The sequence below is a fragment of the Palaemon carinicauda genome, chromosome 32 (genome assembly GCF_036898095.1).
Source record: "Palaemon carinicauda isolate YSFRI2023 chromosome 32, ASM3689809v2, whole genome shotgun sequence".
Lineage (NCBI taxonomy): Eukaryota > Metazoa > Arthropoda > Malacostraca > Decapoda > Palaemonidae > Palaemon > Palaemon carinicauda.
Window position 1 is genome coordinate 15287154 of NC_090756.1, and position 144179 is coordinate 15431332.

At 44.8% G+C, this 144179-nt stretch overlaps 1 long non-coding RNA gene across 1 annotated transcript; it reads right to left on the reverse strand.

Annotated features, from left to right (window-relative positions):
* Positions 1 to 33037: 33037 nt before the first annotated feature.
* Positions 33038 to 110603, reverse strand: LOC137625710 (uncharacterized). The gene is made up of 3 exons (XR_011040879.1): positions 110496 to 110603; positions 64464 to 65974; positions 33038 to 35101 (listed from the first exon to the last, which is right to left on the reverse strand). It is a non-coding gene; the product is annotated as an uncharacterized lncRNA (long non-coding RNA).
* Between the last annotated feature and the right edge of the window lie 33576 nt (positions 110604 to 144179).

A 144179-nucleotide genomic window follows, 5' to 3' on the forward strand; every position in this document is an offset into this window, starting at 1 on the left:
TCCTACCTTACATCAAGAAATTGGTTTGTGATAAATGGCAACAGCACTAGGATAGTCAAGATGGCAATAAAATGAGGGAAGTAACAAATATCATAAAATGAGGGAAGTAACAAATATCATATCACCTTAGAGGTATAACATGATACCCCAAAAATGGAAGACGACTCTTTGTCGTCTCCGTATTGGTCACACATGGTTGACACACGAGTTTCTGCTGAAGGGCCAAAACCAACCGTATTGCGAGGACTGTTTAGTACCTTTAACAGTGGGGCATTTGTTGACCGAGTGCCCTAATTTTACTAAATTGAGAAATAGATATCTGTTTGAGGCTCGAGGTGAGGATGGCAGGTTCATCCTTGCCAAGATTCTTGGACATGATGTGTCCTACTATGCGAGGTCTTCTGAAAAGCAGGTCTTCTGAAAACTATATAACTATTGTAATGACCCCTTAATTTTTATGGTTTTAATTGAATTCTCTTTTATTTTTCATATATAGTAAATGCTGTCGGCGTCAATGACCTTAGATGTCAGGATGCCAGAAAACTTTCAATCAATCAATCAGCCGTCGGCCTTGGTTCGGGTCTCTGATCAAAGCGGTCGTTCAGGCTGTTAAGCCGGCCCTCGTTGATCTAGGCCTCAAACCAACGGCAGCCTCGTCCCCGCTGAAGAGGAGGAGAGGAGTGGACTTCGTGGTAACTTCTACTAGGGTCAAACTGGCTCCCAAGAAGTTCGTCAGGAAGGCCCCTTCCCCCCCTCAGACGGTCTCTCCTTCCCCTGTGGACGAAGCCTTTCCGTCCTCAGGAGAGTCCAGCGAGGTTGGACATTCTCCTACGGAACCAATGGGAGGAACTCCACCTCGAGTAGGAGAATCGTCTCATGTGGGAGCACCGAGGAGCCCTCAGACTTCTTTATTGGAGTCCTGTATCTCTCCTAGGAGGGAGCCCAAGGACTCGAAGACTGTCCCTAAGTCTTCATCTCGGATTTGACCAGAGCCAGCTAGACCCCAGGAGAACGTCCGCGTGTCCCCCTAAGTAGAGCAGCTGGGGACAGGAGACTTTGCTGCCAGTCCACAGGGAGGAGAGCTGCACGAGTCAGAGCATGCCTTCTGGCAGGTCCTGAGTCTGATGAGGCAACTCAACTGGTTCGAGGACCCGGAGACCGCCCCTCGCGAAGGCAAGGATACGGTTCTGGACCAAGTCTACGGCACTCAGAAACCTCCGAAGGCCAGTGCGGCTCTGCCCTGGTCCCAGGGGGTTAAGAGCGCCAGAGACAAGGTTGAGAGCCAGCTCTCCGAACTTGCCTCCTCCAGCCGTTCCCCTGCCGGCAACAAACTCCTCCCACCTCCTCGCGTGCAGTAAAGGAGGTACTTTGAGATCATGGGGGAGTCTTGTTTAGCTCTTCCTCTCCACCATTCTGTGGAAGAGCTCTCCAGGGGAATTTCTCTCGAGAAACTCTCCGCCCGGCTGGTAACATTCTCGGCTACAGAGATTTTGAGCCAGGAGAAGGTCGCAAAGTGTGCCATGCAGGCCACTTCGTGGCTGGATGTCTGGCTGCGGTCTCTGGGCATCCTGTTGCGATCCGAGGACTTGTCCAAGGAGAGCACCAGGAAGGCCATGGAGACTTCTCTTCTCGGGCACGCGCACCATCGAGTTTCTGGCTCACCAAGTTTCGAACTTGTGGGCAAACTTGATCTTGAAGCGTCGTGATGCGGTGACCGAGAGGTTCCATGCGAAGGTCCCAGCCGTGGATGTTTGCAGGCTCAGACACTCTTCCATCCTTGGAAAGAGCCTGTTTGAGCCCAAGGATGTGGAACGGACAGCTGAGAGGTGGAGGAAGTCGAATCACGACTCTCTCCTCCAAAGGGCTCTTACATCCAGACCCTACAAGCCTCCAGCACCTCAACAACAACAGCCTCGTTAGTTTAGGACATCGAAACCGGCTCTGGCAGCAAAGGCAAAGGTGTCCAAACAGCAGCCCTTTCCCGTCAAGGACAGGAAGGGCGGGAAGTCCTCCAGGGGAGGCAAGAATCCTAGAGGGAGCGGCCGAGGCCGGAAACGCTAGGATTGGCAATCCCCCTGCGTGTCCACCAGTGGGGGAATGCCTGCAGAGTTGCACGTTCAGGTGGCAGCAACTTGGGGCCGATTCCTGGACGATCTCTGTGGTCAGCCAAGGATATCGCGTCCCGTTCACGACATATCTTCCTCCCCTGACCGGCTCTGGCAGCAAAGGCAAAGGTGTCCAAACAGCAGCCCTCTCCCGTCAAGGACAGGAAGGGCGGGAAGTCCTCCAGGGGAGGCAAGAATCCTAGAGGGAGCGGCCGAGGCCGGAAACGCTAGGATTGGCAATCCCCCTGCGTGTCCACCAGTGGGGGAATGCCTGCAGAGTTGCACGTTCAGGTGGCAGCAACTTGGGGCCGATTCCTGGACGATCTCTGTGGTCAGCCAAGGATATCGCGTCCCGTTCACGACATATCTTCCTCCCCTGACCGGCTCTGGCAGCAAAGGCAAAGGTGTCCAAACAGCAGCCCTCTCCCGTCAAGGACAGGAAGGGCGGGAAGTCCTCCAGGGGAGGCAAGAATCCTAGAGGGAGCGGCCGAGGCCGGAAACGCTAGGATTGGCAATCCCCCTGCGTGTCCACCAGTGGGGGAATGCCTGCAGAGTTGCACGTTCAGGTGGCAGCAACTTGGGGCCGATTCCTGGACGATCTCTGTGGTCAGCCAAGGATATCGCGTCCCGTTCACGACATATCTTCCTCCCCTGACAGCGAATCCAGTGTCGTTGAGCTCCTTTGCCATGGGATCGGCAAAGGGGCTAGCCCTTCGGGCAGAAGTCGAAACTATGCTCAAGAAGGATGCTCTCCAAGAGGTCGTCGACTGCTCCCCAGGCTTCTTCAGTCGACTCTTTCTTGTAAAGAAGGCGTCTGGAGGCTGGAGACCCGTCATCGACCTCTCTTCCCTGAACAAGTTTGTCAAACAAACTCCGTTCAGCATGGAGACAGCAGAGACGATCAGACTTGCAGTGAGACCGCAATACTTCATGTGCACACTGGATCTAAAGGACGCGTACTTCCAGATCCCAATCCATCCGTCTTCCAAGAAGTACTTGAGATTCAGCCTAGACAACAAGATCTACCAGTTCAAGGTGCTGTGTTTCGGTCTCTCCACAGCACCACAGGTATTCACCAGTGTGTTCACCCTGATATCTTCGTTGGCACACAGGATTGGCATCCGTCTCCTTCATTATCTGGACGACTGGCTGATCCTGGCAGACTCGGAGTCGACCCTTCTTCGACACCGAGACAAGCTTCTGGGACTTTGCCAAGATCTAGGGATCATGGTAAATCTCGAGAAGTCTACTCTACTTTCATCTCAACGACTGGTATATCTAGGCATGATATTGGACACCGATCTCCACAAAGCCTTTCCATCAGACGACAGGATAGCAAGGCTGAGGAGGGTCGCAGAACCTTTCCTCAGACTAGAAGAGCTTCCGGCCCAATCTTGGTTACGTCTTCTAGGTCACCTGTCCTCTCTGGCCCGTCTAGTTCCAAACGGCCGCCTCAGGATGAGATCCCTACAATGGTGGCTCAAGTCCCGGTGGAGTCAAGGCCACGATTCCCCGGAATTTCTGGTCCCCATAGGGCCTGCGGAACGGACGGACCTGCAGTGGTGGTTGACCGACGGAAACCTTCGAAAGGGAGTGGATCTTCTCGTCCTCCCCCCGATTTAATGCTGTTCTCGGACGCGTCAAAAGAAGGGTGGCGGGCCCACGTTCTGAACCACAGGATCTCAGGCCGGTGGTCAGAATCAGAAAAGTACCTCCACATCAATCTGCTAGAGATGAAGGCCGTATATCTGGCCCTTCAACAGTTCCAACAGACCCTGGTGGGCCACTCTGTGGTGGTGATAAGCGACAACACCACAGTAGTGGCTTATATCAACAAGCAGGGAGGTACCTTTTCACAACAGCTATCCCATCTTGCAGTAGAGATTCTGAGATGGGCCGAAGTCCACTCGATACCACTATCGGTTCGCTTCATTCCGGGCAAAAGGAATATGTTCGCCGACAGTCTGAGCAGAGCTTCGCAGATAGTAAGTACCGAGTGGTCTTTGGATCCTCTAGTAGCCAACAAAGTCCTGACTTTGTGGAGTTCCCCAACAGTGGACTTGAATTTCAAGCTGCCGCTGTACTGCTCCCCAGTCCCGGACCCCAAGGCACTCTGGCAAGATGCCTTCCAACAACGGTGGGACAACATCGACGTCTACGCCTTCCCACCGTTCTGTCTGATGAGAAGGGTGCTCAACAAGACCAGACTATCGGTCAACCTGACGATGACCTTGATAGCTCCGCTATGGCATCATGCAAAGTGGTTCCCGGACCTTCTGCAGCTCCTGACGGAACTCCCGAGAGAACTTCCCCCACGACACGAGCTACTCAAGCAACCACACTGCAACATCTTCTACAAAGCCGTAGCTTCGCTTCGGCTTCACGCCTGGAGACTATCCAGCATCTCCTCACAGAAAGAGGCTTTTCGCAACTAGTTGCAGAGAGGATGTCTCGACACCTGCGAAAGTCATCTGCAGGGGTCTACTAGGCAAAGTGGAGAGTCTTCTGTGGTTGGTGTCGTGGGAGGGGTACCTCTCCCCTCGATGCCACTATTCCAGCAATAGCGGAGTTTCTTGTTTATCTGCGGGAGGAAATGCGCCTTTCAGTCTCGGCGGTGAAAGGCTATCGCTCAGCTCAAGTCTTTCCTTCAGGCCGAAAGGATTGGACATTTCTTCTTCGCTGGAACTTTCCTAGCTCATACGAAGCTACGAACTTACTGCCCTCAGTCGGAAGTGAGACCACCTCCATGGAACGTGGTTCAGGTTCTCAGGGCTCTTAAGAGACCTCCGTTCGAACCATTACGCCAGGCTTCTGATCGTCCCATGACTTGGAAGACTGTGTTCCTGCTCGCTCTAGCTTCTGCCAAGCGTGTCAGTGAACTTCATGGTCTCTTGTATGACGTCGCCGATTCAAGGGGATGGGGGGAGGTGTCGTTCAGGTTCGTCCCTGAGTTTGTTGCCAAGACTCAAAATCCTGGGGTTCCGGACCCACAGTTCGACTCCTTCAGGGTTTCGAGTCTTCGTTCTGTAACAGATGACCCAGACCATCTCCTACTATGCCCAGTAAGGAGTCTGAGGCATTATCTTACAGCTGCAGTCCGTCCTCGCGTGCAAGCCCTGTTTGTGAGCACGGGAAATACGAAGAGGAAGGTCACCAAGAATACCATTTCAGCTTGGATTCGAAGGGTCATCCATCATTCCCTGAATGCAGACCCTCCTCCGTCACGTTGCCCTAGAGCACACGATGTCAGAGGCATCGCAACGTCCCTGGCATTCAAGAGAAACTTCTCTGTGACGCAGGTGCTACAAGCTGGGGTCTGGAAGCGTCAAACGACCTTCACAGCCCACTACCTGCAGGACGTGACCCACAGGAGCCTCGATGCGTTCTGTATCGGCCCTGTGGTGGCTGCACAACAGCTGGTCTAACCTCAGGCTCCTTAATGGACAGGTAGCAGAAGGTCGAGGGCATTGTTACTCGGTTTTAGACAGCATGAATGAAAAAGTATGTCCGGCCCTTACTCATTTCTTCATCCTCCTCTCTCTTGGGGAAAGCAGCATCCTGGGTTCTCTGCATAGCTGACCTCAAACCACTGCAGGTAAACCATGCTTCCTTGTGCTCCTAGTATTAAGTATAATACTATCGCGTCCCCCATACCCTGACGAGGTGGTATTGGGAACGTCCTAACCTAGATTTCCATCTAAAGGACTTCAGGTCAACTTCCTAGGACGAGTCACACTTCTTTCCTTCACACACAATCTTATGTAGGCCGCACGTTCCTTGCGGAGCAAGGAATTTGTGAGGTGCAGGGACTTTTTCTCGAATGCTGCTCACTCGGATTCTGAGTCCCCGGGCAAAGCCAAAGCCAGTAAGGCTGGGACTTTCCACCCTACCTAAGGGTTAAGTCACCCCATGTAAATAGCGTGGTTTGTATTTTGGTTACGGAACAAATGACAAATTCGGAGATAATTTGTATTTTTCCTAACCATGCAAACCTTAGCTATTTACACATATTTGCCCGCCAGCCCTGTCCCCCGTGAAGTCCTACCTCTGAGCGAAGTGAATCAGTTCACCGGTGTGTGAGGTGGGAGGGGTAGCTAGCTACCCCTCCCCTACCCCCTCGCTAACTAGTGAGAGGGTAGTTAACCCTCGTTAAAAATCTAATGGCTCGTCATTTCAGCTACGCCGAAAGTAATACCCCGTGTAAATAGCTAAGGTTTGTATGGTTAGGAAAAATACAAATTATCTCCGAATTTGTCATTTTATAAACACCGTTTTGGATTATGATGATTATAGATTGTCAATGGATTGCATTAGCACAGTTGTGTTATGGAATGGGTAAGATTTAATTTAAATTCTAATTACTGTATATTCATAATTAGTTATGGCAGAACTTTCTTGTTAGTAAATTACAGTAAGATTGTCTTCATTCTGTACTGCATTGACAATTGTTAGTTGGACTAATTGTAGATTTAACCAAATGAAGTGAGTGGAAGTTTTAAGTGTTGTTATTAGAATACTGAAGGGTGCTGTTTTGGTATGCGATCTCATTTGTGGCGTGATCTCAGAAATTATTCTTTTGCTTTAGTATGCAATCTCAGTATTTTTGATAGGTGAAAAAAACCATAATAGAAAATCTAATGGTTCTTGCTTCACCGTACGCTTGCTTATCTCACAAAAAAATAAAAACATCAAGTTCTGTATATACTGGCAAGCGGTAATGTTGACCTGCACACACTAATATCAATGATTGATTGTTATTTCTGAGATAATTATTCCTGGTATATATATTTTTTTTTAAATCTAATTGTTCTTTTTTCACCATGAAGTGAAGTGAGATCGGTACAATTAGGTGAGATCGCATACCAAAACAGCACTGACTAAAGTAGTATTGGATTACTAATGAATTAAGCTGGGATATGATTGCCAATAGATCAGGATAATGTTAGATTTCCAATGTATGTTCCTACACAAATAATCCATCATCCTCTAATAGGAGTATGATCTCAGCTAGGCTGGAACTAGGCTATTAAGATTTATAATGTGTCGGTAGTTACTGGTGGGTGATGGGGAGGCCCTGCCCCCTCGTCAGCGCAGCAAGAAGCCACTTTGACTAAAGCTGCCGGGTCATACACACGTAAGCTCTGTTTCTCCCTATCTTGACTGTTTAACTTTTTCTTCTTTCACTTTTCAGGGGGAAAGAGTATGTTTGTGATGGTGTATATATAATCATTTACTTGAGTTGCTAGACATGTGTGTGGAACCTTCATGAGTAGGAGCCACGTGGATGCCTCTGACATAGGGCATGATTGTTCTGCAGTCTTCCCCGTGCAGTCAGTCTAAGGATTGTCCATCAGCACATTGAGTGATGTTCAGCAAGAAGAAAAAGAAGCCAAAACTAAACCATTCATCTTTGGGGTCATCCTCGAAGTCGAGGAAATCCTCGGGCATTCTCTCTTCTTCTGGTGCCTGAACTTTTAACCCTCCTAGGGATGGTGACAGAAAGATGGCATTTCTGATTTCCCTTATGGGTAAGCCATGCGAGAGACGGTGGTAATTGGTTACCCATAAGAGGCAGCTATTCCCCGCTCTGCCTGATAATGAGCCTTAAACCCAAGTTAACAACAATGCTAAGGAAATGTCCATAAGGAGACACCAGCCTTTCATGTGCTTGTAGTGCATCCCCTCAAAGCAGAAATTGCTTCAAGTCCTGGGTATTTACAGGCCGGTAGGTATCTTACTCACCTTGTTGTTGTTGTTGAAGATTGCCTGGCCCTCTTGGCCAGACAAGGGCTTTTGCAATCTTGCAGCCCGTGGTTACTCACCTGCCAGAGGGGCAAGGAAATTCCTAATTTGGAACTGTTCTTCCTCGTTTGTATTCCCAGTGACTACCATGGAAACACTGACCACCACTTCAAGAAAGGAAAGGCAATAACCTTGAATCCCTTCTCTGACTAGTTTAATTTAATCAGCCTTACCCTCCACTTTTCTTTTTTTGCTGATCCCTGCTATCTTTTCAGAGGTGAAAAGACAGACGCTTTTGATTGCAAGTAAAACGAGGGCCATCACATTATCAGATTCTATGGAGCACTATGTGGATCCTCACCTGCCATTTTCTGCAGTGCCAATTGCCCACACTCCTGATCCCATGTGGCCATCGCCTGTGCATGCTCCTACGCACTCGCTCTCGTCCCTTGCTACACGCTCCCCATTGCGCATCAGATGTTCATTTGATTAGCCTGTTTGTTTGCAACCTGATGGAGACATCCTCTCCTGGTCACGCACAGCCTTATGTAGAAGTACTTTCTCCTGTGCCCTGTCCTCTTCTATTATAATGCACTCTAAGGAGACTGAGCACTGGGTGCACTCCTCATTTTGGACATGCACAACTCGTCACGCCTATCTAGTTTTTTTTTCATTAACCTGCACATGATCACTTGCCATATAACCTGTTGGTGAATAATAAGTGTTAGTTCATTAACCAACATACTCATGGATAAATAACAGTAATATGTATAACATTGTGATTTTTCTTCTCATATTTTTTTGTCAAGTTTTGTCTCAATGTTTGTAATTCGGGTGTGCATCAGTTACACTTGTAACCTTGTACTGCCATATGGCAAGTGTCCTGTTAGTCAATAATCAATGTTAATTTGTAAAAGTACCTCATATGAATATAATATAGTGTCAGCTCCCTAAGTTCTAATGGATTTGCTTATGAAGATAACAGCCATTTTTTATTATATTTATAAGGTACCCACTTGTAGCAAGTCAACTGCATTGCAATTTTGGTACGAAGTGACATGGATTCTAGATTATGAGAGATTGTAAAGTGGTTGAGTACCTTATAACTACTATAGACTCATGTTAGTCACTATTAAAGCATCATATAATTACCTGTAGTTCACATTACATACTTCTAATGGTTTATGCTATGCTGTGGCTCATGTTGCTCACGAAATACAAATATCACTGATCCTCGGGTTTAGCAAGCGGTACATGGATGTGCTGTGCATGCCAGCTGCATGGGTCACTTTATAAGGTACCATATGTTTTAGCATTGTTAAGCTAACTTAGGATACCGTATTGTCTTAGCTTGTTAGTCGTAGTTTGATGTTTCCTGGTGAAGGTTAGCAATAGCATCAGAACGACTGGTGCTGGGGAATCCCGTAATTAAGCTACAAGTGTTTTAGGCTTATGAACTTTGACTTGATAGAATAATGATATCAAGGTCACTTAGTATGTCCTGGAAGAACGCTGTGGTTACGTAAAATTGGACGGTGTGTGGAACAGGGTCAGATTACAACCCTCGCAGCTGTTCATGACTAAAATGAGGAATTGAGGAATTTTTATAATTTGTGATGAAACGCTGAAACTGTTTATAGATATTTAGAATATTAGACAATTTCAGATGAGGCTTAGTCAAATCAATGCATGCGTAAACAGATCTTGGACTTGAAACTCGTCCCTTGAAAACTGCCAAAAATCACTAGATAATAGTAAGGGATTTTCTACAGCTACCACATTCTCATTGGAGCATAGACAATCCATAATTACCAATGAATGTTGTAGTTAACATTGCTTTTTGAAAGGTCTGTTTAGATCATTTTAATAAAGCGTTATGTTTAATTCTTTTGAATGACTATACAAAATGGGAGATTTTTTAAAAAATGTTTTCATGTTTTTTTTTTTTCTATTGCAGGTGCATCTTGAGCAATGAGCAATGGGAGACTGAAAATTGAAAGTTTCTAAGTTTGCTGCTCTTCTGTGGAAGCATAGAATGGACAAAAACCAGTGAACTACATTATCAAGAATGTTAAAGGTAAGATTAATAAAGTGTTTGTTTGTTTTGAATGGAATTGTAAAATAAAGTTTGCTTATCAGTAGATGGAGATCAAATTAATTTTCAAGTAAATTAAAATTGTATTACCTCTGTTGTGGATCATGATGATTATAGATTGTCAATGGATTGCATTAGGATAGTTGTTTTATGGATTGGGTAAGATTTAATTGAAATTCTAATTATATTCATAATTAGTTATGGCAGAACTTTCTTGTTAGTAAATTACAGTAGGATTGTCTTCATTCTGTACTGCATTGACAATTGTTAGTTGGACTAATTGTAGATTTAACCAAATGAAGTGAGTGGAAGTTTTAAGTGCTATTATTAGAATACTGAAGGGTGCTGTTTTGGTATGCGATCTCATTTGTGGCGTGATCTCAGAAATTATTCTTTTGCTTTAGTATGCAATCTCAGTATTTTTGATAGGTGAAAAAAACCATAATAGAAAATCTAATGGTTCTTGCTTCACCGTACGCTTGCTTATCTCACAAAAAAATAAAAACATCAAGTTCTGTATATACTGGCAAGCGGTAATGTTGACCTGCACACACTAATATCAATGATTGATTGTTATTTCTGAGATAATTATTCCTGGTATATATTTTTTTTTTAAAATCTAATTGTTCTTTTTTCACCATGAAGTGAAGTGAGATCGGTACAATTAGGTGAGATCGGTACAATTAGGTGAGATCACATACCAAAACAGCACTGACTAAAGTAGTATTGGATTACTAATGAATTAAGCTGGGATATGATTGCCAATAGATCAGGATAGTGTTAGATTTCCAATGTATGTTCCTACACAAATCCATCATCCTCTAATAGGAGTATGATCTCAGCTAGGCTGGAACTAGGCTATTAAGATTTATAATGTGTCGGTAGTTACTGGTGGGTGATGGGAAGGCCCTGCCCCCTCGTCAGCGCAGCAAGAAGCCACTTTGACTAAAGCTGCCGGGTCATACACACGTAAGCTGTTTCTCCCTATCTTGACTGTTTAACTTTTTCTTCTTTCACTTTTCAGGGGGAAAGAGTATGTTTGTGATGGTGTATATATAATCATTCCCTTGAGTTGCTAGACATGTGTGTGGAACCTTCATGAGTAGGAGCCACGTGGATCCCTATTCTTTGTATGCCTCTGACATAGGGCATGATTGTTCTGCAGTCTTCCCCGTGCAGTCAGTGTAAGGATTGTCCATCAGCACATTGAGTGATGTTCAGCAAGAAGAAAAAGAAGCCAAAATTAAACCATTCATCTTTGGGGTCATCCTCGAAGTCGAGGAAATCCTCGGGCATTCTCTCTTCTTCTGGTGCCTGAACTTTTGACCCTCCTAGGGATGGTGACAGAAAGATGGCATTTCTGATTTCCCTTATGGGTAAGCCATGCGAGAGACGGTGGTAATTGGTTACCCATAAGAGGCAGCTATTCCCCGCTCTGCCTGATAATGAGCCTTAAACCCAAGTTAACAACAATGCTAAGGAAATGTCCATAAGGAGACACCAGCCTTTCATGTGCTTGTAGTGCATCCCCTCAAAGCAGAAATTGCTTCAAGTCCTGGGTATTTACAGGACGGTAGGTATCTTATCTGCCAGAGGGGTAAAGGAAATTCCTAATTTGGACCCACTCTTCCTCGTTTGTATTCCCAGTGACTCGACCATGGAAACACTGACCACCACTTCAAGAAAGGAAAGGCAATAACCTTGAATGCCTTCTCTAACTATTCTATTTTAATCAGCCGTACCCTCCACTTTTTTTTTTTTTTTGCTGATCCCTGCTATCTTTTCAGAGGTGAAAAGACAGACGCTTTGGATTGCAAGTAAAATTAGGGCCATCACATTATCAGATTCTTTGAAGCACAATGTGAAACCTCACATGCTATTCCATCTCTTTGCTTACCCTCATGTATTAGTTTGCACACCCTGGACAGGGAGCACCCACCTAGATGCATTCACCTGTATGCGCTTGCCAGTTATGTTTACCTATTCGTGCGCTGCCATTTTCTGCAGTGCCAATTGCCCACACCTGATCCCATGCACCCATCGCTTGTGCATGTTCCTACGCACTCGCTCTCATCCCTTGCTACACGCTCCCCATTGCGCATCAGATGTTCATTTGATGAGCCTGTTTGTTTGCAACCTGACGGAGACATCCTCTCCTGGTCACGCACAGCCTTATGTTGAAGAATCTTCTCCTGTGCCCTGTCTTCCTCTATTATAATGCACTCAAAGGAGACTGACCACTGGGTGCATTCCCCATTTTGGACATGCACAACTCGTCACGCTTATCTAGTTTTCTTCATTAACCTGCACATGATCACTTGCCATATAATTTTTTGGTACAAGAAAGTACATCGTCATGTACATGCTCGCACACTCACACTAGGGGTTAGGCTTTGGCTACGGAATGCCCCTATAATCTAGATTGCTCGCTCACCTGTTCGTGACCTACCGACATGCAGGCATTCGCCATCACGTACCCAAAGGTACATGCATGCTTTGATCAAGGGAGAACCCTCAGAGGAGAATAGCTCAAGGAGAAGATCTTCACAAGATTGTCAGTTGCTGTAAGGATGTGATCGTTCTCCACGCTATGATTCCTTAATGGTCACCTTCTCCTGTATTCATTCTCCAGACCATGGTATTGAGTCAGTCCAAGGGTCCTTCTGACCAGGTAGCACGAGCCCGTCAGCTGTACAGGGAATAGTTCACCCAAGTCTTGAACTGGAGCCATGGAGTCAAGAAGTGAAAAACGGCAAAAATATAACATACTGTCTCCTTAATGAAAAAAATTGGTCAATAGAGACCACAGGGCCTATATCCTCCAACCAAGGTTCCACTCCAGCGAAAGAATTGAACCTAGAGATGGAGTCAACCTTTGTCTAGGGTAGCTCTGATAAAAACTTGGGTGAGGCATAAAGGAACCCTGTGAAGGGAGGGAAGACCTGTTGACTGTCACTTTGGTTCCCTGCAAGGGTCAGTACCATCTTCAGAGCTTCCCTAGTCAAATTTTGAGTCTTCTAAGAGCAAGTGTATCGTGGAGGATCTTGACCCATGAACCCCTCCTATCAGTGGAAGTTTTACTTTTTTGAAGGATCTAGCACGTCTCCCCTTCCAATCGACATGGAGATCATGATATTGACCCTTAGTGTCAAGATAGAGACGGGCACGTGCCAATGGCATTCATATTCTGAGATAGCTTACCTCGGCGAATGACTGATATTGTCCTTTACAAGGACAACTTCTTCAGCAGAGAGTGACTTCTTGCCTATTGTCATAGTCTGGGGATTGTTATAAATTGGAGAAGTCCAGTCTCAAGCCCAAGCAGAGGATGGAGAGATGATCTGGGAATGCTGATAGATACAGCATAAGCGAAGATCTTTCCTTGAGAGCCCCCGCAGTCTTAGGAAAGTAGTGCAAACTTTCAATTGGTTGAAGACTTATCTCAGTCTTGCTTTTTGGAAGTAGTTGTGTGCAATCACTCGCTCTCTTGCTTGATAGCAATCGCTAGAGGATTCACTGCAATACCATTTTCCTCTAGAGAGTACTGGCTAATCTGGTGTTACCAATCTCGAGGCATAGTTACACGACCAATTCCCACTGGATTAAAGGTAGTTGGAGGACAGAATTCACCACCCCCTACTGAACAGTTGCTTACAACTCATTGCATGATACGACAGCAATCGACTTGAAATGTTTACTCTCGTCCCCTCGGGCCCAACCGATGAGAGTTGATCTTTACTCCAGAGTCAAGGTTCTTTGTTCCTCTCAATGGAACTTGCCAACCCTTCAGGGTGGAGCAACAGACCCAATCCCTGGGCTTTGCTAACTACCTTACTGGTGTCAGCAAGCCCAGAGCCCATCCCAGTTCCCAGTAATTCTGAAGGGAAGACACACTCTCTCTCTCTCTCTCTCTCTCTCTCTCTCTCTCTCTCTCTCTCTCTCTCTCTCTCTCTCTCTCTCACGAGTGAATTCCTCCTCCCGTAGGAGCGCATAATGCTACTCACCAATCTTCTGCAGTAGGTGGGTCATATAACAGTGCTTTGGGCCATACCGCTTTGGCATGTGTGAGCACAAACCCGAGTCTCGCGGGGGAGTCTTGTGCAGCATTGCCTACCCATTTACAGAGCATTAGTTAGGTGGGTGGGTGGGTGAGCTCATCTGCCTGACGGAGTTCTGTACGCGATCTAGGTCACTCACCAACCTCATAGCGAGTTTGTAGGAGCCTACTCGCCCAGAAGTCATGAGTTGACATTGCATTCACCACGGGTGCAGATTACCTCAGTAGCACGCACTCACTCGCCACCACATTACGTTCTATCAGCAAGACAGCAAAGATGCCCACTACCTTAAACTCGCACCCCTATACAGGTGCTCGCCGACACTCTCATCACAGCATTCGCCTTGCCATTAGGTGGTTCAGCAGTCGCACTCGCTGGTGATCGCTGCTTTGGGATACACCCCCACTCTAACTGTTCACCCTACTTTGGTAGTGGACGGGAGCGTGCTGGCTTGCATGGAGTGTACGTGTCTCACCGTGGAGAACTGGTATATCTAGGAAGGAAGATCGATACGAGACTAGGAAAAGTCATTCCGTTCAAAGAAAGAATCCAGAGGATGAAACGAGCAGCGGGCCTGTTTTTTGTCACAGGCGGCTCTGCCAGTATAGTAGTGGCAAAGGCTGCTGGAGCACTGCGCCTCCTCGAAAAAATTGGTACCTGCGCTTTCGCTCTCTACATTGGCAGCTGAAGACCTCTTGGTCTCGGCAGTTAGACCCTTCCAACATCATGGTTTCGATAGGGTCAAATTAAAGAGATACTTGAGCCGTTAGTTGTCTGACACCAATCTGCTCCGGAGAGTATACCTTCTCTCTCCTCCCTTGGAATTGATGCTATTTACAAATGCCTCTGAAGAAAGGGAGTGGGGCTTACCTGTTGCACCAAACGTCCTCTGGCCAAGTCCGAGCAACAATGCCACATAAAACCTGGAAATGAGGGAAGCATTCCTAGTCCGCAAGCAATTCCATCAGCTCCGTTCAGGCTATTCCGTGGTGCGGGGCAAGTGACAACACCACAGTAGTTGTGTGCATAAACAATCAAGGAGGCAGCCTACTTTTCACAGCCCCTCTGCCATCCAGCTGTACGACTCTTGAGATGGACGAAAGACAACTCGGTAGCCCTATCAGCCTGTTTCATCCCGGGCAAGATAAATGTGCTGGCAAATAATCTCGGCAGGAAAACTCAGATTGTAGGCTCCGAATGGTCTCTGAACAACAGATTGCCAACAAAGTCTTGACTTTAAGGGGTTCACCAACAATTGACCTATCTGGTTGCTGAATACCTTCCAACATCAGTGGGACAACCTTGATGTGTATTATTGATATTATTATCACTTGCTAAGCTACAACCCTAGTTGGAAAAGCGGGATGCTATAAGCCCCCAACAGGGAAAATAGCCAAGTGAGGAAAGTAAATAAGGAAACTACAAGAAAAGTAATTAATTAAAATAAAATATTTTATGAACAGTAACATCATTAAAATGAATCTTTCATATGTAAGCTATAAAAACTTTGAAAAAAAGAAAAAGGAAGAGAAGTAAGATACAGTAGAATAGTGTGCCCGAGTGTACCCTCGAGCAAGAGAACTCTACCCCAAGACAGTAAAAGACCATGGTACAGAGGCTATGCCATTATCCAAGACTAGAGAACAATGGTTTGATTTTGGAGTATCCTTTTCCTGGAAGAGCTGCTTACCATAGCTAAAGAGTCTTCTACCCTTACCAAGAGGAAAGTAGCCACTGAACAATTACATTACCGTAGTTAACCCCTTGAGCGAGGAAGAATTGTTTGGTTGGTGATGTGTTGTCAGGTGTATAAGGAAAGAGGAGAATATGTAAAGAATATGCCAGACTATTCGGTGTATGTGTGGGCAAAAGTAAAATGAGCCATAACTAGAGAGAAGAATCTAATACAGTTCTGTCTGGCCAGTCAAAGGACCCAATAATTCTCTAGCAGTAGTATCTCATTGCGCAACTGGTGCCCTGGCCTAGTAAGGAGGTTTCTAAATAAGGCAATGGCATAGCAAAACCTCTCAATGACCCGAATAGCTCCGTTGTGGCAACATGCAGAGTGATGCCATACCTTCTGCATCTGCTCACAGAGGCACCGAGGGAGCTCCCTCTACTTTCCGATCTGCTCAGACAACCGCATGTGAAGATCTTTCACCGAGCCATAGCCTCACCATGATTTTACACCAGGAGGTTCTCCAGCAACCTACAACAGTGCGGTGCTTTTCACAACTGGTTGTAAGGAGGAAGCCAGGAGACCTTCATGAGTCATCTAACACCGTTTACCAAGCGAAGTGGTTCGTCTTTTGTCATTATTATCGCTCCCCTCAGTGCCACTATCGTTGGGGATCGCGAAATTTACATTGTACCTCAGAGAGGGAAAAATTGTACAAAGTCTCGGTAGTGAAAGGCTACTGCTCAGCCATAAGCCTTGACTTTGAATCGAACTGAGTTTACATTTCCTCCTCGAAGGAATGGTCTCTCCTCATACGAAGTTTTGAGTCCATTTGCCCTTAGACGAAAGTCGGACTTACATCTTGGAATGTAGTTCACGTACTATTCTCTGAAAGGAGTGCCTTTCAAACCATTCAGTCAGTCATCAGACCCTGACCTGACCTTGAAGATGGTTCTCCTGGTACCCCTGGCCTCCGCAAAGAGAGTCGGCGAGCTGCAGGGTCTGTCCAACAGTGTCGCTCATTCAGGAGGATGGAGGCAAGTGACGCTGATTCGTCCCTGAGTTTGGGGCAAAGGCTCAAAATCTGGCTGTAACAGATCGTAGATTCAGTCCCTTCCGGATGAGTCTCAGTTCTGTAACAGATGACCCAGATCAGCTATTACTCTGCCCTATAAAGGCAATGAGGAAATACCTTTTAAAGAACCTCCAGAGCTCGGCCTCAGATCAGCAGGCTCTTTGTGAGCACAGGAAGTGCCAAAAGAAAGATAAGGAAGAACTCTGTCTCTTCTGGTATTAGGCATGTGATTGTGCTAGCCATACAACCAGGCTTCTCTCTTTCCAACCATCGACCTCGAGCTCACGACGTCAGGGATGTCACCAGGTACTGCAAGTGGGTGTGTGGAAATGGCAAACCACATTCACTGCCCACTACATGCAAGGCATAACCCACAGGATTCTAGATACTTTTACCTTAGGACCTGTGGTAGCTGCACAAAATGTGGTCTTAGGACCTGTGGTAGCTGCACAAAATGTGGTCGATAACACCTCGGCTCCCTTGTAAGACAAGTAGCAGTTGGTTGAGGGCAGACATTACCCGCAAGCAAGACTAGAATGAAAGTGTGAGTGGTTGGCCACTTCTTATATCATTCTCTCCTCTCTTGGGGTTTCGGCATCCGAGGTACTCTGCAAGCTGACCTCTACCTGTAGGTGGGTACCATTGTCCCTTTTGTAACCTCATATATGTACATATATTTATGTCCCCGATCTCCAAGCAAGGTGGAGTCAAGCAATGTCTTGGTTAAGTGTGGAGTTTACCTCCAATTTAACGCTTATCTGGTTAAGTCATATTGCTAAATTCTTACACCTAGCCTGAATAAACCCCCCTCGCCAACTAGCGTAGGGTAGTTACACCTTGCAAAAGATTTTTCAGCTAGTTTCAGCTATGATATCTCTCCACTGTAAAGAACTCCAGGTTTGTATAGTTAGGAAAAATACTAATTATTGCCAAATTTGTCATTTTGCACAGCACTGTACTCTTGTATATTGAGTAATATTCTCCAGAAACTGACAAGAGTATTGTGTTTGTTTGACAAGGTATCCTTTGTGATGTAAGGTGAAATATTTTATTCAGGGAGTTGTTCTATTGAATATCTCTTGAAGAAAATGTATCAATGAGGGGAGGGAGCTCCTGTGAGTCAGTGGATTATCTGAGAGTAGTCATTTGATCATTGTAGTGAAGATGTCCTTGTTAGGATTTAGGAGGTAATACTTTTCTACTTTGAAGACATAGTTTTAGTTATGATTATTTGCACTTTTATATTTATTACCTCAGAATATTTTAGATTTTTTATAGTTTTTCATGCGGAATATTTTATTGAAAGTATAGTCTTGATGTTGAAGTGCACAGTAAACTATTTGAATAAGACTGATATTTCTGTACATTTAACATCTTTTTTGTATTTTTCAGATTAGAATCATCAAAAGAAGTAAATTATTTGTAGCCGCCACCTCGAACCAGGAAAATAAACTTCACGTCGGCTGTTCATCAAGTATCATGAGACATGAGACATTCTTCATGACATCAAGATGAAGATCAGCTCATAATAATCTGGGATTTACTACAGAAAAAATCCGAAGATTCCGACACAGATTATCGATTATTCTGATTTCCGATTTTAAAAGAGGCATAGGATAGTCTCAGCTGAAGTGGCCAATCTTTTATCAAATTTTTCTGAGGTGTTAGAATATCATTACAATACTACAAATATCTTGAAAATGGTCAGTTGACCAAAGTTATAGAGATTTTAGGGGGTTGTGTGTTGCAGTGGTCACACCACTTATACACCATAGGTTCATTAGAAATCATTTACTGAAGATAAAAAAAAAGTTAGTGATAAAAAATAAATTTTTTATTTTTACAACAATGATATTAAGATAAAAAAAACAAGTTGAGTTTCAGTATTAAAAAAGATATATATTTTTTTATTTTTACGAGGATATTACCAGATTATTTAAAGTTTATCACTGTCTATTCCTGGAAGACATGAATTTAATTATTAAAGCTATTAACTGTTACTTGGTCTTTTAGCAAGTATTTAATTTGTTTTTAATTTTTACAAAGTCCGTCCATTTAAGGCTAATTTTAGTTTAATCATTAAATATATTCATCTTCCCATTAAAATAATGTGATGCTATTTTTTCTAGTAAATTTTAAGTTCCTTAAATTTAACTTAAAAATTGGGTCCAGATAGAGATTTAGTGAGTTTTTTTCCTTGCTAATTAAAATTCATACTTCAATTTCCTAATTATTATTTGATGTTAAATGTATAATAATTTGTTTAGTTGCCTAAAATCTAGTTGGTGAATAAGAATAGACCAAATGTTAATGGATTCCTATTACTAAAGATAATTTGCCAGAATTATATGTAATGTTGAGTGGGTTGGTTTTATATTTGTATTGTAATTTTTTTGGAAAATGAGGAAATTGAATATTACAAACCAATTAAGAACACCAAATGTAAATGAGAAAGGACCTTTTCCCTAGAAGGTTTCTGCTCATTTCTTCAATGTTCATTATCTGGATGTTAAATCAAGTGTCAGTTTCCTCTCGACCTCTTAGTATACATCTAGATTGTATATTTTTAGTATTGTCTTAAGTACTGTAAACAAGTTATCTAAATTTGTGACTGAAGGAAAATTACCATGACTATTTTTAGCAATTGATTCACAGTCATTCTAGTCTCTAGTCTATATGAAAGTATATTGATTGTATGTGAATATAACCTACAACTATGAATATAATTTCATCTTTGTGTATACCATTTCATCTCTCTTTTGAAACTGCTCCATGATCCCTATAATTATTAGCAACTACCATTGAACGTTGAATCTAGGCCTATGTTACCTTGAAATGTATAAACAGATTTGCTTCAGATAGCTATTGAACAAAAAAAAAACTTGGTTCTCTGATCAGAAACATCTTTAAAAGTTGTTCATTGTTGTTCAATCACATCTTTTTAACTTGGGGTTTGTAGGGTGGGAGAATATCTTATCATATAAAATCATTTGTTTAACCATTGGTATTATAAATATAATAAAGTAAAAACACTAATTGATTTGGGCTTGATGTTTCAAAATAACTCCTATTTCCTTCCCACTTGCAATAATGAAAGGTGTTCAGCTTTACTAGAATTACTGTATCTTATAAATTTCAGTTGAACAAGAAGAGAACCAAGTATGCTTTGTAAAGTTTTGCCTTATTAAATAGGTTTACATATTTTTTTGTCTTGTGTAATAGGAAGTAAAGGAAGACATGAATAGAATAATTTGGAATATTTATGAAGGGGATCACTCTATTTAAAGGCTTAAATATTACTGAGCATTAGAAAATTCTCTCTCTCTCTCTCTCTCTCTCTCTCTCTCTCTCTCTCTCTCTCTCTCTCTCTCTCTCTCTCTCTCTCTCTCTCTCTTTTACATATTAAGGTTATATTCACAATAAAATATACCTATTTCATAATAAGGTTACTTTGTTTGGAAACTTTTTTTCCCCAAGGTGTTTGTTAGTTTAATATCATAACTTCACATTGTTTGGAAACTTTTTTTTCCCCAAGGTGTTTGTAAGTTTAATATCATAACTTCACATTGAATGTTTTAGTAATTTTCCTTATAATAATTTTTCCAAAATATCAATATTTTTATTCTTGTCACAAATAACATAGCAGCTTGTTTGCAGTATGAAAACTTATTTTTGTGTTTCAAAACATTAAATGACAAAGTTAATATTGAAAGGATCAAATCTCATGTCCACTGGTTTTAAGCTTTGCATATTCTTTATACAAAAGATACAATAATTACCTCACATTCTAGTTTAGAATGTAACTTCTATAGTTATACAGTTGTAGTTTGAAACATTTTAAAAATTGTTTATATTTAAGATTTTATGAAAGGAATAGTGACTAAATTTGAGTTCTATCGAAGCGTTAGTTTTTTCATGATAGACTTGAGAAGGAAAGAATCAGTAAAGTTTTTAATCAATGTTCTTGTGATATTACTTGAAAGTGGATGTTCTATCAGTGTTTTTAATGTCAAACAAATAGATTGTTCCCGAAAGGTTAAAAGGGGTAGTTATACCTAAGGAAAGGTTAAGATTGATATTTTTGTAAAGAGATTTCTCAGACACATCTGGTTCTTGAAGAGTAAGCTCAACTTAGGGATATAGGAAGGAAGGAATTCTACCCAGGGTGCTGCCACAGAGGGAAGAAAATAATCATATGATTAGTTATTTAGTAAAATGGGAGGAATAATTACCTATAGGGAAGCTCAAAGAAAGAAAATACTGAGATACCTTTCAATGTAGCCACTGTCTTGGGTTGGAGTTCTCATGTTTGAGGGTACACTCGTGCAAGTATTGTAGCTTATTTCTCTTCCACTTTTGTTAGTTTTGTTATTTTATAAAGGAAATATTTCTTTTAATGTTCCATCCATATACCAAGGCACTTCCCCCAATTTTGGGGGGTAGCCGACATCAACAAAGAAACAAAACAAAAAGGGGACTACTCTCTACGTTCCTCCAGCCTAACCAGGGAATCAGCCGAGTTCAGCTGGTACTGCTAGGGTGCCACAGCCCAACCTCCCACAATTCCACCACAGATGAAGCTTCATAATGCTGAATCCCCTACTGCTGCTACCTCCGCGGTCATCTAAGGCACCGGAGGAAGCAGCAGGGCCTACCGGAACTGCGTCACAATCGCTCGCCATTCATTCCTATTTCTAGCACGCTCTCTTGCCTCTCTCACATCTATCCTCCTATCACCCAGAGCTTTCTTCACACCATCCATCCACCCAAACCTTCTCCCATCAACTCTTGCATTCATCACCTTCTTTAGCAGACAGCCATTTTCCATTCTCTCAACATGGCCAAACCACCTCAACGCATTCATATCCACTCTAGCCGCTAACTCATTTCTTACACCCGTTCTCACCCTCACCACTTCGTTCCTAACCCTATCTACTCGAGATACACCAGCCATACTCCTTAGATACTTCATCTCAAACACATTCAATTTCTGTCTCTCCATCACTTTCATTCCCCACAACTCCGATCCATACATCACAGTTGATACAATCACTTTCTCATATAGAACTCTCTTTACATTCATGCCCAACCCTCTTATTTTTTACTACTCCTTTAACTGCCCCCAACACTTTACAACCTTCATTCACTCTCTGACGTACATCTGCTTCCACTCCACCATTTGCTGCAACAACAGACCCCAAGTACTTAAACTGATCCACCTCCTCAAGTAACTCTCCATTCAACATGACATTCAACCTTGCACCACCTTCCCTTCTCGTACATCTCATAACCTTACTCTTACCCACATTAACTCTCAACTTCCTTCTCTCACACACCCTTCCAAATTCTGTTACTAGTCGGTCAAGCTTCTCTTCTGTGTCTGCTACCAGTACAGTATCATCCGCAAACAACAACTGATTTACCTTCCATTCATGATAATTTTCGTCTACCAGTTTTAATCCTCGTCCAAGCACTCACCTCTCTCACCACTCCATCAACATACAAGTTAAACAACCACGGCGACATCACACATCCCTGTCTCAGCCCCACTCTCACCGGAAACCAATCGCTCACTTCATTTCCTATTCTAACACATGCTTTACTACCTTTTTAGAAACTTTTCACTGCTTGCAACAACCTTCCACCAACTCCATATAACCTCATCACATTCCACATTGCTTCCCTATCAACTCTATCATATGCTTTCTCCAGATCCATAAACGCAACATACACCTCCTTACATTTTGCTAAATATTTCTCGCATATCTGCCTAACTGTAAAAATCTGATTCATACAACCCCTACCCCTTCTAAAACCACCCTGTACTTCCAAGATTGCATTCTCTGTTTTATCCTTAATCCTATTAATCAATACTCTACCATACACTTTTCCAACTACACTCAACAAACTAATACCTCTTGAATTACAACACTCATGCACATCTCCCTTACCCTTATATAGTGGTACAATACATGCACAAACCCAATCTACTGGTACCATTGACAACACAAAACACATATCAAACAATCTCACCAACCATTCAAGTACAGTCACACCCCCTTCCTTCAACATCTCAGCTTTCACACCATCCATACCAGATGCTTTTCCTACTCTCGTTTCATCTAGTGCTCTCCTCACTTCCTCTATTGTAATCTCTCTCTCATTCTCATCTCCCATCACTGGCACCTCAACACCTGGAACAGCAATTATATCTGCCTCCCTATTATCCTCAACATTCAGCAAACTTTCAAAATATTCCGCCCACCTTTTCCTTGCCTCCTCTCCTTTTAACAACCTTCCATTTCCATCTTTCACTGTCTCTTCAATTCTTGCGCCAGCCTTCCTTACTCTCTTCACTTCTTTCCAAAACTTCTTATTCTCTTCATATGACTGACCCAGTCCCTGACCCCACCTCAGGTCAGCTGCCCTCTTTGCCTCACGTACCTTGCGCTTCCACCTTTTTCTCTATATTTTTCATACTTCTCTATACTATTACTCTGCAGCCATTCTTCAAAAGCCCTCTTTTTCTCTTCCACTTTTACCTTCACTCCATCATTCACTGCCCTTCCTCATGCTGCCTCCAACAACCTTCTTGCCACATACATCACATGTTACTTTTCTTAAAATATTTTATTTTCCCTCTTGGGGCCCTTGGCCTTAAAGCATCCTGCTTTTCCAAATAGGGTTGTAGCTTAGCTAATAATAATAATTTTCAATTAGGGCTATGGTATTTTAAAGGTTATTTCTTGAAAAATGACACTTACAGAGATTACAGGGTAGCATTGTGATTGGAATTTTCAGTTGTAATAGAATGTACATTGTATTTTGAACCTACCAAAAGTGGTTGTATAGATAAAATTTATTTGCAAATCTGATGGAAATAATTTCATATAAATAGGGTGCAATTTGAAAATGGTAATTTTAGATTTGTTCCCATATACTGTAGGTAGCAATCCAGATATCAAATGCTTAAAACCAGTCGATTTATATATACAATATAGTTTCGTCATTTAATATTTTATTAGATACAAATATCAATCCTTGAAACTTGACACGTGAGATGCTTGTGTAACTCGTGACTGTATATTAATTAGAATGATTATTTCAAGTATTTTGTTGTAAATAATTATCGCTACTTAATAAGGTCTACTGCATAAGAATAATTGTTATAGATAATACTTGAAAATAGAAGAGCTAGGGTTCGGAATGATATTTATGGAACAAAAAAGACAAAATTGCAAATGGTGTATCTACAAATTAAATAAAGGTAGATTTCCCAGCATTTGGACATCATTGATTATTAATATGGATATTACAGACTACCTTAGTCGTATCTTAGCAATTTGTCAGATAATTGCTAAGAGTTTATTCATGATATTGAGTAAAAGATATTTGAATCAACTTGAGACTTCTCAGCTCCAGTTTGGATGGAGTGGATTCTAATTAAAATGTCTTTTACTCATGCCATGAATAAACCCTAAGCAGTTCCCGAATATAATGAACCTTAGATAAGGTAGTCATTAATGTCAATGTTATTAATCACTGGCGTCCAAATGCTGGGATGTCTACCTTTACTTATGTAACTATACCATTAGCATTGTTACGTCACTTCTTTTTTCATAAATTATCATTCAGGACCCTAGCTCTTGTAACAAAGTATTCTCGTCTATACCAATTATTCCAAGTTATGCAATAGACCTTATGAAGTAGTGTCTATTATTTACAATGAAATATTTTTGAAGTAATTATTAGAACTTATTTTGAAATATTGTTTTGTTGGTATTTGTGTAGTTTATATATATGGCACTCTGCTTTTTCATGAAAAGGAAAAAGTCTCTAGTGCTTCCTATATAAATTTGCTTTATGTAACATCTTGTGAATTCCGAAATAAAATGCATTTAAGGTATTACAGTATTTAATTCAGTTAACCTCATATATAAAAAGAAAACCTGAAAAAAAAATACAAAGAAAATGCAGTAAGACAGAGTATTCTCCTTCTATAAACCTCATATGACAGAGTGTTCTCCTTAAATGGCCCCCCTGCCTCTTCTAGTACCAGCAAATGCCTTATTCCCCATGAAAAAATTAGCTAAAAGGCTAATGAAATAGTCCTTTCTCCTAACTAGCCACTTGTCTGTTAGGACTGTTGTTAATCCCCACATACAGAGTTCGTTCACTTCCCTACTGGGGGATGAGAGCAGCACCATAAATGTTTGATGAATATAAAGTACTAAGTAAAGATGGCCGAACTGTATTGGTATTTCATGTTGGACCAAAGTCCACTTCTTGAACCAGATATCTGTCCAGTAGGTTTTATCCTAACTAAAGTCATGATGATAATGGCCTTATTTCCATTAGTTAATATTCCTCAAAAGCCTCTTATTTAGTCTTGAAGATACTGAATTAAAATATTAGGTACAAAAGTATACCTAAATTTGTTCTTAAAGCTTCCAATTAATACAACATGGCTGAAGAAAAACTTAGAAATTCATTAAAGACTTTTATTGTAGAAGATCAAATGTCAAACAGGTTTCAGTGTAATCAACTAAATTATATACAATAATTGAATAAACTATTTAGTCAATGACATATATCAATTCATGAAACCCCTTTTTCTGAAAGCTTTAAATGCCTTAGATTCAAAGAAAAGTTGATGTGTGTCATGCATAAAGCTCTTGATTCGCCCAAGAAAGGCTCTTGAGCGAGTCGCCCTTCATATATGACAAAAATCCCGTTTTCTTTGTTTATCCATTTTCTATTTTTTTAACAACTGTACTTGCATTTAAAGCTCAGTATTTGGGGTTACATATTTCATGATTGTGTAAGTAAGTAGTGCTTTCTCTAATGGAAAGTAAAATTATTAATAAAAAAAGGAGGAAAAGGAAAGCCCACCAAGGCCATCCCCTGTCCCACCTAGTAACCAGAAACTTAATGCAAAGATTTTTTCTGAGGAAGCAATGTTACTAGGCCCTTGAATGCTTTCCTTTTCCTTCTTTTTTTTTTATTTTATTGATAATTTTACAAACAATAATATCAGGATTGTGATTTAATGACTTCAGGAATAGTTTGTAGCTCTCCTGAAGTTAAATGGTAAAGCATTTATCTCATTATTTACATTACTATAAGGCAAATTCTAGTTATAGTTACAGTACATTAATTCTTTAATGAAACAAAATTATCTACTTAGACAAGAAAAACATCATTAATATTTCTAGATTGGAAAATAAATAAAAAAATCTAAATGTAGTAAAAGTAATTTTCAAGTCTTTGTGCAATTTCAGAACGATCCATTACTACAGACACCTGAAGCTCACTGAAAAGCAGACAAGATTCACAAATGCCAAATCTGCCTCCCTGTCTCGCCCCATTTAATGCACATGATTGAGTCGGGTAAAAGAGAAGAGATGTGCAAGACTACTGCCCTGACCATCCTTGCTACTTCCCCCAGCAGACAGTCAGATCGGACCGAAGTACGCATTCATCTTACACACGGACACCTGAATCCCTTTAGCTGTGTAATAAAGTTCTCAAATGCAAACCCTAGAAAAGGCAATGCTGGAAAGCAAGTTTAACCTGAAACAATTCATATGAATCCTATTAACAAACTTAAGCCTACAACCAATACCCCAAAACTATATAATACACCTAGAAATAAAAGCATGGCTTATACAGATATAGAAATAAATAAAAGTCAACCCCACAAAAAACTATCCTCAATGTTTGCTATCTTCAACTTATAATTCCTTAATGCAGTATACTATCCTCAGTACATAGGCCCTTAATATACTATCATCTTACAAGTATTTATAATCTACTCCTAATCTTATAACCTCTTACAATACTATTCTTAGCTCATAATCCCTTACTATATTACCACGAGCATATACTCCCTTACTAAGTCATCCTCAGCCATTAATCAAAGATGATTCTTTATTATTTATTTCGTATTTTACACAGGTCCTGTGTCACTTAATATATCACTGCGCGTTACGGTCGAAATGGTAAATATCAAGCTATTTTAAGCAATCAAAATAATTTGGTACTCTGGATTTTTATCCTTAACAGACTTTAGATTTACCCAACATGAAATGGAGTTTAAAATGAAATTTTATCATCACCAAATGAACTCGGAAACAAGAGACAAACACAAGAGACGAAGATTATGTTCACCAAGTATGGTATTCTCTACTGAAACTCAGCACAAGATGAACAGATATTAAATCAAAGATACAGTATGATTTTAGTATTGTTCGGAACACGAACGTCTCTGAACGCCTTGTACCTTTCAATGTAAGGAAGTTCAAAAAATGTACTAATGAAGGCATATATATCTTTAGATGATTAAATAACCAATTATCTATAATACCCAGCAGTTTGCTAACAATGATATTTAATAATGATGAATTCACTACGGATTTTAATTCAAAATGATAAAAAACTATATCTTTATTAGATTAAATACCCAATTATCTATAATAACCAGCTGTTCACCAACATAATGACATTTAATAATGATGAGTTCATTATGCGTTTTAATTCAAAATAATAAAAAAGCTAGAATAGTTTTTGTAATAGAGAAACACAGGACCAGGAATAATAAATTCTATTCACATTAATTATTGTTAGGAAAATATATATTTGTAAAAGAGCAAAGCATCAAACTCAAATCTCTCTGAACAAAAAGACAAATTATAATATTCTATCATATATTTTTTGGTGACTTTATGAAGTGAAATTTTTTCCTTTGATAATTCAGAAAATCACATAATTAATACCTCAAAACTCTAAAATGTAGAAAAGAATTTGCTCTTTAAAGAATTTCTATAATATAAATTCACAAAAAATTAAACTTTCAAGTTAAATAAAGTTATCTCCAAAAATCTATATTTAGTAATATACTAAAATTTCAAGTGATTATTTTACTCTATATTTTTAAAATTAAAACAAGAGGCTATTTCAAAAACTTGAAGTACCAAATTTTCTATTACTGTGTATGCTCTGTTTACTGAAACTGAGGATTCTGCTCTTTTAAAATGCTTTTATTGAAGAAACTCGAGTTTGAAGCTTGTCAATGGGGTGACTGGGTGTTGTACTTTCTAAATGGATAAAAGATATTTTTCACCTTTTCAGTTAAATAAAATGTCTTCATAATCTATGCTACATAAATTACAAGGATAAACCCAACCTAACTCTAAATAAAAAAAAATGGAAACCTAACTCTATATAAAAAAAAGCTGTACCTACAATCCTATCCGTTTGACTTCCTTAAGAAAACATTGGTAAAAATACAGACTCCCCTTGTCCCCATTGGTATGGGAATGATTGAAGAGAAATACTCAAAACAACAACCTAACCTCTCTCTAAGGATCTCACACCAATCACTAAATATCAGCTCAACACTCATTCTTTGTAATGGATTTCATAACACTTATACTACTTAGTCCCAACATTAAATAATTGCAAAATCTCATCATAATTAAATCAGACCGATATCGAGGATCAAAATTTATTGGGTTTTAATTATTTTGCTATACTGATGTGCAATGAATAACAATCTTAGATAGTAAAAGTGACTTGAAAAATTCACTTTGTTCCCAATAATGAAAACAGGAGAGAGAGAGAGAGAGAGAGAGAGAGAGAGAGAGAGAGAGAGAGAGAGAGAGAGAGAGAGAGAGAGAGAGAGAGAGAGAGAGAGAGAGAGAGAGAGAGAGAATTTACCCTATCACACTGCACTGAGGAACAAAAAAAAGCACTAAAGTAGGTAGGTTATGCAATATTCCGAATGAGCTCCAATGACCTGTTATGAGCAAACAGCTAAATCAATAGTATCCTCAAAGAGTGTGGGCACAGATTTAATTACTTACAAGGTCAGTAACAGGTACTTTAGAGACATGACAAAACATAACCTTTAGTATTATACTGTAACATTTTAAATTGTACCCTCTTTAAATATGACAATTTGTGAATATCTCATTACAAAAAATATGTAAGGTTTGTTATTACTTTGACAACTATCAATGTTCGGAATGTGAACTATTTAAATCATTACAACTCTCATCAAAGTTCATGTTAGTTTCAAGTACGATAAATTGATGCCAGTTATCTAATGAGTTATAAGAAAAACTGGCCATAAGACCAGAAAATTTAACAAACAAAAAAAAGCTAAAAGGGCTACACAAAAAAATGTCATGTATGAATCAACCATTAATCCAATGTATAATCTAATAATCTTAAAAATTCTGTGCATTGTAAAGATATTTAACCATAACACGCTTAATGGATTAAAAAAAGGAGTAAAGAGGGTTATGAATTATCTATATTAGAGGGAATTAATAAACTATTGAGTACGACACTCCAATCATTGTAAACTGCACAGGTGTAAAATACCTGATACGTCTGTAACAATGTTAAGAATTTTCCTCAAGGAAGGATGCTATCTGAAGACAGGTCTATTTCTGCACATCAGTATTGCATTAACCAAAAAACCTACCCAGAAATCAATGCATCTTTAAAACTCAGGTTAGGAGGAAATGTAAACCAAGAAATTTTAAGGTAAAGGAACTTTCATATCCTGACTAATGTAAGGAAATTGATATTTCTTTGTCATAAAACCTGGAAACTTGGCATTTAAAACACAAAAAGTTGATGAGATTCTTTGTCAATGTTTTATAAACCTATTCTTCATACCAAATTAGTTTTCCCACCCTTTAAATAGCACATATATACATACACACACACACACACCTAGACAGCTTTTGTGTAAATGACTAGATATTCAAGAACTTATTACACAATTCATCTAAAAATGATTAAAGTGTTATTTATCCCTTCTTTATTTCATGGGCACAAATGACACGAGCCAAGAAACAAGATGGAATTTCTGAACCGAGCTGTGCACCTTTTCAGAGAGCCCAGGTATCTCGCCATAATAGAAAGCTCTGAAAAGCAAGACTTGAAGATGACCCTCTTACCATATTCCTTGGAACACTTACGTTAAGTACACTTATCATTAATCTTTAACATTATAATTATACCTGAACTTTAAGGTTTTATGAAAATTTTGGAAATAATAATTACCATGAATTACACATTAATTTCAAAAAGAGCATAAACATGTCTGGAGCACATTAAATCACAATCCTTTTACATTAGAGACTTTTCACTACTTACATTACACAGTTCAAAACAAATTTGATGTTTTTGTCATTGACACAAGTGCATAAAACTTTACTAGAAATGAAAATGATAGTACCAAAACCTGTACATTTGACATCATAACCTCCTACAATGTAAGCTTCTGAAACATTAGAAATATTTGATTTAAATAAGATCATTTATACTAAATTCTAAAATCTGATAAACCATTACAAACTTAAATAATTTGAGGCTTTTGGGCAAATTAATAATGGCATAACACAAATTTTTCATGACTTTAGCTGTCAGGATGAAACCTACACTGACAAGACACCTGGATCGAGAAGCAGACTAAAGTCAAACATATTTACCAATACTGGCTGTCAGCCTTTGACAAGTACAATATATTCAAGCTAACACATTGGGCAACAACTCTCAAGACACCAGTAAAAGAATGAACAAGTTCTGTACATGAGGAATAAAATAACAGTCTAAAAGAACAAGTGGTTACTCTAGTTAAGATCAAGATCTACCTCATGAACCCTTCAGCCCTTTTTATGGCGAGGAATAAAATGGCAAATGCTGATGCTCAAAGAGGAGGGGGGCAGTGGGAGACACATCAGCCATATGAGGCGAAGGTCTTAGTTTTTTTTTATAACATTTCCAATTTTGGGATAAGGAAGGATCAAGGATGGGGAGTGGGAGATCTGAAATTGGAGGTGAGCATCAGGTTGATATCAAAGAGAACTTCTCATCATCTCAAACTTATTAGAAAATGTGTACAAATTCTCCCATTAACTTTATCATTTTATTCAAGGTATATTCATGTAGCCTCAAAAACACACACACACAGAGAGAGAGAGAGAGAGAGAGAGAGAGAGAGAGAGAGAGAGAGAGAGAGAGAGAGAGAGAGGTAAGTCAAAGGAAGGATGGGTAATACGAAAAAATTTCAAAAAATACATGATATCATACTATTCTTTATCTTTAGCATATAACTCAAATTAACTATTCGTTTGTTTTCATCCTTAAAAAAACAGAATTGTAAAAGGGGAATACATTAATTTCAAAAGCAAAAGTTAATTATTGTGCACTGTTTTCCTTAGCAATATACAATGAATTTACAGAATATTATGCTTTAAATATTTTATCTAAGAAACAAAAGGGGACAAAGCAAATCTCTAGCTAGGTTTATGTTTTGGCAGACAGCTTAGGAAGAAAAACTTCAGGCGCTACATGTGAGCAACATACCTTGAATTCCATTGATAAAGAAGTTCTCTTTCTAAATATCAACCAAAAAATTAAAGCAAAATTATTAGAAATATATATAAATTTTAAACTCGCCAATTACAAATATTTTGTCAGAGGAATCCCAAATAACTCTGGAACCTAAAGATTGGTAAGGAAACTGGAACTCTTGAAAACAAGAGTGATTGTAAAAATGAAACAAGGAATTACTTGAATAGAAACAAGAAAACAGTCATAAAATAATAATCCAATAAGCGCAAAAAACAGCTCCTAGATTAAGGTGCTTAGTGGGTAATTCCGTACCCAAAGGATTGCTCAAAAAATTACGTAGGCAATATGGTGTTCTGAATAACTAATAGATCACTTCATTATACAATGAGTGCCCAAGGCAACCCCATAAAAGTGTTTGAAATAATACAAAAGCCAAGTATCCAGAATAATTTCCAAGACCAAGAAGGGTCATTATTAACTGAAGAGACAAAGGAATAAGATCGAAACAACTGCACATACAAAGTGGTATCCTGAATAAACCAGTGGATGCTACAGAATATTCTGCAATAAAGGAATACTCAAAACTGGTAAATCAAATAAGAGCCCCCAATAGCTTAATGAATTAAGAAACTTCTCAAATACTGTAGCTCCTTACATAAAGGATTCCAAGATTACGATAGAGTAATGAATATCCAAAATAGCCTAAAAAAATTATGTAGAGCCTGAATTTCTCCACAATCCATGACTAGAGAGTTCCTCTAGTAACTCCATAGATCATGGAGTGTTACGAAAACAATTTTAATCAAATCGGAACTACGGAGTATAATCCTGAAAGCTTGGTAAATCTAGGCATTACCCAATAGCCCATCTTTGCCCAAAGAAAATTCATAAAACAAGGGAACTCTGTAAGACATTTTCAAACAAAGTGCCCAAAAAATCCTGATTACTAAAGAAAGCCCTTTTAACCCAAGTGTTCAAAATCTATTTTTAAAACAGAATTATCTGAAAAAATCTGTAAACAAGAATTGCTCAAAAACCCCTCTATAAAGCAAGGAATGCCAAATATAACTCAACAGACTCGAGAACAAACACACAGAATATCAGAATTCACTCTACAGAGATACTTTAAACATAGCTGTATCACACCCCCCACAAAAAACAAGTCAAGGATATATCTAAATTCTCTTGAACCAAACTGGCCCTTTCAAAACTGTTAGGTAAAGTGGCTTAAAAATTCCTTAGGCAATCATAATCCTGAAACCTAGAAAAGCTTTGTAAAACTTTTCCCACTCAAATATGAAGGAAATATTTTAAATTGATATGGGAAGATCATAACTATTTACATAACTTTCTTATAAATGTTTACAACTAAAAATAAGAGTCCCAAAGAAGAAAATCATAGATATACTGGTGTCCTTAGGATAAATATCCTTGGAAACGAACATGAGAAATTATTACTATTATTAAGAACAAGTTATTGGTTGCTACTGATTTCATTAAAACATTTAATTCTCTGGATATCTAGAAATATTCTAATTTCAAATTCCAATGCTTTTCCCCAGTAATCACAGGAGCAAAATTATTTTAGCTATTTCTTAAAAAGGATACAAACAAGAATCCTTCAGAAAACCTGAGATGTAAAGGAAACTAAGATGTGAAATCATCATCACATCTATGAATGAGATCCATATTTTCTATATAAAAACACAATAAACCTATCATGAAAAGAGAAATAAATATTGAGAAAATCAAAATTATTAGGTTTCAAATATAGATTAGGAATAAATTTTCAATCTAGTTAGTCTTTAAACTGTGTAGAAAGCCGTAACTCCTTAAAAACCCTAATATTTCCAAACTCATCGAACTATCAATAATTAGCCAATAATAAAACATCAGCTTTCCCAAAGATTCCTGAAAAGAGACTATAGAAGACTTTTATTAAAAGTCTATATATGTTCTCTGAAATAATAACTTTCTGGACAGAATTTTCGTTTATAATCAGTTACTAACAACATAAACTTGATAGCTTAAGCAAAGTATACAATTGTCTGTTCAACCCAGTCAATTAACATACGGTAAGAATTACGATCTAACCAAATATATCATGTGCAATTCTCCAGATTATTCAACATCATGAGCAGGTTTCAAATGAAAAAAGCCACAAGAATGGAAGTAAATCACTGAAGCTGAAACTTAGTTATTAACAGAAAATGCATCATCCAAGAAGTGAACTCTGAAAATGCATGACAATCGTCTCATAGGTGCAAATGATGTGTTCTAATTAAAGGCAAAGCTGAATGGCCAACAAATTTTCAAAGAATAGGAATGCCTATGGAAAGTAAAGACAAAACATTGCAATGACAAGCAAAAACACAGGGTCAAAATCCCAGAATTGTCAAACAAATACTCACAGAACAGGAAGCCCTAATGGAAAGTAAGGATAGAAACAAATACAGAGTCAAAACCCCAGAATTAAGTAGCTTTCCAATCTATCAGCCTTAGTCCAATATCCAAAGGTACCACCAAGAGAAATGGTACTGTAGAAATACTGTACAATCAATAGTAGAAATCGCTGTATGAAAGATCTTCAACCAGAAGGACCTCACCTAATTGAGAAACGGGTTATCAGTTGAACTTTAGGTCACAAAAATATATAAAGTTCAGATCAAATATCTGGACTTGTGATAATATATCATTTCAAAAACATACATTATACCATATAATCAGATTTACAATATTATTTTATTAAAAACAAGAAAAAAATTACCCAGAGATACCACAATGCTTGTTTGTAAAAAAAAAATGGCTATTTAATATTAATATTAAAAGTTTTAGCTAAATATGTTTTCTTATTTATAAAAGTACTATCATCAAGTGGCTGTGTTACTTCAAATGCTACATAGAAATTTCAGCTATCAATTATACATTAGTACAAATTTAGGTAGCATAAAAAAGATATCCCACATGTGCTCAGAAGAATGACAAACATACAAGAATTATGGTCAAATCAAATTAGAATTATGACACAAAACTGAAAATCATTCAACATTTTTTCATAGTCCTGATAAAACAAGATATTACCATCATTTTATACCGTGTATAAATACGAAAAAAAAAAATATTTTGAGTAAAATTTTCAATCGATGACCATGCAGTACATTCGAGAGTGAGAGATTTAATATTGAGGCTTCTAGTAAATTCAGTAAGACACAAAATAGCAGAAAACTGAGATGGTGATCAAAGATAATGAAGAGGTGATTCAGCGATACTTCAAGCTGCAAATAAAGTATAACTTAATTCTACATTTTGTCGTTTCTTGAAATTTTCATATAAAAAACTGACTAGTGTTTATGACAGTTAAGAATAAATTAGTATAATCTAAAAAGAAAACTATATTGCACAGACAGAAACAGATTTTAACCCTTTTACCACCAATGGACGTACTGCTACGTTTCACAAAACTCATCCCTTTACCCCCATGGATGTACCGGTACGTCCTTGCAAAAAACTCTTTTTTACATTTTTTTGATAACTTTATGAGAAACTTCAGACATTTTCCAAAAGAATGAGACCAACCTGACCTCTCTATGATGAAAATTAAGGCTGTTAGAGCAATTTAAAAAAAAATATATATTGCAAAATGTGCTTGAAAAAAAAAACGCCTGGGGGTTAAGGGTTGGAAAGTTCCAAATAGCGTTGGGGGTAAAGGGTTAAAAATTATAGGAAAATAGTTTTGCAGTTGAATTCTGACAGCTAACTTCAACAGATTACTTAGGCAATATCAAGGTACTTGAAGCCTCACTGTAAACAGACCTACAGAGAAATTTTGAAAATGACTAGTTCTCCCCCACACTTGAAACTATGGCTGGCATATTTGTTCACACTTGCACAGAAGAACAGAAGTTTTCTTGTAATTAATGGACATCAAAATGATATCTGCGTCAGTCATTGGTTAATCTCAAGCGACAAAATGTTATCCTGAAAATAAAAACAATTATAAATAACTGATCTTACCATTTACGACAATAAAGATGCTTAAATCGGCAAACTCAAAGATATAATAAAACATCATACAAAAACTATTAGATGAGATTATAGCAAAAAAAATTTTGTTTTTCATACTTATTCTTTCATGAAAACCAATAGAAAAAAAGCACACATACTTTCAATATACAGTATCAAGTTTATGAAAATGTTTTAACATGTAATTTAAATGAATAATATGACAAATTTGTAGATAATTTGTATTTTTCCTAACTATACAAACCTTAGCTATTTATTAGGGGTTATACTTTCAGTGGAGCTGAAATGACGAACCATTAAAATTTAGCGGGGGTTAACTATCCACACCGTTAGTTAGCGGGGGGTAGGGGGGAGTAGCTCGCTACCACTTCCATTCACACACATGTGATTTACCTCACTTTGCTTGGAGGTAGGACTTCAAGGGGGATAGGGCTGGCGGGCAAGTTTGTATAAATAGCTAAGGTTTGTGTAGTTAAGAAAAATATAAATTATCTATGAATCTGTCACTTGTTCCGTAACTGGAATACAAACCACGCTATTTATTAGGGGTGACTCACCCATTAGGAAGGATGGATGTCCCTGCCAATCTGACTTTTGGCTTTACCCGGGGGCTCCTTATCTGAGTATGTTAGTACTCAAAAATAAGGAGTACCTGCCCTCGCTAAAACCTTGCTACGCAAGGTCCACGGCCTAAGCAAGCTGTGTGTTGAGACATGCAGAAGTGTGACTGTCTAGGTAAAGTTATTCCGAGTATATTGTAGGAAAAACCTGATGTAACCAAGACTTTCCCAATACCACCACGCCAGGGTATGGGGACGCAACAGTATTAGCTTAATACTAGGTACACAAGGGAGAATGGTTTACCTGCAGTGGTTTGAGGTCAGCTTATGCAGAGAACCCAGGATGCTGCTTTCCCCACGAGGTAGTAGGTTGAAGAAAAGAATAAGAGCCAGTCAAATCTTTTCATTCACGCAGAATAATAAGGAGCTTGAGGTATACAACCAGCTGTTGTGCAGCCACTACCGGACCAATAGAGATCGTATCGATTTCCTGTGGGTCACTTCTTGCAGGAGAAAGGTTGTGAAAGTCACCTTGAGCATTCACATCCTTTCTTGTAAAACCTGCATCACAGAGTAATCTGCTAAGAAGGACCAGGAGCATAGCTATGCCCCTGACATCGTGAGTCGTCATGTTGAGATGATGTTTTGGTGATCCTCCTCTAGTCTCTCCCAGTGCTGATGACAAGAGAAGGGACCAGGGTCGGCTGTTGCCATTTTCTTGATGTAGAGTCTCATACCTTACCCTGGGTATAGTAACGGATGATCTGGATCGTCCGTTACCTAGTGGAGACTTGTGTAGGATCCGTCACCTCTGGAGACTGTGTCTGGCGACATACTCAGGGACGAAACTGAACATTGCCTTTTGCTCTTCTCATTAATGGGCCATGTGGAAAGAGAGACCAGGAAGTTCCTTGACTCGTATGGTTGCTGTCAGTGTGTGTAGGAATGAATGAATGATTTAAAGTTTTCAGGCATCCTGACATCTAAGGTCATTGACGCCGGTAACATTTAATTTATGTATACAAAAATAAAAAATGAGATAAAATAAAAAATTAAAGAGTATTCAATTAAAATCATAAAAATTGAATGTCATAAAAGTTAAATATTTTTCAAAAGACCTGCTTCTGAAAGAAATCTAAAAATGCCACTTGCATGGTAGGACACATCATTTCCAAGAATCTTGGCAAGGATGAACCTGCCACCCTCACCTCGAGCCTCAAACAAATATCTATTCCGCAAGTTGTTATAATTGGGGCATTCGGTCAACAAATGCCTTACTGTTAGAGGTACTAAACAGTTGTCACAATACGGTTGATGTTGGCCCTTCAGCAGAAACTCATGTGTCAGCCGAGTGTGACCAATACGGAGACGACAAAGAGACGTCTCCCATTTTCGGGGCATCATATTATACCTCCAAGGAGATATAACATTTGTTACCTCTCGCATTTTATTCCCATCTAGGCTATCCCATTGCTGTTGCCATTTATTGCAAACCAATTTCTTGATGTCAGGTAAGAAATCATTACAGGCAATGGGATACCTTCTTGGCAGCAACTCGGATGCAGCATTCTTAGCCAGCAAATCTGCCTTCTCATTCCCACACACACCTACATGTGCTGGAACCCAACAAAAGTGAACTGTTATACCTCTCCGTCCAATAATAAAAAGCCATTCTAAAATCTTTAAAACTAGAGGGTTATTAGAATTAAAAACTTCTATAGCTTGAAGGACACTCCTTGCATCACTAAAAATTGTAAAATTACCCTCCTTCTCCAATGCTATTTTCTCAATAGCGGTTAATATGCCATACAGTTCCGCAGTAAATATGGAAGCGGTCAGAGGAAGTGCACCTCTACAATTAAAACTATTACTATGTACTCCAAATCCAACGCCAGCATCAGATTTGGAGCCATCAGTATAGATAAAAGTTGATCCTCTATGTTCTTTAACATGTTCATTAAAAAGAGACCTGGCTTCTAGGTCTGACATATTCTTCTTATTTCCTATAAAATATTTACAAAAAGATATCTCTGGTAACTTCCATGGAGGCGTTGATGATACCTTGAATGGAAGTACCTTACATCTAATTATATCCAGACTGTTTAATAATTGTTTCACCCGAAAGCCATAGGGTTGAGGAGATTTTGGGTGCATTTCAAAGTATGTTGGGTGCCTTACAAGGCTTGCAGTCTGGAAGGCTAAAGAATTAGGGAGTCTTTGCAATCTAAACCAATACCGAAGAATAGAAGACATCCGGTAAAGGTCTAGTGGTAACTCTCCAGCATCAACAAGGAGACTTGGGATAGGTGATGTTCTGAATGCTCCCGTGGACAATCTAATACCTGCATGATGTATTGAATCTAATATTTTCAACCGGCTTGGGGTGGCTGAAGAGTATACCTCACAACCATAACTAATTTTGGAAAAAATCAAGGCCTTGTATAATTTTAAGATAGTATTGCGGTCTGCACCCCATGATGTATGGGATAATACTTTTAAAATATTCAGAGCTTCAACACATTTAGCTTTTAGCGCTTTTAGGTGAGAAACCCATGTAAGTCTACAGTCAAATATCAAACCTAAAAATTTGGTTTCCGATACACATGGGATCCGTTGACCTTTAATGTATATATCCGGGTCTGGATGTGCTCCCCGGATACGACAGAAATGTACGATAGTAGTTTTACTTGTCGAGAACTTAAATCCATTCATATCGGCCCACTGGATAATTTTGTCAATCGAGAGCTGTAGTTTTCTCTCAACCGTTGCCATTCTGGTTCCAGCAAATGATATGGAGAGATCATCCACAAATAATGTTGAGAGAACATCCTGGGGAATGGCTGAGGATCCCATTAATTGCTAGTGCAAAAAGGGTTACACTCAGCACACTACCCTGAGGAACTCCTTCTTCCTGGCACTTACTCTCTGATAGAGCTTCCCCCACTCTCACTTGAAAAACTCTATGTGAAAGAAATGCCTGAATAAATAGTGGCAGCTCTCCTCTCAATCCCAATTCATGAATGGTTTTAAGTATACCATATCTCCATGTGGTATCATATGCCTTTTCAAGGTCAAAAAATACTGTAACATGGTGCTGTTTGGAAGCAAAGGCTTCACAAATAGAAGACTCAAGTCGTATCAACACATCAGTTGTTGAGTGCATTTTTCTGAATCCACATTGAATCGGTGATAAAATACCTTTCTTTTCAAGGTACCATATCAGCCGTGCATTGACCATCTTCTCCATGATTTTACATAAACAAGATGTCAATGCAATAGGACGATAGTTTGCTGCTAAAAACTTGTCTTTACCGGGTTTTAAAGAGGCTAAAATAATGGCTAGTTCCCAAACACTTGGGTAACTATGATCATGCCATATTCTATTAATAATGCTTAAAATAAATAGCTGTGATTAAAATGTACATGTTTAATCATTGCATATGGAATTCCATCGGGTCCAGGGGCTGTATCGTTGCAATGAGCTAGTGCGGAATCAAATTCTCTTTCAGTGAAAGGAGAATTATAAGACTCTTCCCTTCTTGTTCCAAAATCTAAAATTTTCTTTTCTTCAACGCTCCTATACTGGTGACCAGGGGCTCCTACACACTTGCTGGATACATTTGAAAAATGACTAGCCAGGGCATTGCTAACATCATTTGCTTCAGTTACATACTGACCATTCATCTTCAACACTGGTGGTGGGTTGAGGGTGAATTTGCCAGCTATCTTTTTTACTTTCCTCCACACAGCAGATGGTGGTGTTCTACTGTTAATGGAGGAAACAAAAGACATCCATGACTGGTGCCTTGCTTCTTTCATGGCACGACGGAACTGTGCTCTACATTTCTTGTACATAATTAAATTCTCATCAGTTCGGAGTCTACGCAATCGTGTTGGAGATCTTCTTGTGGCTCTGTGGAGGGCAGTTAGTTCTGAAGACCACCACGGGACTGGTTGTCGTTTGAATAACCCTGTTGTTTTGGGAATTGAATTGACTCCTGCTGTATGGAGAGTTCCATTCAGTAAGTCTATGGCATCATCGATATTTTCAACCTGTTCAGCATCCCCCTCAATTTCGCTTAGCTCACGAAACTTTTCCCAGTCCGCCTTGTCAAGATTCCATCGTGGCGATCTCTGTAAAGGTGGACCATTGTTGGTGTTTATAATGATTGGTGCATGATCACTAGTATGCCAATCATCTAATGTCCTCCAATCAAAATAAAGAAGACAGTTAGAGCTTGCAATTGAAAGGTCAATGCATGACAAGGTACCTGTCTGAACATGGAAGTGTGTGGGCTCTCCTGTATTAAGGAGTCCCACATCCTCATTCTCCACAATTGATGAGATAATATTGCCCCTTGTGTTTGCTAGGATATCACCCCATAAAGGATGTCTACCATTCATATCTCCCAGTAAGAGAAATGGTTGAGGGAGTTGTTGAATGACCTCTGCTAAGTCATAAGATAAAATAATATCATTTGGAGGTAAGTACAGAGAGCAAATTGTATATTTTCTCCCTATATCAATTTGTACAACAACTGCCTGCAGGGTTGTACGTATAGACATAGGTATTTGGGGAACATCTCGACGAATGTATACAAGACTTCCGCCATGGCTCCCTGCTTGTTGATTATATGGTGTTCTATAGCTAACATACTCTCGAGGACTAGGAGTGTTAGAATCAAGCATACTTTCCTGTAGACATACAATTATGGGGGAATGCTCATGAATTAGGAGCTTAAGTTCTTCATATTTGGCCCTCAAAACCCTGACAGTTCCATTGCAAAATGGAGGAGAAAACTATGGATTATTTCTGGAAGACATCTTGGATGAGGTCTTCCCATTAGCAGTTTTTAATCTAACATTATTACCTGTAGGTTTCTTCAGAGGTGGTCTTGTTATAATGGGTTTTATGTTTGTGTTTTTCTTTGTATCCTTTTGTTCTATTTGTTGAGGTGGATGGTGGACCTCAACTTGAATTTCTGATTTATTCAGTTTATCTTCTGGTCCATTAGAAACATCAACAGACAAAACATCAAATTTATTTGATGTCATAACCTTGACGTTTCTAATGGAGGGTGGAGAGAGAGATGGAGGTCTCTCTCTTTTCCTATTTATCAGTGGTGAGGATTTACCAGGTTTTTGCACCTTCCCTACCACAGGTGCACCTGGTAACTTTGTTTCGGGTGGAACTTCCATCAAATCAGGCAAGGACATGGCCTGAGAGAGGTTAGTACTATTGTTGGTAATGGGGGATGAAGTTTGTATAAAAGTGGGCAGTGTTGCAGTTTTAATACACAGTGGTAAAGCCTTGGAAGGCAATATGCTTACCTTGTCACGTAAAACTCTACTATCATTAGATGATGTATTTCCTTTTTGGGAATTACTGGCAGCACTATGTGGGTTCGATGTCTCCTGTGGTATATTTTGTCTTGATTTCAGTGCATTTGCATAGCTGTTTGGTTTTTTCAGTAGTCTTTTGGCATGTCCTACACTTATGTGTTCTACACTGGATTTGTTGAGGGCTGCTTCTTCAAACTTATAAATCTCGCAGCTCCTGTCAGTGGATTTATGGTTTGAATTGCAATTCAAACAGCTGGGCTCAAGTGTACACTCTCCATGATAGGGACTGGCACAGATGCTACACATTTTTTCATTTTTACAAACTTTAGAAGGATGTCCAAATTTGAAACATTTGAAGCATTGTAAGGGCTTTTGTTTAAAAGGTCGAACTTTTATTCTTTCATTTTCAATATTGATGTGGAAAGGCACATCAGCATCCTGGAAAGTAAGGATAATCATTGACGTCCCAGGAATCTTATGGACTTTCCACACTGTTAATGGGCACAAGGCTAGTATTTCCTCTTCTGTAAATTCGTAAAGATCTTTATTGAAGACTACTCCCCTTCCGTAACTAAAGTTTAGGTGGGGTTTGACATCTAACATATCCTCATCACTGTTTGTCGTAAGGTTAGACAGTATTACTGATTGCGTGAATGATTTAGCATGGATTAGGAAGCTATTTTTCCCAAAGCGAGATATATCACCTGGTGCAATGGTTCCTACCTTTTTCTGAATTAGTTTGCTGATTTTAAAATAATTCCCATTACTCCCTTTAGGCTCGGCAACAAGCCACATTGGTGGTTTTGGCTTTCTTTGGGGGAGCATAGTTAAATCGATATCTTTCTCAAACCAGTCAGCAGGTCTATATACATCCAAACTGTTTGGTATCTTATCACATAGGGCACCCATGACATTTAAGTTATTAATCTTGATATCATTGATGTTACATATTGCATTGAATGCTTCTTCATGATTATTATAAGTTATCCATGAATGCCATTTTTCATTTTCAAGTTTCATTCTAATTTCTTTTATCACTCCATAGCATCTAAATGCTTTATATATCATATCATAATCAGTATTTATTGGAATTTGGGTAACATGAAGGATTCTTAGTTTCCCTTTGTTATCCGACTTAATTGGGTTTGAAACATTAGTAGAGGGGTCCTTTTTTGTTCCTAAGTCGTCAACAGAATTTTCCTTAATTGAATTAGCAGAGGTCGTCAACAGTGCTGGGGGAGCGTCAGCGTATCCAGGGGATGGGGGTTCATTGCTTAAAGAATCCATTAGACGAGAGAGACAGAGAAAAGGGTTACTTAGATGTACCTGCTCGAGAATGTTAGGCCATCACACGCCAGAAAGGAAATTTGCACTTTCCACTATCGGCACAATGAGAGTATACTTCCCAGATGGTCCACTCCATACCCTACCCGAAGGATAGCATCAAAACAGATATAGAGGCACAGGTGTAAGCTGAACCCGCCTGTTAGGACTTGAGACCAAGAAATTATGGAATCATCCTCCCCATATCTGTAATGACGGGCTTCCGGCCAAAAGCCGAGAGTCCTACCCCAAGCATTGGATCCCCCTGGATTCCGAAGACCCAACACTTGAGAATAGTTCCGCCAAAAAGGTCCAAACCATCTTTGGGATGGCTGAAATCATCCAATACTCTCACATATAGCTTAGAATGCAAACACCTCCCAACCGTGACACCTCCTCCCACTCATCAAAGCAGGCAGCAATATAGGATGTATGAACATCCACGCCGGGGCTACAATGGATGAGAAACATCCAAGCCATAGGAAAGAAAAAAAAAAATAATAAATATATATGTACATAATATACACATATATAATGAGGGAAATTTTTCTCATTGAGTTTGGAAAGCAAGACGAAAGAAAGTTTATGAAATTAGGATAAGGTCGAAGTAATATTGAGAAAAAGAAAAAGGTGAAAGAGAGAAATTTAGATTCAAACTGGGGGAGTAATTTCCCCAAGTTCGAGAGCCCTCTTGCCCGTCACCAAGTTTCAGCACGGGAGTGAAATGCCGTGCTGAAGCTCAATGACTTCATCAAGGCATTCTCTCATTAAGAGGGTGTGTGTAGGAACATTGTCTTCTTAAATCAGGTGAAAAATTTGTTGCCTGGTGAAGTGGAACATAAGGAGGTCTCTTTAGAGATCAGAGAATTTGAACCATGTTGCGAGAGGAAGGTCTCGATTCCGACTGGAGAAAGGCAAGTTGTAAGTCCGTATGAGTTAGGAAAGATCTATCAATGAGAGGATGTCCCTTCCTTTCAGTTTGAAGGTGAAGGATCAAGGTTGAGTGATCATCTTTACCTGTCGAAAGTGAATAGGGGGTCTTTTCCTCTTGTATATACTCGAAGATTGCGCTATTGCTGGAATAGAGGTATTGAGTGGAGAGAGACACTTTCACATGACATCAACCACACAAGATGTTATACTGCTTAGTAGACTGATGCTGAGGAATTCCTCAGATATCTAGACAACCTTTTCGCAAAAGAGGTACTGGGTAGTCTCCAGGCGTACAATCATAGTAAATCTATAGCTTTTGGTAGGTGTCGAAGTGGGTTGTCTGCGATGTGGAGAGGGTTCTCTTGGAAAGACTATCACGAGCTGCAAAAGGTTTGGAAACCATTCTGCGTAATGCCATAGCGGACCTAAGAGTCCTTGAGAGGCTGACCGATGTTCTAGCCTTCTTGAGTGCCCTTCTCCAGACAAAAGAGGGACGAGACGTAAATGTCATTGCTGTACCCACCGTTGTTGGCCTGTTTTTTTTTTTTTTTTTTTTTTTTTGCCAGAAAGCCTTGGGGTCTAGGGCTAGGGAGCAACGGCAGCCTGAGGTTCAGGAGCGTTGTGAACAGATCCCTAGTTGGAGGACCCCGTAAAGTTGGTACTTTGTTGGCTACAAGGCGATCCAAAGACCATTCGGTATGCCTTATCGGAGATGCTGTGCACAGATTGTCGGCGAGCACATTCCTCTAGTCTGGAATGAAGCGGGCTGATAATGGCACCGAACGGACTTTGGCCCACATTAGTGTTTACAGTATACTGTTAGATGGGAAGAGGCTAAGAGCAAGTTCCTTCTTGCTTGCCGATGTGAGGATCTATGTGGTGTGTGGTATTGTCGCCCATCACATCACTGAGTGGTCTGTTAGGAACCGATGAGGCTGCTGAAGGACCAGAAAGTTGGCCTTCATCTCTTAAGAGATTTAAGTGATGGTACTTTCGGACTCTGTTCAGAGGGTTGAGGTTGTGTGGTGTAGCATTATGGTCCCTCCTCTCTTCTTTTGATGTGTTCTACGCACAGCATCAAGTCCGAGGGGTGTGGAAGGATGAGAAGGTTATACCGCTCTGTAGATTCTCGACTGACTGCCATCCCTCGAGGTTCATCCAAACTTCTGGTCCCATGGGGGTCAGAATGTCTGGGGGATCGAGGGCTTGATTCCAGTCAGACTCAAGTCACTTTGGGATGGGAGTTCTTCTCGTTTTGAGAAAGTTTGCGGAGATGGGTGTCTAGAATCATTCCCAGATACACCAGTCTTCTGGGAGGGAAGTAGGGAAGACTTCCACAGGTTTACCTTGATCCCTGGATCTTGGTAAAAAGACTGTAAAGGAAAAATTTAGGTATTTAAATGTAAATTCCTGTTTACTTTTTTTTTAAGTAACTACCTGTTTGAGAGTCCCTAGATAGTTTTCTTTGGACCTCTCTTTTGTTCAATCTAGCAGTTTTTGTGCTACTCTCTCAAGCTTCAGAGGACAGCTGCGGGTGTGTCCCTAACCCGTCACGAAGTCCTGTTTTGTTCTTGGAAGAAATTGTTACATTTTAAGAGAAAGTCAAAAAGTGAAGGAAAAGTCTGCTTTTCCTAACCCTAACTTCCAATGGAAATGTGCAAGAGAAAGACTTAGTGGATGTTCCTTGGTACTAAAGGAGAATCGTAGAAGACATCGCTTTTCTCTGTTTAATTTCTTGAGAGACAAATATTCAGTGATAAATGTGACTAATATTAATGTTTGTTTTTCTGTTTTGATTTTGCATCTTGTATAGTTATATTTTGGCTATTATTTTACTATTTGGTGTTTGTTATCGTAACTTTTATTATATATTATTGTGACGTGAATTATTTGACTGATTTGCTTCAAAGAGTATTGGGCAACTAGTAATAATGAGGTTGTTTCATAACTGTAATTTCATAGTTGGGTTCTTCATTCATGTTTGAATTTGTTGTTCCTGGTAATTTAATAATTATATTTATATTGTTTTGTATTTAATCGGCATTCATAATTTCTCGTAATTTATATCTTATTTGTATAGAACCCTAGTTGTATGTAACTTTAAATATTATTGATAAATATAATATTGGTAAACTTATCTCTATTTGATTTTCGCCCTAGTATTTTCACAATATTATGAGGTATTATTATGCTATAAACATCATTAAAAGAATCTGATAAGGATATATAGAAATATCCCTTACAAAGACTTCAGAAGTTCCAGTGCTAATGCAAGGTTGCCACTGAGTCTGCTAAGGTCAGTCAGTCGTCCCAAAACGGAGGAGACAGAAGCCGATCCTGTGAGACCAGGATGGGTGTAGTGGAAAGAGCGAAGCACAGTGCCCTGAACTGGTGTTTCTTGTTTGTCTAGACTGAATCTTCCAACCTTCCTAGATGGATGGTTTGGGCCTGGAAGTATGTCCTTTAGGTCCAGTGTGCAAATGAAGACCTGAGGTCTTAGCCCTTGTTCAAACCCCGAAATGGTGTGGACATCGACCCAAAGGGACAGGTCCTTGCGGATCCTTTTGCATGGGAGATTGTTGACGCTGGGGTCTTGACTCATGGCATAAAGGATCACACATGATACCCTGTGTAAGAATTCTTCCCTGAGAGAGAATTCCTTTAACTAACAGAAGGAAGGCAACGGTTAGCCCTACCATGCGCCCTGATGGGATTGATGCTATTCCTTAGAATAGAATCAATCTGGCAAATGTTAATCAGTGGTTAACGGTTGGGTGTCATGGTTACTGTGCAGTTGGAGAGTGCTCGCAAGTAGTCCCCTGTCGACAAGCCGTTGATGAAGGTTGTCGATCGTTTGTCGATCACTTTAGTGTGATGGCGAACGGCCAGTAGCGAGAAGTATGTTGTATACCTTCTGATCTAGGGAACTATGGGCAGAGGTTGACCCGTAAGTGCGAGTCACGAACTGCTGGTGAATTGCCGATGATCGGTGAATCGGCGGTCTGAGCCGAGGATGGTAACTGACAGGCAAATGAAGGTCTGGTCAGTCAGCCAACAAGTTGGTAATCTGCTTTGAGAGCCCTGAGAGACAGCGGAATGGTTTAATGATTCAGTTGGTGATGGTAAGCCATTGATGATCAGTGATCGATCGCGGACCGGTGAGCTAGAGATCAGCAACCTGACTATGGTCCCTTCTGGTTGGTCAGAGATCAGCAAGCTGACAATGGGCTGGTCAGAGATCAGTGAGCTGAGTTCAATGATCAAAGAAAGATGAGCTGACTGATCAGAAAGTTGATGACTGGTTATAGTAATCGGAGATCGTTAGTCATTGGAGGGACTAGAAGTCAATGATCAAGCTGAGCTAGCAATTGGCGATCTGGTGATCGGCGAGCTAGCGATCAGCAAACCATGAACTAGCCATTAGCAAACAGCGATCTAGAGATCAGTCTGTTGATGCTTTCTTGTTTGCTGATGGTGGTCTGTCAAGGAAAAAGAAACTTCAGAAGAGACAGGGACCAAGGATTCCCCGTTTTGATTCCCCTTAGAAGATGGAATCTTCGGGATTTTGAATCCTTCTGTGAAGCCTCTTTCCTTTTTTCCCAGAGGCCATGTTATGCATTTGCAGGGAGAAGAATGGGGCAATAATGACCTGCCCAAAAAGTTTTATTCCTTTTTTTCTGCCTATAGTGCCAGTGTGCAGGAGAGTACTGGTGGAATGGCACACAGGATGATGCTGGTGCTCAGTTTCTGCTGAAGCGCAATTTCCGGTGAATGCGCAGAAGAGCGCTAACAGGCAAGCTCTGGTTCTTTCTGAAGACTTGGCGCATTGGCGAGTGCAAGTGAGCAGGAGGGTGCTGGATATGAGAGTGCAGGGGAGCGCTGGCGCGCAGTAAGGCACTGTGTAGTTTTGTGCAGTCTCCCTAGAATGCGCCGAAGCGTGTTGCGCAAGGGTGGGTGCATTGGCGCACGTAAGAGTACTATTGGCGCGAGCGCGGAAGACTGCTGGTGCGCATGCAAGACTGCTTGGCGCGTGTGCAAGACTGCTTGGCGCGCGTGCAAGACTGCTTGATGCGCGCGCAAGACCGTTGGCGCGCGGGCGCGTTAGACAATTGTTGTTGCAGGAAAACCATTGTTGTTGGAGGAAAACCATTGGCGCGCGTGCGCGGAAGACAGTTGGAGCGTGCGTGCGCGTGCGGAAGACCGTTGGCACGCGTGCGCATGTGCCCGGAAGACGTTGGCGCGTGTGCACATGCACGCGCAAGACCATTGGCGCGCGCGCGGAAGCAATGGTGAGTATGATAATGCTTGCGGGAGGGAGCTGGTGATCCTCAGAAGAGTCCAGGACCGAAGTCCAAGGACTAACTGTAGCGAATGGTAGCGCTGGTAGGTCAGCAAGTCAGCTGGCAGGACGACTGGGATGAGCCCTTTGGAAGGGCAAACATCCACGATGGAGACCGTAAAAGGTCCGCGGAAGAGTCCAGGACCGAAGTCCAAAGGACTACCAGCGGCATAAGGTTGCGTTGGTAGATCGGCAGGTCAGCTGGTAGGACAATCAGGAACTGGGATGTGCCCTTTGGAAGGGCGAACATCCACTGATGGCAACTGTCAAAGGTTCGTAGAAGAGTCCAGGACCGAAGTCCACGGACTAAGTTGCTGGTAGGTCTGCTAGTAGGATGGTCCGGAACTGATGAAACCCATGAGGGCTGGTGGACCAGTAAGCTGGCCTTAGGAGGTGTCCAGGACTGAAGTCCATGGTAGGTCTGCTGGTAAGATGATCAGGAACTGATGAGCAGAGTAATCCTCTGAAGAGGTGTCTCTATGAGTGGCCTCTCTCGCCAACGAGAGAGGTGAACACTTCGCAGAAGAGACTTGATAACGCCCATGATGACACCCGTGAGGGCCGGTGGATCAGCTGACTTTCAACAGTAGCGATCCTCCGAAGAGGAGTCTCTATGAGTGGCCTCCCTCGCGAATGAGAGGTAAACACTTCGTAGAAGAGACTTGCCAAGACTGTGCTCCACCACTGAAGGAAGAGAGACTCAGCAAAGGGGGAGAGAAGTCTGGGCAAAGGAAGCAACAGCAGTCGGAGACAATGAATTTATTAAGATGTGGGAAGTTCTCCCTCGGAAGGGAGAAACAACCTCACACCTGGGGAGGAAACTTTCCCTCGGAAGGGAAGTTGTCCAACCTGTGGATGCGAACCTCCTGTTAGCGTTCTAAGATGATCTGAAGTGTTGGTCATGTTGTCACGGGAGTACCTCTAAGAGAAGGGAAGACGCCCATGACGACGTCCTCTGAGGGACGGTAGTGACAGCAGATTCCCCAGGCATGAACAGAACAGCTCTGGTTCGTCGGCACTCTTAGTCGAAAGGAGAAAAAAAACTGCATAGTTAACTGGGAAAAAATAAAATTAATTATTTAAGAGAAAAATCCCTAGGGAAGAACTCGGGAACAACATAAAAATAAGTATTGCGTTCCTTCCCCAGTCGACATCCACGGGAAAAGAGGGGAGCGGAGTAACTGTAATGAAAACAGAATTACAATTATTTAAATCAGCTAAGAATATTCACTACTAGTGAGAACCACTGATCCTCCGAAGGGAAATAGTCCCCACGGAGAAAAGCTGAAAAATCAAAAATTTTAAGTAATTTTTATTTTTCCTAACATACTTACCGAGAACTACTTTCTTTAGGAGTTACTGGTAATCTCCTCTCCATCGACCAGAGTTTTATGTAGGTTACCCCCCACCCCGCTTTCTAAAGAGGCCTACCCCCGGCTTTAAGGAATGTGCCCCGAGGGTAGGATCAAGGTAGGTCGCTGTCCGGCTGGGTCAGACTCATCATTAAGTTCTATTGAATTAGCACAATGCTAGCAAGGGAAGAGAGGCACTCGGGGAAGGAAGGGAGGGCCATTACCCGAAAGTAGTTCTCGGTAAGTATGTTAGGAAAAATAAAAATTACTTAAAATTTTTGATTTGTTCCAACACGAATACTTACCTCGAACTACTTTCTTTAGGAGACTTACACTTTAGGAGGCGGGAGTGCTATTCTGACCCCCTGACCCGGGACGTGGAGGCCAAGAGGCCTAGGGATAACGGGACCTACTAGAAAGCGGATGCGAGGGTAACTACACAAAAATTCACGTTAGTGTCTAAGTACTCACCCTTTGAAAAACTTCTTTTGACGTTCCTTCCAGGAGCGTAGTCGTGAAGAATGTAATATCCTATGGGAACAGTCGGTATTCCCCGAAGAGGCAAGTAAGCAACTGGGTAGGAGGTAGGAAACCGCACTTGTGCCTACCGGTCGCTAGTCTTGATCGCGCCTGGGGTTTTTACCGTTACACCGCTTGGAGGGCGGAGATGACTGTTCCAATGGAGAACCCGTCCAAGGAATTTCTTGAGTAGTCCTTGAGGTAATGGGCAGTAAAGGTTGACTGGTTCGACCAAGTACCTGCTCGCAGGATCTGCCCCACTGCCATGTTTTTCTCAATGGCTAAGGAGGTGCTCAGGCCCCTGATATCATGAGGCCGGGGAGTGCCTGGCACTGCTATGCCATCTTCCTTGTAGGTTCTGGCGATAACTTGTCTAAACCAGAAGGAAATGGTGTTTTTGGAAACTTGTTTCTTATTAATACCTGTGGAAATGATGAGGCTCTTGATGCCTGGTCGGAGACGCGCTGTTCTTTCCAGGTATTTCCTAATTGTTCGCACCGGGCATAATTTCAAGTCTTCTGCATTGCCTGTCTTAGGGATGGCAGGAATTGAGAAACCCTCAAACTTGGGGTCCCAGACTGCTTGGTTCTGAGTCTTGGCCACAAAAGAAGGCACGAACTTGAAGGATACTTCTTTCCACCCCTTTGAATGAGAAACGTCGTATGATAGACCATGGATCTCTCCCACTCTCTTAGCGGACGCCAAGGCCAGCAAGAAGACGGCCTTGAGGGTGAGATCTCTGTCTACGATATCCTTCAAGGGTTCAAAGGGGGGACGACACAGCATCTTCAGGACCTTGGCTAAGTCCCACTGGGGCACCCTACTCGCCTGTGGGGGGCAAGACTGCTCGAAACTCTTGACAAGCATCGCTATGTGTCTCGAGGTCCCCAGGTCGATGCCCTTCAGGAGTAAGACTTGGCCTAAGGTGGCTCGAACTCCTTTTATGGCTGGAATTGACATTCCTACCTTGTCCCTAAGAAACACCAGAAAATCTGCTATGTCTGGGACAGAGGCCTTAAGAGGTCTAATGTGCCTCTCAGAGCACCACTTCGTGAAGGAGGCCCATTTTGCCTGGTATACCGCAGCTGACGACTTTCTCAGGTATAGAGACATTCTCTTAGCCATGGAGGAAGAATATCCTTCCTTCTTCAGGAGCCACTCGATAGTCTCCAGGCATGAAGACGTAGGGAGAGTGGGTTGTCGTGGAGCCTGAGAAAGTGAGGCTGGTGCAGAAGGTCTGACCTGACGGGCAGAGGCCACGGCGGTTGACTCGATAGGTCTTTTAGGTCCACGAACCACTCTCTCTCCGGCCACCAGGGCGCTACCAAAGTCATCTTTAGGTTTCGGACGGTCCTTACTCTGTTGAGCACTTGTCTTATCAACGTGAAAGGGGGAAAAGCGTACACATCCAGATTGTCCCACTTGTGCTGAAAGGCGTCTTCTAAGGCTGCTTTCGGGTCTGGTACAGGGGAGCAATAGACTGGGAGTTGGGCGTTGAGTTTTGTTGCAAAGAGGTCCATCACCGGGGAACCCCAGCGCTGAATGATGAGCTTGGCTACTTCCAGGAGAAGAGACCATTCTGTCCCTACTATCTGGCCCATTCTGCTGAGGCCGTCGGCCAGAACGTTTTTCTTCCCGGGAATGAACCTTGCTAACATCACCACTTGATTTTCTTCTGCCCAATCTAGAATCTCTATGGTGAGATCGCATAACTCCCTCGATTTCAAGCCTCCCTGTTTCTTTATGTATGCTACTACCGTGGCGTTGTCGCACATCAACGCCACGGTGTTTCCCTTTAGCAGACTTGCGAAGTGTAGGCACGCCTTCTGGACTGCTTTCAACTCCAGGACATTGATGTGGAGTTGCCTCTCCCCTTCCAACCAGGTACCTCGTGCCGTTTCGTCGAGGAGATGGGCTCCCCATCCCTGGTTGGAGGCGTCTGTGAACATTAGTAACTCGGGAGGGCCGGTCCCGAAGGGCATCCCCTTGAGTGAGTTCGACTGGCAATGCCACCATTCCAGGGAGGGTCTCGTGTTTGGAAGGACTGGAATTAGCACCTGTTGTGAGTCCGTCTGGCACCAGAGGTTCTTGAGATTCCATTGGATGGATCTGAGCCTTACCCTCCCCTGGGGAACTAGTTTCTCCAATGAGACCAGGTGGCCTATCAGCCTCTGCCAGTCTTTCGCTCTCCTGGGGTGTTCTGACAGGAACGGCTGAATGATGTGCCTGAGGTTTCTTATCCTGTCCTCCGAAGGGAAAACTTTTCCCCGAATGGTGTCTAATGTCATCCCCAAGTAGTTCATTCTGGTGGACGGGGATAGATTTGATTTCTTCGGGTTGATTACAATCCCCAGATCTCTGCAAAACTGGAGGAGACTTCTCCCTTGTTCCTCCAAGAGGACCTTTGAGGCGGAAAGAAGCAACCAGTCGTCCAGGTATCTGATAAGGCGGATGCCTCATTCGTGAGCCCACACTGAGACAGTCGTGAAGACTCTCGTGAACACCTGGGGCGCTGTTGACAGACCGAAGCAAAGGGTCCTGAATTGCAGGATCTGGGAACCCCATTTCACCCGGAGGAACTTCCGACTCGAGGGGTGGACCGGAATTTGGAAGTATGCGTCCTTGAGGTCGACGGTCATCATATAATCTTTCTCCCTCTAGGACAGCAGGACTGACTTCGGAGTGTCCATTTTGAAGTCCGTCTTCTTGACGAACTTGTTGAGAGCTGACAGATCTATAACCGGTCTCCACCCCCCGGTCGCTTTCTCCACAAGGAACAGGCAACTGTAGAAACCTGGCCCTGGGAGAAGAACTTCTTCCATGGCGCCCTTCTCTAACATGGAGAATACCTCCTCTTGAAGGGCGGTCCTCTTTAACGGGTCTTTTGGAGCTAGCCATTCTGTCCGGTTGGCCGGAATAAGAGGGGGTGGTTCCGTTTGGAACGGAAGTCTGTAGCCCTCCTTTAGTACGGACACTGTCCAAGGCTCTGCTGCTTGAGCCTTCCATGCTTGCCAATGTCGTCTGAGGCATCCCCCAACCCGAGGCTTGGGCGGGGATAGGGGGCCTCCCACTCTATCTTCTTCTAGAGGGGCGGCCTGATCTGCCTCTCCTAGAGGCGGAGTAACCCGACCTGAAGGAGCTTGAGGGCGCTGGAGCTCCCCTGCGGGGGGGCTGAGGCGTTGCAGACCAGGAGGAAGAGGGGGCCTCTCTCCTCGTAGTGCTGGTAGAGGCTTGGGGCGTCGCGGCGCTATCCGAGACGGACCTCTTGTAGGGCGGTCTCCTAGAAGTCGTCAGTCTGGGGACGTTAGCCTCCTTCTTTTTCGAGACCTTCTCCATTATGGCTTCTAGTTCCTTCAGAGGAAACAAAGACTCTCCCCACAGGGGTAGGCTGCGAATGGCTCGCGCCTCCCTGTCTGGTACCTTCCGAGACACCTTCGCTAGAACAGTGTCTCGCTTACGGAGAACCTAGTTAGCTGTTAGAGCGAGAGACTGATATGTCAGAAACTTAAGGGTTTTACCCCCGGAGGTAATGAGGTCCCTCAGTAGGCCTTGCTGGTCAGGGTCCTAGGGGTCGAATGAGGCTTGTACACCCACCAAAGTGGAAGCCCACCAGTCCAGCCAAGAGGAGACGTTTACTAAGTCCCGCGACATTTCCTCCATCATGGAGGCTTCTGCTGGCGAGAAACAGACTGGGGCCGAAGAGGCTCTATCGTCTGAGACGCCTTGACTAAGGATGTCTACGGCTGGCTCCACCTTACAGGGACCTGGGCGTCGTCCCGCTGGCACATAGACTTTGCCTTGGGTTCTGAGGCCCTGGAGCAATTTCGAGGCACTCTGGGTTTTGGGGGCCTCGGCATTGCTGGCCACTACCTTGTCGACATACTCCTGCCCTAGAACTAGATCTCGGGCTAGAGGGAGTGCTAGGGACGTCTTAGGTTGGGAGGGAGTCTGCATGATTCTCAGAAAGCTTGACCTCCAGAAATCTTCATCCGTAGCCGCAGGTTCTGCTATTTTGTGGTGCCTTCTGATAAGGCTAACCACTCTCCTATAGGCGGAGTCCTCCGTCGGGGAACCCTTCCCTCCGTCGGCCGAGGTCTCGGCTTGGGGCCGGGGAGCTGGGTTACCGGGCACGCCGACTGGACGCCTAGCTCTTGGGGCCAGGGGCGCCGTCCTGCCAAGGTACTGGTCCTCATCTGCGGGTATGTCCGCACCAGGGGCTCTGGATAATGCAGGCATCGCTGGTTCAGCGGGAACTCTCGTACGCCCTAGGGCTCTGGGTGCCGAGGAAGCGGTTCCCGTGGGCTGACCCGACAGCGGGAACCGTTCCTTCCGACCCGAAGGCCGCACCAGCTGGGCTGGTTCGGCCAGGCCGCCTGACAAGAAGCGCGTTTCCCCCCGCTGGGCGGGGTGAACCGGAGGCTTCAGGACTTATGCCTTCTAGAGAGGTCTTTCCTGCGGGCTACGTCGCGAGGGTCAAGGCTGTGCTTAGAGGACGGCAGCCTTGGAGATCGCTAACTGGACCGGCGGTCTGGGGAACAAAGCACCTTTGAGTCCCGAGATACGTAGATCTAGGCGCCACCGGGAGATCTACTTCTCCTATACTTACGGCCTGGGGAGCGGGAGCGCTTCCTGCTATACCGAGAACGCGACCTCGAACGGGAACGTTCGCTCCTGGACCGCTCCCTCCGACAGCGGTGTTTTACCCTGACCTCTTCCTCTGACGAGGAATAGAAGTCCGATGAACCCGACGACACTGTGTTCATCGCGTGTCGGCTGGTAGCGGGGACTGCGGGGGACTTCTTCAGGCGTTGAACGCCAGAGGTCGAGGGCTGGAGGAAGTCATCGGGGACTTCCGTGGGGAGGGTCGGGAACGACTCAAAACGTTCCATGCCAGAGAGCCAGGGATCCAGGGTCACATCCATCCTTAGGGGTGACCTACCCGGCGTCTTCGGGAGCCTTCAACCGAAGGCCTCGTTACCCGAAGGTCGAACTTTCCTCTGGTTGTCTCCCCCTAACGACGATCCAGAAGCACAGGCCCACGAGGACGGCGGAGATACCGACACCTCGTTACTACCCCACAAGGGGTCATCGGAGGAAGCGTGCCCCCCGAGCACAAGGGCCGACTCTCCGGACACACTACTGGGTCCTTCACTAGCCCTAGAGGGGCCCGCAATTAGCACTGCACTTACACTGGGCTCCTGGGAAAGGACGCCTTGTTCATTCACAACACTAGATTTACCTCGTCCCCTACTCTGTGTAGGGGACGGTGAAACCGAGGCCCAGTCGGACTGCTCACTGAGTGATGGTAGCGGCGAAGAAACACTAGTTTTCCTAGGGGAACGTTTCGCCGATTTCCTCTTTTTGGTACCGTAACGTACCCACTGGATATCGCTCCAGTCTACACACTCGGGGCACGTATCTGCTGACGAGCAAACCTTTCCCCTACAGGAGGAACAAAGGGAGTGAGGATCCACTTCCGGCTTGGAGAGGAACGCTCCACACGATTTCCCGGCTCTAGGCCCAGGACAACGGCGGATTTGCTCCCTGATGCACACAACGGATGACACAAGCACGAAGGGAATGAATGAAAACACTGGGTAAGCACACGGGTGGAAGGTGAACGCACAGGAACACCCGGGAAAAGTACACTGGAAAACGCAAGTTGCCACGCTGGGAACACGTGGGGCACTAGAACGCACACAAAGGATCGACAGAGAACGAGAGCGAGGTGTTTACACCGCGCGACCAGAGAACTTAATGATGAGTCTGACCAAGCCGGACAGCGACCTACCTTGATCCTACCCTCGGGGCACATTCCTTAATGCCGGGGGTAGGCCTCCTTAGAATGCGGGGTAGGGGGTAACCTACGCAAAACTCTGGTCGATGGAGAGGAGATTACCAGTAACTCCTAAAGAAAGTAGTTCGAGGTAAGTATTCGTGTTGGAACAAGTTAGAATTACAATTATAATTTCACTAAAAATAATTGAGACAAACAATCGGAAGCGCAACCTAACCCCCGATCGGGAAAGGAGCTCTTCCCAATAGTACACTGTTGTTGAAAGGTGAACGATCTGAAGAGGAGAAAGACCGTAGTCAATCTCTGAGAGGCCACATTCCCTTCGCTCAGCAATCCATGTTTCCCGTAGGTAAAGGGAAAAGGCGAAGACAATAGTTGAATGAAAAAGATCCAGGTGATGATGATTCCCCTGCGGCGGCCGAGTTAACAGTTATATGCCGACGGGAAGACCAATAGACCAGAGGGAGAAGTCGTTCCCCACGAAGTGCAACTGTGCAGACCTTGTTCCGGTGCTAATGTTCGCAAGTGTTGTTGTCGTAGATGTATCACGCGCACAAACACTGAAAAAGGAAACTTATCACATTTCTATACACATATATATACATAAACATTAAGAATGTTTTCATATATATACATGTATAAGAAAAAGTAAGTTAAAAGACAAAATTTAATGGCAGTCCAGAATAGGCAAGGAGGAAGAGCGGAAACCACCACTCTCCATCCGAGCCAAAAGTAAAATGAACTAAATTACAGGTGTGTGAGCGGGAGTGGTAGCAAGCTACCCCACCCTACACCCTGCTAACTAGCAGTGTGGGTAGTTAACCCTTGCTAAATTTTAATGGCTCGTCATTTCAGTTCCGCCGAAAGTATAACCCCTAATAAATAGCGTGGTTTGTATTCCAGTTACGGAGCAATTAGATTTTATAGAAACGAAACAGATTTTATTCCTGAGTTTGCTAAATACAGTGTTCTTAGATGGAAACTAGCTTTAACAATTGGAAATTAGGGTATCAATTGAAATGCACATAATTGTTTAGAAATTATAAGGAATATAAAAAATAATTGAAGGAGCATCCTTAAGAATATTAGAAAAATTATATTTTAATTATAAAATAAATTTTTGAATATACTTACCCGGTGAATATATAATAGCTGCTGCTCAGCGGCTCGACAGAAAACACACTCAAAAACTCGCGAGCGATCGCTATGAAGGTTGCGGGTGTGCCCACCAGCGCCAACTATCGGCCAGATACCACTCCTGCATGTAAACAAACCCTTCAATTCTTCTCGTCCCGCTGCGTCTCTATTGGGGAGGAAGGGAGGGCCTTTAATTTATATATTCACCGGGTAAGTATATTCAAAAATTTATTTTATAATTAAAATATCATTTTTAAATATTTAACTTAGCCGGTGAATATATAATAGCTGATTCACACCCAAGGCGGTGAGTAGAGACCAGAGTTAATTAAGTTTACAGCGTATAAGCTAAGAGTTTTTGACAGTTATCAATATAACAAAACCAAAATATATAGGTACCTGGTAAGGAAGTTGACTTAGACGATTACTCTGCCTTTTAAGTCTGTCTTCCTCACGAAGCCCAGCGATCCTCTTAGGATGCTGAAAGACTCCCAGGAGCTGAAGTATGAAGGGTTGCAACCCATACTAACAGGACCTCATCAAACCCCTAATCTGGGCGCTCTCAAGAAATGACTTTGACCACCCGCCAAATCAACCAGGATGCGAAAGGCTTCTTAGCCTTCCGTACAATCCATAAAAAACAATATTAAAAACATTTCAAGAGACAGATTAAAAAGGATATTGGAATTAGGGAAGTGTAGTGGTAGAACCCTCACCCACTACTGCACTCGCTGCTACGAATGGACCCAGTGTGTAGCAGTCCTCGTAAAGAGTCTGGACATCTTTCAAGTAAAATGACGCGAACACTGACTTGCTTCTCCAAAAAGTCGCGTCCATGATACTTTGCAGAGATCTATTTTGCTTGAAGGCCACGGAGGTTGCTATAGCTCTAATTTCGTGCGTCTTAACCTTAAGCAAAGATTGGTCTTCCTCATTCAAGTGGGAATGAGCTTCTCGTATTAAAAATCTGATAAAATATGACAAAGCATTCTTTGACATAGGTAAGGATGGTTTCTTAACCGAACACCATAACGCTTCAGATTTACCTCGTAATGGCTTAGTACGAGCTAAATAGAACTTAAGAGCTCTAACGGGACATACCACTCTTTCCAGTTCATTGCCTACGATCTCTGATAAGCAAGGAATATCAAAAGATTTAGGCCAAGGACGAGAAGGCAGTTCATTTTTGGCCAGGAAACCAAGTTGAAGAGAACAAGTGGCTTTTTCTGTAGAAAAGCCGATGTTCTTACTGAAGGCATGAAGTTCACTGACTCTTTTAGCCGAGGCCAAGCACACCAGGAAAAGAGTCTTAAGAGTGAGATCCTTCAGGGAGGCTGAATGTAATGGCTCAAACCTGTCTGACATGAGGAACCTTAGGACCACGTCCAAGTTCCATCCAGGAGTAGCCAAACGACGTTCCTTAGAGGTTTCAAAAGACTTAAGGAGATCTTGTAGATCTTTATTGTTGGAAAGATCTAAGCCTCTATGCCGGAAGACCGAAGCCAACATGCTCCTGTAGCCCTTGATCGTGGTAGCTGAAAGGGAGCGAACTTTTCTCAGGTGTAAGAGAAAATCAGCGATTTGGGCTTCAGAGGTACTGGACGAGGATACAGATGCTGACTTGCACCAGTCTCGGAAGACTTCCCACTTCGACTGGTATACTCTAATGGTAGAAGCTCTCCTCGCTCTTGCAATCGCACTGGCTGCCTCCTTCGAAAAGCCTCGAGCTCTAGAGAGTCTTTCGATAGTCTGAAGGCAGTCAGACGAAGAGCGGGGAGGCTTTGGTGTACATTCTTTACGTGGGGCTGACGTAACAGATCTACTCTTAGAGGAAGACTTCTTGGAAAGTCTACCAGCCATCGAAGTACCTCGGTGAACCATTCTCTCGTGGGCCAGAGGGGAGCAACTAACGTCAACCTTGTCCCTTCGTGAGAGGCGAACTTCTGCAGTACCTTGTTGACAATCTTGAATGGTGGGAATGCATATAGGTCCAGATGAGACCAATCTAGAAGAAATGCGTCTATGTGTATTGCTGCTGGGTCTGGGACTGGAGAGCAATAGATTGGAAGTCTCTTGGTCATCGAGGTTGCAAAGAGGTCTATGGTGGGTTGACCCCAAGTCGCCCAAAGACTCTTGCACACGTCCTTGTGGAGGGTCCATTCCGTAGGAATTACCTGACCCCTCCGACTGAGGCAGTCTGCTAAGACGTTCAAGTCGCCCTGGATAAACCTCGTTAACAGGGAGATGCCTCGATCTCTTGACCAAATGAGCAGGTCCCTTGCGATCTCGTACAGCGTCAGGGAGTGGGTGCCTCCTTGCTTGGAAATGTATGCCAAGGCTGCGGTATTGTCGGAGTTGATCTCTACCACCTTGTTTCGAAGGAGACTCTCGAAGTTCATCAAGGCCAGGTGGACTGCCAAAAGCTCCTTGCCGTTGATGTGCATGCTCCTCTGACTTGAGGTCCACAGACCTGAGCATTCCCGACCGTCCAGGGTCGCACCCCAACCCAAATCCGACGCGTCTGAGAATAGTACGTGGTTTGGGTTCTGAACTGCTAGGGAAAGTCCCTCTCTCAGACTGATATTGTCGTTCCACCAATTCAGGCATGCCTTTACTGGTTCGGAGATCGGGATTGAGACCGTCTCTAACGTCTTGTCCTTTTTCCAGTGAAAAGCTAGATGGAACTGGAGAGGTCGAAGGTGTAGCCTTCCTAGCGAGACAAACTGCTCCAGGGATGATAGAGTTCCTACTAGACTCATCCAATTCCTGACTGAGCATCGTTCTCTCTTCAACATCAGTTGGACTTTGAGCAGGGCTTGCTCTATTCGGGGGGCAGACGGAAAAGCCCGAAAAACTGGACTGCGAATCTCCATCCCTAAATACAGTATAGTTTGGGATGGAATCAGCTGGGACTTTTCCAGGTTGACCAAAAGTCCCAATTCCTTGGTCAGATCCAATGTCCAATGAAGATCCTGCAGACAGCGATGACTGGACGAGGCTCTGAGAAGCCAGTCGTCCAAGTACAGGGAGGCTCGGATTCCCGATAAATGGAGGAATTTTGCTACATTCCTCATAAGCCTCGTAAACACGAGAGGAGCAGGACTTAGGCCAAAGCACAGGGCCCGAAACTGGTATACCACATTGTTGAAAACAAACCTCAGAAAAGGTTGGGAATCTGGGTGTATGGGGATGTGGAAGTATGCGTCTCTTAGGTCGAGAGAGACCATCCAGTCTCCCTTTCTGACCGCTGCTAAGACTGATTTCGCGGTCTCCATGGTGAACTTTGTCTTCGTAACAAAGACGTTGAGTGCACTGACGTCTAGCACCGGTCTCCAACCTCCTGTCTTCTTCGGTACTAGGAAGAGACGGTTGTAAAACCCCGGTGATTGAAGGTCCGAGACTTTCACCACCGCTCCCTTCTCTAGCAAAAGAGACACTTCTAGGTTCAGGGCTTGTCTCTTTGACTCCTCTCGGTACCTGGGAGAGAGGTCGATGGGGGAAGTCGCTAGAGGAGGTTTGCGTACAAATGGAATTTTGTAACCCTCTCTGAGCAACCTCACAGATTGTTGGTCTGCGCCCCTCTTCTCCCAGGCTTGCCAGAAGTTCTTCAGTCTGGCTCCTACTGCTGTCTAAGGCTGCGGGCAGTCAGACTCTGCCACGTGAGGACTTGGCTCCTCTCTTCTTTCCTCTCTTTCCCTCGGCACGAGTACTTCCCTGCTGGGAGCTCTGCCACGAAAGGGCGGAATAAATCTGGACGCCGGAGTGTCTATCCTAGGTCTTGCAGAAAAGGATGTCGAAGGAGTCCCTTTGCGAGCAGAGGACGCAACCAAGTCATGGGTGTCCTTCTGCACGAGTGAAGAAGCTATGTCCTTAACCAATTGTTGCGGGAACAAAAACTTTGATAAGGGAGCAAAGAGCAGTTCAGATCTCTGACAGGGAGTAACTCCTGCCGACAGAAAAGAGCAAAGGGACTCTCGCTTCTTTAGGACTCCCGACGTAAAAGAGGAGGAGAGCTCATTGGAACCATCGCGGATGGCTTTATCCATACAGGACAAAATAAGTAAGGAGACATCTCTATCAGCCGATGAGATTTTCTTACTTAAGGCTCCCAAACACCAGTCAAGGAAGTTGAAAACTTCAAAGGCTCTGTAAATGCCTTTCAGCAGATGGTCAAGGTCCGAGGAGGACCAACTAATCTTCGAGCGTCTCATGGCTAGGCGGCGGGGAGAGTCTACAAGGCTTGAGAAGTCGCCCTGGGCAGAGGCAGGGACTCCCAAGCCGAGAACTTCTCCCGTGGCATACCAGACGCTCGATCTAGACGAGAGTTTTGACGGAGGGAAGGCAAAGGCCGTCTTCCCCAAACTCCTCTTGGTTTCCAACCAGTCGCCTAAAAGCCGTAAAGCTCTCTTGGATGAGCGAGAGAGCACAAGTTTTGTAAAGGCTGGCATGTTAGCAGGTACGCCTAGAACAAACTTAGACGGCGGCGAACGAGGAGCAACAGCGACGAAGTGATCGGGAAACAACTCCTTAAAAATTAACATGACTTTCTTAAAGTCCATTGATGAAGGAACTGTTCAGGGTTCGTCTACATCCGAAGGATGATCATCATGCTGAGGGTCAGCAACGTCCTCATCTGAAGGATCCTCATCTGACAACTGCTGAGAAACAAGCAAAGGGGTTGGCAATGCTTGACACGCAGCGTCCACACGCACTGGTGCATTAGTAGCGGACCAGGACGCAACGTCATGTAACTGCTTAACAGTCTGTGAACTGTCAACAACAACAGGTGCGTGAGGACGCTCGGCGTCCACTCGAGACTGTTTTGACTGCCTAGACTGAGCAGTCAAAACAACTCTAGACTGCGGTGGTTGACGCTCAGCGTCAAAACAAGTCAACTCCGATGGTTGGCGAACGTCCTGAACGTCAACAGGAGCATTAGTAAGTGGCCTAACGTCCAAATGCGGCTGAAAATCAACACGAGACCGCATCGAGTGAGGCTCTACATATCGTGACTGACGTGACTTAGCTACGCCAACGTCAACAGGACGCACAAAGGTTCGTTTGGGCGGCTGAAGGCCAGGATCTCGATGAGATAAACGGCTAGGCTCAACGTGAACCTTATCGGCAGTATAGTCTTCCATAAGGGAGGCGAGCTTAGTCTGCATGTCCTGCAGTATAACCCATTTAGGGTCCACGGGAATGGGTGCGTTAAACGACGGGGTTAACGTCTGAGACGGCACAACCTTGCCTACACCAAGACTTTCTGAGCCTGTGTAACGTTGCTGCTTAGGCGGCGAGCAGTCATCCGATGACTGCAATGGGTCAGAATTGTCCCAATGACTACATCCAGGACGCTGGACCTGTCCTGAAGGGACCGACTTTCGCTTAAGGGGCCTAGAAACCTTGCTCCACGGTTTCTTATGCGAAAAGCCTTCGGAAGACGAGGAGAAAATGGGCTCTCTCGTCTTATGGTAGGGGCGATCTTGGTGAGATACGCCTGATACCATAGAGGGAACGTCTGTTCGCTGATCAAGGCCTCTCGAACCCATAAGTCGTACGACATTACTTCTCCCCTGGGCTTGGGAGCTTGCAAGAGGTCTCGGACTAGGTGAACGACAGGCACGAACAGACGAACCCTCGGTCGCAACACTGTTCACAACACTTTGCGCACTAATCACTTTCCCACTATTTTCCGCTGTGGCACTCTGACACTTAAGCTCTTTAACGTCAGCCATGAGTTGATTACGATCAGTTGCTAACGCTTCAACTCTTTCCCCCAAGGCATGAATAGCACGCAACATGTCTTGCATAGATGGTTCCTGAGTGCCAGAAGGGGGGTTAGGTACAACCACTACAGGGGAAGGATTAGGTTCAGGGGCATGTGGAGAGGAAAAATCTACTGACCTAGAGGAACTCCTCCTTACCCTATCTCTCTCTAGCCTACGTGCATACTTATCGTATTCGAGCCAATCGAATTCCGAAAGGCCCACGCATTCCTCACACCGATCTCCCAATTGACAGGTTTTACCCCGACAATTGGAACACACAGTATGTGGGTCGAGAGATGCCTTTGGAAGACGCCTATTACAGTCCCTAGCATTACACTTACGAAATCTAGGTACTTGTGCAGGGTCAGCCATTTTGAATTAGTCAAAGAAAGTCCAAAAAACAATCCAAGTCATCAACAATTAAATCTGTTCAATAAAGAGTTCAAGAGTTTAAGTTGAGGAAAAACACCTGCACTGCGAAAGCTCAAACCAAAATGAAGTACTTCACCAAATATGTTGAGAAAACTCCAGGTTATACAGCGAGTATTGATACGTCTTGTCGTCAAGGTCGACAGAGAAGAATTGGAGGGTTTGTTTACATGCAGGAGTGGTATCTGGCCGATAGTTGGCGCTGGTGGGCACACCCGCAACCTTCATAGCGATCGCTCGCGAGTTTTTGAGTGTGTTTTCTGTCGAGCCGCTGAGCAGCAGCTATTATATATTCACCGGCTAAGTTAAATATTTAAAACTTAAGACTTCTCAATATGGAAGTAATTGATTTATTAATACTGTATCAATTAGTTAATTATTATATATACTTCTTCCAAACTAATTTCATATGTTCTACTTACAAAAGGTTCAAGTTATACATATGTTAAATTTCAATATTCAACTGATCTGTTTATATAACACCTATGCACATAATAAAAAAATTCAAACTTCAAAGCTCCTAATCACTTGCAAGATTTTTTTTCAAGGTAGATCTCATTTATGCCATTAAGAGACCTTGAATGAATATATGCCTTATATAAAATGGTTGTTCACTTTACTATCAAAATTTCAAGAGAAACTCATCTACAACTCTTATTTGCCTTACTTCGTATATACAAAAGATAGTTATTATCTTTAAAAGATTTTTTCAATTATCACACGCACACAATAATGTATGTTTCTTAGTTTCTCAAAATATTTTCTCTTTCGACAAATATTACCGATTTCCAACTACACTATTCCTAAACATACTTTGTCATTCATCAATCGATGAGATATTTTCAGAGATTACCAGGTAATTTTATAGGCGATATAGTCATGCTTAGGAACAAATTTTTTCAAGAAACTGCAAACATACCTTTAAAAGACATAAAATTAAAACATAGAATATTTACCATTATGGATGATTCTATTCTAAATAACCCCTTATGTTTATTCTATTCCTTAAGGATGTTTTGATTAACTTACCTAGGAATTACAAGCTTAGTATGGTCATATCAGTAAAACTGATCTAGAAATCATACTTACAAATCGGTACCATGATTACTGTTTATTTTATTATTATTATTATTATTACTATCCAAGCTACAACCCTAGTTGGAAAAGCAAGATGCTATAAGCCCAGGGGCTCCAACAGGGAAAAATAGCCCAGTGAGGAAAGGAAATAAGGAAATAAATAAATGAAGAGAACAAATTAACAATAAATCATTCTAAAAACAGTAACAACGTCAAAACAGACATGTCATATATAAACTATTAACAACATCAAAAACAAATATGTCATAAATAAACTATAAAAGACTCATGTCCGCCTGGTCAACAAAAAAGCATTTGCTCCAACTTTGAACTTTTGAAGTTCTACTGTTTCAACCACCCGATTAGGAAGATCATTCCACAAATTGGTAACAGCTGGAATAAAACTTCTAGAGTACTGCGTAGTTTGTAGGCAAACTTATGAATGATAATTTATTTTTATATAAAAAAAACATTTAATGTTATTAAGTACTGAACAGGAAGAGCCCGTGTAAAATCAAATTACTGTGATTTACACCATTTACCTTACACCATATCAAGTAACATACGTTACAACTACCTACTCATACCAAATACAGTCCAAAACAAAGCTCTTGTTATCATACTTATTGTAAAAATTTCCACCTTAATATAAGATATAGGGACCAGTCTTATGAAGTAATACTTTTAAACATCTTCCATTGAAACTATTTTAGAAAAATGTGTCAACCTAAAGCAATTACCATTTTCATTTATTTCCTTCTCTTATGATCAAACAAAAGTTTAAAGATGACTTGACCCCAGATTAAAATTCTTGCACCTGACTGTAACAAAATGACTTCGCTAAAAGAAACATCTTGCGATGACTGAGAATCAGTTATAGCTTGTTTTCAGAAAAAGAAACATTGCAAATTTGTCAGTTAAAAGTTATCCTAAAACTATATGGTACCTCCAATGTCACTCCTCACAAAATATCATTTGCATGAATACAACAAGAAGTAGAACTCCATTCTATCCTGAAGATTTCAATAATTTTCTTTCTGAAAGAAAAAAAAACCATGTATGACGGAGGCATGGAACACGGTAAATTTCCCTCATAATTTATAAATTGAAGATTAAATAAATCCATGTATTTAAAACCTTAACTAGAGACTAAATAATTTATCTTTAAACCTGTTATATATATTACAACTTGGTAACATTCGGTGTTGGGTTAAATGCTAAAGTTTATGTAAGAAGCCACTTAAAAATACATACATATACCAAGGCATTTCTCCCAATTTTGGGGGGTGGCCGACATCAAACAAATGAAACAAAAAAGGGGACCTCTCCTCTCTACTTGGGTAAATTGATTGACTAACGCTATATTCAATTAAACCTGGATGTCTAGGTCTATTGACAGAAATAGTTATACTTCAGTGCTAGAGGGAAAATTGTACTATCAATCAAATAAACCTTGTTAAAGTCATTAAGCAGCTGGACTCGCCTCAGACATCAAACAAGGGGTCACAGGTCAAATCAGATTATGAATAATTTTTGGGTGCATATGAAGTGAAATACTAGACTTACAAATAATCAATGTTATTTTCTCTGCTAAAATTTCATATATTTTAAGGCAATATTACAATTATTATTTATCAAACAAGTATCATACTACAGGTTTAAGAAATATGGCACTGTTTAAAATCTATGACCAATGAAAGTATACTATCCAAGTTTACATTAGTTACTGCATCGCTGATAAGACTTTTAGAAAATTTACCTTTTTAGAAATAATTGTATAACTAGAAAAACCCAATAGTATAAAGACAAAACTAATAATGTATAGTGATGACAAAATCTATATCTATCTCACCGAATATGTAATTATTTGATAACACTTTTCCTTTCATGACAAGTTCTGAATTACTGGACTTTTCAGATAGCATATACTATATCACTATATTGTACATTGCAATAAGCTATATTCCATAGATATCTAATACCTACACTGTAACCTGAGTTGTAAACTTCTGAAAAAAAAAAAAAAAAAATTTTTAACTTATCTTTGAACTGATGTCAGTCAAATATTGCAGCCTCCACTCCTGTCATCAGCTTTGATTTAGATATGAATAATTTATTCTAGTGCCATCAGCATTCCTTTAGCTTTTGTATCCTTTCCATATTATTAAGGGGATCGGGTTACCCACTAAAAAGTGTTCTGTTTCCTGACTTCAGCTTTTTGGATTTCAAATGTGCAGGTAAATAGATGCTTCTGAAATTTGAAAAAAAAAAATATCTTTACTACAAATGTTCTTCACTTTCAAGTCATAACATGACTCTTAATGGTCAATTTTATACACTTTTTAGGATTATCCATTAGAATAACTGGTATATTCAACTTTATGTTCAGAGGTAAGGATAACAGCCACTTTTCAACCATAAACTTGGCCATGCTGTAATGGACAATAATCATGTGTCTAATCAATGGGGAACTAAGGAGGGAGATCATAATAATAGTGCTAAATTAGGCTGGGAGGCAACTGTAGTCTATTTCTTTATGGGATAACATCGAAGACAAATATGAATAACTTACATGCATGTTATTTTCAATAGTTTATTGATTGTTAGATGTCAGTGGAGAAAAAAGAAAGGTCACCATTACCTGACCTCATTCCTAATCTGAACTCAATATCTTTACATACCATATTTTAGCATAGCCTTTGATCAACCAGACTTGATCTCAAATACTGAATGTCTCCAAAGATGTTATGCTAGACACTTGTCAACTTTAAAATTAGGTTCTGTCACTCAGATTGAACAACATTTCCGATAAAAGCATTGGGTGACCTACCCTATTAAATAAGTTCTGTCACTCAAATGATGACATTCTGTCACTCAAATCATTAAATAAGTTGTCACTCAAATAATAATAATCATGATCATGATCATGACTCATGGATCATGGATCATCATATGTTCATGATCATGATCATGATGATAATTATAATTACAATTACAATTATAATAATAATAATTATTATTATTATAATCATAATTATTATTGAAATCATTATAATCATAATTATTATAATTATTATTGTTGTTCTTGTTGTTGTTATTACTTGCAAAGCTACAACCCTAGTTGGAAAAGCAGGATGCTATAAGCCCAGAGGCCCCAACAGGGAAAATAGCCCAGTGAAGAAAGGAAACAAGGAAAAATAAAAAAAATAAATAAAATTAGAACAGTAACATTGAAATAAATATTTCCAAAATAAATCATAAAAACTTTAACAAAACAAGAGGAAGAGAAATTAGATAGAACAGTGTGCCCGAGTGTACCCTCAAGTAGGAGAACTCTAACCCAAGAGACAGTGGAAGACCATAGTGCAGAGGCTATAGCACTACCCAAGATTAGAGAACAATGGTTTGATTTTGAAGAGTTCTTCTCCTAGAAGAGCTGCTTACCATAGCTAAAGAGTATCTTCTACCCTTACCAAGAGGAAAGTAGCCACTGAACAATTACAGTGCAGTAGTTAACCCCTTGGGTGAAGAAAAATTGAACTACATTTACTATAAAAGCACTGGATGATCTACCCTTTGGATGACCTACCCTATTAAAGACCTTAACAAACGTTTTATGAGGATTAGACACACCAGTTTCCCTATAAATTCTTTAGTAACATTGATAACTCAGTACATCGCAGGCAAATATGGATTAGATGATGGAATAAGGACCATATTGTTTACTACACTAACTTGTACAAACACATCTGGTAAGTTGAACTAAAACTCTGAATATTATTAAAAGGCAACGTCGTTAAACTCACATTAAATTCATATCATCATCCTAGTGAAAAATTTGGATTTAAGAGTACAGTAGCTTAAATTTACGGGAAATTACAGCATTAAAACTGTATCTAAAAATTCAAAATTAATATGAAAAATTTGTAGATAATTTGTATTTTTCCTAACTATACAAACCTTAGCTATTTATATGGGGTAATTACTTCAGCGTAGCTGAATGACGATCCATAAAAGTTTTAACGAGGGTTTACTACCCCGCCGCTAGTTAGCAGGGGGTAGGGGAGGAGTAGCTAGCTACGCCCCCCCACCACACACACACCGGTGAATGCTCTCCCAATACCACCTCGTCAGGGTATGGGGACATGACAGTATTACATTTAATACTAGGAACACAAGGGAGCATGGCTTACCTGCAGAGGTTCAAAGTCAGCTGTGCAGAGAACCCAGGATGCTGCTTTCTCCAAGGGAGGAGAGGATGAAGAAAAGAATAAGGGCCAGACAGATCTTTTCATTCACGCAGACTAAAACCGGGTAACAATGCCCTCAACCTTCTGCTACTTGTCCATTAAGGAGCCTGAGGTTAGACCAGCTGTTGTGCAGCCACCACAGGGCCGATAGAGAACGTATCGAGCCTCCTGTGTGTCACGTCTTGCAGGTAGTGGGCCGTGAAGGTGGTCTGACACTTCCACACCTCAGCTTGAAGGACATGCGTCACTGAATAATTTTTCTTGAAGGCCAGGGACGTACCTACGCCCCTGACATCATGCGCTCTAGGGCAACGTGACGGAGGAGGGTCAGAATTCAAGGCCATATGTATCACCTTGCGAATCCAGGCCGAGATGGTATTTCTGGTGACCCTCCTCTTTGTCTTCCCGGTGCTCACGAACAGGGCTCGCACCTGGGGACGAACTGCTGCTGTTCTTTTAAGATACAACCTCAGACTCCTCACTGGGCACAGTAGGGGATGGTCTGGGTCATCTGTTACAGAACGGAGACTCGAAACCTGGAAAGAGTCGAACCTAGGGTCCGGCACTCCCGGATTCCGAGTCTTGGCAACAAACTCAAGGACGAAGCTGAACGTTACCTCCCCCCATCCCCTTGAATGGGCGATGTCATACGAGAGACCATGTAGCTCACTGACTCGCTTGGCCGAGGCCAAAGCTAGCAGGAACACCGTCTTCCAGGTAAGGTGGCGATCTGAAGCCTGGCGTAATGGTTCGTAGGGAGGTCTCTTAAGAGACCTGAGAACTCAAACCACGTTCCATCAAGGGGGTCTCACTTCCGACTGAGGGCAGGTAAGTTCATAACTCCGTATGAGAAGGGAAAGTTCCAGCGAGGAACAAATGTCCATTCCTTTAAGCCTGAAGGCAAGACTTACGGCTGAGCGATAGCCTTTCACTGCCGAGACTGAAAGGTGCATTTCCTCCCGCAAATACACGAGGAACTCCGCTATTGCTAGAATAGTGGCATCGAGGGGAGAGATATCCCTTCCACGACACCAACCACAGAAGACTCGCCACTTCGCCTGGTAGACACCTGCGGATGACTTGCGCAGGTGACCAGACATCCTGTTCGCAACTTGTTGCGAAAATCCTCTCTCTGTGAGGAGATGCTGGATAGTCTCTAGGTGTGAAGTCGAAGCGAAGCTACGGCTTTGTGGAAGATGTTGGCGTGTGGTTGTTTGAGTAGCTCGTGACGTGGAGGGAGTTCTCTCGGAACCTCCGTGAGGGGTTGCAGAAGGTCCGGGAACCATTCTGTGTGATGCCATAGCGGAGCTATCAGGGTCATTGAAAGATTGACCGATATTCTGGTCTTGTTGAGCACCCTCCTCATCAGACAGAATGGGGGACCGGGGAGCAGTACAGCGGGAGCTTGAAATTCAGCGCTGTAGCGAACAGATCCACCGTCGGGGAACCCCACAAAGTCAGGACTTTGTTGGCTACTTGAGGATCCAAAGACCACTCAGTACTCACTATCTGCGTCGCTCTGCTCAAACTGTCGGCGAGCACATTCCTTTTGCCAGGAATGAAGCGAGCCGCTAGCAAGATCGAGTGGACTTCAGACCATCTCAGGATCTCTACTGCAAGATGGGATAGCTGTTCCGAAAAGGCACCTCCCTGCTTGTTGATATAAGCCACCACCGTGGTGTTGTCGCTCATCACCACCACAGAGTGGCCCGCCAGGACTTGGTAGAACTCCTGAAGTGCCAGGAACACGGCCTTCATTTCTAGCAGGTTTATGTGAAGGTACTTTTCAGATTCTGACCACAGGCCTGAGGTCCTGTGGTTAAGAACGTGGGCCCCCCACCCTTTCTTTGATGCGTCCGAGAACAACATCAAATCTGGGGGAAGGACGAGAAGATCCACTTCCTTTCGTAGGTTCTCGTCCGCCACCCACCACTGGAGGTCCGTCTGTTCCGCAGGACCCATAGGGATCAAAGTGTCCGGGGAATCGTGACCTTGATTCCACCGGGACTTGAGTCGCCATTGGAGGGATCTCATTCTGAGGCGACCGTTAGGAACGAGACGGGCCAGGGAGGAGAGGTGGCCGAAGAGACGTAGCCACGATTGGGCTGGGAGTTCTTCTCGATTGAGGAAAGGCCTCGCGACCTTCCTCAGCCTTGCTATCCTGTCGTCTGATGGGAAGGCTTTGTGGAGATTGGTGTCTATGATCATGCCTAGATATACCAGTTTCTGAGAGGGCTGCAGAGAGTACTTCTCGAGGTTTACCATGATCCCTAGATCCTGGCAAACTTCGAGGAGCTTGTCTCGGTGGCGAAGAAGGGTTGCCTCCGAGTCCGCTAGGATCAGCCAGTCGTCCAGATAACGAAGGAGACGGATGCCGATCCTGTGAGCCCACGAAGAGATTAGAGTGAACACTCTGGTGAACACCTGAGGGGCTGTGGAGAGACCGAAGCACAGCACCTTGAACTGGTAGATCTTGTTGTCTAGGCAAAATCTTAGGTACTTCCTTGAAGACTGGGATCTGGAAGTATGCGTCCTTCAGGTCCAGTGTACACATGAATCTTGGGGTCTCACTGCGAGTCTGACCGTGTCTGCCGTCTCCATACTGAACGGAGTCTGATTGACAAACCCGTTCAGGGTTGAGAGGTCGATGATTGGTCTCCAGCCTCCAGACGCCTTTCTCACAAGAAAGAGTCGACTGTAGAAGCCTGGGGACCCGTCTACAACCTCCTGGAGAGCGTCCTTCTTCAACATGGTCTGGACTTCTGCCCAAAGGGCTTGCGCTCTTGCCAATCCCATGGCAAGAGAGCTCAAAGACACTGGATTTGCTGTCAGGGGAGGTAGAGAGGATGTGAACGGGACGCGATAACCCTGAACAATCACGGAAATCGTCCAGGTATCTGCCCCGAGTTGCTGCCACCTTGTCGTGCAACTTTGTAGGCATCCCCCCACTGGTGGACATGCAGGGGGACTGCCAACCCTAGCGTTACCTCTAGGGTTCTTGCCTCTCCGGGAGGACTTCTTGCTCCTTCTGCTCTTGGCAGGAAAGGGCTTAGACACCTTCGGCTTCGCTGCAGTGGTCTTCTTCGTGTCCTTTGCTGGACGGGGCTGTTGAGCCGCTGGAGGTTTGTAGGGCCTCGATGTCAGGGCCCTATGGATGAGGGAATCCTGGTTGGACTTCCTCCACCTCTCAGCGGTAAGCTCCACATCCTTAGGCTCAAACAAACTCTTACCGAACACGGATGAGTGTCTGAGCCTGCTAATCTCCGAACTGGGAACCTTCTGGTGGAACCTCTCAGCCACAGCGTCCCGACGTTTGAGAATCGTATTGGCCAACAAGCTCGAGACTTGGTGGGCCAGAAACTCAATGGTCCGCGAGCCTGAGAGCAAGAAAGTCTCCAGTGCCTTCCCGGTGCTTTCTTTGGAGAGGTCCTCAGACCGCACCAGAATGCCCAGAGACCCCAGCCAGATGTCAAGCCACGAAGTTGCCTGCATGGCACACTTAGCGACCTTCTCCTGGCTTAGGATCTCAGTAGCTGAGTAGGACACGTGCCGGTTGGAGTGTCTCTCTAGAGGGACTCCCCCGGTGAGTTCTTCCACGGAGTGATGAATCGGAAGACCCAGACAAGACTCCTCAAGGATCTCAAAGTACCTCCTCTTATAGACTCGAGGAGGAGGGAGGAGCTTATTACTGGCGCTGAATCTGCTGGAGGAGGCAAGCTCAGAGAGCTGGCCCTCGACCTTTTCCCTGGCACTCTTCATCCCCTGAGACCAGGGCAAAGCTGCACTGGCCCTAGAGGGTTTCTGGGAGCCGTAGATGCAGTCCAAGACTGTGTCCTTACCTTCACGAGGAGGAATCTCAGGGTCTGGGATCCTGTTGAGGTTCCTCATGAGGGTCAGGACTTGCCAGAAGGCGTGTTCTGACTCTTGGTGCTCTCCTCCTGAAGGACTGGCAGCGAAGTCTCCCGTCCCCAGTGGCTCTTCCTGGGGGGACACGTGGACATACTCGGAAGGTCTAGATGGTTCCTGCCTGATCCTTTTTTGATGATTTAGGGATCGTCTTAGTCCTTTGGTTCCCTTCTGGGTGGGATACAGGACTCGAGTAGCAATGGGTGCAGGCTCTTTTCCACCCCTGGACAAAAAGACTTCTCAGGGAGAGACGGAATTTCCCCCATTGGTGCGATGGGGGAACGGTCCGGCTCGTCCGACTCTCCTGAGGAAGGGTAATCCTCATCCGCAGGGGAGGGAGAGAAAGTCTGGAGGGGGGAAGGAGCCTTGCACAAGGATCTGTGAGGAGACAAAATAGGCCTTGGAGGTGTTTCCACGGGAGAGACTCCTCTCTTCCTCTTCAGGGGGGAGGAAGCTGCCACTGATTTGTGGCCCATGTCAGAGAAGGCGGGCTTCATCGCCTGCACAAGAGCTCTGACCAGGGTACCGAACCAGGGCTGCTGGCTGACAGTCGCGCTGTCAGACACTCACTCTGGAGGGAAGGGGATTGTTTGATCCCTTGGAGGAGTCGACAAATGCGGGTTCACCTGAGAAGCTGAAAAGGAAGAGTCCTTAGATCTGTCCGGGAACAGCCCCTCCTCCGGCGAGCGCGCTGTTCTACGCTTGCGGGGAGGAGAACGAGACGAAGACCTGTCTGCCTGGCGACGCTCGCGCTGGAGGTCGCGTGATGGGCCCTGATCAGGGTCGCGCGCAAAAGGATCGCGTGACACAGGAATCTCGCGCTCGCGCGGGTGAGCATGGGCGTGGGCGAGAGAGGATGGTGGACCGGGCTCGAGGGCGCGGTGGCGAGGCCACAGGCGTGTAAAAGCGATGGCGCGCAGGAGATGGTGCGGGCGAGCGGAGATTGCGAGGGCATGTGGCGCGCAGGAGCCGGAACGGGAGGCGGCCGGATACGAGGACGCGCAGCATCCTGATGCGACACTGGAGGGCGAGAGAGGTCAGTGGCGCCTGGGCGTGTATCTGGAAGAACCGGGCGAGGGCGCGAGAGAGCCTGTTCAGGATAGCACGAGGAAGGGATGGCGCGTTGGCACGTAGGTAGGCGCTGGTCCGAAAGGACAGGCATACTAGATTGTGGGCGCGCTGGGCGTGCAGGTGATCGTGGGCGCGCATGGCACGCATCAGGATGTGGACGCACTGGTGTGCGCTGCTGCGGTGGGCGAGCAGGACGCGTGGCTGGATTAGGGTGCACAGGTGTGCGCTGGAGGGTTGCATGGGGCACCTTGATAACTGGAGCTGGGCACGCAACTGGAGCGTCGCGCGCGGCTGGAATGCGTGCAGGATAGCGCGGTCTGGAAGGAGAGCCTTGGGGGTGCCTGTGAGCGCCCGTGCGCTAGCTTAGGCGCCTCCTGGGTGGCGGGCTGAGATGTAGAAGCGCGTTGGCGAGCGCGTGAGCGCTGGGACTGGAACTGTGCGTAACTCCAGACGGGCGCTGCGAGTCCAGAGGAACCTGTGAGCGCCTGTGCGCAAGCGTAGGAACCTCTTGAACTGCACGCGACGAGGCAGGAACCGGGGAACGCTGGGGCGCTGGAACAGGAACTGCTGGTGGGCGCCAGGGCGCAGAAGGATGTGGGCGCGCAGGGGAACCCTGGTGCGTAGCAGGAACAGGGGCGCGCACGCGCGCAGGTGAGCACTGTGGCGCTAAGACAGGAACAGCGGCAGCAGCAGGAGGGCGCGCAGGATGAACCTGGCGCTTGAGGGCAAGAGGTGTGGTTTTGCGCTCAAGGCCCTTAAGCCCCAAAGGGCCCGGTGCCTGCGCAGTGGCAGGATCAGGTGGCGAGCAACGCACAGAAGAGAGACTGGTCACAGGGTCCCGAAGGACGACCATCATCCGAAGGGGATCGCGAACGATCCCCGGAGAGGTCTAAGGTGGTAGCTGGCAGGATCAGCGAACGGCGAGTCGTCTCCTCTGCAGAGGACTGTGGTGACGACGAGCCGAAGAGGCGCCTCCTAACCCCCTTGTGAGGGGAAGGAAGGCCTCTACAGCGAAGGGGAGGACAAGCCTTCCGCCTTATTGGCCCACGAGGGGCTGTTGGATCAGCAAGCTGACCATCAAGGGGCCTCCACAGAGGAGTCTCTGTAATTGAACTCCCCCGAGGGGAAGAATCACCGGCAGGAGAGACCGTGGGACTTAGATCCTCCCTCAAAAGGTGTTCGGAGGGGGAATCTAAGCCGTCAACTACCTCAGCAACAGGAACGGGGGTTTGACTAGACCCACGAGATGTCTCCGTCACAAGAACATCAACCACAGACAGAGGATCTATCCCTGCAGTAGTTGGCGATTGTTTGACAGCTGCACCAAGTTTGATCATGTCAAACAGGGCTTCCTTGGAGGGCGAACCCTGCAGCCCAAGGAAGCCCAAAGCTGTAACAAATCACGATTAGACATATTCAAATCCTCCTCCGGGGGAGGAGGGGCAGCCGCCTCGCTATGGGAGGCGACTACCTCTCCCGCACCCCGGGACCGGTCAACAGCAGTACGGTCTACGCTACCACTCGCCAGCCTCTCAGAAGAGACTGCTCGAGGGGGAGCTTCGGAGGAGGAAAGGGCTACGAAAGAAGAAGTCCTGGAATTTTCTCTCTTCAAAGAAGCCTCTGAAGGAGAAAGATCCCTTTTAGACTTTGTGTTCCGGCGCCGGGCAAACCTCTCCCACTGGGAGGTAGACCACTCCCTACATTCTATACAAACATAACCACTATCACACCGCTGGCCCCTACAGTGAGGAAATACGGTGTTGGGATTGGTGTCGACCGCCGACATAAAGGTCCCAAAAGGCCGGCCGGTTAGTCCAGGGCAAGTACGCATAGTAGTTGAGGCCAACTTCAAACACACTGGAAAAGAAAAGGCAAAAACAGATTAAATATGGCAGTCAAAGCGAGGGAGAGAGCAGACAGGTCTGTTCTCTGCCCGAACCAAAAGTAAAGTGAAGCAGTCACCGGTGTGTGTGAAGGGGGGGGGGTAGCTAGCTAACCCTCCCTACCCCCCGCTAACTAGCGGCAGGGTAGTAAACCCTCGTTAAAACTTTTATGGCTCGTCATTCAGCTACGCCGAAGTAATTACCCCATGTAAATAGCGTGGTTTGTATTTCAGTTACAGATCAATTGTATTTTTCCCAACTTTACAAATTAGAGTACTTTAATAGGGGTATACTTTCAGGGAAGTGGGAGGGTGACGAGCCACCCAACCACTGAGCTCCAACTTTGACCTTAAATATAGGACTTAGGGGGGTTGAGGAAGGAGATGGTAACATAAACTATTCAATGTTCGTATAGTTAGATAAAATAAAATCTATCTTAAAAATGTAATAATTTTTTATCCTTTACAGTAATAGGAGACTTATTCTTAGGAGGGAGGATGTCCCTATAACTGGCTATTTTACTTTCTAGGGATATGTCAAAGCACTTTGGTCCTCTACAGGAGCAAAAATGATGAATCATGTTAAACTCCTAATGGCATGAGCATGAAGATGAGGCAGGTGTTAGGCTTGGTTATTGCCAGGTACTGTACTAGTAGACAGTCAAGGAAGAATCTACATCCCTTTGGAAGATATGTTGTTTGAATGAGAGTTCATTTATGATAAATTGGTCTGCTTATATTTGGCCAAATAAATTCTTCCCTTCATCTGGGTGGATGGAGGAGGCACTAATAAACAAACCTTTTTCATTATGAAAAGGTACTCAATCAAGTGGCTTCCTCTACCTGGTGTCCAATACAGCAAAGAAAAGAGCGACTGCTTCACCACAAGGAGAGGGAAGAAAGGATAGATAGAAGAGCCAGTTGGTCTTATTTCTCATTGTAGACTTATACTGTGACTGCTATCTTAACACAAGATGTTTCCTGTACCGGAAAGGAGTTAGGTTTGCTACAAGATCTGTTGTGCAACTACTTCCTAGGATAGGACACAAGTAACTAGAGACCTGTTAATATACTCTCATAGGTAGCCTAATTGGTAGAGAATATTGTCTATTGTTACCCAACACTTGTGTATACGAACTGCACCCATGACAGGTTTTTCCTGGGATCTGGGATGGATCAGACATGATTGACTTCATGCACTTAAATTCGAGGTGATTCTTTCTTTTCCTCGCCTGCAAGAAAAGCAAATCTGAATGTCCCACGAAGCCAAAAAAAAAAAAAAAAAAGTTTTCAAGGACCTTTCTTCTTATTCCTTCCATTACTGTATTAGGAGTTACAGTGTCTTCTTGTAGGGAAGAGATGTTGGACTTGAAGACATGCACAGCAGGCTTCCCAGTTCTTTTGAAATGGAAGAAAATTTGCTGGCAATGATTGAAATTTTCTATTATTTTATGCTATAGTGCAGAAAAAACATACCTTTTTTGCCAATGAAGGAACTATGACAATTTCAAAAGTAATTTCTATTTTTCTAACTACTTATACAAACCTGCACCCTTTGATAAGAGAATGATTCAAGCACAGCTGGAATTTGACAGTTAAAGATTATAACAAGCGTCAGCAGTAGCCGGTAGTTACTGTATAGTGGCTGGACAGCCCTGCCCCTCCTGGCAGTACACTTAACATTCACATTAATGGCATCTGAGACTTTCGGGGAGGTAAAGGCAGGAAGTTAAGATGACAAATTCAGGGGTAATTTGTATTTTTCCTAACTATACAAACCTTAGCTATTTAATACGGGTAATTACTTTCGGCGTAGCTGAAATGACGAGCCATTAGAATTTTAACGAGGGTTTACTACCCCACCACTAGTTAGCGGGGTGTAGGGAGGGTAACTTGCTACACCCCCCCACCCCCCTTACACACACCTGCGCTTGAGCTCACTTTGCTTAGAGGTAGGACTTCACGGGGATAGGGGTGGCGGGCAAGTTTGATTAAATAGCTAAGGTTTGTATAGTTAGGAAAAATGATATTTTGATTATAAAATAAATTTTTGAATATACTTACCCGGTGAATATATAATAGCTGACGTCTCCGGCGGCTCGACAGAAAAACACAAAAACTCGCGAGCGATCACTATGAAGGTTGCGGGTGTGCCCACCAGCGCCAACTATCGGCCAGATACCGCATATACATGTAAACAGCTCCAGTTCTTCTCATCCCGCTGGGTCTCTATCGGGGAGGAAGGGGGGGCCTTTAATTTATATATTCACAGGGTAAGTATATTCAAAAATTTATTTTATAATCAAAATATCATTTTTAAATATTTAACTTAGCCGGTGAATATATAATAGCTGATTCACACCCATGGTGGTGGGTAGAGACCAGAATTAATAAAGTTTACAGCGTATATGCTTAGAGTTTTTGACAGTTATATCATAACAAAACCCAAATATATATAGGTACCTGGTAAGGAAGTTGACTTACACGATTACTCTGCCTTGTTAGTCTGTCTTCCTCACGAAGCCCAGCCATCCTCTTAGGATGCTGAAAGACTCCCAGGAGCTGAAGTATCAAGGGCTGCAACCCATACAACAGGACCTCATCAAACCCCTAATCTGGGCGCTCTCAAGAAATGACATTTGACCACCCGCCAAATCAACCAGGATGCGAAAGGCTTCTTAGCCTTCCGTACAACCCAAAAACAAGATTAAAAACATTTCAAGAGACAGATTAAAAGGATATTGGAATTAAGGGAATGTAGTGGTAGAACCCTCACCCACTACTGCACTCGCTGCAACGAATGGACCCAGTGTGTAGCAGTCCTCATAAAGAGTCTGGACATCTTTTAAGTAAAATGACGCGAATACCGACTTGCTTCTCCAAAAGGTCGCGTCCATAATACTTTGCAGAGATCTATATTGCTTAAAGGCCACGGAAGTTGCTATAGCTCTTACTTCGTGCATCTTAACTTTAAGCAAGCATCGGTCTTTTTCATTCAAGTGAGAATGAGCCTCTCGGATTAAAAATCTGATAAAATATGACAAAGCATTCTTTGACATAGGTAATGATGGTTTCTTAACTGAGCACCATAAGGCCTCAGATCCTCGTAAGGACTTAGTACGAGCTAAGTAGAACTTAAGAGCTCTAACTGGACACAGCACTCTTTCAAGTTCGTTGCCTACGATCTCTGAGAGGCAAGGTATATCAAAAGACTTAGGCCAAGGACGAGAAGGCAGTTCATTTTTGGCCAGGAAACCAAGTTGAAGTGAACATGTGGCTTTCTCTGTAGAAAAGCCGATGTTCTTACTGAAGGCATGAATTTCACTGACCCTTTTAGCCGAAGCCAAGCACACTAGGAAAAGCGTCTTGAGGGTGAGATCCTTCAGGGAGGCTGAATGTAATGGCTCAAACCTGTCTGACATGAGGAACCTTAGGACCACGTCTAAGTTCCATCCAGGAGTTGCCATACGACGTTCCTTAGAGGTCTCGAAAGACTTAAGGAGATCTTGGAGATCTTTATTGTTGGAAAGATCTAAGCCTCTATGTCGAAAGACCGAAGCCAACATGCTCCTGTAGCCCTTAATAGTGGGAGCTGAGAGGGAGCGAACATTCCTCAGATGTAAAAGAAAATCTGCGATTTGGGCTACAGAGGTACTGGAAGAGGACACAGATGCTGACTTGCACCAGTCTCGAAAGACTTCCCACTTCGACTGGTATACTCTGATGGTAGAAGCTTTCCTAGCTCTCGCAATCGCAATGGCTGCTTCCTTCGAAAAGCCTCGAGCTCTTGAGAGTCTTTCGATAGTCTGAAGGCAGTCAGACGAAGCGCGGGGAGGCTTTGATGAACATTCTTTACGTGGGGCTGACGTAAGAGATCTACCCTTAGAGGAAGACTTCTTGGAATGTCTACCAGCCATTGAAGTACCTCGGTGAACCACTCTCTCGCGGGCCAGAGGGGAGCAACCAACGTCAACCTTGTCCCTTCGTGAGAGGCGAACTTCTGCAGTACCTTGTTGACTATCTTGAATGGTGGGAATGCATATAAGTCCAGATGAGACCAATCCAGTAGAAACGCGTCTATGTGGATCGCCTCTGGATCTGGGACTGGTGAGCAATAGATCGGCAACCTTTTGGTCAACGAGGTGGCAAAGAGGTCTATGGTGGGTTGACCCCAAGTCGCCCAAAGACTTGCACACGTCCTTGTGGAGGGTCCATTCCGTGGGTATCACCTGACCCCTCCGACTGAGACAGTCTGCCAAGACGTTCAAGTCCCCCTGGATGAATCTCGTCAACAGGGATATGCCTCGATTTCTTGACCATATGAGAAGGTCCCTTGCGATCACGTACAGCGTGTGGGAGTGTGTGCCTCCTTGCTTGGAGATGTACGCCAAAGCTGTGGTGTTGTCTGAGTTGACCTCTACCACTTTGTTTCGAAGAATGCTTTCGAATTTCATCAAGGCCAAGTGGACTGCTAATAGCTCCTTGCCGTTGATGTGCATGCTCTTCTGACTTGAGGTCCACAGACCTGAGCATTCCCGACCGTCCAGGGTCGCACCCCAACCCAAATCCGACGCGTCTGAGAACAACACGTGGTTTGGGTTCTTGACTGCTAGGGATAGTCCCTCTCTCAGACTGATATTGCTGTCCCACCAGTTCAGGCATGCCTTTACTGGTTCGGAGACTGGGATTGATACCGTCTCTAAAGTCTTGCCCTTGTTCCAGTGAGAGGCTAGATGGAACTGGAGAGGCCGAAGGTGTAGTCTCCCTAGCGAGACAAACTGCTCCAGGGATGAGAGTCCCTACGAGACTCATCCAACTCCTGACTGAACAACGTTCTCTTTTCAGCATTAGTTGGACTTTGAGCAGGGCTTGTTCTATTCGGGTGGCAGACGGAAAAGCCCGAAAAACTGGACTGCGAATCTCCATCCCCAAATATAGAATAGTCTGGGATGGGATCAGTTGGGACTTTTCTAAGTTGACCAAAAGTCCCAACTCCTTGGCCAGACCCAACGTCCAATGTAGATCCTGCAGACAGCGATGACTGGACGATGCTCTGAGAAGCCAGTCGTCCAAGTACAGGGAGGCTCGGATTCCCGATAGATGGAGGAATTTTGCCACATTCCTCATGAGCCTCGTAAACACGAGAGGAGCAGGACTGAGGCCAAAGCACAGGGCTCGAAACTGGTACACCACATTCCTGTAAACAAACCTCGGAAACGGTTGGGAATCCGGGTGTATAGGAATGTGGAAGTACGCATCTCGTAGGTCGAGAGAGACCATCCAGTCTCCCTCTCTGACCGCTGCTAAGACGGATTTCGTGTTCTCCATCGTGAATTTTGTTTTTGTAACAAAAACGTTGAGCGCACTGACGTCTAGCACCGGCCTCCAACCTCCTGTATGCTTTGGGACTAGGAAGAGACGGTTGTAAAACCCCGGTGATTGAAGGTCCGAGACTTTCACCACCGCTCCCTTCTCTAGCAACAGAGACACTTCTTGATTTAGGGCTTGTCTCTTTGACTCCTCTCGGTACCTGGGAGAGAGGTCTATGGGAGTTGTTACTAGAGGAGGTTTGCGTACAAACGGTATTTTGTACCCCTCTTTGAGCAACAGAACAGACTCTTGGTCTGCACCCCTCTTCTCCCAGGCCTGCCAGAAGCTCTTCAATCTGGCACCTACCGCTGTCTGAGGCTGTGGGCAGTCAGACTCTGCCACGGGAGGACTTGGCTCCTCTCTTCTTACCTCTCTTTCCCTCGGCACGAGAGCCTCCCCTGCTGGGAGCTCTGCCACGAAAGGGCGGGATAAATCTAGACGCAGGAGTCTCGATCCTGGGTCTCACAGCAAAGGATGAAGAAGGAGCCCCTTTGCGAGCAGAGGACGCCATCAGGTCATGTGTGTCCTTCTGCACAAGCGAAGCAGCTATATCCTTAACCAGCTGTTGTGGAAACAAAGCCGCTGATAAGGGAGCAAAGAGCAGTTCCGATCTCTGACAGGGAGTAACTCCTGCCGAAAGGAAAGAGCAAAGGGTTTCTCTCTCTTTAAGACTCCCGACGTGAAGGTGGAGGCGAGCTCATTGGAGCCATCGCGGATGGCTTTGTCCATACAGGACATGATAAGTAAGGAAACATCTTGGTCGGCAGACGAGATCTTCCTACTTAATGCTCCTAATGACCAGTCAAGAAAGTTAAACACTTCAAAGGCCCTGTATACGCCTTTAAGTAGATGGTCAAGGTCCGAGGAGGACCAACAAATCTTCGAGCGTCTCATGGCCAGGCGACGGGGAGAGTCTACGAGGCTTGAGAAGTCACCCTGGGCAGAGGCAGGGACTCCCAAGCCGAGAACTTCTCCCGTGTCATACCAGACGCTCGATCTAGAAGCAAGCTTAGAAGGTGGGAAGGCAAAGGCCGTCTTCCCCAAACTCCTCCTGGTATCCAACCAGTCGCCTAGAAGACGTAAAGCCCTCTTAGAAGAGCGAGAAAGCACTAGCTTAGTAAAGGCTGGCTTGGTAGCAGCTAAGCCTAGAGCAAACTCAGACGGAGGCGAACGAGGAGCAACAGCAACAAAGTGATCTGGAAAAAGCTCCTTGAAAATCATCATGATCTTCTTAAAATCCATCGAAGGAGGAACAGCCTTAGGTTCATCTACATCTGAAGGATTATCATCAGGATGAGGATCAGCAACGTCCTCATCTGAAGGAGCTTCGTCCAACAACTGATGAGTCTCAAGCAAGGGAGAGACCTGCCTTGGTGGCAATGCTTGACAAGCAGAGTCCACACGCACCGGAGCATCAGTAGCAGTCCAGGACGCTACGTCATGTAACTGCTTAACAGACTGACTAGCAACAACAACAGGAGCGGGAGGACGCTCGACGTCAACTCGAGACTGCCTTGACTGCCTAGACTGAGCAGTCAAAACAACTCTTGACTGCGGTGCTTGACGCTCAACGTCAAAACAAGTCAACTTCGCTGGTTGGCGAACGTCCTGAACGTCAACACGAGCATGCGGCAGCGGCTGAACGTCCACAAGCGGCTGAAAGTCAACACGGGACTGCATCGAGTGAGGCTCTACAAAACGTGACTGACGTGACTTTGTAACGTCAACGTCAACAGGACGAGCAAAGGCTCGTTTGGGCGGCTGACGGCCAGGATCTCGATCAGCTAAGTGGCGAGGATCATCGTGAACCTGCTCAGCAGAATTGTCCTCCATAAGAGAGGCAAGCTTATTCTGCATGTCTTGCAGTACAACCCATTTAGGATCAACGGGAATGGGTGCGGTAAGAGACGAGGGTAACGTCTGTGACTGCAAAACCTTGCCTACACTAAGACTCTCGGAGCCTGTGTTACGCTTCTGTTTAGGCGGCGAGCAGTCTTCCGATGACTGCACAGGGTCAGAGCTGTCCCAATGGCTACAACCAGGACGCTGGACCTGTCCTGAAGGGACTGACTTTCGCTTTAAGGGTCTCGAAACCTTGCTCCACGGTTTCTTACGCAATAAGCCTTCGGATGACGAGGAGAAAACCGTCTCGCTCGTCTTATGGTAGGGGCGGTCTTGACGAGACACGCCTGAAACCATAGAGGGAACGTCTGTTCGTTGGTTAAAGCCTCTCGAACCCATAAGTCCTACGACATTACTTCTCCCTGGGGCATGGGAGCTTGCAAGAGGTCTCGGACTAGGCGAACGACAGGCACGAACAGACGAACCCTCGGTCGCAACACTGATAACACTTTGTGCACTAATCACTTTCTCCCCACGATTTTCTAATGTGGCACTCTGACACTTTAACTCTTTTACATCCGCCATGAGTTGATTACGGTCCGTAGCTAACGACTCAACTCTCTCGCCCAAAGCTTGAATGGCACGTAACATATCCCGCATTGATGGTTCATGAGTGCTAGTAGAGGGTTCAGGCACAACTACTACTGGGGAAGGATTAGGTTCAGGGGCATGGGAGGAGGAAAATTTTAACGATCTAGAGGAACTTCTCCTCACCCTATCTCTCTCTAGCTTACGAGAATACTTGTCAAACTCAAGCCAATCGAATTCCGAAAGGACCACGCACTCATCACACCGATCTCCTAATTGACAGGTTTTACCCCGACAATTAGAACACACAGTATGTGGGTCGAGAGAGGCCTTTGGAAGACGTTTATTACAATCCCTAGCATTACATTTACGAAATCTAGGAATTGGAGAAGGGTCAGCCATTTTGAAAAGTCAAAGAAAGTCCAAAAACAATCCAAAGTCATCAACAATTAAATCTGTCCAAAAAAGAGTTCAAGAGTTTAAGTTGAAGATAAAACACCTGCACTGCGAAAGCTCAAACCAAAAAGAAGTACTTCACCAAGACTGTTGAAAAACTCCAGGTTAACAGCGAGTAATGGAATCAACTTGTCGATCAGACCGACAGAGAAGAACTGGAGCTGTTTACATGTATATGCGGTATCTGGCCGATAGTTGGCGCTGGTGGGCACACCCGCAACCTTCATAGCGATCGCTCGCGAGTTTTTGTGTTTTTCTGTCGAGCCGCCGGAGACGTCAGCTATTATATATTCACCGGCTAAGTTAAATATTTAAAAATACAAATTACCTCCGAATTTGTCCTTTGTTCCGTAACTGAAATACAAACCACGATATTTATTATGGGTGACTCACCCCTTAGGAAGGGTGGCTAGTCCCAGCCAGTACTGGCTTTTGGCTTTGCCAGGGGACTCAGTATCTGAGTGTGTTAGCACTCAACAATAAGGAGTCCCTGCACCTCGCTAGAACCTTACTGCGCAAGGGATGCGGCCTACGTAAGCTGTGTGTGAAGATATAAAGTGTGACTTGTCCTAGGAAGTTGACCAGTAGTTCTTTAGATGGAGGCTTTAGGCTAGGACTCTCCCAATACCACCTCGTCAGGGTATGGGGGCGTGACGGTATTAGCTTAATACATGAACACAAAAAAACATGGTTTACCTGCAGTGGTTCGAGGTCAGCTGTGCAGAGAACTCAGAATGCTGCTTTCCCTAAGAGAGGAGGGGATGAAAAAAAGAATAAGGGCCAAATAAACCTTTTCATTCATGCAGACTAAGACCAGGTAACAATGCCCTCAACCTTCTGCTACTTGTCCATTAAGGAGCCTGAGGTTTTAAACCAGCTGTTGTGCAGCCACCACAGGGCCGATAGAGAACGTATCGAGCCTCCTGTAGGTCATGTCTTGCAGGTAGTGGGCTGTGAAGGTCGTCTGACGCTTCCACACCCCCGCCTGTAGAACCTGCGTCACTGAAAAGTTCTCCTTGAAGGCCAGGGACGTAGCTACGCCCCTGACATCATGTGCTCTAGGGCGACGTGATGGAGAAGGGTCTGGATTAGAGGACAGATGGATCACCCTACGAATCCATGCCGAGATGGTATTCTTGGTAACCCTCCTCTTTGTTCTCCCAGTGCTCACAAACAATGCCTGCACTTGGGGACGAACTGCAGATATTCTTTTGAGATATAGCCTCAGACTCCTTACTGGACACAGTAGGAGATGGTCTGGGTCATCTGTTACAGAACGAAGACTCGAAATCTGGAAAGAATCGAACCGAGGGTCCGGCACTCCCGGATTCTGAGTCTTAGCAACAAACTCAGGGACGAATCTGAACGTTACCTCCCCCCATCTCCTTGAATGGGCGATGTCATACGAGAGACCATGAAGTTCACAGACTCGCTTGGCCGAGGCCAAAGCTAGTAGGAACACCGTCTTCCAAGTTAGGTGGCGATCTGAAGCCTGGCGTAATAGTTCGTAGAGAGGTCTCTTAAGAGACCTGAGAACTCGAACCACGTTCCATGGAGGGGGTCTCACTTCCGACTGAGGGCAGGTAAGTTCAAAACTTCGTATGAGTAGGGAAAGTTCCAGCGAGAAAGAAATGTCCGCTCCTTTGAGCCTGAAAGCTAGACTTAAGGCTGAGCGATAGCCTTTCACTGCCGAGACTGAAAGGCGCATTTTTTTCCGCAAATACACAAAGAAAATCCGCTATTGCTGGAATAGTGGCATCAAGTGGAGAGATACCCCTTCCACGACACCAACCACAGAAAACTCGCCACTTATCCTGGTAGACCCCTGCGGATGACCTTCGCAGGTGTCCAGACATCCTATTCGCAACTTGTTGCGAAAATCCTCTCTCAGCAAGGAGATGCTGGATAGTTTCCAGGCGTGAAGTCGTAGCGAAGCTATGGCTTTGTGAAAGATGTTGGCATGTGGTTGTTTGAGTAGCTCGTGTCGTGGAGGGAGTTCTCTCGGAAGTTCCGTTAGGAGTTGCAGAACGTCTGGAAACCATTCCGTGCGATGCCATAGCGGAGCTATAAGGGTCATCGAGAGATTGACCAAATTCTGGTCTTGTTGAGCACCCTCCTCATTAGACAGAACGGGGGAAAGGCGCACACGTCGATGTTGTCCCACCGTTGTTGGAAGGCCTTTTGCCAGATTGCCTTGAGATCCGGGACTGGGGAGCAGTACAGCGGGAGCTTGAAGTTCAGCGCTGTAGCGAACAGATCCACAGTCGGGGAACCCCACAAACTCAGGACTTTGTTGGCTACTAGATGACCCAAAGACCACTCGGTACTCACTATCTGAGATGATCTGCTCAGACTGTCCGCGAGCACATTCCTCTTGCCTGGAATGAAACGTGCCGATAGTGGAATCGAGTGGACTTCGGTCCATCTCAGTATCTCTACTGCTAGATGGGATAGCTGCTTTGAAAAGGTACCTCCTTGCTTGTTGATGTAAGCCACTACTGTGGTGTTGTCGCTCATCACCACCACAGAGTGACCCGCCAGGTATTGTTGGAACTGTTGGAGTGCCAGGAATACGGCCTTCATTTCTGGCAGATTTCTTTGAGGCGTCCGAAAACAGCATTAAATTCAGGGGGAGGACGAGAAGATCTACTTCCCTTCGTAGGTTCTCGTCTGTCACCCACCACTGAAGGTCCGTCTGTTCCGCAGGACCCATAGGGATCATGACATCCAGGGAATCGTGACCCTGATTCCACCGGGACTTGAGTCGCCATTGGAGAGATCTCATTCTGAGGCGCCCGTTGGGAACTAGACGGGCCAAAGATGAGAGGTGACCGAGGAGACGTAACCACGATTGGGCTGGAAGCTCTTCTCGTCTGAGGAAAGGACTCACGACCCTCCTCAGCCTGCTATCCTGTCGTCTGATGGGAAGGCTTTGTGGAGATTGGTGTCTATGATCATGCCTAGATATACCAGTCTTTGATTGGGAAGCAGAGAAGACTTCTCGAGATTTACCATGATCCCCAGATCTTGGCAAAGTCCCAGAAGTTTGTCTCGGTGTCGAAGAAGGGCTGACTCCGAGTATACTAGGATCAGCCAGTCGTCCAGATAACGGAGAAGACGGATGCCGATCCTGTGTGCCCACGACGATATTAGGGTGAACACTCCAGTCAAAACCTGTGGTGCTGTGGAGAGACCGAAACACAGCACCTTGAACCAGTACACATTGTTGTCTAGGCTGAATCTTAAGTACTGCCTTGAAGACGGATGGACTGGGATCAGAAAGTACGCGTCCTTCAGGTCCAGTGTACACATGAAGTCTTGTGGTCTCACTGCAAGTCTGACCGTGTCTGCAGTCTCCATGCTGAACGGGGTCTGCTTGACAAACCTGTTCAGAGCTGAGAGGTCGATGACTGGTCTCCAGCCTCCAGACGCCTTCTTTACAAGAAAGAGTCGACTGAAGAAGCCTGGGGACCCGTCGACGACCTCTTGGAGAGCGCCCTCCTTCAACATGGTCTCGACTTCTGCCTGAAGGGCTTGCCCCCTTGCCGATCCCATGGCAAGGGAGCTCAACGACACTGGTTTCGCTGTCAGGGGAGGTAGAGATGTTGTGAACGGGACGCGATATCCTTGATTGATTACGGCAATCGTCCAGGAATCGGCCACGAGTTGCTGCCACCTGTTTGCGCACCTTTGTAGGCATCCCCCACTGGTGGACATGCATTGAGACTGCCAATCCTAGTGTTTGCGGCTTCGGCCACTCCCTCTAGGATTCTTTCCTCCCCTGGAATACTTTTTGCCTTTCTTGTTCTTGACAGGAAAGGGCTTTGACACCGTTGTCTTCGCTGTAGCTGCCGGTTTCGTGGTCTTGGTAGGACGTGATTGCTGGGTTGCTGGAGGTTTATATGGCTTTGATGTTAAAGCTCTATGTAGGAGAGAGTCCTGGTTGGACTTCCTCCACCTCTCAGCCGCCTGCTCCACGTCCTTAGGCTCGAACAAGTTCTTCCCCATGATGGAAGAATGTCTGAGCCTGCTGATCTCGGTAATGGGGACCTTTTGGTGGAATCTCTCAGACACCGCATCTCGACGTTTCAAGATGGTATTAGCCCACAAGATCGAGACTTGGTGGGCTAGAAACTCGATTGTACGAGTTCCTGAAAGTAAAAAGGTCTCCATGGCCTTCCTGGTACTCTCTTTGGACAAGTCCTCAGATCGTAACAGGATGCCCAGAGACCCTAGCCAGATGTCCAGCCACGAAGTTGCCTGCATGGCACATTTCGCCACCTTCTCCTGGCTAAGGATCTCCGTTGCCGAGAACGAGGCGGTTTGAGAGTCTCTCTAGAGGGACTCGCCCTGGTAAGCTCTTCCAAAAAGTGGTGAAGGGAAGAGTTAAACAAGTCTCCTCCATGATGTCAAAGTACCTCCTCTGATGGACACGAGGAGACGGGAGGAGTTTGTTACCGGCGCTGGATCGGCTGGAGGAGGCAAGCTCGGAGAGCTGGCCTTCGACCTTGTCTCTGGCACTCTTAACCCCTTAAGACCAGTGCAAGGCCACGCTGGCCTTTGAGGGTTCTTGAGTACCAAAGATGGCAAGGGCGCGCGAGGGCAATGGCAAGGGCGCGCGAGGCGATGGCAAGGGCGCACGAGGGCGATGGCACGCAGAAGGCGATTGTTCGCGCTCGTGCGGGAGCGCAGGATCTGGCCGAAGAGCCCGTGAGGGCGATAACGTTGGGCGCACGCGCAGATATATCCCTTGCGCGCGGGCGCGCATGAGAGAGCACATCTGGCTGTGGTGGTGGGCGCGCAGGGCGCGCGTGTGCAATCTCATGGGCACGCGTCAGAGACTGCGCACGATGGCGGGCAGGTTAAGGATGGCGCACAGGCGGGGTCTGATGACGCGTCGGCGATCGATGGCGTTGGTGAGCGCTGACGAGCAGGGGAAGATTGCGCCCAGATCAGAAGATCGTGGGCGCGCAGGAGATCGTTGACGCGCAGGCGAACGCTGGCGCGCAGGAGAGACCTGTGGCGTAGGTGAGCGCTGGCGCGCAGGAGAACGGGGGCGTGCAGCAGGATGAGGGAGCGCAGTAGCGCACTGGCGATCAGGAGAGCGCTGGCACGCATGTGGGCACTGGCGCGCTATAACAGGAACATCTGCAGGCGAGCGCTTGCGCGCAGGTGATCATTGGCGCGCAGGGGAGACCTGGCACGTAAGGGACTTATGCATACATTTGTGCGAAAGCCCTTTATGCCCCGAAGGGACGGTTGTCCGTTTTACAACGGGATGAGTTGGCGCCCACAGCGCGTCAGCAGCCAGGAACGGCAACGGCAGGTCAGCAGGTCTGGTGGGTGGAAGGTCGGCATGCCCTTTGTAAGGACGACCTTCCAGCGATCTGCAGAGAGGTCCAGTGATGTAGCTGGTAGAGTCGGAGAACGACGGCGAGGTTCCTCTGCGGTGGACTGTGGAGATGATGAACCGAAGAGGTGCCTCCTAACACCCTTGTGAGGTGAAGGAAGGCCTCTACGGCGAAGAGGAAGGCGGGCTTTACGCCTTATACGCCCTCTGGGGGCCGTGGGGTGAGCGGGCTGACCATCAACAGTCCTCCAAAGAGGAGTCTCTGTGAGTGAACTCCCCCGAGGGGGAGAATCACCGGCAGGAGAGACCGTTGGCCTTAGTTCCTCCCTCGAAGGATGATCGGAGGGGGGAACTAAGCCTTCTGCTACATCGGCAACATCAGGAGGAGGTTTGATACAACTCGTCGGAAGCCTCTGCCACAACAACGTCGACGATAGACAGAGGATCAACCTCAGCTAAAGTCGGCGATTGTTTGACAGCTGCCCCCAACCTGATCATGTCAAACAAGGCTTCCTTGGAGGGCAAACCCTCAAGCCCCAAGGAAGCCCAAAGCTGCAACAAATCATTATTAGCTACAGGTACATTAAAATCCTCCCCCGGGGGAGGAGGAGGAGCTGCCTTGCTATGGGAGGCAACTTCCTCTCCCAAACCCCGAGATTGGTCAACAGAACTACTGCCTACGCTACCACTCGACAGTTTCTCGGAAGAAACCGATCGAGTGGGAGCTTCGGAGGAGGTTTGGGCCATGGAAGAAGAGCTCTTGGGATTTTCTCCTTTCAAAGAAACCTTTGAAGGAGAAATATCCCGTCTGGACTTCTTCTTCCGGCACCGAGAAAACCTCTCCCACTGGGAGGTAGACCACTCCCTACACTCACCACACACATTACTCTTATCATACCACTGGCCCCTACAGTAAGGACACAAGGTGTGGTGGTCCGTTTCGACCGCCGACATATACGTGCCACAAGGGCGGTCAGGTAATCCAGGACACTTACGCATCGCAGAGGCCAACTTCACACACACTCTGTCAAAGTAAAAGCAAAAATATTAGCAATGGCTGTCAAAGAAGGCGAGGGTGACAGCGGACACGTCCGACTACCACCCGAGCCGAGAGCAAAGTGAGCTCAAGCACAGGTGTGTGTGAGGGGGGGGGGTAGCAAGCTACCCTTCCTACCCCCCGCTAACTAGCGGTGGGGTAGTAAACCCTCGTTAAAATTCTAATGGCTCGTCATTTCAGCTACGCCGCAAGTAATTACCCATATTAATTAGCGTGGTTTGTATTTCAGTTATGGAACAACTAAAGGTTTCAGGTTTGCATAGTTAAGAAAAATACAAATCATTAAAAAAAATTTGAGATTTGATCTTACACGGATACAAACCCTCATCCTTCAATAGGAGACTCATCCTTAGGTGGGAGGAGACTCATCCTTAGGTAGGAGGAGACTCATCCTTAGGTGGGAAAGGATTCATTCTTAGGTGGGAAAGGATTCATCCTTAGTGGGAGGAGACTCATCCCTAGGTGGGAGTGGATTCACCCCTAGGTGGGAGGAGACTCATCCTTGTGTGGGAAGAAGTCCCTATTATCAAACTGGCAGGCTAAACTCCTGGGATCGCTATGCTCGGACCTGATAAGGTGCGGAGAATAGCATCCTAGACACTTTGTCAACCAGGGTCAAAAGTCCCAAGAGATTCATGGACCAGGCAACCAAGGCTGTTATAAAAAAAGATATCTCTTCCTTTAACTAGAAAGTCTGTCCATTAAAGCATATACAAACTGATGGGTTTGCCTGTAAAATCTATCATTCCCCTCATAAGGAGGATGTGTAATAGGAATATTGTTAACTTAGGTGAGGTTTAATTGTCTCTATGTCAATCCAACTACATAGGATTCCAATGGCTATACCCAAAGAGAGGAGAAGAAGAGAGGAAAAGATCAGACACACTCACTCAACCTAAACTTACGTTGTAACCACTATCATAGACATGATATTTTCCTGAGCAGTAATCAAAGGTCCCAGTGAAAACATACGTAGGGACTTGCGAGTGCATCCCCACACATAATACACAGTGAAGGTGGCTTGATGTTTCCCTACTCCTGCATCTAAAACTTGAGCCACAGTGATATGTTTCTTAAAGGCTAGAGTAGCATCAAACCCTATGTCCTCCTGGGGATGCACCTAAAATTTCTCTGATGTACTGGGGGTGTAGGGTATAATGCTCTGTTGATAGTCTAATGCAGCCAAGAGGAGATTATATGATTGGTGCCTTATTTCACCTTACTAGCGCTCATGAACAGATTCTGTAACCTGTGTCTGGAATCCTTCGTTCTCTTAAGGTAGCACCTTAGCCGCCTTACAGGACACGAGTAACTCGTTCGAATCATGGGTTACTTCCCTAAGCGATGAAACTGTAAAGGATGAAAACCTGTTATCAAGGATAGATAGATTTTGAGTGTTATCTACGAAATTAGGAACAAAAGATAAACAGACCTACCTCCAGTGCTCAGAATGAGAGAACATATATGAGTGTCTGTGTAGTTTGCCTAAATGCTTAAGGAAAAGCAGAATGCTATAACCCCATGGGCTCCAACAGAGAAAACAGCTCAGTGAGGAAAGGAAACAAGGAAATAAGCAAACTGCAGGTAAAGTAATGAGTAATTAATGTAAAATATTTTAAGAAAAGTAATAACACTAAAATGACAAATTCGAAGATAATTTGTATTTATCCTAACCATACAAACCTTAGCTATTTACATTGGGTTTACCTTTTAGCGTAGCTGAAATGGCGAGCCATTAGAATTTAACGAGGGTGTATTACCCCCGCGCTAGTTAGCGGGGGGGGGGGGGGGTGGTAGCTAGCTACCCCTCCCCCCCCTCACACACCGGTGAATGCTCACTTTCACTTAGAGGTAGGACTTGTCTTGGGGGACAGGGCTGGCGGGCAAATATATGTAAATAGCTAAGGTTTGTATGGTTAGGAAAAATACAAATTATCTTCGAATTTGTCATTTGCTCGGTAACCGAAATACAAACCACGCTATTTACATTGGGTGACTTACCCCTTAGGAAGAGTGGAAAGTCCCCAGCCATACTGGCTTTGGCTTTACCCGGGGACTCAGAATCCGAGTGAGTCGCACTCGAGAAAAGGAGTCCCTGCACCTCACAAGTTCCTTGCTCCGCAAGGAACCGTGTGGCCTACATAAGCTTGTGTGTGAAGGAAGAAGTGTGACCCGTCCTAGGCAGTTGACCTGGAGTTCCAGAAGGAACTCTGGGTTAGGACGTTCCCAATACCACCTCGTCAGGGTATGGGGAACGCGACAGTATTGACTCAATACTCGGAACACAAGGAAGCATGGTTTACCTGCAGAGGTTCGAGGTCAGCTATGCAGAGACCAGGATGCTGCTTCCCAGTAGAGGGGATGATGAAGAAAGAAGTAAGGGCCAGACATACTTTTTTCGTTCATGCAGACTAAAACCTGATAACAATGCCCTCAACCTTCTGCTACCTGTCCAAAAAGGAGCCTGAAGTTAGACCAGCTGTTGTGTAGCCACCACAGAGCGATAGAAACGTATCGAAACTCCTGTGGGTCACGCCCTGCAGGAAGCGGGCTGCGAAGGTCATTAGACGCTTCCAGACTCCAGCTTGTAGCACCTGCGTCACAGAGTAGTATTACTCGAAGGCGAGGGACGTTGCGATGTATCCGACATCGTGCTGTAGGGCGACGTGACGGGGGAGGGTCTGGATTCAGGTCGAGATGAATGTCCTTGAGTCCGAGCTGAAGAGGTATACTGGTGACTCTCCCCCATGTCCTTCTTGTGCTCCCAAACCGGCTGCATGTGAGGACAAACTGCAGCTGTTCCCAAAGCTAACCTCTCGATTTCTTTACTGGCAAGAAGGAAAAGGTTTTGGGACATCAGATACAGAATGGTGACTCGAAATCTTGAAGGAATTGGACCGAAGGGCCGGGTCCCCAAGATTCTGAGTCTAGCCAACAACTCAGGAGCGAGCCTGAACGTTGCCTTCCCCCTTTCCTCAGAAAGGGCGGAGTCGTACGAGACCAAGATTGCTTACACACTGGCCGCGGCCAGAGTGAGCAGGAGACCAAAGATGGAATACGATCAGAGGCCTGACGTAAAGGGTCTTGAGAAGATTTCTTGAAGGACTAAAAAGTCCGAGCCATGTTCCATAGTGGAGGTCTCACTCCGACTAGGGCAGGGACGTTCGCAGCTTCGCATGAGCGAGGAAAGGTCCAGCGGGAAGGAAAAAGTTATTCCTTTCAGCCTGAAGGTCCGGGAAAGGCTGAGTGACAGGCTACAATGCCGAAAGCGGAAAGGAGTTTCCTCCCGCCGTAAAGCAATAAGTTCGTTATTGCTGGAGAAGAGGCCTCAAGGGAAGAGGTATATCTCCCACGACACCAACCACAGAAGACTCTCCACTTCGCCTGGAAGACCCCTGCGGATGACTATCGCAGATGACGCGACCTCCGCCCCGCGACTGTAGCGGGTTATCTCTTCTTGAGGAGGAGGCGTAGTGTCTCCAGGCATGAAGCCGAAGCGACGGCCCGGTTTGTGAAAGATGTTGCAGTGTGGTTGTTTGAGTAGCCTGTGCCGTGGGAGAAGCTCTCCCGGGAGTTCCGTCAGGGGAAGCAGAGGGTCCGGAGACCATTCTGCGTATAGTCCCAGTGGAGCTCTCAGGGCCATTGAAAGGTTGACAGACAACCTGGTCTTGTTGAGGCCCATTCTCAACAGACAACAAAGGAGGGAAGACGCAGGCGTCGATATTGTCCCACCATCACCGGAATGCATCTTGCCAGAGTCTCGGGGTGTGAGGCCTTTCAGGCCAGGACTTGCTGGTTACTCAAGGCCAAAGAACCCCAGGTACACTCTCTCTACGAGGCTCTGCTCGGATAGTCAGAGAGAACATTCCTCTGCCCGGAATGCGCGAGCCGATGGTGGTATTGAGAGGATCTTAAATCATCTCAGTATCTCTACTGCAAGATGCGAAGATATGAAAATGCGTCCCTTGCTGGTTAGAACACGCCAGTACCATGAAGTCGTCGCGCACGGAGCGACTCGGCAGGAGCTGTAGGATCTGTAGAGGGGCCAGACTACGGCCCCTAAGCCTGCCTGAATGATGGAGAGGTATCCTTCAGGTCCTGACCATAGGGCTGGACCGGAACATGCGCCCCCCCCCTTTTCTTTGACGAGTCCGAGAACCGCATCAAAAAAGTGGGGAAAGGACGAGGATATCCACTCCCATCAAGAGGTTCCATAGGTCAACACCCATTGCAGGTCTAATCGTTCCGCTGGTCCCATAGGGGCCAGAAAGTCCGGTTAATCGTTGCTTTGAAACCACCGGAACTTGGGCCGCCCCACAGGGAACTTATCCTGAGGCGACCATTCGGAACTTTAGACGGGTCAATGAGGAAAAGAGACCTAGGAAATGTTCCAAGGTAGGGCTGAAAGCTCTGCCTGACTTATAACAGGGACTGCGACTCTCCTCAGCCTTGCCACAGTCAACTGAAGGGAAGACTCGGAGGAGGCGGCAACAGAATCTGGCGTCCCCATGCGGTCACCCATCCAAGTACCGACCAGAACGACGTTGCTTAACCTCGCTGGACGGACGAGAAGCGGGGTATCCAACGTGGTATGGCCGTTGACTCAAAATCATGGCTAGATACTCCAGATGTTGAGGCCGAAGAAGAGAAGGCTCCAAGCAAATTACCATGAAACCCCACTCATGGTAAGGATCCGGAAGCTTGTCCCGGCGTTGAAGAAGGTCGAACCCGAGCTTACCGGAGTTGACCAGACCTCCAAAAGGCGAAGGAGGCGGAAGCCTGCTCCTGAGCGGCCATGAGAAAAGCAGGGAGAGTTCTCTGGGGAAAAACCTGCGATGCCACGGCGGGATCGCCACACTGCATCTTAAGCAGGAATACCTGTAGTCTAGGCTGAATTCCAAGAGCTTCCTGGAAGATGGATGGAATGGAAACTGTCGCCTCGTTACCAGTCTGATCGATTCCGCTGTTCCACGCTGGACGAAGTTTGTTCGACAAACTTGATCAGAACTGAGAGGTCGACTACGGAATTCCCGTCTCAGAAACTTTCCTACGAGAAAGGATCGACCGAAGAAGCCGGGGGTGAAGCCGTCGATGATCCTATGGAGGACCTTCTCCAAAGGCATGGACCATTCTGCCCAAACGGGCAAACTCTTGCCGACCCTATGGCATAGAGGTTCAGAGACACTGAATTCACTGACAGAGACGGCAGGCGCGATATCCTTGGCTGATCACGGAGATCGTGCAGGAATCGGCATCGGGAAGCTGTTATCCGGATGAGTAACCTTAGGCATCCTCCCAGTGTGAAACCTGCAAGGGGGGGGGGCCAATCCTAGAGTTCGTGAACTCTGCCGCTCCCTCTAGGATTATGCCCCCCTGGGAGAGCCTCCCGTGCTACCTGTTCCGGACAGGAAGGGACTGCTATAGCACACCTTGTCACAGTTGTCGTAGCCGGTCCAAAAACTTAGGCCGACAAGGCAGAAAGAAAGAGGCGCTGGAGCCCTGCAGGGTCTGGAAGAAAGCGCCTTGGAGGAGTAAAAACGGAAGTCGATTTCCTCCGCACAATCGCTGTCTATGTCTCTGTCCTTGGGCACAAACAAGCTCTTCCCAAGGATGGAAGGGTGTCTGAGGTTGTCGACATCCACGGATGAGACACCCGAAAGGAAGCCCTCGGTCACTGCGTCCAGATGTCCAACATCGAGCTTGCCCGCAAGTTCGAAACTTGGCGACGAAACGCCAAGGTGTTTGAGCCCGAGAGTAGGAAAGTACCCATGATCTTCCTGTAGCTTCCTTGAACAAAACCTCGGGTCGCAACCGAGAAGGGAAAAGACCTGGTAAGCTCCTTTCACGAGATGGAGAAGAGGAAGGGGTAAACCAGTCACCCCTTGGCCGAAGGAGAAATCTCGAACAGAAACCTCCCTCGCAAAACCCTTCCAGGGAATGACGGGGAAGGGCTAACCCAAGTTCTGGAAAGAAGAATGTTGCTCAGACTACCCTGAAGATTCTTCCTGCTCTTGCATGTGCCATGCTCTGCGTTTACGGGGCGAGGCCATATTCTGGAAATACGCTCCAGAAGACTCGCCAGGCTGGCCATGCTGCGAAACCCCAACGGGAATCGCGGTCGCAATCGCCCTGGCGCTCGCGCGAAGGTAAATCAATGGTTTACGCGTGGCCGAACGTGGAAGCACCCATGCACAGGCACGCAGGAACGCAAACAAAAGTACGTGAAGGAGCGCAGAAGGAGGGGGAGCGTGGTAGGAAGGGCGAGAGCTGGTGATCGGCGAGCGATGACCCGTAGGCGAGCAATGGATACTGCAGGAATCAAGCCGACGTTCGCGCAATGAAACACCGTAGGTTCGCGCGATGAAACACCGTAGGTTCGCGCGGCGGAACACCGTCGGTTCGCGCGACGAAACACCGTCGGTCCACGCGACGGAACACCGTCGGACCGCGCGACGGAACACCGTCGGTCCGCGCGACGGAACACCGTCGGTCCGCGCGACGGAACACCGTCGGTCCGCGCGACGGAACACCGTCGGTCCGCGCGACGGAACACCGTCGGTCCGCGCGACGGAACACCGTCGGTCCGCGCGACGGAAAACCGTCGGTCCGCGCGACGGAACACCGTCGGTCCGCGCGACGGAACACCGTCGGTCCGCGCGACGGAACACCGTCGGTCCGCGCGACGGAACACCGTCGGTCCGCGCGACGGAACACCGTCGGTCCGCGCGACGGAACACCGTCGGTCCGCGCGACGGAACACCGTCCGTCCACGCGATGGAAAACCGATGGTTCGCGCGCGGGGTGAACATTGGAGAGCATGTGCGCGGTCGCGCATGAGCGTAGGCGCGCGGGCACGTGGGCGTATGGACGCGCAGGCACGCGGGCGCACGGGTGAGCGCAGGCGGTCGGGAGACCAATTACGCGTAGGCGGGCGATGGCGCGTTGCCGAGCGATGGCGCGTTCTGGCGAGCGATAGCCCGTAGGCGAGTGAAGGCGCGTTGGCAAGCGATGGCGCGTCGGCAAGCTATGGCGCGTCGGCAAGCGACGACGCGTTGGCGAGCGGTGGTTCGTTAACAAAACGCTAGCGCGCAGGTGAAGAATCGCGCGGGGCGCGTAGGCGATTGCCAACGCGAGAGAGACTAGCGATGGTTAGCACGCATCGCGCTAACAGAAGGCGCGCAGGTGCATCAGGAAGGTGAGCGCTGAGGCAAGCTGTTAATCAGGCGATCCTAGACGGTCGGAAAAACCGTTGGCGCCCATTGATGCGTGGCAGAAAAGGGCGCGCAGATGTGCGCTGGCGAAAAGAAAGCTGGCGCACAGAAGGACAAAAGTAAAGGTGAGCGCTGGCGAGCAGGAGGAAGATCTACGGCAAGACTCAGCTACCGGAGATCGTGATCCACAGCAGGCGAGCGCTAGAACGCTACTGATGGTGTCCAGGGAAACTGACACGCGTGGCAGATCGATGGCGATCGTTGACGCGTAGGAGATCGCTGACGAGCAGGCGAACGTTGACGCGTCTATGGTCGCTGGCGAGCTGGAGATCGCTGGCGAGCTGGAGATCGCTGGCGAGCAGAAGGCAACGCGTGGAAACCTGTGCGTAGAAGAAGAGTCCTTGTCCAAGACCTGAACCGAAGTTCTAGATCGCGAGGGCGAACGTGGGCGCATAACAGGAGCCAACAGGAACAGCAGAGATGATCATCATGAGAGCGCTGACGAACAGGAGCGCGCTGGCGAACAGGAGAGCGCTAGCGATCAGGAAAGCGCTGATGAGCAGGAGAGCGCCTGTGCGCTAACACTGAGCAGGAGAGCAGGAGAGCGCCTGTGCGCTAACACTGAGCAGGAGAGAACACAGCAGAAGGGCGTGCAGGGGAACCCTGACACGCAAGGGAAGAACCCCCGTGGGAGGCAACCCTTTGCCTCGAAGGGATCGTTGTCCATCGGGAGACTGAAGTCCGTCGGAAGACCGTTGTCTATCCGTCAGGAGACCGATGTTCGTCGGAAGACCGTCGTCCGTCGGAAGACCGTTGTCCGTCGGGAAGACCGTTGCCCGTCGGAAGACGAGGTCAGACTGCTGTCCATCTGCACCAGGGGCGAAGATCAAGAAGAAGGAGTTGTAGGCTGCATACGGAGATTCAAAAATGCGCCTCTTAGCACCCTTATAGGGAGAAGGGAGGCCCTTACGACGTAGCGGACGGTGAGCCTTACGGCGAAGGAGGCCAACAGCAACAACAGCAGAAGAGTCCTCCGAAGAGGAGTCTCTATGAGTGTACTCTCTCGCGAACGAAAGAGAAACACTTCGTAGAAGAGACGGGTCAACCAGTGACCTAAAAAGAGCAATCCTCCAAAGAGGGGCTCCTGCAGTCGCCCAGCCCCTTGAGCGTAACTGCAAGTGCGACCGCTCAGCACCAAGAGCATAGTCGCACGAAAAAAAGGGCAAGAGAAGAACCCCCCAAAGGGGGCAAAACTCAAGCCTGGACAGGAAAAACTTCCCTCGGATGGAAAGTTACCCACCCAAGGAGGCAAGCCTCCTGAGAGTTCTAAAATGAACTGGAGAGCTGTCAGTCGTCACGGGAGTACTTCCAGAAGAAGGAGAACACGCCCTTGACGAAGATCTATAGGGGAGGCAGCAACAGCCGAAACCCCAGGCCTCGACAAGACAGCTCACTCCGTAGTCACATTACAGAAACGAACTAGATCGGTAACTGTAAAAAAATAAAACAGAATCATTAGTTAACATTCATTCCCCCGGGAAGGCTCCGAAGAGGAATCCCGAGGGAAAGGAACACAAGAATTACACAACAGGCACGTGCCCTCACAACCACTTACACACACGGAAGGAGAGCTGTAACCAACACAGAATTATAACAATTATAATTATGTAACTATGTAATTATGTAATTATGTAATTAAAAAAAAAAATGAATGAACACTAAAGAAAGAACGAAAACCCCCGAAAGGAATCGTTCTACAAAACTGAAGAATCAACAAATACAATTAGATTCATAAAACTAATTGAGACAAAACGTACGGCGTAGCAACCACCCCCCCCCCCCACACGGGAAGGAGGCTACTAAGGCGTAGTAAGTAACGTAGTAAAAGGGTGAACGACCTCAAGAGAGAGAGAGAGAAAGACCGAAGTCAAACTCGATCGCGACCCATGAAATTACACTATGGTGGCCTTACTGCCGAGGGCTCCACGGAGATATCGTACACTACACACACAAGCACAAACTCTGAACAGGAAACTTACTGATTTCTATACTCAAATATATACATAAACATGAGAAAATGTTTACATATATATTGAGTAAAAGAAAAGTAAGTGATTAAGTAAAGACAAAACAAACAATGGCTGCCAAGCGAGGACAAAGACAGAGACGTCTGTTCATGTTCGAGCCAAAAGTGAAAAGTGAGCATTCACCGATGTGTGAGGGGGGGGAGGGGTAGCTAGCTACCACTCCCCTACCCCCCCCCCCCCGCTAACTAGCGCGGGGGTAATACACCCTCGTTAAATTCTAATGGCTCGCCATTTCAGCTACGCTAAAAGGTAAACCCAATGTAAATAGCTAAGGTTTGTATTTCGGTTACGGAACAAATAAATCTTTCATATATAAACAATAAAAAGTTAGAAAAAAAAGAGGAAGAGAAATAAGATAGAACACTGTGCCCAAGTGTATCCTCAAGCAAGAGAACTCTAACCCAAAACAGTGGAAGACCATGGTACACAGGCTATGGCATTACCCAAGACTAGAGAACAATGGTTTGATTTTGGAATATGCTTCTCTTAGAAGAATTGTTTACCATAGCTAAAGTCTCTCTTCTACCCTGATCAAGAGGAAAGTAGCCACTGAACAATTACAGTGCAGTAGTTAACCCCTGGAACGAAGAAGAATTGTTTAGTAATCTCAGAATTGCCTTGCCCAGCCACCAAAGCAGGTCGAGTTTGGTGTCCTGCTCAATCGGTACCAGTGCAAGAGAAGCATCTGAGGTCTGCGACCAGGACATGAGGAGAGACTGTGGTCTAAAACCAGTGTCTCTCTAAATGCCACTGCAACAATCATAGGTGGAGACGACTGCGAGGAACAAGTCTTTCTAACGAGGTCAAGTGGCCTAGCACCATTACCTTGATATCCACACTCAATAAACTTTGCTTATAATGCTTTAAGTTCTGAAGACTCCCTGGTCATGGTGTTGGGATCTAAGGAGATAATTTTGATAAACCCAAATGGTTTATGTTTATCCTCTATAAGATGAATGCTAAGCAATGATTTTAAAATTCTGTACTGTAATTATGTAATGCACAGTACAGGTACAGTATTCCGATGGGATGAAAATTGCTTTCCATGATACCTTAAACTGTTAGTCAGTAGTAAAAGTACAGAAATAAAACTTGCATAAGCAAATGACACTTCAAAACTAATATCTGCTCTCTCTTTTTTTCTTTTCTTCCCACTGTTATCCCAACATTAAGGGGTCGGTTGCCTGTTGCGTCCTCTCCAATAGATTCTATCAAAAGAATCCTTTTCCGTTAAACTTCTTCTCTCCATATCATCCTTCACCTTATCTCGCTACCTAAATCTCTGCCTCCATATTGATTTTCCCCCTATCTAAAAGGTTCATCCTAAGCCCTCCTCACTCCCTCCCAACCACATGCCCACACCATATCAGTCGTGATACTCTTATCACCTTTGTAATCTTTACTTCTTCCCCTATTCTTCTTATTTCATCATTTTCCAATCTTTCAAGCAATGATTTTCCCACAATTCATCTTACCATTCTCATCTCTTTTCTCGCTACCTACCCCCACTTCTCCACGGCTGCTTTTATCCTAGTCTCAATTTCGGCCTCACATCCTCCTTCCTGACTTGTCTAAATTGTTCTAACGGTTTTATAACCGAGCCTCTACTTTCATGTATGGCTATCCTGTCTCTACCTTCCTTGCTGCTCACCAGAACCTCAATCTTACCCACATTTATCCTTAAGCCACCCTTCTCCAGTCTCCTGTTACCCTCCAACTCTTCTCTGTAAGTTTTACTCATTTTCAGCAGTAATCACCAAGTTATCTGCACATAGCAACACAGCTCTCTCCTGCTTTACAAAGCCATAATAATTATTAATGATCCCAGTAGGAGACTAGGTTTTTGGTTAGATGGGACAAAATATACTAGTGTAGCAAACCCTACACTAGCAGTAGATATAAATGAATCACACCAAAACTAATTTGAAAATAAATAGGTCATAATTTGAGTTCCATAAAGAAACTATGGTCTCCTGAATGGGGAATATTTAGATAAAGGAAGAAATAGGAACTTCAGCTAGCATAACCTTGAGACCACACAAATGTCAGAGCTGCCCTTGCACCTCAGACCTCCCATATAATTCATATAATGAAAAAATTTCTCAAACCTCATATATAACTCATTTAATGAATTAGATATGAGGTGCAAAAACCTCAGACCTGCCTGGTGTTGCCATCTGGTGTAAAAGGTATAAATCTGGAGCTCAGTTGGAGTATATACACAACTGGAGATGATAAAAATGCTTATGTCATCTCAAACTTGAAATGTTATCTAAGTAATCACTTAGTTAAACTGGTCTTTTCTCGGCCGTAGCTCGCTTTGCTTGCACTTTAACCCTTTTAGCCCCAATGGACGTACAGTACTGGTACGTTTCACAAAACTCCTCCCTTTACCCACATGGACGTACCGGTACGTCCTTGCAAAAAACTGTTTACATTTTTTTTTGCATATTTTTGATAACTTTATGAGAAACTTCAGGCATTTTCCAAAATGATGAGACCAACCTGACCTCTCTGTGACAAAAATTAAGGCTGTTAGAGCAATTTAAAAAAAAAAAATATATTGCAAAATGTGCTTGAAAAAAAAAAAAACGCCTGGGGGCGAGGGGTTGGAAAATTCCAGAGTGCGTTGAGGGTAAAAGGGTTAACATTATTTCACCGTTCCTCTGTTCTGGCAAGCGGATGTGATGCACAAGCCTGCTGCATGGGGTAGAATTTTGCCATTATTCTAATTATCTAATTAATATGACAAATTCGAAGATAATTTGTATTTTTCCTAACCATACAAACCTTAGCTATTTACAATGGGTTTACCTTTTAGCGCAGCTGAAATGGCGAGCCATTAGAATTTAACGAGGGTGTATTACCCCCGCGCTAGTTAGCGGGGGGGTAGGGGAGTGGTAGCTAGCTACCCCTCCCCCCCCTCACACACAGATGAATGCTCACTTTCAGTTAGAGGTATGACTTGTCTTGGGGGACAGGGCTGGCGGGAAAATATGTGTAAATAGCTAAGGTTTGTATGGTTAGGAAAAATACAAATTATCTTCAAATTTGTCATTTGTTCCGTAACCGAAATACAAACCACGCTATTTACAATGGGTGACTTACCCATTAGGTAGGGTGGAAAGTCCCCAGCCATACTGGCTTTGGCTTTACCCGGGGACTCAGAATCCGAGTGAGTCGCACTCGAGAAAAGGAGTCCCTGCACCTCACAAGCTCCTTGCTCCGCAAGGAACCGTGTGGCCTACGTAAGATTGTGTGTGAAGGAAGAAGTGTGACCCGTCCTAGGCAGATGACCTGGAGTTCCAGAAGGAACTCTGGGTTAGGACGTTCCCAATACCACCTCGTCTGGGTATGGGGGACGCGACAGTATTGACTCAATACTCGGAACACAAGGAAGCATGGTTTACCTGCAGAGGTTCGAGGTCAGCTATGCAGAGACCAGGATGCTGCCTCCCCGTAGAGGGGATGATGAAGAAAGAAATAAGGGCCTTACATACTTCTTTCGTTCATGCAGACTAAAACCTGATAACAATGCCCTCAACCTTCTGCTACCTGTCCGAAAAGGAGCCTGAGGTTAGATCAGCTGTTGTGTAGCCACCACAGAGCGATAGAAAACGTATCGAGACTCCTGTGGGTCACGCCCTGCAGGAAGCGGGCTGCGAAGGTCATTTGACGCTTCCAGACTCCAGCTTGTAGCACCTGCGTCACAGAGTAGTATTACTCGAAGGCGAGGGACGTTGCGATGTATCCAACATCGTGCTGTAGGCCGACGTGACGGGGGAGGGTCTGGAGACAGGTCGAGATTAATGTCCTTGAGTCCGGGCTGAAGAGGTATACTGGTGACTCTCCCCCGTGTCCTCCTTGTGCTCCCAAATCGGCTGCAACTGAGGACAAACTGCAGCTGTTCCCAGCGCTAACCTCTCGATTCCTTACTGGCAAGAAAGAGAAGGTCTTGGGACATCAGACACAGAATGGAGACTCGAAATCTAGAATGAATCGGACCGAAGGGCCGGGACCCTCAGATTCTGAGTCTAGCCAACAACTCAGGAGCGAGCCTGAATGTTGCCTTCCCCTCTTCCTTAGAAAGGGGGGAGTAGTAAGAGACCAAGAAGATTGCTTACACACTGGCCGTGGCCAGAGTGAGCAGAAGACCCAAGGCGGAATACAATCCGAGGCCTGTCGTAAAAGGGTCTTGAGAAGATCTCTTAAAGGACTAAAAGTCCGAGCCATGCTCCAAGTTGGAGGTCTTCCTCCGACTAGGGCAGGGACGATCGTAGCTTCGCATGAGCGAGGATAGATCCAGCGGGCAGGAAAAAGTTATTCCTTTAAGCCTGAAGGTCAGGGAAAGGCTGAGCGACAAGCTTCATTGCCGAGAGCGGAAAGGAGTTTCCTCCCGCCGAAAGGCAATAAAACCGTTATTGCTGGAGAAGAGGCCTCAAGGGAAGAGGTATATCTCCCACGGCACCAACCACCTTAGACTCTTCACTTTGCCATGGAGACCCCTGTGGATGACTATCGCAGATGACTCGCCCTCCGTACCGCGACTGTAGCGGGTTGTCTCTTCTAGAGGAGGAAGTGTAGTGTCTCCAGGCGTGAAGCCGAAGCGACGCCCCGGTTCGGGAGAGATGTCGCAGTGTGGTTGCTTGAGTAGTCTGCGCCGTGGGAGAAGCTCTCCCGGGAGTTCCGTCAGGGGAAGCAGAGAGTCCAGAAACCGTTCTGCGCATAGTCCCAGTGGAGCTCTCCCATTGAAAGGTTGACAGACAACCTGGTCTTGTTGAGACCCATTGTCCACAGACAAAAAGGAGGGAAGACGCAGGCGTCGAAGTTGTCCCACCATCACCGGAATGCATCTTGCCAGAGTCTCGGGGTCTGAGACTGGGGGGAAGAATAGCGGAAGATTGAGGTTCCAAGCTGTCGCGATCAGGTCTCCCAGACCAGCACTTGCTGGTTATCCAAGGTCAAAGACCCCCAGGTACACTCTCTCTATGAGGCTCTGCTCGGATAGTCTGAGAGAAACATTCCCCTGCCTGGAATGAGAGAGCCGATGGTGGTATTGAGAGAATCTCAATCATCCCGGTATCTCTACTGCAAGATGTGAAGGTGTGAAAATGCGTCCCCTGCTGGTTAGAATGAAGTCGACGCGCAACGGGGCGACTCGGCAGGAGCTGTAGGATCTGAAGAGGGGCCAGACTAAGGCCCCTAAGCCTGCCTGAATGATGGAGAGGTATCCTTCAGGTCTTGACCATAGGCCTGGACCGGAACATGCCCCCCCCCCTTTCCTTTGACGAGTCCGAGAACCGAATCAAGAATGTGGGGAAAGGACGAGAATATCCACTACCATCAAGAGGCTCCATAGGTCAACACCCATTGCAGGTCTAATAGTTCCGCTGGTCCCATAGGGCCAGGGAGTCCGGTTAAACATTGCCTGAAGCCACCGGAACTTGGATCGCCCCACATGGAACTTATCCTGAGGCGACCGTTCGGACTATAGACGGGTCAATGAGGAAAGGAGAACTAGGAAACGTTCCAAGGTAGGGCTGAAAGCTCTGCTTGACTGAGAACAGGCACTGCGACTCTCCTCAGTCTTGCCACAGTCAACCGAAAGGAAGGCTCGGAGGATGTGGTAACAGAATCTGGCGTCCCCAGGTGGTCACCCATCCAAGTACCGACGTTGCTTAACCTCGCTGGACGGACGAGAAGCGGGGTTTCCAATGTGGTAAGGCGGTTGACTCAATATCATGGCCAGATACTCCAGATGTTGAGGCAGAGGAAGAGAAGGCTCCAAGCAAAATACCATGAGCCCACACTCATGGTAAGCATCCGGAAGCTTGTCCCGGCGCTGAAGAAGGTCGAAACCCGAGTTGACCAGCCCTCCAAACAGCAGAGGAGGCGGAAGCCTGCACCTGAGCGGCCAAGAGGAAGGCAGGGAGAGTTCTCTGGGGAAACAAACCTGCTATGCCGCGGCGGGATAGCCACACTGCATCATAAGCAGGAATACTTGCAGTCTAGGCTGAATTCGACGAGCACCCTGGAAGATGGATGGAATGGAAACTGAAAGTACCCGTCCTTCCGATCCAGGGTTTAAGGAGTCCTGTCGCCTCGTTACCAGTCTGATCGATTCTGCTGGTCTACGCTGGCCGAAGTTTGTTCGACAAACTTGATCAGGGCTGAGAGGTCGACTATGGACATCCCCTCTCAGATCCTTGCTTACAAGAAAGGATCGACTGAGGGGGCCGGGGGTGAAGCCGTCGATGATCCTAAGGAAGACCTTCGCCTAAGGTATGGATCATTCTGCCCAACCGGGCAACTCTGCTGACGCTATGGCATAGAGGTTCAGAGACACTGAATTCGCTGACAGAGACGGCAGGCGCGATATCCTTGGCTACTCACAGAGATTGTGCGGGAATGGGCATCGGGAAGCTGTCATTCGGATGAGTAACCTTAAGCATCCTCCCAGCAAAAAACCTGCAATCCTAGAGTTCGTGAACTCCTTTTAGGACTATGCCCCCCCCCGGGGGAGTCTCCCATGCCATCTGTTCCTGACAGGAGGAAACTGCAATTGGACACCTTGTCCCAGTTGTCGTAGCTGATAACTTAGGCTGACGTGGTTGAAAGAAAAGGGCGCTGGAGCCCTGCAGAGTCTGGAAGAAAGCGCCTTGGAGGAGTGAAACCGGAAGTCGATTTACTCCGAACAGCAGCTGTCTAAGTCTCTGTCCTTGGGCACAAACAAACTCTTCTCAAGGATGGAAGGGTGTCTGAGGTCGTCGGCCTCCACAGATGAGACACCCGAAGGAAGCCCTCAGTCAGCGCGTCCAGATGGTACAACATCGAGCTTGTCCGCAAGTTAGATACTTAACGACGAAAGGCCAAGGTGCCTGAGCTCGAGAGGAGGAAAGTACCCTTGATCTTCCTGTAGCTTCCTTGAACCAAACCTCGGGCCGTAACCGAGGAGGGAAAGAACCTGGTAAGCTCCCAGAGGAAGAGGTAAGCAGTCACCACTTGTCCGATGGAGAAATCTCGAACGGAAAGCCCCCCCGCCAAAAATCCTTCCAGGGAATGACGGGGAAGGGCTAACCCAGGTTCAGGAATAGAGGAGTGTTGCTCAGATCTCCCTTAAGTTTCTCCTATTCTTGCAAGTGCCATGCTCTGTGTTTACGGGGTGAGGCAGTGTTCTGGAAATACGCTCCAGAAGAACTCGCCAGGCTGGTCATGCTGCGAAAACCCCATTGGGAATCGTGGTCGCAATTGCCCTGGAGCTCGCGCGATGGGAATTCCTGGTGGTCGGCGAGCGATAACCCATAGACGAGCAATGGATACTGCAAGAAATAAGCCGACATTTGTGCGAAGAAACACTGTAGGTTCGCGCGACGGAACACCATCCGTCCGCGCGATGGAAAAACCGTTGGTTCGCACGTGGGCGAACATTGGAGAGCATGAGCGTAGACGTGCAGGCACGTGGGCGTGTGGGCGCGCAGGCAAGTGGTCGTGCGGTTGCACGGCGAGCGGTCGCGCGGTTGCACGGGCGAGCGGTCGCGCGGTTGCACGGGCGAGCGGTCGCGCGGTTGCACGGGCGAGCGGTCGCGCGGTTGCACGGGCGAGCGGTTGCACGGGCGAGCGGTTGCACGGGCGAGCGGTCGCGCGGTTGCACGGGCGAGCGGTCGTGAGGGTGGGCAGGTGGATGAGAGCGAGTCCGAGGCGGCGAACGCAAGCGTTAGCGCGATGGCGAGGAAACGCGCTGCCGCGTGGGCAAGGAGGACCGCTGGCGATATGGATCAACAAGCGATCGGTGGTGAGCTGGTGAGCGCTAACGCGCAGGTTGGCGATGGCGCGTTGTGTTATGCCGACGCGATGGTCGAGCAGTATGCGCAGGTGAGCGATCGTGCGTTGGCGAGCAGTATGCGAAGGTCGATCAGCATGCCAGGGTCGCGCGATGGCGATCAGCATGCGCAGGTGGGTGGTCGCGCGATGGCGAACAGCATCTGCAGGTGGGCGATCACGCGATGGCGAACAGCATACGCAGTTGAGGGTCGCGCGATGGCGATCAGCATCCGCAGTTGAGGGTCGCGCGATGGCGATCAGCATCCGCAGTTGAGGGTCGCGCGATGGCGATCAGCATCCGCAGTTGAGGGTCGCGCGATGGCGATCAGCATCCGCAGTTGAGGGTCGCGCGATGGCGATCAGCATCCGCAGTTGAGGGTCGCGCGATGGCGATCAGCATCCGCAGTTGAGGGTCGCGCGATGGCGATCAGCATCCGCAGTTGAGGGTCGCGCGATGGCGATCAGCATCCGCAGTTGAGGGTCGCGCGATGGCGATCAGCATCCGCAGTTGAGGGTCGCGCGATGGCGATCAGCATCCGCAGTTGAGGGTCGCGCGATGGCGATCAGCATCCGCAGTTGAGGGTCGCGCGATGGCGATCAGCATCCGCAGTTGAGGGTCGCGCGATGGCGATCAGCATCCGCAGTTGAGGGTCGCGCGATGGCGATCAGCATCCGCAGTTGAGGGTCGCGCGATGGCGATCAGCATCCGCAGTTGAGGGTCGCGCGATGGCGATCAGCATCCACAGTTGAGGGTCGCGCGATGGCGATCAGCATGCGCAGGTGAGCTAGTAGCTGGCGAACCATGTTCCTTCAGAAGTGTTGGAGAACGTTGGCGTGCCGGCTGTAACACACGTGGGTGATCCGGAGATCGCTGGCGAGCTGATGATCGCTGACGAGCTGATGATCGCTGGCGAGCTGATGATCGCTGGCGAGCTGATGATCGCTGGCGAGCTGATGATCGCTGGCGAGCTGATGATCGCTGGCGAGCTGATGATCGCTGACGAGCTGATGATCGCTGACGAGCAGAAGGCTACGCGTGGAAGCCTGCACAAAGAAGAAGAGTCCTTGACCCCGACCTGAACCGAAGTTTTAGATCGCAAGGGCGAACGTGGGCGCACAGGGCGCGTAACAGGAACCAACAGGAACCCCAGGGATGATCATCTTGAAAGCGCTGACGAACAGGAGAGCGCTGATGAGCAGAAGAGCGCCTGTGTGCTCACACTGAGCAGGAGCAGGAGAGAACACAGCAGAAGGGCGCGCAGGGAAACCCTGACACGCAAGGGAAGAACCCCCGTGGGGGCAACCCTTTGCCCCGAAGGGATCGTTGTCCGCCGGGAGACTGATGTCCGTCGGAAGACCGCTGTCCGTCGGGAAGACCGTTGTCCGTCGGGAAGACCGTTGCCCGTCGGAAGACGAGATCAGACTGCTGTCCATCTGCACCAAGGCGGAAGATCGAGAAAAAGGAGTTGTAGGCTGCAAACGGAGATCCAAAAAGGCACCTCAAGCACCCTTATAGGGAGATGAGAGGCCCTTACGACGAGGCGGACGGTGGGCCATACGGCGAGGGAGGCCAACAGCAACAGCAACAGGAGAAACCTCCGAAGAGGAGTCTCTATGAGTGTACTCTCTCGCGAACGAAAGAGAAACACTTCGTGGAAGAGACTGGTCAGCCAGTGACCTAAAAGGAGCAATCCTCCGATGAGGAGCTCCTGCAGTTGCCCAGCCCCTTGAGCGAAACTGCAGGTGCGACCGCTCAGCACCAAGAGCATAGTCGCACGAAAAAAAAGGCAAGAGAAGAACCCCCCAAAAGGGAAAAAACTCAAGCCTGGACAGGAAAAACTTCCCTCGGAAGGAAAGTTACCCGCCCAAGGATGCAAGCCTCCTGAGAGTTCTAAAATGAACTGGAGAGCTGTCCGTCGTCACGGGAGTACTACCAGAAAATACAAGGGGGGAGGCAGCAACAGCCGAATCCCCAGGACTCAACCAGACAGCTCACACCGTTGCTATATTACAGAAACGAACTAGATCGATAACTGTAAAAAAATAAAACAAATAATATTAGTACACATTCATTCCCCCGGGAAGGCTCCGAAGAGGAATCCCGAGGGAAAGGAACAAGAATTACACAACAGGCACGTGCCCTCACAACCACTTACACTCGCGGAAGGAGAGCTGTAACCAAAACAGAATTATAACAATTATAATTATGTAACTATGTAATTATAAAATTTAAAAATGAATGAACAATAAAGAAAGAACGAAAACCCCGAAAGGAATCGTTCTACAAGCTGAAAAACAAAAACAACTACAATTAGATTCATAACTAATTGAGACAAACGTACGGCGTAGCAACCCCCCACACGGAAAGGAAGCTAGGCTACAAGGCCGTAGTAACACGTAGTAAAAGGGTGAACGACCTCAAGAGAGAGAGAGAGAGAGAGAAAGACATAAGTCAAACTCGATCGCCACCCATAAAATTACGCCGTGGTGGCCTAACTGCCGAGGCCTCCACGTAGATATCGTACACTACACACACAAATCTGAAAAGGAAACTTACTCATTTCTATACTCAAATATATATACAAACATGAAAACATGTTTACATATATATTGAGTAAATGAAAAGTAAGCGATTAAGTAAAGACAAAACAAACAATGGCTGCCAAGCGAGGACCAAGACAGAGACGTCTGTCACAGTCCGAGCCAAAAGTGAAAGTGAGTATTCACCTGTGTGTGAGGGGGAGGAGGGGTAGCTAGCTACCACTCCCCTACCCCCCCCGCTAACTAGCGCGGGGGTAATACACCCTCGTTAAATTCTAATGGCTCGCCATTTCAGCTACGCTAAAAGTAATACCCTTTGTAAATAGCGTGGTTTGTATTTCGGTTACGGAACAAACGTAATTTAAAAATGAATGAACACTAAAGAAAGAACGAAAACCCCGAAAGGAATCGTTCTACAAGCTGAAAACAACTACAATTAGATTCATAAACTAATTGAGACAAACGTACGGCGTAGCAACCCCCCCACACGGAAAGGAAGCTACAAGGGCGTAGTAACACGTAGTAAAAGGGTGAACGACCTCAAGAGAGAGAGAGAGAGAGAAAGACATAAGTCAAACTCGATCGCCACCCATAAAATTACGCCGTGGTGGCCTAACTGCCGAGGACTCCACGTAGATATCGTACACTACACACACAACTCTGAAAAGGAAACTTACTCATTTCTATACTCAAATATATATACAAACATGAAAACATGTTTACATATATATTGAGTAAATGAAATGTAAGCGATTAAGTAAAGACAAAACAAACAATGGCTGCCAAGAGAGGACCAAGACTGAGACGTCTGTCACAGTCCGAGCCAAAAGTGAAAGTGAGCATTCATCTGTGTGTGAGGGGGGGGGGGGAGGGGTAGCTAGCTACCACTCCCCTACACCCCCGCTAACTAGTGCGGGGGTAATACACCCTCGTTAAATTCTAATGGCTCGCCATTTCAGCTGCGCTAAAAGGTAAACCCATTGTAAATAGCGTGGTTTGTATTTCGGTTACGGAACAACATATAATTCAACTGGTTTTTGCTCGGCCAGAAGGATTTGGTTTTTGGAGTCTGGTCTGGGATAAATTCACAAGGTTTGAAGGTGTATCTACATCTAAAACGGGTCCATGGTCCAAGGCTATGTCCGAGGGCAGGCCCAGCTTTTAAGTGGGCCCCATAACCACTCTCATATTACCTACTCTAGGATTCCAGGTCTTTCTCTTTACTTACTAATGGGTTAAACTACAGTACCTGAAATAACCCACCAGATGCCAAAACTGTTTCACATACAAACCTATAATTAAAACATTGGCCTATGTAATAATTGTGAATTGTTCCTTACCGAAGTCTAGGAGGTCGAAGACTGTGGTGTTTCAGTAGCTATGGGGGGCAATTAATGAGTCCACTTCCTTCTATTAGCTGAACGTATAATGTAGCTGTTTTCGGCATAAGTTGTGGAGCTACTCGCACCTCCTCTTCTGTTGAAATATGTTATTTTTATTAATAAAATAAATTTTTGAATATACTTACCCGGTGATCATATAAGCTGTCAGCTCTGCTGCCCGACAGAAAAACCTAAGGACAAAATACGCCAGCGATCGCTATACAGGTGGGGGTGTACATCAACAGCGCCATCTGTCGAGCAGGTACTCAAGTACTCCATGTAAACACAGAACCAATTTTCTCCTCGTTCCACTGGGTCTCTATTGGGGAGGAAGGGAGTATATTCAAAAATTTATTTTATTAATAAAAATAACATTTTTCAATATTAAACTTAGCCGGTGATCATATAAGCTGATTCACACCCAGGGGGGTGGGTAGAGACCAGCATTACATGTTTACATTACAAAGAGCTAAGTATTTTGTATTTCATTTTAGCAGTTATTCAAAATAACAAACATAAAATAATTAAGTACCTGGTAAGGAAGTCGACTTGAACAATTACTCTGCCTTTTTAAGTACGTCTTCCTTACTGAGCCTCGCGATCCTCATAGGATGCTGTGCGACTCCTAGGAGCTGAAGTATCAAGGGTTGCAACCCATACTAAAGGACCTCATCAAAACCTCTAATCTAGGCGCTTCTCAAGAAAAGAATTTGACCACCCGCCAAATCAACCAGGATGCGAAAGGCTTCTTAGCCTTCCGGACAACCCAAAAACAACAATAAAAAACATTTCAAGAGAAAGATTAAAAAAGGTTATGGAATTAGGGGAATGTAGTGGTTGAGCCCTCACCCACTACTGCATTCGCTGCTACGAATGGTCCCAGGGTGTAGCAGTTCTCGTAAAGAGACTGGACATCTTTAAGATAAAAAGACGCGAACACTGACTTGCTTCTCCAATAGGTTGCGTCCATTATACTCTGCAGAGATCTGTTTTGTTTGAAGGCCACTGAAGTTGCGACAGCTCTAACTTCATGTGTCCTTACCTTCAGCAAAGCATGGTCTTCCTCATTCAGATGGGAATGAGCTTCTCGTATCAACAGTCTAATATAATAGGAAACTGCATTCTTCGACATAGGTAAAGAAGGTTTCTTAATAGCACACCATAAAGCTTCTGACTGTCCTCGTAAAGGTTTAGTTCGTTTTAAATAGAACTTAAGAGCTCTAACAGGGCACAAGACTCTTTCTAGTTCATTTCCAACCAAATTAGAAAGGCTTGGAATATCGAACGATTTCGGCCAAGGACGAGAAGGTAGTTCGTTTTTGGCTAGAAAACCAAGCTGCAAAGAACATGTAGCCGTTTCAGATGAAAATCCGATGTTCCTGCTGAAGGCGTGTATCTCACTGACTCTTTTAGCTGTAGCTAAGCAGACGAGGAAAAGAGTCTTTAAAGTGAGATCTTTAAAGGAGGCTGATTGTAGCGGCTCGAACCTTTCTGACATAAGGAATCTTAGTACCACGTCTAAATTCCAACCTGGTGTGGCCAAACGACGCTCCTTCGAGGTCTCAAAAGACTTAAGGAGGTCCTGTAGATCTTTGTTGTTGGAAAGATCTAAGCCTCTGTGACGGAAGACTGCTGCCAACATGCTTCTGTAACCCTTGATCGTGGGAGCTGAAAGAGATCTTTCCTTCCTCAGATATAAAAGGAAGTCAGCTATTTGAGTTACAGAGGTACTGGTTGAGGATACTGATACCGACTTGCACCAGCTTCGGAAGACTTCCCACTTCGACTGGTAGACTCTAAGAGTGGATGTCCTCCTTGCTCTAGCAATCGCCCTGGCTGCCTCCTTCGAAAAGCCTCTAGCTCTCGAGAGTCTTTCGATAGTCTGAAGGCAGTCAGACGAAGAGCGTGGAGGCTTGGGTGTACCTTCTTTACGTGTGGCTGACGTAGAAGGTCCACTCTTAGCGGAAGAGTTCTGGGAACGTCCACTAGCCATTGCAGTACCTCGGTGAACCATTCTCTCGCGGGCCAGAAGGGAGCAACCAACGTCAACCTTGTCCCTTCGTGAGAGACGAACTTCTGCAGTACCTTGTTGACAATCTTGAACGGGGGCAATGCATAAAGGTCTAGATGGGATCAATCCAGAAGAAAGGCATCTATATGAACTGCTGCTGGGTCCGGGATTGGCGAGCAATAATTTGGGAGCCTCTTGGTCATTGAGGTTGCAAAGAGATCTATGGTAGGTTGGCCCCATGTGGCCCAAAGTCTCTTGCATACATTCTTGTGAAGGGTCCATTCTGTTGGGATGATTTGACCCTTCCGACTGAGGCGGTCCGCCATGACATTCATGTTGTCTTGAATGAACCTCGTTACTAGAGACAGGTTTAGATCTCTTGACCAGGTGAGGAGGTCCCTTGCGATCTCGTACAACTTCAGAGAATGGGTCCCTCCTTGCTTGGAGATGTACGCCAAGGCCGTGGTGTTGTCGGAGTTCACCTCCACCACCTTGCCTAGAAGGAGGGACTTGAAGCTTTTCAAGGCCAGATGAACTGCCAGTAGCTCCTTGCAGTTGATATGTAACGCTCTTTGCTCCGAGTTCCAGGTGCCCGAGCATTCCCGACCGTCTAATGTCGCACCCCAGCCCGTGTCCGATGCGTCCGAGAAGAGAACGTGGTTGGGGGTCTGAACAGTTAGTGGCAGACCCTCTCTGAGGTTGATGTTGTCCTTCCACCAGGTCAGTGATGACTTCATCTTCTCGGAAATAGGGATCGAGACCGCTTCTAGCGTCTTGTCCTTTCTCCAGTGAACAGCCAGGTGAAATTGAAGGGGACGGAGGTGCAGTCTCCCTAACGCAATGAACTGGTCCAGTGATGAAAGCGTCCCTATCAGACTCATCCACTGTCTGACTGAACATCGGTCCTTCATAAGCATGTTCTGGATGCATCCTTGGGCTTGACTTATTCTGGGGGCCGACGGAAAAGCCCGAAAAGCTTGACTGTGAATCTCCATCCCTAGGTACACTATAGTTTGGGATGGGACCAGTTGGGACTTTTCCATATTGACCAGGAGACCCAATTCCTTGGTCAGATCTAGAGTCCACTTTAGATTCTCCAGACAGCGACGACTGGACGAAGCTCTTAAAAGCCAGTCGTCCAAATAGAGGGAGGCTCTGATGTCTGCTAAATGCAGGAATTTGGCAATATTCCTCATCAGTTTCGTAAAGACAAGAGGCGCCGTGCTTAGGCCAAAGCACAGGGCTTGAAATTGGTAGACAACCTTCCCGTAAACGAACCTTAGAAAAGGTTGGGAATCTGGGTGGATGGGGACGTGAAAGTAAGCGTCCTTGAGGTCTAAAGAGACCATCCAGTCTTCCTTCCTGACCGCTGCTAGAACAGACTTTGTCGTCTCCATGGCGAACGTCTGCTTGGTGACAAAGACATTCAGAGCACTGACGTCTAGCACCGGTCTCCACCCTCCTGTCTTCTTTACCACTAAGAAGAGACGGTTGTAGAAGCCCGGGGATTGATGGTCCCGGACTTTGACTACCGCTCCCTTTTCTAGTAAGAGAGACACCTCTTGCTTCAAAGCTAGTCGCTTGTCCTCCTCTCTGTACCTGGGAGAGAGGTCGATGGGAGTCGTTGCTAGAGGGGGCTTGCGCAAGAATGGGATCTTGTACCCCTCTCTGAGCAACTTCACAGATTGTGCATCTGCGCCCCTGTTCTCCCAGGACTGCCAGTAGTTCTTGAGTCTGGCTCCCACTGCTGTCTGAAGAAGGTGGCAGTCAGACTCTGCCTCTAAAGGACTTGGTACCTTTCTTCTTGCTCCCACGTTTCCCTTCGGCACGAGCACCTCCTCTGCTGGAGGCTCTGCCACGAAAGGGCGGAATGAATCTTGACGCTGGAGTATCCATCCTGGGTCTAGACACGGAAGGCAAAGGGGTGGCTTTGCGTGCAGATGATGCAACTAGGTCATGCGTGTCTTTCTGAATCAAGGAGGCAGCAATCTCCTTGATCAACTCCTCTGGGAAAAGGCACTTCGAGAGAGGGGCAAACATAAGCTCCGACCTCTGACATTGAGTTACTCCAGCTGACAAGAAGGAGCAAAGGTTTTCTCGTTTCTTGAGGACCCCGGAAACGAACGAAGCCGCAAGCTCACTGGAACCGTCCCGTATGGCCTTGTCCATGCAGGACATAATGAGCATGGAAGTTTCCCTGTCAGAAGGGGAGGTCTTCCTGCTCAACGCTCCCAAACACCAGTCCAAAAAGTTAAACACTTCGAACGCTCTGAACACTCCTTTCATCAGATGATCTAAATCTGAAGGAGTCCAACAAATCTTGGAGCGTCTCATGGCCAGCCTGCGGGGAGAGTCTACTAGACTTGAGAAGTCGCCCTGGGCAGAGGCAGGAACTCCCAAGCCGAGAACTTCTCCCGTGGCATACCAGACGCTCGATCTGGAAGCGAGTTTCGCAGGGGGAAACAAGAATGCTGTCTTCCCAAGGTGCTTTTTGGACTGCATCCAATCTCCCAACACCCTTAAAGCTCTCTTGGACGAGCGGGCGAGGACGAGCTTCGTAAAGGCAGGCGCGGATGACTGCGTGGCTAAAGCGAACTCAGATGGAGGTGAGCGTGGGGCCGCAGAAACAAACTGATCGGGATACATATCCTTGAACAGTGCAAGTACTTTTCTAAAGTCCAAGGAGGGAGGCGTGGTCTTGGGTTCGTCGATGTCCGTGTGCGGGTCGTCAAGGTGTGCAGCGTCGTCATCATCAGAGAGTCCATCGTCTGAATGCTGAAGAGGAAGCGGCAAAGGAGTAGGCATTGGCTGGTCAGCTGAGTCCGGCAGCACGGGTGCATGCGTGACTGCACTGGACGCAACGTCATGGAACTGTTGGTCAGTCTGTGAGCAGGCAACAACCATAGCTGCGCGGGGGCGCAAAGCGTCTACTCCCGACTGTCTAGTCTGCTGTGGGCGAGTAGGGGTAACCACAGTGGGTTGCGGACGTTGACGCACCGCATCAAAACAAAACAACTTAGGTTGTTGTTGTTGTAACTCGCGAACGTCAACGGAGGGTTCCGTGCGTCGGCGAACGTCAACATGCGGCTGGCAGGGTACAGTGCGCATGGGTGGCGGGACTCTCACAGCTGGAGTGCGGGAGAAGGTAGCCTCAGCGTCAACTGGACGCACAACCGTGGTTGGTTGTAGGCTAACGGGTGCAGCGTCAACCTTCTCCGCACGAAAGTCCTGCATTAAAGATGACAACTGTGTCTGCATGGTCTGCAGCAAAGCCCACTTAGGGTCTACAGTAGCAGGTGCGGCAACAGACGGTGTTACTGCCTGTTGCGGTACCGCTTTGCCTCTCTTAGGAGGTGTGCAGTCATCGGAAGACTGCAGCGAGTCCGAACTGACCCAGTGGCTACAACTGGGCCGTTGGACTTGCGCGGAAGGGACCTTGCGTTTGAGAGGTCGTGAGACCTTGGTCCATTGTTTCTTCCGAGAAACATCTTCCGCAGACGAGGAATAAATGGGCTCTCTCGTCTTCTTGTGGGTGGGGCGATCTTGGCAAGATACGTCCGAAACCACGGAGGGAACGTCTGTCCGCTGATTAAAGCCTGTCGAACCCTTTGGTCGTACGACATTGCTTCTCCCCTGGGCTTGGGAGCTTGCAAGAGGTCCCGGACTGGGAGGACGACAGGCACGAACAGACGCACCCTCAAGCGCAACACTAACACTTTTCACAACACTTCCACTCACTAGGTCACTACCCACTGCACTCTTACCCTTCAACTCCCTGACGTCTGCCATGAGTTGGTTACGGTCACTCGCCAATGACTCGACTCTCTCACCCAGAGCCTGGATGGCACGCATCATATCTGCCATCGAAGGTTGTTGAGTGCTAGAAGGGGGATCAGGAGCAACCACTACAGGGGAAGGAATAGGTTGTGGGGCATGGGGAGAGGAAAAATCAACTGAGCGAGATGAACTCCTCCTGACTCTATCTCTCTCTAGCCTACGTGAATATTTCAGGAATTCGAGAAAATCGAATTCCGAAAGCCCAACGCATTCCTCACATCGATCTTCCAATTGACAGGTTTTACCCCGACAATTGGAACAAATGGTGTGCGGATCGATAGAGGCCTTCGGAAGACGCCTTAAACAGGCCCTAACACTACACTTCCTGTATTTAGGGACTTGAGAAGGGTCAGCCATCTTGAATTAGTCAAAGGGGTATTCAAAATCTATCCAAGTCGTCAACAAATAATCCAAAATTCAATCAAAGAATGCAAGGAAGTATTGAAGATAACCTCTGCAAAGCGAAAGCTAATAACTAGAAATGAGTACTTCACCAAAAATCTGTGAAACTCAATCCAGTAAGCAACAGCGTATTTAGTAGGTCTTGCCGGTGGCACGACAGAGAGAAAATTGGTTCTGTGTTTACATGGAGTACTTGAGTACCTGCTCGACAGATGGCGCTGTTGATGTACACCCCCACCTGTATAGCGATCGCTGGCGTATTTTGTCCTTAGGTTTTTCTGTCAGGCAGCAGAGCTGACAGCTTATATGATCACTGGCTAAGTTTAATATTGAAAAATATTTGTATAACTATGACAGTCAAATGTGAAAAATTATTTGGAATGAAAAGTGATGTTAAAAATATTTTTATCTGGTCTATGAACATATATTACTGTAGGTAAAACATGACTTTTTTACTCCCTGACAGAACGTATCTCCATATCTGATCATATCCTCTTCATGTTTTGGGCATTTCCACCTGTACCTACAGAGTTTTCCGCATGATTAACAGAGGTGCCTATATACATTACTGGCTTTTCTTGGGCACAAAAATATCAATATTCCTCAATTATTCCCCAACTGGAAAAAGGAGTATATGATGAAAAAATGTTTACTAAACATGACAAATTCGAAGATAATTTGTATTTTTCCTAACCATACAAACCTTAGCTATTTACATTGGGTTTACCTTTTAGCGTAGCTGAAATGGCGAGCCATTAGAATTTAACGAGGGTGTATTACCCCCGCGCTAGTTAGCGGGGGGGTAGGGGAGTGGTAGCTAGCTACCCCTTCCCCCCTCACACACCGGTGAAGTTCACTTTCACTTAGAGGTAGGACTTGTCTTGGGGGACAGAGCTGGCGGGCAAATATGTGTAAAAAGCTAAGGTTTGTATGGTTAGGAAAAATACGAATTATCTTCGAATTTGTCATTTGTTCCGTAACCGAAATACAAACCACGTTATTTACATTGGGTGACTTACCCCTTAGGTAGGGTGGAAAGTCCCCAGCCATACTGACTTTGGCTTTACCGGGGGACTCAGAATCCGAGTGAGTCGCACTCGAGAAAAGGAGTCCCTGCACCTCAAAAGTTTCTTGCTCCGCAAGGAACCGTGTGGCCTACATAAGCTTGTGTGTGAAGGAAGAAGTGTGACCCGTCCTAGGCAGTTGACCTGGAGTTCCAGAAGGAACTCTGGGTTAGGACATTCCCAATACCACCTCGTCAGGGTATGGGGGGCGCGACAGTATTGACTCAATACTCGGAACACAAGGAAGCATGGTTTACCTGCAGAGGTTCGAGGTCAGCTATGCAGAGACCAGGATGCTGCTTCCCCGTAGAGGGGATGATGAAGAAAGAAGTAAGGGCCAGACATACTTCTTTCGTTCATGCAGACTAAAACCTGATAACAATGCCCTCAACCTTCTGCTACCTGTCCAAAAAGGAGCCTGAGGTTAGACCAGCTGTTGTGTAGCCACCACAGAGCGATAGAAAACGTATCGAAACTCCTGTGGGTCACGCCCTGCAGGAAGCGGGCTGCGAAAGTCATTAGACGCTTCCAGACTCCAGCTTGTAGCACCTGCGTCACAGAGTAGTATTACTCGAAGGCGAGGGACGTTGCGATTTATCCAACATCGTGCTGTAGGGCGACGCGACGGGGGAGGGTCTGGAGACAGGTCAAGATGAATGTCCTTGAGTCCGAGCTGAAGAGGTATACTGGTGACTCTCCCCCGTGTCCTCCTTGTGCTCCCAAATCGGCTGAAACTGAGGACAAACTGCAGCTGTTCCCAAAGCTAACCCCTCGATTCCTTTACTGGCAAGAAGGAGAAGGTTTTGGGACATCAGATACAGAATAGAGACTCGAATTCTGGAAGGAATTGGACCGAAGGGCCGGAACCCCAAGATTCTGAGTCTAGCCAACAACTCAGGAGCAAACCTGAATGTTGCCTTCCCCCCTTCCTTAGAAAGGGCGGAGTCGTACGAGACCAAGAAGATTGCTTACACACTGGCCGCGGCCAGAGTGAGCAGGAGACCCAAGACGGAATACAATCAGAGGCCTGCCGTAAAGGGTCTTGAGAAGATCTCTTAAGGGACTAAAAAGTCTGAGCCATGCTCCAAGTTGGAGGTCTCACTCTGACTAGGGCAGGGACGTTCGTAGCTTCGCATGAGCGAGGAAAGATCCAGCGGGAAGGAAAAAGTTATTCCTTTAAGCCTGAAGGTCAGGGAAAGGCTGAGCGACAGGCTTCATTGCCGAGAGCGGAAAGGAGTTTCCTCCCGCCGAAAGGCAATAAGATCGTTATTGCTGGAGAAGAGGCCTCAAGGAAGAGGTATATCTCCCACGGCACCAACCACCGAAGACTCTTCACTTCGCCTGGAAGACCCCTGCGGATGACTATCGCAGATGACGCGACCTCCGTCCCGCGACTGTAGCGGGTTGTCTCTTCTTGAGGAGGAGGCGTAGTGTCTCCAGGCATGAAGCCGAAGCGACGCCCCGGCTCGTGAAAGATGTTGCAGTGTGGTTGTTTGAGTAGTCTGTGCCGTGGGAGAAGCCCTCCCGGGAGTTCCGTCAGGGGAAGCAGAGGGTCCGGAAACCGTTCTGCGCATAGTCCCAGTGGAGCTCTCCCATTGAAAGGTTGACAGACAACCTGGTCTTGTTGAGACCCATTCTCAACAGACAACAAAGGAGGGAAGACGCAGGCGTCGAAGTTGTCCCACCATCACCGGAATGCATCTTGCCAGAGTCTCGGGGTCTGAGACTGGGGGGAAGAACAGCGGAAGCTTGAGGTTCCAAGCTGTCGCGATCAGGTCGCCCAGACCAGGACTTGCTGGTTACTCAAGGCCAAAGACCCCCAGGTACACTCTCTCTACGAGGCTCTGCTCGGATAGTCGGAGAGAACATTCCTCTGCCTGGAATGAGAGAGCCGATGGTGGTATTGAGAGTATCTCAATCATCTCGGTATCTCTACTGCAAGATGTGAAGGTGTGAAAATGCGTCCCCTGCTGGTTAGAACACGCCAGAATCATGAAGTCGACGCGCACGGAGCGACTCTGCAGGAGCTGTAGGATCTGTAGAGGGGCCAGACTACGGCCCCTAAGCCTGCCTGAATGATGGAGAGGTATCCTTCAGGTCCTGACCATAGGCCTGGACCGGATCATGCCCCCCCCCCTTTCTTTGACGAGTCCGAGAACAGCATCAAGAATGTGGGGAAAGGACGAGAATATCCACTCCCATCAAGAGGTTCCATAGGTCAACACCCATTGCAGGTCTACTCGTTCCGCTGGTCCCATAGGGGCCAGAAAGTCCGGTTAATCGTTGCCTGAAACCACCGGAACTTGGACCGCCCCACATGGAACTTATCCTGAGGCGACCGTTCGGAACTATAGACGGGTCTATGAGGAAAGGAGAACTAGGAAACGTTCCAAGGTAGGGCTGAAAGCTCTGCTTGACTGAGAACAGGTACTGCGACTCTCCTCAGCCTTGCCACAGTCAACTGAAGGGAAGGCTCGGTGGAGTTGGCAACAGAATCTGGCGTCCCCAGGTGGTCATCCATCCAAGTACCGACCAGAACCGACGTTGCTTAACCTTGCTGGACGGACGAGAAGCGGGGTTTCCAACGTGGTAAGGCCGTTGACTCAATATCATGGCCAGATACTCCAGATGTTGAGGCAGAAGAAGAGAAGGCTCCTAGCAAAATACCATGAACCCCCACTCATGGTAAGCATCCGGAAGCCTGTCCCGGCGCTGAAGAAGGTCGAACCCGAGCCTACCGGAGTTGACCAGGCCTCCAAAAGGTGAAGGAGGCGGAAGCCTGCACCTGAGCGGCCATGAGAAAAGCAGGGAGAGTTCTCTGGGGAAAAAAACCTGCGATGCCACGGCGGGATCGCCACACTGCATCTTAAGCAGGAATACCTGCAGTCTAGGCTGAATTTCACGAGCTTCCTGGAAGATGGATGGAATGGAAACTGAAAGTACCCGTCCTTCCGATCCAGGGTTTAAGGAGTCCTGTCGCCTTGTTATCAGTCTGATCGATTCTGCTGTTCCACGCTGGACGAAGTTTGTTCGACAAACTTGATCAGGGCTGAGAGGTCGACTACGGAACTCCCGTCTCAGATACTTCCTTACAAGAAAGGATCGACTGAAGAAGCCGGGGGTGAAGCCGTCGATGATCCTATGGAGGACCTTCTCCTAAGGTATGGATCATTCTGCCCAAACGGGCAAACTCTTGCCGACCCTATGGCATAGAGGTTCAGAGACACTGAATTTGCTGACAGAGACGGCAGGCGCGATATCCTTGGCTGATCACAGAGATCGTGCGGGAATGGGCATCGGGAAGCTGTCATCCGGATGAGTAACCTTAGGCATCCTTCCACCGTGAAACCTGCAAGGGGGGGGGTGCCAATCCTAGAGTTCGTGAACTCTGCCGCTCCCTCTAGGACTATGCCCCCCCCGGGGGAGCCTCCCGTGCCATCTGTTCCTGACAGGAGGAAACTGCAATTGGACACCTTGTCTCAGTTGTCGTAGCCGGTCCGATAACTTAGGCCGACGTGGTAGAAAGAAAAAGGCGCTGGAGCCATGCAGAGTCTGGAAGAAAGCGCCTTGGAGGAGTGAAAACGGAAGTCGACCTCCTCCGCACAGCAGCTGTCTATGTCTCTGTCCTTGGGCACAAACAAACTCTTCTCAAGGATGGAAGGGTGTCTGAGGTTGTCGACATCCACGGATGAGACACCCGAAAGGAAGACCTCGGTCAGCGCGTCCAGATGGTCCAACATCGAGCTTGCCCGCAAGTTTGATACTTAACGACGAAACGCCAAGGTGCTTGAGCCCGAGGAGGAAAGTACCCATGACCTTCCTGTAGCTTCCTTGAACCAAACCTCGGGCCGTAACCGAGGAGGGAAAGGACCTGGTAAGCCCCTTACACGAGATGGAGAAGAGGAAGGGGTAAACAGTCACCCCTTGGCCGATGGAGAAATCTCGAACGGAAAGCCCCCCGCCAAAAATCCTTCCAGGGAATGACGGGGAAGGGCTAACCCAGGTTCTGGAAAGAGGAGTGTTGTTCAGACCTCCCTGAAGATTCTTCTTATTCTTGCATGTGCCATGCTCTTCGTTTACGGGGTGAGGCCGTGTTCTAGAAATACGCTCCAGAAGGACTCGCCAGGCTGGCCATGCTGCGAAAACCCCAATGGGAATTGTGGTCGCAATTGCCCTGGAGCTCGCGCGATAGTAAATCAATGATTTGCACGTGGGCGAACGTGGAAGCGCCCATGCGCGGTCACGAAGGAACGCAAACGAAGGTAAACGAAGGTGAGCGAAGGAGCGCAGAAGGAGGGCGAGCGTGGTAGGAAGGGCGAGAGCTGGTGGTCGGCGAGCGATATCCCATAGGCGAGCAATGGATACTGCAAGAATTAAGCCGACGTTCGTGCGAAGAAACACTGTGGGTTCGCGCGACGGAACACCGTCGGTCCGCGCGACGGAACACCGTCGGTCCGCGCGACGGAACACCGTCGGTCCGCGCGACGGAACACCGTCGGTCCGCGCGACGGAACCCCGTCGGTCCGTGAGACGGAACCCCGTCGGTCCGCGCGACGGAACACCGTCGGTCCGCGCGACGGAACACCGTCGGTCCGCGCGACGGAACACCGTCGGTCCGCGCGACGGAACACCGTCGGTTCGCGCGACGGAACACCGTCGGTTCGCGCGACGGAACACCGTCGGTTCGCGCGACGGAACACCGTCCGTTCGCGCGATGGAATAACGTTGGTTCGCGCGCGGGCGAACATTGGAGGGCATGTGCGCGGTCGCGCATGAGCGTAGACGTGCAGGCACGTGGGCGTGCGGTCGCGCGGGAACGTGGGCGTGTGGCCGCGCAGGCACGCGGGCGGTCGGAAGACCGATGGCGCGTCGGCAAGCGATGGCGCGTTGACGAGCGATGGCGCGATCTGGTGAGGCGATAGCCCGCAGGAGTGACGGCGCGTTGGCAAGCGACGGCGCGTTGGCGAGCGGTGGTGCGTTAACAAAACGCTAGCGAGCAGATGAAGAATCGCGCGAGTGCGTAGGCGATTGCCAATGCGAGAGAGACTAGGGATGGTTAGCGCGCATCGCGCTAACAGAAGGTGCATCAGGAAGGTGAGCGCTGAAGACAGCTGTTAATCAGGCGATCCTAGACGGTCAGAAAACCGTTGGCGCCCATTGGTGCGTGGCAAAGAAGGGCGCGCAGATGTGCGCTGGCAAATGAAGAAAGCTGGCGCACAGTACAGAAGAAAAGGTGAGCGCTGGCGAGCAGTAGGAAGATCTACGGCAAGACTCAGCTACCGGCGATCGTGGTCCACAGCAGGCGAGCGCTAGATCGCTACTGATGGTGGTCAGGGGAACTGACACGCGTGGCAGATCGATGGGGATCGTTGACGCGTAGGAGATCGCTGGCGAGCAGGTGAACGTTGACGCGTCTAAGGTCGCTGGCGAGCTGATGACCCAGACCTGAACCGAAGTTCTAGATCGCGAGGGCGAACGTGGGCGCGTAACAGGAACCAACAGGAACAGCAGAGATGATCATCATGAGAGCGCTGACGAACAGTAGAGCGCTGACGAACAGGCCAGACTGCTGTCCATCTGCACCAGGGGCGGAAGATCAAGAAGAAGGAGTTGTAGGCTGCAAACGGAGATTCAAAAAGGCGCCTCTTAGCACCCTATAGGGAGATGAGAGGCCCTACGACGAGGCGGACGGTGAGCCTTACGGTGAAGGAGGCCAACAGCAGCAGAAGAAACCTCCGAAGAGGAGTCTCTATGAGTGTACTCTCTCGCGAACGAAAGAGAAACACTTCGTAGAAGAGACTGGTCAGCCAGTGACCTAAAAGGAGCAATCCTCCGAAGAGGGGCTCCTGCAGTTGCCCAGCCCCTTGAGCGAAACTGCAGTTGAGACCGCTCAGCACCAAGAGCATAGTCGCACTAAAAAGGCAAGAGAAGAACCCCCCAAAAGGGGAAAAACTCAAGCCTGGACAGGAAAAACTTCCCTCAGAAGGAAAGTTACCCACCCAAGGAGGCAAGCCTCCTGAGAGTTCTAAAATGAACTGGAGAGCTGTCAATCGTCACGGGAGTACTTCCAGTAGAAGGAGACACGCCCCTGACGAAAATCCAAAGGGGAGGCAGCAACAGCCGAATCCCCAGGCCTCAACAAGGCAGCTCACACCGTTGCCATATTACCGAAACGAACTAGATCGGTAACTGTAAAAAAATAAAACAAAAATCATTAGTACACATTCATTCCCCCGGGAAGGCTCCGAAGAGGAATCCCGAGGGAAAGGAAACAAGAATTACACAACAGACACGTGCCCTCACAACCACTTACACTCACGGAAGGAGAGCTGTAACCATATTACCGAAACGAACTAGATCGGTAACTGTAAAAAAATAAAACAAAAATCATTAGTACACATTCATTCCCCCGGGAAGGCTCCGAAGAGGAATCCCGAGGGAAAGGAAACAAGAATTACACAACAGACACGTGCCCTCACAACCACTTACACTCACGGAAGGAGAGCTGTAACCAAAACAGAATTGTAACAATTATAATTATGAAACTATGTAATTATGTAATTAAAAAATGAATGAACACTAAAGAAACAACGAAAACCCCAAAAGGAATCGTTCCACAAGCTGAAAAATTAACAACTACAATTAGATTCATAAACTAATTGAGACAAAACGTACGTCGTAGCAACCCCCCCCCCCCCCCACACGGGAAGGAAGCTACAAGGGGCGTAGTAAAACGTAGTAAAAGGGTGAACGACCTCAAGAGAGAGAGAGAGAGAGAGAGAGAGAGAGAGAGAGAGAGAGAGAGAGAGAGAGAGAGAGAGAGAGAGAAAGACCGAAGTCAAACTCGATCGCAACCCATAAAATTACGCCGTGGTGTCCTAACTGCCGAGGACTCCACGGAGATATCGTACACTACACACACAACTCTGAAAAGGAAACTTACTGATTTCTATACTCAAATATATATACAAACATGAAAAAATATTTACATATATATTGAGTAAAAGAAAAGTAAGTGATTAAGTAAAGACAAAACAAACAAACAAACAATGGCTGCCAAGCGAGGACAAAGACAGAGACGTCTGTCCCAGTCCGAGCCAAAAGTGAAAGTGAGCTTCACCGGTGTGTGAGGGGGGGGAGGGGTAGCTAGCTACCACTCCCCTACCCCCCTGCTAACTAGCGCGGGGGTAATACACCCTCGTTAAATTTTAATGGCTCGCCATTTCAGCTACGCTAAAAGGTAAACTCAATGTAAATAGCGTGGTTTGTATTTCGGTTACGGAACAAATATTTTTTTATATGAAAATCTGAGCAAAATAATAGAATGGTGCAATAAACAGCTTTCAGTAAATATGACTGATTTGTAATGTATTTTGTGGTGTTTTGAACGTTTTTAATAATGATTCCTGGCGGAAATCCATAGTTTTTGAGTTATAGTGGGTCGACTACCATAACTGAAAAGCTATGTCTATGTTCTATGTTCCGTCATTAATTGCATTCGAAACACCTTAAAATTTTTAATACAGTGTATTAGTCTAATTGTATTGATAATTAAATTAACTTTTTTTAACCTTTGTTGTTTCCGCCACTCATCGTAATACATAAACTACCACCATAATCAAACCGGAGTAATAGCAGTGAAACACGGTAAAAAAAACCAATAAGGAACCTTTGTTTGCCAGGACTTCTAGATGCATAGAAAATGGCATTTTTCCACCCTATTTTCTATGGAGTCATTCAGAGCAGTATTCATTGTACTATAAATACCTTTGTACTTAATTGAGATAATTATATATTGGTTTTTGGGTAATATTTTGGTAGATTCCCACCAAGCCATTACCGCTTGTTATTACTGTACATAGGAACTTGATGTTTTTTTTTTTTCCGCGAGCAAAGCGAGTGCACGGCGGAGCAAAACCATTAAGGACTCTTTGGAAATATTACAGAAATCTCATGGTTCTTGCTTCGCCACACACTCGCTTTGCTCGCAAAAAAAAAAAAAAACATCAAGCTCCTATGTACTAGCAAGCGGTAATGACTGGGTGGGACTTTATCGCAATGGTACCGGTTTTTGCTCTGCCATTTGAACGCTTTGCTAGCAATTAAACATTATATAATTTCTACACCAACCTTTTATTATGAACACAATAAATAGAATAAGAGCTATGATTATATTGCATAATCCGATACCGAAAACAAATAACAAAGGGCTTTAGAATATGGAATATTGGGCCCTTCATTCTATTAGAACAAGTAACTTACGACAGAAGCACAAACTGTTTTTTTCTGTACTACCGGGTGGAAGGAAGCTCCTGGGGCCTGTGCTAAGACGACAAAAGGAGCAAAACGGGTATTTTTTATAAAAACTGTAACTTCGTTACTAGAAGTTTCCACCAGTAGTATATGGGATACAAAATAGTGTATTTGCAAAGATCTATTCACTTATGCAAGTTACAATGTCTTAACTAATATGGCACTGTTCTATAATGAAACCAAAAATTGTATCCTGAGCACTTTTACGATGAAAACCTGGGTAGACAAGGCAAGAGTAGGTAAGTGTAGGTAAGGTAACAGAAGATAAGGATAGGTTAGGTAACAGTAGGTAAGATAGGGGTGGGTAAATTGAGGTTAGTTGTTACAATAGTAATCATTTGTAACTCTTCTTTTCATCATTTGATTTGTTTTTTCTGCAATACTGCATTTTCTTTCACTCATATTTAAAATCAAAGATACGCCCTACGCAAATCTGTACTGCTAAACTTAATCTGAGGATAGTCCAATCTGGCATGAAATTACTATTCTCAAAAAAAATATAGGCCTAGGCTATAACATACACATACCAGGCTAGTCACACAAAACAGATGGCAGAAACTGTATAATTATTAGAATATCATAGAACTTATGACACATTACCTTCACAATAAGAGGAAAAAAGAAGAGTTGCACACCAGTTCATTATAAACAGCAGTCCCTTCTGGCAAATTGCAAGGGAGAAACGACTTAGTGACAGACTGGATCTGTGACTGGAAGCAGACGATCAACAACATTGAAGTTTCACCAAAACAGTTCCAATAATGTTCAGCTAAATTTAAAGTTTTTCTTTTTTCACTTGCTTAATCTTCACTTTCAATTATCTTAATCATACTATTTAATTAAAATATGCACTGAATTGCTAGTATGAACTGGATCTAGAACTATCAATAGTTACGTTGATAGTAGCAGAATAAATTATTGTCATTGAAAGATATATAGAAAGACTTCCAAAGGAGAGAGGGAAGGGGGTTTTTGTTTACATGGAAAACCGTAATCAATATTTTCTTTTATGTAGACGAAACGAAACAAATAAAGAAAAATTCTTTATAATATAATTTGATACTGACTTTATTAGCACTTTCACTATTAATATGTATTTAATCCCACTTTCTATAGTTTAACTAAGTACGAAATACCTCCCGGTAATATGTTTTCTATAATTAGGCCATATACAAGAATTTCCTCTCTCTTATTTCAACCTCTATCTTTATATCTTTCAATAATAACATTCAATTCTGATAGTACTATTAACATTAATTCTGCTAGTTCTAGTTCCAGTAGAGAGAGAGAGAGAGAGAGAGAGAGAGAGAGAGAGAGAGAGAGAGAGAGAGAGAGAGAGAGAGATGGCTGGTAGTCTTATTATTATTATTATTATTATTATTACTAGCTAAGCTACAATCCTAGTTGAAAAAGCAGGATGCTTTATGCCCAAGGGCTCAAACAGTGAAAGTAGATCAGTGAAAAAATTAAATAAGAAAAAAATAAACTACAGTATATAGGCTATAAGAGGTAATGAATAGCCATATATAATATCCTATGATCAATAAAAACGTTGGATAGATCTGGCATATATAAACAGTAAAGAGAGAATCGTGTGCCTGACTTTACCCTCAAGTAAGAGAACACTAACCTAAGACAGAGGGAGACCTTAGAACACAGGCTATGGCATTACCTAGGACTAGAGAACAGTGGTTTGATTTTGGAGTGTTCTTCTAGAAGAGCTACTTACCATAGCTAAAGTCTCTTCAATCCTTGCTAAGAGGAAAGTAGCCACTGAATAATTACAGTTCATTAGTTAACCCTTTGAGCGAAGAAGAATTTTTGGTTGCCTTAGTGTTGTCAGGTGCATGAGGAGAGAGGAGAATGTGTAAAGAATAGGCCAGACTATTTCATGTATGTGTTGGCAAAGGAAAAATGAGCCGTAAGCAAAGAGAGGAATCCAACGTGGTACTGTCTGGCCAGTCAAAGGATCCAGTAACTATTTAGCGGTAGTATCTCAATGGGTGGCTGTTGTCTTGGCCAGCATACTTACTACCTATTAAAAAGGATTTAACGCACTGGGTACTTGCTACAAGTGTTAGAAGATGCAAGGGGTTATGTGAAGTCTGATGTGGACCTCCAGTCCATGAACAACACATGCCCATGTTTTTATACCGTATTCGCCAAAGTCGTAATTATAAGCCTTACTTTTACGGGTTTATTTCTCGCCCTCCATCAGACACTAAAAGTCTGTTCAGGCGGGCCTTGGTGTGTGAAAATAATTTCTTTCCAGTTAATATTTTGCTCTGTATCTTATCAGTTATTTCGCTAGCATTTGTATTCAGGCTTAATAGTTTTCAGGTCACTATTATAACACTTTCTAAAAAGATAAGTCTTCAGGTTTTTCTTGAAAGCTGCCACATTTTTGCTATTCTTGACATCAAGTGGAAGGTCGTTGAAGAGTCTCGGTGCAGCATAACTGAACATTCTTCCTCCTATTGCATGATTCACACTAATTTGGAATAGTCTATGTGGGTCATCAGCATGTCTAACTCTTACAGCAGCGCTGGTAGCTTGAGGGTAGGGGACCAAGCAATCACAAAGATATTTAGGCTTATCAGTTGTAAGTGCTTTGTAAGTCAACAAGCAAATCTTAAATTCAATTCTAGCCTTAACAGGTAACCATTGTAGGTCGATCAATGCAGGAGTTATTCTCTCTCGTAGTTTAATGCCTTTTATCAGTCTAGCCCCCCGGTTTTGCACATTTTGAAGCTTTTGAGTAGTGTATTGGGAAATTTATAGTACAGAGAATTGCAATAATCAAGCCTTGATATTACGTGACTCATCACTAAAATTTTTGTATTGCCTCTGTTAAATATTTACTAATAAATGCTATGTTTCTCAGGTGATAGTTACACACTTTCACTGTGTTCACTATTTGATCCCTCATTGACAAATTACAATCTATCAGTACACCCAAATTTTTCACAACAGGCACAATCCTAACATCAGCGTCACCAATTTTTATACTTTGAAATAACTGGTAATTCTTCAAAGCCACCTTTGTGCCAAAAAACATACATTCTGTTTTATCATCATTTGATTTAAGCTTTTTCCTCTGCATCCATGTTTTTATTTCAGTCATTATCTCATCAATTTTCTTCTTTGTATCTTGTGTTGTTGAAATTGAAAGGTAGAACTGAGCATCATCTGCATATAGTTTAAAGCCCACTTTTTGTTTTTTCAAGATGTGTGATAGCTCGATAGTATATATGTTGAACAAGAAAGGGCCCAGAACACTACCCTGTGGTATACCTTTCATAAGAATTCTCTCACTGGATCGGTTTCCAGAAACTTCTACAATAGTCTTCCTATTCATTAAGTAACTTCGCAAAAATTCCAGTGCTTCCTCAGTCACTCCAATAGACTTTAAGTCGTCAAGTAAGTACTCGTGCACAACAGTATCAAAAGCAGCACTAAGATCTAACATAATCAAAATTCCACACTTTCCCTCATCAAGAAGACCTATCATATCACTCATTATTGAGCATAAGGTAGTTTCTGTAGAGTGATTAGCTCTGTAGGCCGATTGATTTTCCGGGAATACCTCTAACTCATCAATATGCGCCCATAATTGCTCACTTATGACTTTTTCAATAAGCTTCGACATGTAGGATAAATTTGAAATGGGCCTATATGAATTTAGCTCGTTTACATCGCCTTTTCCTTTGTATATTGGTTTGATCAACGCAGTTTTTTTCACAGCTAGGAAAACAGGATTGTGATATACTTAGCTTAATTATGTTCAGGTAAATATTTTATACAACTTGCTTGTTTAGAGCTTCACTTATTGAACTGTTTGGGAAAGGGTCGTTTCCACAATAACCTTTAACAAGTCGCACATATTTATTTCCTTAAAATTTTTTAACTTCTTTCCCTCCTTCACTGGCATAGCTGACTGTCCTTCCAAGTGATTTTGGGGGAAACCTCTATAGATTTTATCAATTTTTTCATTAAAGAATATAGCAAAACTCTCTGCACAAACATTGTCAGGCAAGACATATTTTTTCTTTAATCTCATCAAGATTTTTGTGAAAGTCCTTCATGTTATTAGTTTTTTTACTTTCGCCGTTGTAGAATTTTCTTTTTGTTTTTTCTAACAGGATGTTATAGTCAATTCTGGCCTTATATAGATTTCTGGCTTGTGAGGATTTGGCTCTTTTCCATCTAGCTTCCATCTTACGTCTATGTCTTTTTGCCTTTAATAGCTCACTATTATACCATGTAACATTTTCGCGTACACCTATTTGTTTGCTCTTTATGGGACACATGGTATCATATATTTTCCCAAAATTGTCATTATATTTCTTGGTATAACACCCAACACATTCTCTATCTACCATATGTTCACATTGTATGTTCTCACAAGACATTTGCGCTACACTAGCTTCAATAAAATTTCTCAGCGTCAAAATTTTCCCGTTCCCTATATGTGATCCATTTTTTCAATACTCTGGTGCAATTTAAATTAACATCAAAGGTGATGAGTTTATGTGTTTTTGAGATCTCAAAGTCTGGTTCCACTTCAAGGTTTCATATTAGGTCAGAATCTTTCCCACATATGACCAAGTCGAGTGTATGACCACCTACTGACGTTGATACCGAAACACTGTTTATTAAATTAAACATCTCAAATACTTCCTTGAGTTCTTTAGTCTTATAATCGTTTTCATCATCTACCCAACAATTAAAGTCTCCACCAATTAATGTATTTTTAATATCGTCCACCACACCCACAAGAATACTAAATTCTTCAATGAATTTCCTCATATTACTCCCTGGTGGTCTATACAGTGATATTATATTCAATACCTTACTGTTTCTTGTAAGTTTTAAATAGATATATTCAAACGTTTCAAATACTATTTCATTCATGATAGAAACCCTAGAGAAGGTTTTCGACACGAAGACACCCACTCCTCCAGTTTTATCCTCTCTTGGTACGTGGTAGAAATCGTGAGTACACGGCGTCATCTCCTGAATCTTTGAGTTATCACCAATATTTCCCTGCAACCACGTTTCCGTTAATAAGCATAAATCTAATTATATTTCATTAATAAGATTTCTAATCTTTATGGTTTTATTCCCCACCGATTGAATATTTATCAGACCACACTTGACCAATGGGCTAGACTCCATGATCAGTTCTATTTTTTATCCTGGTAAGCTCCTCCTTGTATACTTTACAGTTTTCATCATATGTCTTATGATTCGTATCACTGTAATTCCTCATTGAGCAGTTATGACACTTAACGTATAACGTATTAACACTACATTCCCTGGTTCGGTGTTCTTGGCTACACTTGGCACATACCTGAGTCTTGCTACAACTATCGGCAGTATGACCAAGTTCCTGACATTTATAACATTGAAATACATTGTAGGAATCATAAATTTTGCACCTCCAAGCGTGGTATATACTCTATCGTCCCTTTTACGGAAAACTTTCCTGAAAGTTGGACTACACATTATAATGACATGTGATTTACAGCTTTGTCTTGATTTAAACTTCCTGATCAATTTAAAGTCCTCTTCATTTTCACATATATCATTCAATCATTCATTCTTCTCCATTATACTGGCAATTATATCATCTTCGTTTTCATCAATATTGCAGACCTTGATCTTCGGTTTAAGTAGATCCTTTTTATCTACTTCTACCTTAATGTCATTCTTGACCTCTTCCAAGTAATTTTTAGCCTTTTCTAACCCAACTTTATCCGCAAAATTAACTACCAAGTGGCCTTGTCTAGAGGTTTTGACCTGTTCAACATCCGTGGTTATCTTCATGATTGTTTTCTTGATCTCTGAAGCATTCATATTTTCCTCCGTAGATTTTATGACCAAAGTATTCTTTGATTTCAGCTTACTTGCATATGTGGTCTTGGTCACATTCTCTTGTTCGTATTCCGTAAGTTTCTCTTACAGCTCAACAATTTCATGACACATATTGGTGTATGGAGCAGTTATCATATCCATAAAATCTGACATCTGTCGTTGTACATTTACCTTCATCTCTTCCATGTTGATGCTTAGTTTCGTCATGTTTTCCCATGATTGCCTGACTCATGAACCATTGAGATTTGCAGTCTCAACACATCTTGAATATTTATAAATGACGTTCCTGCTTTCAAAAATTACGCTTGTGGCATCTTTTAAATTTGATCAAGCTACTTCATTGTGGTACCATGTTCAGCAAAATTCACATTGTATCCCAAATTCCACAAAGTTCTCACAATAGTGACAATACCCACACCTGCCCTCATTTCATCCGTCATCAGCGACGTTCATTTACATGCTAGCTGCTACCATTTTCTTTCCCTCTTTCCCTTGGAGTACCGTGTCAATTTCGGTCATAAATTGATCAAGATCTTTCACGGGACTAAATTTTACTTTTCGTTTTCTAAAGAAAACGGGAAATATATGCTGTCTGATTGGCTGGTTGTATGTGACGTCAGACACTCGTCTGTATGAATGAATATGTTACGTCGAAGGCCTAGTGGCGTAATACCTATACGTATTCCAGAATAATTATCGCTTAAAAAACTGAATTTTACTAAAATAATCTTTTTAAAAGTATCAATTTTTTAATAGACTAAATATCGAATGTTATTAAAGACCTTGAATTAAATAAATGAGTCATATTTGAAGGAATATTTGACAGTCTTTCTGGCTACGATGCTATATGTATGTGCGTTTGTGTTTGTCTGAAGCCGTAGTAAACGAATACAGTAACCAATCACAGCTGAGGAAGATATAACCAATCATACGACTAGAATGTACCGCTAAAAGATCCGATGATTTCTGTAAAGTTGATTTATAACGAGTTAAATAAATGCATTTCAAATTATATTGAATAGATAGATCAATAGGAAATACGTCATCTTAAGGGATATCATACCAACAATATACATATTTCAGATAAATTATGACTTAAAATTGCAAATTTCATCAAACTCAAAATCAGTCACTCGTAATAAATTTGATCTTCATATATATATATATATATATATATATATATATATATATATATATATATATATATATATATATATATATATATATATATATATTATATATATATATATATATATATATATATATATATATATATATATATATATATATATATATATATATATATATATATATATATGTGTGTGTGTGTATAGGCTATATATATATATATATATATATATATATATATATATATATATATATATATATATATATATATATATATATATATGTGTGTGTGTGTGTGTGTGTATATATATATATATGTATATATATATATATATATATATATATATATATATATATATATATATATATATATATATATATATATATACATATATATATATATATATATATATATATATATATATATATATATACATATATATATATATATATATATATATATATATATATATATATATATATATATATAGATGATATATATATATATATATATATATATATATATATATATATATATATATATATATATATATATATATATATATATATATATATATATATATATATAGATGGAGCTGGGGGTAGAGTGACTGCTCCCCGCACTCTAGTTTTGGGGTGTTTGAATGTGCGTGGATGTAGTACGATAGAGAGTAAAAGATGTGAGATTGGAAGTATGTTTAGAAGTAGAAGGATGGATGTATTGGCCTTGTGTGAGACAAAGATGAAAGGAAAGGGTGAAGTGATGTTTGGTGAAATGTCTGGTAGAGTGTCTGCGATTGAAAGGGGAAGAGCGAGAGAGGGTGTGGCTTTATTGCTGAGTGAATGGATGACAGGTAAAGTAGTGGAATGGAAGGAGATATTATCTAGGTTAATGTGGGTAAGGGTTAGGTTGGGTAGGGAATGTTGGGCGTTTGTCAGTGCGTATGGGCCAGGTAGTGAGAAAAGTGAAGAAGAGCGAAATGAGTTCTGGAATGAATTAACTAGGTGTGGGGAAGGACTGGGTAGAAGGAATTATGTAGCTGTTATGGGTGACTTAAATGCTAGAGTGGGCGCTGGAGAGGTAGAAGGTGTCATTGGGAAGTATGGCGTACCAGGTGAAAATGAGAGTGGTGAGAGACTGGTAGATATGTGTGTTGAACAAGAGATGGTAATAAGTGCTAGCTTTTTTAAAAAGAAAGATAAAAATAAGTATACATGGGTAAGAGTGGCAAATGGAAGAGTAGTAAAAAGGGCATTAATGGATTATGTGTTGATAACTAAAAGAATGTTTGGAAGATTGAAAGACGTGCACGTGTTTAGGGGTATGGCTAACGGTATGTCTGATCATTTTTTGGTGGAAGGAAAATTAGTTGTAGCAAAAGAGTGGGGAATAGAGTAGGTGGATGTAAAAGGGAGCTAGTGAGGGTTGAAGAGCTAATAAAACCGGGGGTAAAAAGTAAATATCAGGAAAGGTTGAAAATGGCATATGACGAGGTGAGAGTAAGAGAAACTGGTAATTTAGAGGAGGAGTGGAAGTTAGCAAAAGAAAATTTTGTTGGGATTGCAAGTGATGTATGTGGCAAGAAGGTTGTTGGAGGCAGCATGAGGAAGGGCAGTGAATGGTGGAATGAAGGAGTGAAGGTAAAAGTGGAAGAGAAAAAGAGGGCTTTTGAAGAATGGCTGCAGAGTAATAGTATAGAGAAGTATGAAAAATATAGAGAAAAATAGGTGGAAGTAAAGCGCAAGGTACGTGAGGCAAAGAGGGCAGCTGACCTGAGGTGGGGTCAGGGACTGGGTCAGTCATATGAAGAGAATAAGAAGAAGTTTTGGAAAGAAGTGAAGAGAGTAAGGAAGGCTGGCGCAAGAATTGAAGAGACAGTGAAAGATGGAAATGGAAGGTTGTTAAAAGGAGAGGAGGCAAGGAAAAGGTGGGCGGAATATTTTGAAAGTTTGCTGAATGTTGAGGATGATAGGGAGGCAGATATAATTGCTGTTCCAGGTGTTGAGGTGCCAGTGATGGGAGATGAGAATGAGAGAGAGATTACAATAGAGGAAGTGATGAGAGCACTAGATGAAACGAGAGTAGGAAAAGCATCTGGTATGGATGGTGTGAAAGCTGAGATGTTGAAGGAAGGGGGTGTGACTGTACTTGAATGGTTGGTGAGATTGTTTAATGTGTGTTTTGTGTTGTCAATGGTACCAGTAGATTGGGTCTGTGCATGTATTGTACCACTATATAAGGGTAAGGGAGATGTGCATGAGTGTTGTAATTCAAGAGGTATTAGTTTGTTGAGTGTAGTTGGAAAAGTGTATGGTAGAGTACTGATTAATAGGATTAAGGATAAAACAGAGAATGCAATCTTGGAAGTACAGGGTGGTTTTAGAAGAGGTAGGGGTTGTATGAATCAGATTTTTACAGTTAGGCAGATATGCGAGAAATATTTAGCAAAAGGTAAGGAGGTGTATGTTGCGTTTATGGATCTGGAGAAAGCATATGATAGAGTTGATAGGGAAGCAATGTGGAATGTGATGAGGTTATATGGAGTTGGTGGAAGGTTGTTGCAAGCAGTGAAAAGTTTCTACAAAGGTAGTAAAGCATGTGTTAGAATAGGAAATGAAGTGAGCGATTGGTTTCCGGTGAGAGTGGGGCTGAGACAGGGATGTGTGATGTCGCCGTGGTTGTTTAACTTGTATGTTGATGGAGTGGTGAGAGAGGTGAATGCTCGAGTGCTTGGACGAGGATTAAAACTGGTAGGCGAGAATGATCATGAATGGGAGGTAAGTCAGTTGTTGTTTGCGGATGATACTGTACTGGTAGCAGACACAGAAGAGAAGCTTGACCGACTAGTGACAGAATTTGGAAGGGTATGTGAGAGAAGGAAGTTGAGAGTTAATGTGGGTAAGAGTAAGGTTATGAGATGTACGAGAAGGGAAGGTGGTGCAAGGTTGAATGTCATGTTGAATGGAGAGTTACTTGAGGAGGTGGATCAGTTTAAGTACTTGGGGTCTGTTGTTGCAGCAAATGGTGGAGTGGAAGCAGATGTACGTCAGAGAGTGAATGAAGGTTGCAAAGTGTTGGAGGCAGTTAAGGGAGTAGTAAAAAATAGAGGGTTGGGCATGAATGTAAAGAGAGTTCTATATGAGAAAGTGATTGTACCAACTGTGATGTATGGATCGGAGTTGTGGGGAATGAAAGTGATGGAGAGACAGAAATTGAATGTGTTTGAGATGAAGTGTCTGAGGAGTATGGCTGGTGTATCTCGAGTAGATAGGGTTAGGAACGAAGTGGTGAGGGTGAGAACGGGTGTAAGAAATAAGTTAGCGGCTAGAGTGGATATGAATGTGTTGAGGTGGTTTGGCCATGTTGAGAGAATGGAAAATGGCTGTCTGCTAAAGAAGGTGATGAATGCAAGAGTTGATGGGAGAAGTACAAGAGGAAGGCCAAGGTTTGGGTGGATGGATGGTGTGAAGAAAGCTCTGGGTGATAGGAGGATAGATGTGAGAGGCAAGAGAGCGTGCTAGAAATAGGAATGAATGGCGAGCAATTGTGACGCAGTTCCGGTAGGCCCTGCTGCTTCCTCCGGTGCCTTAGATGACCGCGGAGGTAGCAGCAGTAGGGGACTCAGCAGTATGAAGCTTCATCTGTGGTGGAAATGTGGGAGGTTGGGCTGTGGCACCCTAGCAGTACCAGCTGAACTCGGCTGAGTCCCTGGTTAGGCTGGAGGAACGTAGAAAGTAGAGGTCCCCTTTTTTGTTTTGTTTCTTGTTGTTATCGGCTACCCCAAAATTGGGGGAAGTGCCTTTGGTATATGTATGTATATATATATATATATATATATATATATATATATATATATATATATATATATATATATATACACACACACACACACACATATATATATATATATATATATATATATATACATATATATATATATATATATATATATACATATATATATATATATATATATATATATATATATATATACATATATATATATATATATATATATATATATATATATATATATATATATATATATATAAAGGGATAGGACGAAAAATCCTCATTAGTCCGAAATCTCCCGTGAATCGGACTTTTTCGTCAACCGCAGGCCATAAGTCGGAGGAACCCTCTCACCTTATGCATTTTTGGCGCGAAATATCTGCCGTCGTAATTCGTCTTTTGGTGTGATTGGTGGTTGTATGTGACGTCATACAATCGTATTTTTATGAATGAATTCGGGTAGGGGCTAGTTGCACCGTCAAAAAGCCCCTGTCCGGAGAGAAGCTCCGGGCAATCTACAGAAGAAGAAGAATGAATTCGACTGAGCAGGAGTGAAATATATATACTTATTCTAAATAAATTAGTAATTATAAATTGTATTTTTCATTTGAATAAACTTATAATACAGTTAATTAAATAATAAAATAAATACTGGATCATATTCATAAGCATACATTAATTAAATAAGTAATTTTAGAAGAAATAATGAACTGGGTTTTGGCTACGATGTTAGACGCGTAGTGGAAATTTGTAAACAAAGGCAACGACCAATCACAACTGAGAAGACACAGCCAATCAGATGATTGGAATATCTCACCAAGAGGGAGTAAGTTCAGGGGTCTTATGGTTTGCTGTTTGAGAAACCTGCCCGAAATTCCTGAAACGCTCTAGTTAAGGGGAACGGCCATGAGAATTCTTCGTTTTTAGGGGAATTAAAGTTATATTTTCTTCAAAATGTATAGAAATAGCTCGTTATAAGATGTTTTAATAACATATTTCATCCGAGAGATAAATTCTGGATACCAAATCATTGTGTTGTCAACTGAATCTATTTGCTGGTTTGAGTGAGGCTGTGTTCGATATTCAAATAGTTAATATTATCATATCGAGCTTATATGATGAAGTTAAATACATGACTTTCGTTCGTATTATGTTATATTTCAAGTGTAATGTAATTTTCATTATCTATTAAGAAAATAAAACTCTGTGATGTCATATTGAGTAGGATGACTTTCAAAGCTTGGTTAAATGACCGATTAATCCTCGCTTTGTTGGTTTCAATTAGGTGTTTAATAACGCTACGAGTGGACATCAGATAGTTTTATTATATCAAACTCAAATACTGAAGGAACTACACATAATTCGTGTTTTGTTATATTTTAGGTATAATGTCATTAATAAGATGGTGAAACCCGTTGCCTCCGGCACTTCACGAGATTGTTCGATATTTCCATTCCTCACTGGGCTATTTTCTTTGTTGGAGCTCTTGGGGCTTATAGCATCTTGCTTTTCCAGATAGGGTTATAGCTTAGCTTGTAAAATTACAATAATAATTATAGTGTCAAGTCATAGGAGTAGGGAGAATCTTATAATTTGAAAATCACCTCTGCTGTTGCAGTGATAATCTTAGCAGAATATGATTTGATATTTAAATAAAAGATATATGGTCAAATTAGTGTCTAATAGGGTTAGTAGTTTCTAATGATTACTGGGAACTTTTTAAAATTTGCTTTTACTTACTTTCCAGGCAGCTTTTCTGGTTCTATAAAGCAGGGGAACCCTACTCTATACACGAGAGTAGAAGTAAAGAGAAAAAGACGACTGGAAAGGTTGAACTTAGAGAGTGGACAGGATAACAGCGTGGAAAATATTTGTGGCCTGATTGATAACGTCTCTGCCTGATGTTTGCCAGTCGGGGGTTAGAGTCCCGCTCAGACTGGTTAGTGCAATTAGTGTCTGCAACCTTATCATCCTAGTGAGCTAAGGTGGGGGGGGAGGGTTTGGGGGAGCCTATAGGTCTATCTGTTGAGTCACCACATCAGCAGCAGCCACTGCCTGGCCCTCCCTGGTCCTATCTTGGGTGGAGAGGAGTCTTGGGCGCTGATTATATAATATATTGTCAGTTCTTGCCTCTGCCATTCATGAGCGACCTTTAAACTTTTAAAACAGAGGGATTGGCGAGTAAAACCAGTGGACATGGCATATCGAAAGGAGAATAGTGGTGGAAGGACAGAGAGGTGCAAGAGGTCAGTTAATAGCAAATCGCAGGCATTCAAGGATTAGAATGTGAGTGTGCACGGATGCAAAGAAATGGCACAGAGAAGAGGAAAGAGATTCTAAGAGGAAAGTGTGTATGGCTATTGGAAAAGCAGTAGAGCAATTAAATGAAAGGCTAGGAATAAGGGAAGGAGCAAAGGATATCCTATAAGATTTCAAAAGGAAAAGACTGGACTTGGGACACCTGGGAATTGTCAAAGATAGAGATAGAAATATATTGCATAGGGATGAAGATATTAAGAGGAGATGAGGCGAATATTTTGAACAACTATTGAAAAGAGAGAGAGAGAGAGAGAGAGAGAGAGAGAGAGAGAGAGAGAGAGAGAGAGAGAGAGAGAGAGAGAGAGAGAGAGAGAGAGAGAGAGAGAGAGAGAGAGAGAGAGAGAGGGGGGGGGGTGGTAAAGCACCAGGTTCATCAAATTCTCAAATTGACATGATTAACATACTGGCTGCAGAGGGAAAAGACTGGATGCTAGATTTATTAAAGGCAATATGGGAAGAGGAAATAATGCATAAAACGTGGAGGAGTGTCTAATCGTATTTATATTTTAGCAGAATGGTGATGTCATGGATTGTGGTAACTACACGTGAATTAAACTAACAGAGCATGGCTTGAAAGTTTTCGAGAGGGTACTAGATGAAAGACAGAGAGATTGTAAAGATTGGGAGACAGCAGTATGGATTCATGAGGGAGGGGAGGGACTGTGGATGCCATCTTTATAGGGGAAAAACAGGCTAGATATAAACAAAACCTCTTCTATGCCTTTGTAGATCTAGAAAAGGTGTATGATAAAACACCAAGAGAAATTAGGTTCTGGTGTTTGAGAAAGTAAATTCCCGGTGAAGTTGGTTAGAGTAGAGATGATATACAAAAGAACAAGGTCAAATGTAATAACAGCTGTTGGGGAAACAAACCCTTAAAAGTTAATGTTGAATTACACCAGGGGTCAGCATTAAGTCTATTTTCATTTGTGGTGGTCATGGATGTGTTAAGTAAAGAGATCAGAAATGAAAAGTTGTGGGAGTTGCTATATGCAGATGATTTTGTGATCACCGCTGAAAACTAGGAAGACATACAGAGAAGGGTTGTAGAATGACAAGAGACTTTGGAGAGGGATGGCTTGAGGGTAAACGTGGATAAGACTGAAGCTATGGCGATCAAAATAGAAAATACTGAGACAGGATAGCTCTACATGAAAGTAGGGGCTCAGTTATAAAATAAGTGGAATAATTCAGATAGTTGGACAGGAGGATGTCAGGCTGAAGTTGAGAATAGGATAAAAGCAGCAGGAGGGGAAGTAGAGAGAGGTAGCAGGAGTGGTATGATAAGAAAATCCCAACCAAGGTTAAAGTTTCTATAGCTCAGTAGCATGACCAGTGTTGATGTATAGATAGGAAACGTGGGCTTTAGGACAAAAAAAAGGAGGAAGCAAAGCTTAAGAGAAAAGGGACGAGAATGCAGAGGTGGATTATGGGAATATCACTTCTTGAAAGATTGGAAAATGACAAAATAAGGAGAATGGCAGGCGTAGTAAAGATTACAGAGGTGATAAGAGTGTCACGGCTGATATGATGTGGGACGTGTTACGGATGAATGGTAGGAAGGTAGTGAAAAGGGCTTGGGAGGTTCCATTTTAAGGGGGAGATCAAGAGTGAGGCAGAGATTTAGATGGCGAGATAAGGTGAAGGATGATATGGAGAGAACAGGTTTGGTGGAAGAGGATGCGTTTGATAGAAAGCATTGGAGAGGGAGCATCAGGCAACCAACCCCTTAATGTAGGGATAAGAGTGGGAAAAAAACTAGATAGGTCTACCTGCTGAGCCATAGTCTGGCCCTCCCTGGTCCAAGCTTGATGGAGAGGGGCCTTGGGTGCTAATCATATGTATATATGGTCAGTTTCTAGGGTGCAGTCACTTTCCCTTGCCTCTGCTATTCATGATCAGCCTTTAAACAGCAAATAATTCCTTCAATTTGATTGGCTACGGAGCACACCATCCATTGCCTCTGTACCATCATCTTCCACTGTCTTTTGGGTAGAGTTCTCTTGCTTGAAGGCATAATATTCCATCTTATTTCTCATGTATTTCTTTTTTTAAGTTTTACAGTTTCTATATGGAAGATATATTTTAATTTTGTTATTGTGACATTTCACGTTAATTTTTCATTACTTCTCATGTAGTTTGTTTCCTTTCCTCACTCGGTTATTTTTCCGTTGTAGACCTTGGGCTTATAGCATACTGCTTTTCCAACTAGAGTTGTAGCCTAGCTAATAATAATAATAACAATATAATAATAATAATAATAATAATAATAATAATAATAATAATAATAATAATAATGGGATTTCTCTCAACATATTACTCCTTCAAAATCATTATTTTATTTTTATTTTTCCTCATTCTTCTCTCAAGGAGTTAACTACTGCACTGTAATTTTTCAGTGGCTACTTTCCATTTAGTAAGGATAGAAGACTATTTAACCAAGGTAAGCAGCTCTTCTAGAAAGACACTCCAAAATCAAACCATTGTTCTCTAGTCTTGGGTAGTGACATAGCCTTTGTACCCTGGTCTTCCACTATCCTGGGTTAGAGTTCTCTTGCTTGAGGGTACACTCTGGCACACTATTCCACGTTTCCTTTCCTCTCTGTGCTATTTTTTCCTGCTGAAGCTCTTTAGCTTAGCATCCTGCTTTTCCAACTTGGTTTATAGTTTAGCTGGCACTGATAATAATACATACGTTTTTGAAATTCTAGTTGAATAATTCTGAGCAAACCCAAAATTAGTCTTGCCAAAAAAAAAAAAAAAAAAAAAGTATTTGGTATCTTATTAGTAGAGTAAATTTAAATGGAAAATATTTTCATTCCTAACATTTAATACTTACTTAATCATCTGGCACCCACGTAATGCACAAGGACTCGATGAATTCCCGCCATATGTCTTTCCTGTGCCATCTCTCTAACCTCCCTCTGCATTGTCATCAGCCCCGTTTCTCTATTAGTCTACCACGTCCTCTCCTGCCTAGCGGCCTCCACTCAGATACATACTGGACTAATTCGTCTTCCCTACTTGAAATATGCCCTATCCATCTCCATCTTGATAATCTAACTATTGTTCGCACTGGACAACCAAGCCACCCGGCAAAAAAAAAAAACTTTGCTTCAGTTGTTACAGTGCTGTATCCAGACTGGTGATCTTAAGTTAATGTTGATCTCACAAGTGAAATTTATATTTTGATTTTCCTATGAACCGATATTCGATTTGACCTACAACCCTTTTTTAGCATGCCCACTGCTTGGTTTGCCCTCCCTAGTCTCTCCTTGAATTCTATAACTAGTGATCCATTACGGGTAAAAAAATATTCTAGAAAGCCGTCCAAGATAAACTCACTCGAACTCTTAACGACGACAGATGAAGCTCCACCGTGATTCGCTACTGGCATTAACGTGAAATCTGATTGGATGTCTAATCATCTTGATGGCAACTAATGCACGTGAACGGTACGAGTGTTCAGGGAAGAGAATCTTTTCGGAAATGAAGTTTATTTTAGAATGAAACTATAATTTATTGACAAGATTTTAGCTTCTAATGTTAAGAGTTTGATAAAGGTATTTACAATGGCACCCTTCAAACATTTATTCACCAGTTATTGTACTTAAACATATACAAGAATTAGTCCTTTAGATAGGGAGATGATTTCAGCTAAACGTAATGGTCTCTTGACGCAGATTCAAGCACAATGCCAAGCAAACATAAATCAAATTAAAGGAGAAAAAAAATGTTGAAAATTGCTATAAAAATAACTAAAAAGTCATCAGGGATACTTTGGAATAGGAGGATCAGTGCAAAAATTAAAAGGAAAGTCTTATATAAGTGTAGTTAGACTAGCCATGCTCTATGGGGCAGAGACTTGGCCAATAAAGAAAGAGCAAGAATGAAGAATGGAAGTGGCCGAGATGAGGTGGATGTGTAGTGTCACAAAAAGAAAGATAAGATCCGAAATTAATTGATCACGGGGACAGCGGAAGTATTAGAGGTTTCAAAGAAAGCTCAGGAAGGAACACTGAAATGGTTTGGTCATGTCATGAAAAGAGAAGATGCATACAGTATGTAAAATGGTTATGAACATGGAGGTGGAGGGATGAAGAAGGAAGGGAAGACCAAAATTCAGGTGGAAAGATAAGTTACTGAATGCCAAGAAGGAAAAGGGTCTAAGAAAAGATGTACAGAACAGAGGAAGATGGAGAAGGAAGAAGACTGACTAGAAACAGCAACCCCATATAGAAATGGAAAAAGCTGAAGGAAAAGAAGATAAAGAGCCCTAAACACTAGACCCTTTCCAAAACTACTCGTTGCACCATTACAATCCCTGTGTACTATATTTATGTTTCTGAAAATAATTAAATTGTGTTTCATATATTTCAGCAGTTTATTCTTTTTCACATTGTTCTTTGTCCCTTTCTTTATAAAGTATATTATCAAAAATATATATTTCACGGTAATAGTTGTTATGGCAAAGTGGAGAAGAGACGGAGTGGATATGAGGAGATACATGGAGGCAATGGGTTAGGAATTAGAAATCAAACTTAAAGAGTGAATATTACAGAGGGCTCATAGCTTTGAATTGGTATGTATTAACACCTAGCTTCAAAAGTTAGACAAGCACCTGATAACTTATGAAAGGGGAAACATTCTGTTAAACAACATAGATTGGTAGAAATGGATTTTGAATCTAGAGGTAGAAAACACAGGAAGAGAAAGAGGAGATCTAGAACTAAGGTTTAGGATCTTAAATAAGAAGGAAAGTGATTCACGAGGATTGTGACACGACTAGAGAGGCTTAACTTGAGATTGGACAGGTTGACAAAATGGAAAATATCTGGACGGATATGAAAGACATAGGCGTAGGGGAAACACGTGTCTATCTACAACAGATGGTTCAT